We start from the raw sequence: 144,179 nt of genomic DNA, 5'->3' as shown, positions 1-144,179 counted from the left end.
ACATGATAGGTTTAGATACATGATAGGTTTAGGTACTACATGCTAGGTTTAGATACATGATAGGTTTAGATACTACATGCTAGGTTTAGATACATGATAGGTTTAGATACGAAAAGATAGGTTTGGATACTACATGATAGGTTTAGATTCATGATAGGTTTAGATACAATATGATAGGTTTAGATACATGATAGGTTTAGGTACTACATGATAGATTTAGATACTACATGATAGGTTTAGATACATGATAGGATTAGGTACTACATGATAGATTTAGATACTATACGGTTGGTTTAAATACATGATAGATTTATATACATGATAGACTTAGATACATGATAGGTTTAGATACACGATAGGTTTAGATACAACATGATAGGTTTAGATAACACGTGATAGGTTTAGATAAATGATAGATTTATATACATGATAGGTTTAGATACATGATAGGTTTAGGTACAACATGATAGGTTTAGATACAACATGTTAGGTTTAGATAAATTATAGATTTATATACATGATAGGTTTAGAGACGACATGGTAGGTTTAGAAACATGATAGATTTAGATACTACATTATAGGTTTAGGTACTAAATGATAGGTTTAGATACTACATGATAGGTTTAGGTACTAAATGATAGGTTTAGGTACTACATGATAGGTTTAGGTACTACATGATAGGTTTAGGTACTACATGATAGGTTTAGATACTACATTATGGGTTTAGGTACTAGATGCTAGGTTTAGATCCTACATTCTGGTTTAGATCCTACATTATGGTTTAGATACATGATAGGTTTAGATACTACATGATAGGTTTAGGTACTACATGATAGGTTTAGATACATGATAGGTTTAGATACTACATGATAGGTTTAGATACATGATAGGTTTAGATACTACATGATAGGTTTAGGTACTACATGATAGGTTTAGGTACTACATGATAGGTTTAGATACTACATGATAGGTGTAGGTACTACATGATAGGTTTAGGTACTACATTATAGGTTTAGGTACTACATGATAGGTTTAGATACTACATGATAGGTTTAGATACTACATGATAGGTTTAGGTACTACATGATAGGTTTAGATACATGATAGGTTTAGATACAACATGATAGGTTTAGATACTACATGATAGGTTTAGGTACTACATGATAGGTTTAGGTACTACATGATAGGTTTAGATACATGATAGGTTTAGAAACATGATAGATTTAGATACTACATTATAGGTTTAGGTACTAAATGATAGGTTTAGATACTACATGATAGGTTTAGGTACTAAATGATAGGTTTAGGTACTACATGATAGGTTTAGGTACTACATGATAGGTTTAGGTACTACATGATAGGTTTAGATACTACATTATAGGTTTAGGTACTAGATGCTAGGTTTAGATCCTACATTATGGTTTAGATCCTACATTATGGTTTAGATACATGATAGGTTTAGATACTACATGATAGGTTTAGGTACTACATGATAGGTTTAGGTACTACATGATAGGTTTAGATACATGATAGGTTTAGATACTACATGATAGGTTTAGATACATGATAGGTTTAGATACTACATGATAGGTTTAGGTACTACATGATAGGTTTAGATACTACATGATAGGTTTAGGTACTACATGATAGGTTTAGGTACTACATGATAGGTTTAGATACTACATGATAGGTTTAGGTACTACATGATAGGTTTAGGTACTACATTATAGGTTTAGGTACTACATGATAGGTTTAGATACTACATGATAGGTTTAGATACTACATGATAGGTTTAGATACTACATGATAGGTTTAGGTACTACATGATAGGTTTAGATACATGATAGGTTTAGATACAACATGATAGGTTTAGATACTACATGATAGGTTTAGGTACTACATGATAGGTTTAGGTACTACAAGATAGGTTTAGATACATGATAGGTTTAGATACATGATAGGTTTAGATACTACATGATAGGTTTAGGTACTAAATGATAGGTTTAGATACCTGATAGGTTTAGATACAACATGATAGGTTTAGATACATGATAGGTTTAGATACTACACGATAGGTTTAGGTACTACATGATAGGTTTAGATACATGATAGGTTTAGATACTACATGATAGGTTTAGATACATGATATGTTTAGATACTACATGATAGGTTTAGGTACTACATGATAGGTTTAGATACTACATGATAGGTTTAGGTACTACATGATAGGTTTAGGTACTACATGATAGGTTTAGATACTACATGATAGGTTTAGGGACTACATGATAGGTTTAGGTACTACATGATAGGTTTAGGTACTACATTATAGGTTTAGGTACTACATGATAGGTTTAGATACTACATGATAGGTTTAGATACTACATGATAGGTTTAGATACATGATAGGTTTAGGTACTACATGATAGGTTTAGGTACTACATGATAGGTTTAGATACATGATAGGTTTAGATACATGATAGGTTTAGATACATGATAGGTTTAGGTACTACATGATAGGTTTAGGTAATACATGATAGGTTTAGATACATGATAGGTTTAGATACATGATAGGTTTAGATACATGATAGGTTTAGGTACTACATGATAGGTTTAGGTACTACATGATAGGTTTAGATACATGATAGGTTTAGATACATGATAGGTTTAGATACTACATTATAGGTTTAGGTACTACATGATAGGTTTAGGTACTACATTATAGGTTTAGGTACTACATGATAGGTTTAGATACTACATGATATGTTTAGATACTACATGATAGGTTTAGATACTACATGATAGGTTTAGATACATGATAGGTTTAGGTACTACATGATAGGTTTAGGTACTAAATGATAGGTTTAGATACATGATAGGTTTAGATACTACACGATAGGTTTAGGTACTACATGATAGGTTTAGATACATGATAGGTTTAGATACATGATAGGTTTAGATACATGATAGGTTTAGGTACTACATGATAGGTTTAGGTAGCACATGATAGGTTTAGATACATGATAGGTTTAGGTACTACATGATAGGTTTAGGTACTACATGATAGGTTTAGATACATGATAGGTTTAGGTACTACATGATAGGTTTAGATGCTACATGATAGTTTAGATACTAAATTATATGTTTGGATACTACATGATAGGTTTAGGTACTACATGATTTGTTTATATACTAAATGATAGGTTTAGATACTTCATGATGGGATAAGACAATTCATGATAGGTTTAATTAGTAAATAATAGGTTTATAAACTACTTAATAGGTTTATATACTACATGATTGGTTTAGATACATGATATGAATAGATACTAAATGCTAGATTTAGATACATGATAGTTTTAGATACTACATGATAGGTTTAGATACATGATCAGTTTAGATACTACATGATAGGTTTAGCTACATGATAGGTTTAGATACATGATAGGTTTAGATACGAAAAGATAGGTTTGGATACTACATGATAGGTTTAGATACATGATAGGTTTAGGTACTACATGATAGGTTTAGGTACTAAATGATAGGTTTAGGTACTACATGATATGTTTAGATACTACATGATAGGTTTAGGGACTACATGATAGGTTTAGGTACTACATGATAGGTTTAGGTACTACATTATAGGTTTAGGTACTACATGATAGGTTTAGATACTACATGATAGGTTTAGATACTACATGATAGGTTTAGATACATGATAGGTTTAGATACTACACGATAGGTTTAGGTACTACATGATAGGTTTAGATACATGATAGGTTTAGATACATGATAGGTTTAGATACATGATAGGTTTAGGTACTACATGATTGGTTTAGGTAATACATGATAGGTTTAGATACATGATAGGTTTAGATACATGATAGGTTTAGATACATGATAGGTTTAGGTACTACATGATAGGTTTAGGTACTAAATGATAGGTTTAGATACATGATAGGTTTAGATACTACACGATAGGTTTAGGTACTACATGATAGGTTTAGATACATGATAGGTTTAGATACATGATAGGTTTAGATACATGATAGGTTTAGGTACTACATGATAGGTTTAGGTAGCACATGATAGGTTTAGATACATGATAGGTTTAGATACATGATAGGTTTAGGTACTACATGATAGGTTTAGATGCTACATGATAGTTTAGATACTAAATTATATGTTTGGATACTACATGATAGGTTAAGGTACTACATGATTTGTTTATTTACTAAATGATATGTTTAGATACTTCATGATGGGATAAGACAATTCATGATAGGTTTAATTAGTAAATAATAGGTTTATAAACTATTTAATAGGTTTATATACTACATGATTGGTTTAGATACATGATATGAATATATACTAAATGCTAGATTTAGATACATGATAGTTTTAGATACTACATGATAGGTTTAGATACATGATCAGTTTAGATACTACATGATAGGTTTAGATACTACATGCTAGGTTTAGATACATGATAGGTTTAGATACGAAAAGATAGGTTTGGATACTACATGATAGGTTTAGATACATGATAGGTTTAGATACGACATGATAAGTTTAGATACCACATGGTAGGTTTAGATACAACATGATATGTTTAGATACATGATAGGTTTAGATACATGATAGGTTTAGGTACTACATGCTAGGTTTAGATACATGATAGGTTTAGATACTACATGCTAGGTTTAGATACATGATAGGTTTAGATACGAAAAGATAGGTTTGGATACTACATGATAGGTTTAGATTCATGATAGGTTTAGATACAATATGATATGTTTAGATACATGATAGGTTTAGGTACTACATGATAGATTTAGATACTACATGATAGGTTTAGATACATGATAGGATTAGGTACTACATGATAGATTTAGATACTATACGGTTGGTTTAAATACATGATAGATTTATATACATGATAGACTTAGATACATGATAGGTTTAGATACACGATAGGTTTAGATACAACATGATAGGTTTAGATAACACGTGATAGGTTTAGATAAATGATAGATTTATATACATGATAGGTTTAGATACATGATAGGTTTAGGTACTACATGATAGGTTTAGGTACCACATGATAGGTTTAGATACATGATAGGTTTAGATACATGATAGGTTTAGGTACTACATGATAGGTTTAGGTACTACATGATAGGTTTAGATACATGATAGGTTTAGATACATGATAGGTTTAGGTACTACATGATAGGTTTAGGTACTACATGATAGGTTTAGGTACTACATGATAGGTTTAGGTACTACATGATAGGTTTAGGTACTACATGATAGGTTTAGATACTACATGATATGTTTAGATACTACATGATAGGTTTAGATACTACATGATAGGTTTAGGTACTACATGATAGGTTTAGATACTACATGATATGTTTAGATACTACATGATAGGTTTAGATACATGATAGGTTTAGATACATGATAGGTTTAGGTACTACATGATAGGTTTAGATACTACATGATAGGCTTAGATACTACATGATAGGTTTAGATACATGATAGGTTTAGGTACTACATGATAGGTTTAGGTACTACATGATAGGTTTAGATACTTCATGATGGGATAAGACAATTCATGATAGGTTTAATTAGTAAATAATAGGTTTATAAACTACTTAATAGGTTTATATACTACATGATTGGTTTAGATACATGATATGAATAGATACTAAATGCTAGATTTAGATACATGATAGTTTTAGATACTACATGATAGGTTTAGATACATGATCAGTTTAGATACTACATGATAGGTTTAGCTACATGATAGGTTTAGATACATGATAGGCTTAGATACGAAAAGATAGGTTTGGATACTACATGATAGGTTTAGATACATGATAGGTTTAGGTACTACATGATAGGTTTAGGTACTAAATGATAGGTTTAGGTACTATGATAGGTTTAGGTACTAAATGATAGGTTTAGGTACTACATGATAGGTTTAGGTACTACATGATATGTTTAGATACTATATGATAGGTTTAGACTACATGATAGGTTTAGATACATGATAGGTTTAGGTACTACATGATAGGTTTAGGTACTAAATGATAGGTTTAGGTACTAAATGATAGGTTTAGGTACTACATGATAGGTTTAGGTACTACATGATAGGTTTAGATACATGATAGGTTTAGATACAACATGTTAGGTTTAGATACTACATGATAGGTTTAGGTACTACGTGATAGGTTTAGGTACTACATGATAGGTTTAGATACATGATAGGTTTAGATACATGATAGGTTTAGATACTACATGATAGGTTTAGGTACTAAATGATAGGTTTAGATACATGATAGGTTTAGATACATGATAGGTTTAGATACATGATAGGTTTAGATACATGATAGGTTTAGGTACTACATGATAGGTTTAGGTACTACATGATAGGTTTAGATACATGATAGGTTTAGATACATGATAGGTTTAGATAGGTTTAGCACCCTTATTCTACTCCTCCTATGTTCCTCTGGCGATGTAGAGGTGAATCCAGGCCCTGCAGTGCCTAGCTCCACTCCTATTCCCCAGGCGCTCTCTTTTGACGACTTCTGTAACCGTAATAGCCTTGGTTTCATGCATGTTAACATTAGAAGCCTCCTCCCTAAGTTTGTTCTATTCACTGCTTTAGCACACTCTGCCAACCCGGATGTTCTAGCTGTGTCTGAATCCTGGCTTAGGAAGACCACCAAAAATTCAGACATTTTAATTCCAAACTACAACATTTTCAGACAAGATAGAACTGCCAAAGGGGGCGGTGTTGCAATCTACTGCAAAGATAGCCTGCAGAGTTCTGTCCTACTATCCAGGTCTGTACCCAAACAATTTGAACTTCTACTTTTAAAAATCCACCTCTCTAAAAACAAGTCTCTCACCGTTGCCGCCTGCTATAGACCACCCTCTGCCCCCAGCTGTGCTCTGGACACCATATGTGAACTGATTGCCCCCCATCTATCTTCAGAGCTCGTGCTGCTAGGCGACCTAAACTGGAACATGCTTAACACCCCAGCCATCCTACAATCTAAACTTGATGCCCTCAAACTCACACAAATTATCAATGAACCTACCAGGTACCTCCCCAAAGCCGTAAACATGGGCACCCTCATAGATATCATCCTAACCAACTTCCCCTCTAAATACACCTCTGCTGTCTTCAACCAAGATCTCAGCGATCACTGCCTCATTGCCTGCATCCGTAATGGGTCAGCGGTCAAACGACCTCCTCTCATCACTGTAAAACGCTCCCTGAAACACTTCAGCGAGCAGGCCTTTCTAATCGACCTGGCCGGGGTATCCTGGAAGGATATTGACCTCATCCCGTCAGTAGAGGATGCCTGGATATTTTTTTAAAATGCCTTCCTAACCATCTTAAATAAACATGCCCCATTCAAGAAATTTAGAACAAGGAACAGATATAGCCCTTGGTTCTCCCCAGACCTGACTGCCCTTAACCAACACAAAAACATCCTATGGCGTTCTGCATTAGCATCGAACAGCCCCCGTGATATGCAGCTGTTCAGGGAAGCTAGAAACCATTATACACAGGCAGTTAGAAAAGCCAAGGCTAGCTTTTTCAAGCAGAAATTTGCTTCTTGCAACACTAACTCAAAAAAGTTCTGGGACACTGTAAAGTCCATGGAGAATAAGAACACCTCCTCCCAGCTGCCCACTGCACTGAAGATAGGAAACACTGTCACCACTGATAAATCCAAAATAATTGAAAATTTCAATAACCATTTTTCTACTGCTGGCCATGCTTTCCACCTGGCTACTCCTACCCCTGTCAACAGCACTGCACCCCCAACAGCAACTCGCCCAAGCCTTCCCCATTTCTCCTTCTCCCAAATCCATTCAGCTGATGTTCTGAAAGAGCTGCAAAATCTGGACCCCTACAAATCAGCCGGGCTAGACAATCTGGACCCTTTCTTTCTAAAATTATCTGCCGAAATTGTTGCCACCCCTATTACTAGCCTGTTCAACCTCTCTTTCGTGTCGTCTGAGATTCCCAAAGATTGGAAAGCAGCTGCGGTCATCCCCCTCTTCAAAGGGGGGGACACTCTTGACCCAAACTGCTACAGACCTATATCTATCCTACCATGCCTTTCTAAGGTCTTCGAAAGCCAAGTCAACAAACAGATTACCGACCATTTTGAATCTCACCATACCTTCTCTGCTATGCAATCTGGTTTCAGAGCTGGTCATGGGTGCACCTCAGCCACGCTCAAGGTCCTAAACGATATCTTAACCGCCATCGATAAGAAACATTACTGTGCAGCCGTATTCATTGATCTGGCCAAGGCTTTCGACTCTGTCAATCACCACATCCTCATCGGCAGACTCAACAGCCTTGGTTTCTCAAATGATTGCCTCGCCTGGTTCACCAACTACTTCTCTGATAGAGTTCAGTGTGTCAAATCGGAGGGTCTGTTGTCCGGACCTCTGGCAGTCTCTATGGGGGTGCCACAGGGTTCAATTCTTGGACCGACTCTCTTCTCTGTATACATCAATGAGGTCGCTCTTAATGCTGGTGAGTCTCTGATCCACCTCTACGCAGACGACACCATTCTGTATACTTCCGGCCCTTCTTTGGACACTGTGTTAACAACCCTCCAGGCAAGCTTCAATGCCATACAACTCTCCTTCCGTGGCCTCCAATTGCTCTTAAATACAAGTAAAACTAAATGCATGCTCTTCATCCGATCGCTACCTGCACCTACCCGCCTGTCCAACATCACTACTCTGGACGGCTCTGACTTAGAATACGTGGACAACTACAAATACTTAGGTGTCTGGTTAGACTGTAAACTCTCCTTCCAGACCCATATCAAACATCTCCAATCCAAAGTTAAATCTAGAATTGGCTTCCTATTTCGCAACAAAGCATCCTTCACTCATGCTGCCAAACATACCCTTGTAAAACTGACCATCCTACCAATCCTCGACTTTGGCGATGTAATTTACAAAATAGCCTCCAATACCCTACTCAACAAATTGGATGCAGTCTATCACAGTGCAATCCGTTTTGTCACCAAAGCCCCATATACTACCCACCATTGCGACCTGTACGCTCTCGTTGGCTGGCCATCGCCAAACCCACTGGCTCCATGTCATCTACAAGACCCTGCTAGGTAAAGTCCCCCCTTATCTCAGCTCGCTGGTCACCATAGCATCTCCCACCTGTAGCACACGCTCCAGCAGGTATATCTCTCTAGTCACCCCCAAAACCAATTCTTTCTTTGGCCGCCTCTCTTTCCAGTTCTCTGCTGCCAATGACTGGAACGAACTACAAAAATCTCTGAAACTGGAAACACTTATCTCCCTCACTAGCTTTAAGCACCAACTGTCAGAGCAGCTCACAGATTACTGCACCTGTACATAGCCCACCTATAATTTAGCCCTATCAACTACCTCTTTCCCAACTGTATTTAATTTATTTATTTATTTTGCTCCTTTGCACCCCATTATTTTTATTTCTACTTTGCACATTCTTCCATTGCAAAACTACCATTCCAGTGTTTTACTTGCTATATTGTATTTACCTTGCCACCAAGGCCTTTTTTGCCTTTACCTCCCTTCTCACCTCATTTGCTCACATTGTATATAGACTTGTTTATACTTTATTATTGACTGTATGTTTGTTTTACTCCATGTGTAACTCTGTGTTGTTGTATCTGTCGAACTGCTTTGCTTTATCTTGGCCAGGTCGCAATTGTAAATAAGAAATTGTTCTCAACTTGCCTACCTGGTTAAATAAAGGTAAAATAAATAAATAAATAAATAAACATGATAGGTTTAGGTACTACATGATAGGTTTAGGTACTACATGATAGGTTTAGATACATGATAGGTTTAGATACATGATAGGTTTAGATACTACATGATAGGTTTAGGTACTACATGATAGGTTTAGGTACTACATGATAGGTTTAGGTACTACATGATAGGTTTAGATACTACATGATAGGTTTAGATACATTATAGGTTTAGGTACTACATGATAGGTTTAGGTACTAAATGATAGGTTTAGGTACTAAATGATAGGTTTAGGTACTACATGATAGGTTTAGATACTACATGATAGGTTTAGATACATGATAGGTTTAGGTACTAAATGATAGGTTTAGGTACTACATGATAGGTTCAGGTACTAAATGATAGGTTTAGATACATGATAGGTTTAGGTACTAAATGATAGGTTTAGATACATGATAGGTTTAGGTACTACATGATAGGTTAAGGTACTAAATGATAGGTTTAGATACATGATAGGTTTAGGTACTACATGATAGGTTTAGGTACTAAATGATAGGTTTAGATACATGATAGGTTTAGGTACTACATGATAGGTTTAGGTACTACATGATAGGTTTAGGTACTAAATGATAGGTTTAGATACATGATAGGTTTAGGTACCAAATGATAGGTTTAGATACATGATATGTTTAGGTACTACATGATAGGTTTAGGTACTAAATGATAGGTTTAGATACATGATAGGTTTAGGTACTACATGATAGGTTTAGGTACTAAATGATAGGTTTAGATACACGATAGGTTTAGATACATGATAGGTTTAGATACTACATGATAGGTTTAGGTACTACATGATAGGTTTAGATACATGATAGGTTTAGATACATGATAGGTTTAGATACATGATAGGTTTAGGTACTACATGATAGGTTTAGGTACTACATGATAGGTTTAGATACATTATAGGTTTAGATACATGATAGGTTTAGATACATGATAGGTTTAGGTACTACATGATAGGTTTAGGTACTACATGATAGGTTTAGATACATGATAGGTTTAGATACATGATAGGTTTAGATACTACATGATAGGTTTAGGTACTACATGATAGGTTTAGGTACTACATGATAGGTTTAGATACTACATGATATGTTTAGATACTACATGATAGGTTTAGATACTACATGATAGGTTTAGATACATGATAGGTTTAGGTACTACATGATAGGTTTAGGTACTAAATGATAGGTTTATGTACTAAATGATAGGTTTAGATACATGATAGGTTTAGGTACTACATGATAGGTTTAGATACTAAATGATAGGTTTAGATACATGATAGGTTTATGTACTAAATGATAGGTTTAGGTACTACATGATAGGTTTAGGTACTACATGATATGTTTAGATACTACATGATAGGTTTAGATACTACATGATAGGTTTAGATACATGATAGGTTTAGGTACTACATGATAGGTTTAGGTACTAAATGATAGGTTTAGGTACTAAATGATAGGTTTAGGTACTACATGATAGGTTTAGGTACTACATGATAGGTTTAGGTACTACATTATAGGTTTAGGTACTACATGATAGGTTTAGATACTACATGATAGGTTTAGATACTACATGATAGGTTTAGATACTACATCATAGGTTTAGGTACTACATGATAGGTTTAGATACATGATAGGTTTAGATACAACATGATAGGTTTAGATACTACATGATAGGTTTAGGTACTACATGATAGGTTTAGGTACTACATGATAGGTTTAGATACATGATAGGTTTAGATACATGATAGGTTTAGATACTACATGATAGGTTTAGTTACTAAATGATAGGTTTAGATACATGATAGGTTTAGATACTACATGATAGGTTTAGGTACTACATGATAGGTTTAGATACATGATAGGTTTAGATACCTGATAGGTTTAGATACATGATAGGTTTAGGTACTACATGATAGGTTTAGGTACTACATGATAGGTTTAGATACATGATAGGTTTAGATACATGATAGGTTTAGATACATGATAGGTTTAGGTACTACATGATAGGTTTAGATACATGATAGGTTTAGATACATGATAGGTTTAGATACTACATGATAGGTTTAGGTACTACATGATAGGTTTAGGTACTACATTATAGGTTTAGGTACTACATGATAGGTTTAGATACTACATGATAGGTTTAGGTACTACATGATAGGTTTAGATACTACATGATATGTTTAGATACTACATGATAGGTTTAGATACTACATGATAGGTTTAGATACATGATAGGTTTAGGTACTACTTGATAGGTTTAGGTACTAAATGATAGGTTTAGGTACTAAATGATAGGTTTAGGTACTACATGATAGGTTTAGATACTAAATGATAGGTTTAGATACATGATAGGTTTAGGTACTAAATGATAGGTTTAGATACTACATGATAGGTTTAGATACATGATAGGTTTAGGTACTACATGATAGGTTTAGGTACTAAATGATAGGTTTAGGTACTAAATGATAGGTTTAGGTACTACATGATAGGTTTAGATACTAAATGATAGGTTTAGATACATGATAGGTTTAGGTACTACATGATAGGTTTAGGTACTACATGATAGGTTTAGGTACTAAATGATAGGTTTAGATACATGATAGGTTTAGGTACCAAATGATAGGTTTAGATACATGATATGTTTAGGTACTACATGATAGGTTTAGGTACTAAATGATAGGTTTAGATACATGATAGGTTTAGGTACTACATGATAGGTTTAGGTACTAAATGATAGGTTTAGATACACGATAGGTTTAGATACATGATAGGTTTAGATACTACATGATAGGTTTAGGTACTACATGATAGGTTTAGATACATGATAGGTTTAGATACATGATAGGTTTAGATACATGATAGGTTTAGGTACTACATGATAGGTTTAGGTACTACATGATAGGTTTAGATACATTATAGGTTTAGATACATGATAGGTTTAGATACATGATAGGTTTAGGTACTACATGATAGGTTTAGGTACTACATGATAGGTTTAGATACATGATAGGTTTAGATACATGATAGGTTTAGATACTACATGATAGGTTTAGGTACTACATGATAGGTTTAGGTACTACATGATAGGTTTAGATACTACATGATATGTTTAGATACTACATGATAGGTTTAGATACTACATGATAGGTTTAGATACATGATAGGTTTAGATACATGATAGGTTTAGATACTACATGATAGGTTTAGGTACTAAATGATAGGTTTAGATACATGATAGGTTTAGATACATGATAGGTTTAGATACATGATAGGTTTAGATACATGATAGGTTTAGGTACTACATGATAGGTTTAGGTACTACATGATAGGTTTAGATACATGATAGGTTTAGATACATGATAGGTTTAGATAGGTTTAGCACCCTTATTCTACTCCTCCTATGTTTAGGTTAGGTTAGGTATAGGTTTAGATACATGATAGGTTTAGGTACTACATGATAGGTTTAGGTACTACATGATAGGTTTAGATACTACATGATATGTTTAGATACTACATGATAGGTTTAGATACTACATGATAGGTTTAGATACATGATAGGTTTAGATACATGATAGGTTTAGATACTACATGATAGGTTTAGGTACTACATGATAGGTTTAGATACTAAATGATAGGTTTAGATACATGATAGGTTTAGGTACTAAATGATAGGTTTAGATACTACATGATAGGTTTAGATACATGATAGGTTTAGGTACTACATGATAGGTTTAGGTACTAAATGATAGGTTTAGGTACTAAATGATAGGTTTAGGTACTACATGATAGGTTTAGATACTAAATGATAGGTTTAGATACATGATAGGTTTAGGTACTACATGATAGGTTTAGGTACTACATGATAGGTTTAGGTACTAAATGATAGGTTTAGATACATGATAGGTTTAGGTACCAAATGATAGGTTTAGATACATGATATGTTTAGGTACTACATGATAGGTTTAGGTACTAAATGATAGGTTTAGATACATGATAGGTTTAGGTACTACATGATAGGTTTAGGTACTAAATGATAGGTTTAGATACACGATAGGTTTAGATACATGATAGGTTTAGATACTACATGATAGGTTTAGGTACTACATGATAGGTTTAGATACATGATAGGTTTAGATACATGATAGGTTTAGATACATGATAGGTTTAGGTACTACATGATAGGTTTAGGTACTACATGATAGGTTTAGATACATTATAGGTTTAGATACATGATAGGTTTAGATACATGATAGGTTTAGGTACTACATGATAGGTTTAGGTACTACATGATAGGTTTAGATACATGATAGGTTTAGATACATGATAGGTTTAGATACTACATGATAGGTTTAGGTACTACATGATAGGTTTAGGTACTACATGATAGGTTTAGATACTACATGATATGTTTAGATACTACATGATAGGTTTAGATACTACATGATAGGTTTAGATACATGATAGGTTTAGATACATGATAGGTTTAGATACTACATGATAGGTTTAGGTACTAAATGATAGGTTTAGATACATGATAGGTTTAGATACATGATAGGTTTAGATACATGATAGGTTTAGATACATGATAGGTTTAGGTACTACATGATAGGTTTAGGTACTACATGATAGGTTTAGATACATGATAGGTTTAGATACATGATAGGTTTAGATAGGTTTAGCACCCTTATTCTACTCCTCCTATGTTTAGGTTAGGTTAGGTATAGGTTTAGATACATGATAGGTTTAGGTACTACATGATAGGTTTAGGTACTACATGATAGGTTTAGATACTACATGATATGTTTAGATACTACATGATAGGTTTAGATACTACATGATAGGTTTAGATACATGATAGGTTTAGATACATGATAGGTTTAGATACTACATGATAGGTTTAGGTACTACATGATAGGTTTAGATACTAAATGATAGGTTTAGATACATGATAGGTTTAGGTACTAAATGATAGGTTTAGATACTACATGATAGGTTTAGATACATGATAGGTTTAGGTACTACATGATAGGTTTAGGTACTAAATGATAGGTTTAGGTACTAAATGATAGGTTTAGGTACTACATGATAGGTTTAGATACTAAATGATAGGTTTAGATACATGATAGGTTTAGGTACTACATGATAGGTTTAGGTACTACATGATAGGTTTAGGTACTAAATGATAGGTTTAGATACATGATAGGTTTAGGTACCAAATGATAGGTTTAGATACATGATATGTTTAGGTACTACATGATAGGTTTAGGTACTAAATGATAGGTTTAGATACATGATAGGTTTAGGTACTACATGATAGGTTTAGGTACTAAATGATAGGTTTAGATACACGATAGGTTTAGATACATGATAGGTTTAGATACTACATGATAGGTTTAGGTACTACATGATAGGTTTAGATACATGATAGGTTTAGATACATGATAGGTTTAGATACATGATAGGTTTAGGTACTACATGATAGGTTTAGGTACTACATGATAGGTTTAGATACATTATAGGTTTAGATACATGATAGGTTTAGATACATGATAGGTTTAGGTACTACATGATAGGTTTAGGTACTACATGATAGGTTTAGATACATGATAGGTTTAGATACATGATAGGTTTAGATACTACATGATAGGTTTAGGTACTACATGATAGGTTTAGGTACTACATGATAGGTTTAGATACTACATGATATGTTTAGATACTACATGATAGGTTTAGATACTACATGATAGGTTTAGATACATGATAGGTTTAGATACATGATAGGTTTAGATACTACATGATAGGTTTAGGTACTAAATGATAGGTTTAGATACATGATAGGTTTAGATACATGATAGGTTTAGATACATGATAGGTTTAGATACATGATAGGTTTAGGTACTACATGATAGGTTTAGGTACTACATGATAGGTTTAGATACATGATAGGTTTAGATACATGATAGGTTTAGATAGGTTTAGCACCCTTATTCTACTCCTCCTATGTTCCTCTGGCGATGTAGAGGTGAATCCAGGCCCTGCAGTGCCTAGCTCCACTCCTATTCCCCAGGCGCTCTCTTTTGACGACTTCTGTAACCGTAATAGCCTTGGTTTCATGCATGTTAACATTAGAAGCCTCCTCCCTAAGTTTGTTCTATTCACTGCTTTAGCACACTCTGCCAACCCGGATGTTCTAGCTGTGTCTGAATCCTGGCTTAGGAAGACCACCAAAAATTCAGACATTTTAATTCCAAACTACAACATTTTCAGACAAGATAGAACTGCCAAAGGGGGCGGTGTTGCAATCTACTGCAAAGATAGCCTGCAGAGTTCTGTCCTACTATCCAGGTCTGTACCCAAACAATTTGAACTTCTACTTTTAAAAATCCACCTCTCTAAAAACAAGTCTCTCACCGTTGCCGCCTGCTATAGACCACCCTCTGCCCCCAGCTGTGCTCTGGACACCATATGTGAACTGATTGCCCCCCATCTATCTTCAGAGCTCGTGCTGCTAGGCGACCTAAACTGGAACATGCTTAACACCCCAGCCATCCTACAATCTAAACTTGATGCCCTCAAACTCACACAAATTATCAATGAACCTACCAGGTACCTCCCCAAAGCCGTAAACATGGGCACCCTCATAGATATCATCCTAACCAACTTCCCCTCTAAATACACCTCTGCTGTCTTCAACCAAGATCTCAGCGATCACTGCCTCATTGCCTGCATCCGTAATGGGTCAGCGGTCAAACGACCTCCTCTCATCACTGTAAAACGCTCCCTGAAACACTTCAGCGAGCAGGCCTTTCTAATCGACCTGGCCGGGGTATCCTGGAAGGATATTGACCTCATCCCGTCAGTAGAGGATGCCTGGATATTTTTTTTAAATGCCTTCCTAACCATCTTAAATAAACATGCCCCATTCAAGAAATTTAGAACAAGGAACAGATATAGCCCTTGGTTCTCCCCAGACCTGACTGCCCTTAACCAACACAAAAACATCCTATGGCGTTCTGCATTAGCATCGAACAGCCCCCGTGATATGCAGCTGTTCAGGGAAGCTAGAAACCATTATACACAGGCAGTTAGAAAAGCCAAGGCTAGCTTTTTCAAGCAGAAATTTGCTTCTTGCAACACTAACTCAAAAAAGTTCTGGGACACTGTAAAGTCCATGGAGAATAAGAACACCTCCTCCCAGCTGCCCACTGCACTGAAGATAGGAAACACTGTCACCACTGATAAATCCAAAATAATTGAAAATTTCAATAAGCATTTTTCTACTGCTGGCCATGCTTTCCACCTGGCTACTCCTACCCCTGTCAACAGCACTGCACCCCCAACAGCAACTCGCCCAAGCCTTCCCCATTTCTCCTTCTCCCAAATCCATTCAGCTGATGTTCTGAAAGAGCTGCAAAATCTGGACCCCTACAAATCAGCCGGGCTAGACAATCTGGACCCTTTCTTTCTAAAATTATCTGCCGAAATTGTTGCCACCCCTATTACTAGCCTGTTCAACCTCTCTTTCGTGTCGTCTGAGATTCCCAAAGATTGGAAAGCAGCTGCGGTCATCCCCCTCTTCAAAGGGGGGGACACTCTTGACCCAAACTGCTACAGACCTATATCTATCCTACCATGCCTTTCTAAGGTCTTCGAAAGCCAAGTCAACAAACAGATTACCGACCATTTTGAATCTCACCATACCTTCTCTGCTATGCAATCTGGTTTCAGAGCTGGTCATGGGTGCACCTCAGCCACGCTCAAGGTCCTAAACGATATCTTAACCGCCATCGATAAGAAACATTACTGTGCAGCCGTATTCATTGATCTGGCCAAGGCTTTCGACTCTGTCAATCACCACATCCTCATCGGCAGACTCAACAGCCTTGGTTTCTCAAATGATTGCCTCGCCTGGTTCACCAACTACTTCTCTGATAGAGTTCAGTGTGTCAAATCGGAGGGTCTGTTGTCCGGACCTCTGGCAGTCTCTATGGGGGTGCCACAGGGTTCAATTCTTGGACCGACTCTCTTCTCTGTATACATCAATGAGGTCGCTCTTAATGCTGGTGAGTCTCTGATCCACCTCTACGCAGACGACACCATTCTGTATACTTCCGGCCCTTCTTTGGACACTGTGTTAACAACCCTCCAGGCAAGCTTCAATGCCATACAACTCTCCTTCCGTGGCCTCCAATTGCTCTTAAATACAAGTAAAACTAAATGCATGCTCTTCATCCGATCGCTACCTGCACCTACCCGCCTGTCCAACATCACTACTCTGGACGGCTCTGACTTAGAATACGTGGACAACTACAAATACTTAGGTGTCTGGTTAGACTGTAAACTCTCCTTCCAGACCCATATCAAACATCTCCAATCCAAAGTTAAATCTAGAATTGGCTTCCTATTTCGCAACAAAGCATCCTTCACTCATGCTGCCAAACATACCCTTGTAAAACTGACCATCCTACCAATCCTCGACTTTGGCGATGTAATTTACAAAATAGCCTCCAATACCCTACTCAACAAATTGGATGCAGTCTATCACAGTGCAATCCGTTTTGTCACCAAAGCCCCATATACTACCCACCATTGCGACCTGTACGCTCTCGTTGGCTGGCCATCGCCAAACCCACTGGCTCCATGTCATCTACAAGACCCTGCTAGGTAAAGTCCCCCCTTATCTCAGCTCGCTGGTCACCATAGCATCTCCCACCTGTAGCACACGCTCCAGCAGGTATATCTCTCTAGTCACCCCCAAAACCAATTCTTTCTTTGGCCGCCTCTCTTTCCAGTTCTCTGCTGCCAATGACTGGAACGAACTACAAAAATCTCTGAAACTGGAAACACTTATCTCCCTCACTAGCTTTAAGCACCAACTGTCAGAGCAGCTCACAGATTACTGCACCTGTACATAGCCCACCTATAATTTAGCCCTATCAACTACCTCTTTCCCAACTGTATTTAATTTATTTATTTATTTTGCTCCTTTGCACCCCATTATTTTTATTTCTACTTTGCACATTCTTCCATTGCAAAACTACCATTCCAGTGTTTTACTTGCTATATTGTATTTACCTTGCCACCAAGGCCTTTTTTGCCTTTACCTCCCTTCTCACCTCATTTGCTCACATTGTATATAGACTTGTTTATACTTTATTATTGACTGTATGTTTGTTTTACTCCATGTGTAACTCTGTGTTGTTGTATCTGTCGAACTGCTTTGCTTTATCTTGGCCAGGTCGCAATTGTAAATGAGAACTTGTTCTCAACTTGCCTACCTGGTTAAATAAAGGTAAAATAAATAAATAAATAAATAAACATGATAGGTTTAGGTACTACATGATAGGTTTAGGTACTACATGATAGGTTTAGATACATGATAGGTTTAGATACATGATAGGTTTAGATACTACATGATAGGTTTAGGTACTACATGATAGGTTTAGGTACTACATGATAGGTTTAGGTACTACATGATAGGTTTAGATACTACATGATAGGTTTAGATACATTATAGGTTTAGGTACTACATGATAGGTTTAGGTACTAAATGATAGGTTTAGGTACTAAATGATAGGTTTAGGTACTACATGATAGGTTTAGATACTACATGATAGGTTTAGATACATGATAGGTTTAGGTACTAAATGATAGGTTTAGGTACTACATGATAGGTTCAGGTACTAAATGATAGGTTTAGATACATGATAGGTTTAGGTACTAAATGATAGGTTTAGATACATGATAGGTTTAGGTACTACATGATAGGTTAAGGTACTAAATGATAGGTTTAGATACATGATAGGTTTAGGTACTACATGATAGGTTTAGGTACTAAATGATAGGTTTAGATACATGATAGGTTTAGGTACTACATGATAGGTTTAGGTACTACATGATAGGTTTAGGTACTAAATGATAGGTTTAGATACATGATAGGTTTAGGTACCAAATGATAGGTTTAGATACATGATATGTTTAGGTACTACATGATAGGTTTAGGTACTAAATGATAGGTTTAGATACATGATAGGTTTAGGTACTACATGATAGGTTTAGGTACTAAATGATAGGTTTAGATACACGATAGGTTTAGATACATGATAGGTTTAGATACTACATGATAGGTTTAGGTACTACATGATAGGTTTAGATACATGATAGGTTTAGATACATGATAGGTTTAGATACATGATAGGTTTAGGTACTACATGATAGGTTTAGGTACTACATGATAGGTTTAGATACATTATAGGTTTAGATACATGATAGGTTTAGATACATGATAGGTTTAGGTACTACATGATAGGTTTAGGTACTACATGATAGGTTTAGATACATGATAGGTTTAGATACATGATAGGTTTAGATACTACATGATAGGTTTAGGTACTACATGATAGGTTTAGGTACTACATGATAGGTTTAGATACTACATGATATGTTTAGATACTACATGATAGGTTTAGATACTACATGATAGGTTTAGATACATGATAGGTTTAGGTACTACATGATAGGTTTAGGTACTAAATGATAGGTTTATGTACTAAATGATAGGTTTAGGTACTACATGATAGGTTTAGATACTAAATGATAGGTTTAGATACATGATAGGTTTATGTACTAAATGATAGGTTTAGGTACTACATGATAGGTTTAGGTACTACATGATATGTTTAGATACTACATGATAGGTTTAGATACTACATGATAGGTTTAGATACATGATAGGTTTAGGTACTACATGATAGGTTTAGGTACTAAATGATAGGTTTAGGTACTAAATGATAGGTTTAGGTACTACATGATAGGTTTAGGTACTACATGATAGGTTTAGGTACTACATTATAGGTTTAGGTACTACATGATAGGTTTAGATACTACATGATAGGTTTAGATACTACATGATAGGTTTAGATACTACATCATAGGTTTAGGTACTACATGATAGGTTTAGATACATGATAGGTTTAGATACAACATGATAGGTTTAGATACTACATGATAGGTTTAGGTACTACATGATAGGTTTAGGTACTACATGATAGGTTTAGATACATGATAGGTTTAGATACATGATAGGTTTAGATACTACATGATAGGTTTAGTTACTAAATGATAGGTTTAGATACATGATAGGTTTAGATACTACATGATAGGTTTAGGTACTACATGATAGGTTTAGATACATGATAGGTTTAGATACTACACGATAGGTTTAGGTACTACATGATAGGTTTAGATACATGATAGGTTTAGATACCTGATAGGTTTAGATACATGATAGGTTTAGGTACTACATGATAGGTTTAGGTACTACATGATAGGTCTAGATACATGATAGGTTTAGATACATGATAGGTTTAGATACATGATAGGTTTAGGTACTACATGATAGGTTTAGATACATGATAGGTTTAGATACATGATAGGTTTAGATACTACATGATAGGTTTAGGTACTACATGATAGGTTTAGGTACTACATTATAGGTTTAGGTACTACATGATAGGTTTAGATACTACATGATAGGTTTAGGTACTACATGATAGGTTTAGATACTACATGATATGTTTAGATACTACATGATAGGTTTAGATACTACATGATAGGTTTAGATACATGATAGGTTTAGGTACTACTTGATAGGTTTAGGTACTAAATGATAGGTTTAGGTACTAAATGATAGGTTTAGGTACTACATGATAGGTTTAGATACTAAATGATAGGTTTAGATACATGATAGGTTTAGGTACTAAATGATAGGTTTAGATACTACATGATAGGTTTAGATACATGATAGGTTTAGGTACTACATGATAGGTTTAGGTACTAAATGATAGGTTTAGGTACTAAATGATAGGTTTAGGTACTACATGATAGGTTTAGATACTAAATGATAGGTTTAGATACATGATAGGTTTAGGTACTACATGATAGGTTTAGGTACTACATGATAGGTGTAGGTACTAAATGATAGGTTTAGATACACGATAGGTTTAGGTACCAAATGATAGGTTTAGATACATGATATGTTTAGGTACTACATGATAGGTTTAGGTACTAAATGATAGGTTTAGATACATGATAGGTTTAGGTACTACATGATAGGTTTAGGTACTAAATGATAGGTTTAGATACACGATAGGTTTAGATACATGATAGGTTTAGATACTACATGATAGGTTTAGGTACTACATGATAGGTTTAGATACATGATAGGTTTAGATACATGATAGGTTTAGATACATGATAGGTTTAGGTACTACATGATAGGTTTAGGTACTACATGATAGGTTTAGATACATTATAGGTTTAGATACATGATAGGTTTAGATACATGATAGGTTTAGGTACTACATGATAGGTTTAGGTACTACATGATAGGTTTAGATACATGATAGGTTTAGATACATGATAGGTTTAGATACTACATGATAGGTTTAGGTACTACATGATAGGTTTAGGTACTACATGATAGGTTTAGATACTACATGATATGTTTAGATACTACATGATAGGTTTAGATACTACATGATAGGTTTAGATACATGATAGGTTTAGGTACTACATGATAGGTTTAGGTACTAAATGATAGGTTTATGTACTAAATGATAGGTTTAGGTACTACATGATAGGTTTAGATACTAAATGATAGGTTTAGATACATGATAGGTTTATGTACTAAATGATAGGTTTAGGTACTACATGATAGGTTTAGGTACTACATGATATGTTTAGATACTACATGATAGGTTTAGATACTACATGATAGGTTTAGATACATGATAGGTTTAGGTACTACATGATAGGTTTAGGTACTAAATGATAGGTTTAGGTACTAAATGATAGGTTTAGGTACTACATGATAGGTTTAGGTACTACATGCTAGGTTTAGGTACTACATTATAGGTTTAGGTACTACATGATAGGTTTAGATACTACATGATAGGTTTAGATACTACATGATAGGTTTAGATACTACATCATAGGTTTAGGTACTACATGATAGGTTTAGATACATGATAGGTTTAGATACAACATGATAGGTTTAGATACTACATGATAGGTTTAGGTACTACATGATAGGTTTAGGTACTACATGATAGGTTTAGATACATGATAGGTTTAGATACATGATAGGTTTAGATACTACATGATAGGTTTAGTTACTAAATGATAGGTTTAGATACATGATAGGTTTAGATACTACATGATAGGTTTAGGTACTACATGATAGGTTTAGATACATGATAGGTTTAGATACTACACGATAGGTTTAGGTACTACATGATAGGTTTAGATACATGATAGGTTTAGATACATGATAGGTTTAGATACATGATAGGTTTAGGTACTACATGATAGGTTTAGGTACTACATGATAGGTTTAGATACATGATAGGTTTAGATACATGATAGGTTTAGATACATGATAGGTTTAGGTACTACATGATAGGTTTAGATACATGATAGGTTTAGATACATGATAGGTTTAGATACTACATGATAGGTTTAGGTACTACATGATAGGTTTAGGTACTACATTATAGGTTTAGGTACTACATGATAGGTTTAGATACTACATGATAGGTTTAGGTACTACATGATAGGTTTAGATACTACATGATATGTTTAGATACTACATGATAGGTTTAGATACTACATGATAGGTTTAGATACATGATAGGTTTAGGTACTACATGATAGGTTTAGGTACTAAATGATAGGTTTAGGTACTAAATGATAGGTTTAGGTACTACATGATAGGTTTAGATACTAAATGATAGGTTTAGATACATGATAGGTTTAGGTACTAAATGATAGGTTTAGGTACTACATGATAGGTTTAGGTACTAAATGATAGGTTTAGATACATGATAGGTTTAGGTACTAAATGATAGGTTTAGATACATGATAGGTTTAGGTACTACATGATAGGTTTAGATACATGATAGGTTTAGATACATGATAGGTTTAGATACTACATGATAGGTTTAGGTACTACATGATAGGTTTAGGTACTACATGATAGGTTTAGGTACTACATTATAGGTTTAGGTACTACATGATAGGTTTAGATACTACATGATAGGTTTAGGTACTACATGATAGGTTTAGATACTACATGATATGTTTAGATACTACATGATAGGTTTAGATACTGCATGATAGGTTTAGATACATGATAGGTTTAGGTACTACATGATAGGTTTAGGTACTAAATGATAGGTTTATGTACTAAATGATAGGTTTAGGTACTACATGATAGGTTTAGATACTAAATGATAGGTTTAGATACATGATAGGTTTATGTACTAAATGATAGGTTTAGGTACTACATGATAGGTTTAGGTACTACATGATATGTTTAGATACTACATGATAGGTTTAGATACTACATGATAGGTTTAGATACATGATAGGTTTAGGTACTACATGATAGGTTTAGGTACTAAATGATAGGTTTAGGTACTAAATGATAGGTTTAGGTACTACATGATAGGTTTAGGTACTACATGATAGGTTTAGGTACTACATTATAGGTTTAGGTACTACATGATAGGTTTAGATACTACATGATAGGTTTAGATACTACATGATAGGTTTAGATACTACATCATAGGTTTAGGTACTACATGATAGGTTTAGATACATGATAGGTTTAGATACAACATGATAGGTTTAGATACTACATGATAGGTTTAGGTACTACATGATAGGTTTAGGTACTACATGATAGGTTTAGATACATGATAGGTTTAGATACATGATAGGTTTAGATACTACATGATAGGTTTAGTTACTAAATGATAGGTTTAGATACATGATAGGTTTAGATACTACATGATAGGTTTAGGTACTACATGATAGGTTTAGATACATGATAGGTTTAGATACTACACGATAGGTTTAGGTACTACATGATAGGTTTAGATACATGATAGGTTTAGATACATGATAGGTTTAGATACATGATAGGTTTAGGTACTACATGATAGGTTTAGGTACTACATGATAGGTTTAGATACATGATAGGTTTAGATACATGATAGGTTTAGATACATGATAGGTTTAGGTACTACATGATAGGTTTAGATACATGATAGGTTTAGATACATGATAGGTTTAGATACTACATGATAGGTTTAGGTACTACATGATAGGTTTAGGTACTACATTATAGGTTTAGGTACTACATGATAGGTTTAGATACTACATGATAGGTTTAGGTACTACATGATAGGTTTAGATACTACATGATATGTTTAGATACTACATGATAGGTTTAGATACTACATGATAGGTTTAGATACATGATAGGTTTAGGTACTACATGATAGGTTTAGGTACTAAATGATAGGTTTAGGTACTAAATGATAGGTTTAGGTACTACATGATAGGTTTAGGTACTACATGCTAGGTTTAGGTACTACATTATAGGTTTAGGTACTACATGATAGGTTTAGATACTACATGATAGGTTTAGATACTACATGATAGGTTTAGATACTACATCATAGGTTTAGGTACTACATGATAGGTTTAGATACATGATAGGTTTAGATACAACATGATAGGTTTAGATACTACATGATAGGTTTAGGTACTACATGATAGGTTTAGGTACTACATGATAGGTTTAGATACATGATAGGTTTAGATACATGATAGGTTTAGATACTACATGATAGGTTTAGTTACTAAATGATAGGTTTAGATACATGATAGGTTTAGATACTACATGATAGGTTTAGGTACTACATGATAGGTTTAGATACATGATAGGTTTAGATACTACACGATAGGTTTAGGTACTACATGATAGGTTTAGATACATGATAGGTTTAGATACATGATAGGTTTAGATACATGATAGGTTTAGGTACTACATGATAGGTTTAGGTACTACATGATAGGTTTAGATACATGATAGGTTTAGATACATGATAGGTTTAGATACATGATAGGTTTAGGTACTACATGATAGGTTTAGATACATGATAGGTTTAGATACATGATAGGTTTAGATACTACATGATAGGTTTAGGTACTACATGATAGGTTTAGGTACTACATTATAGGTTTAGGTACTACATGATAGGTTTAGATACTACATGATAGGTTTAGGTACTACATGATAGGTTTAGATACTACATGATATGTTTAGATACTACATGATAGGTTTAGATACTACATGATAGGTTTAGATACATGATAGGTTTAGGTACTACATGATAGGTTTAGGTACTAAATGATAGGTTTAGGTACTAAATGATAGGTTTAGGTACTACATGATAGGTTTAGATACTAAATGATAGGTTTAGATACATGATAGGTTTAGGTACTAAATGATAGGTTTAGGTACTACATGATAGGTTTAGGTACTAAATGATAGGTTTAGATACATGATAGGTTTAGGTACTAAATGATAGGTTTAGATACATGATAGGTTTAGGTACTACATGATAGGTTTAGATACATGATAGGTTTAGATACATGATAGGTTTAGATACTACATGATAGGTTTAGGTACTACATGATAGGTTTAGGTACTACATGATAGGTTTAGGTACTACATTATAGGTTTAGGTACTACATGATAGGTTTAGATACTACATGATAGGTTTAGGTACTACATGATAGGTTTAGATACTACATGATATGTTTAGATACTACATGATAGGTTTAGATACTGCATGATAGGTTTAGATACATGATAGGTTTAGGTACTACATGATAGGTTTAGGTACTAAATGATAGGTTTATGTACTAAATGATAGGTTTAGGTACTACATGATAGGTTTAGATACTAAATGATAGGTTTAGATACATGATAGGTTTATGTACTAAATGATAGGTTTAGGTACTACATGATAGGTTTAGGTACTACATGATATGTTTAGATACTACATGATAGGTTTAGATACTACATGATAGGTTTAGATACATGATAGGTTTAGGTACTACATGATAGGTTTAGGTACTAAATGATAGGTTTAGGTACTAAATGATAGGTTTAGGTACTACATGATAGGTTTAGGTACTACATGATAGGTTTAGGTACTACATTATAGGTTTAGGTACTACATGATAGGTTTAGATACTACATGATAGGTTTAGATACTACATGATAGGTTTAGATACTACATCATAGGTTTAGGTACTACATGATAGGTTTAGATACATGATAGGTTTAGATACAACATGATAGGTTTAGATACTACATGATAGGTTTAGGTACTACATGATAGGTTTAGGTACTACATGATAGGTTTAGATACATGATAGGTTTAGATACATGATAGGTTTAGATACTACATGATAGGTTTAGTTACTAAATGATAGGTTTAGATACATGATAGGTTTAGATACTACATGATAGGTTTAGGTACTACATGATAGGTTTAGATACATGATAGGTTTAGATACTACACGATAGGTTTAGGTACTACATGATAGGTTTAGATACATGATAGGTTTAGATACATGATAGGTTTAGATACATGATAGGTTTAGGTACTACATGATAGGTTTAGGTACTACATGATAGGTTTAGATACATGATAGGTTTAGATACATGATAGGTTTAGATACATGATAGGTTTAGGTACTACATGATAGGTTTAGATACATGATAGGTTTAGATACATGATAGGTTTAGATACTACATGATAGGTTTAGGTACTACATGATAGGTTTAGGTACTACATTATAGGTTTAGGTACTACATGATAGGTTTAGATACTACATGATAGGTTTAGGTACTACATGATAGGTTTAGATACTACATGATATGTTTAGATACTACATGATAGGTTTAGATACTACATGATAGGTTTAGATACATGATAGGTTTAGGTACTACATGATAGGTTTAGGTACTAAATGATAGGTTTAGGTACTAAATGATAGGTTTAGGTACTACATGATAGGTTTAGATACTAAATGATAGGTTTAGATACATGATAGGTTTAGGTACTAAATGATAGGTTTAGGTACTACATGATAGGTTTAGGTACTAAATGATAGGTTTAGATACATGATAGGTTTAGGTACTAAATGATAGGTTTAGATACATGATAGGTTTAGGTACTACATGATAGGTTTAGATACATGATAGGTTTAGATACATGATAGGTTTAGATACTACATGATAGGTTTAGGTACTACATGATAGGTTTAGGTACTACATGATAGGTTTAGGTACTACATTATAGGTTTAGGTACTACATGATAGGTTTAGATACTACATGATAGGTTTAGGTACTACATGATAGGTTTAGATACTACATGATATGTTTAGATACTACATGATAGGTTTAGATACTACATGATAGGTTTAGATACATGATAGGTTTAGGTACTACATGATAGGTTTAGGTACTAAATGATAGGTTTATGTACTAAATGATAGGTTTAGGTACTACATGATAGGTTTAGATACTAAATGATAGGTTTAGATACATGATAGGTTTATGTACTAAATGATAGGTTTAGGTACTACATGATAGGTTTAGGTACTACATGATATGTTTAGATACTACATGATAGGTTTAGATACTACATGATAGGTTTAGATACATGATAGGTTTAGGTACTACATGATAGGTTTAGGTACTAAATGATAGGTTTAGGTACTAAATGATAGGTTTAGGTACTACATGATAGGTTTAGGTACTACATGATAGGTTTAGGTACTACATTATAGGTTTAGGTACTACATGATAGGTTTAGATACTACATGATAGGTTTAGATACTACATGATAGGTTTAGATACTACATCATAGGTTTAGGTACTACATGATAGGTTTAGATACATGATAGGTTTAGATACAACATGATAGGTTTAGATACTACATGATAGGTTTAGGTACTACATGATAGGTTTAGGTACTACATGATAGGTTTAGATACATGATAGGTTTAGATACTACATGATAGGTTTAGTTACTAAATGATAGGTTTAGATACATGATAGGTTTAGATACTACATGATAGGTTTAGGTACTACATGATAGGTTTAGATACATGATAGGTTTAGATACTACACGATAGGTTTAGGTACTACATGATAGGTTTAGATACATGATAGGTTTAGATACATGATAGGTTTAGATACATGATAGGTTTAGGTACTACATGATAGGTTTAGGTACTACATGATAGGTTTAGATACATGATAGGTTTAGATACATGATAGGTTTAGATACATGATAGGTTTAGGTACTACATGATAGGTTTAGATACATGATAGGTTTAGATACATGATAGGTTTAGATACTACATGATAGGTTTAGGTACTACATGATAGGTTTAGGTACTACATTATAGGTTTAGGTACTACATGATAGGTTTAGATACTACATGATAGGTTTAGGTACTACATGATAGGTTTAGATACTACATGATATGTTTAGATACTACATGATAGGTTTAGATACTACATGATAGGTTTAGATACATGATAGGTTTAGGTACTACATGATAGGTTTAGGTACTAAATGATAGGTTTAGGTACTAAATGATAGGTTTAGGTACTACATGATAGGTTTAGATACTAAATGATAGGTTTAGATACATGATAGGTTTAGGTACTAAATGATAGGTTTAGGTACTACATGATAGGTTTAGGTACTAAATGATAGGTTTAGATACATGATAGGTTTAGGTACTAAATGATAGGTTTAGATACATGATAGGTTTAGGTACTACATGATAGGTTTAGGTACTAAATGATAGGTTTAGGTACTAAATGATAGGTTTAGGTACTACATGATAGGTTTAGGTACTACATGATAGGTTTAGGTACTACATTATAGGTTTAGGTACTACATGATAGGTTTAGATACTACATGATAGGTTTAGATACTACATGATAGGTTTAGATACTACATCATAGGTTTAGGTACTACATGATAGGTTTAGATACATGATAGGTTTAGATACAACATGATAGGTTTAGATACTACATGATAGGTTTAGGTACTACATGATAGGTTTAGGTACTACATGATAGGTTTAGATACATGATAGGTTTAGATACATGATAGGTTTAGATACTACATGATAGGTTTAGTTACTAAATGATAGGTTTAGATACATGATAGGTTTAGATACTACATGATAGGTTTAGGTACTACATGATAGGTTTAGATACATGATAGGTTTAGATACTACACGATAGGTTTAGGTACTACATGATAGGTTTAGATACATGATAGGTTTAGATACATGATAGGTTTAGATACATGATAGGTTTAGGTACTACATGATAGGTTTAGGTACTACATGATAGGTTTAGATACATGATAGGTTTAGATACTACACGATAGGTTTAGGTACTACATGATAGGTTTAGATACATGATAGGTTTAGATACATGATAGGTTTAGATACATGATAGGTTTAGGTACTACATGATAGGTTTAGGTACTACATGATAGGTTTAGATACATGATAGGTTTAGATACATGATAGGTTTAGATACATGATAGGTTTAGGTACTACATGATAGGTTTAGATACATGATAGGTTTAGATACATGATAGGTTTAGATACTACATGATAGGTTTAGGTACTACATGATAGGTTTAGGTACTACATTATAGGTTTAGGTACTACATGATAGGTTTAGATACTACATGATAGGTTTAGGTACTACATGATAGGTTTAGATACTACATGATATGTTTAGATACTACATGATAGGTTTAGATACTACATGATAGGTTTAGATACATGATAGGTTTAGGTACTACATGATAGGTTTAGGTACTAAATGATAGGTTTAGGTACTAAATGATAGGTTTAGGTACTACATGATAGGTTTAGATACTAAATGATAGGTTTAGATACATGATAGGTTTAGGTACTAAATGATAGGTTTAGGTACTACATGATAGGTTTAGGTACTAAATGATAGGTTTAGATACATGATAGGTTTAGGTACTAAATGATAGGTTTAGATACATGATAGGTTTAGGTACTACATGATAGGTTTAGGTACTAAATGATAGGTTTAGGTACTAAATGATAGGTTTAGGTACTACATGATAGGTTTAGGTACTACATGATAGGTTTAGGTACTACATTATAGGTTTAGGTACTACATGATAGGTTTAGATACTACATGATAGGTTTAGATACTACATGATAGGTTTAGATACTACATCATTGGTTTAGGTACTACATGATAGGTTTAGATACATGATAGGTTTAGATACAACATGATAGGTTTAGATACTACATGATAGGTTTAGGTACTACATGATAGGTTTAGGTACTACATGATAGGTTTAGATACATGATAGGTTTAGATACATGATAGGTTTAGATACTACATGATAGGTTTAGTTACTAAATGATAGGTTTAGATACATGATAGGTTTAGATACTACATGATAGGTTTAGGTACTACATGATAGGTTTAGATACATGATAGGTTTAGATACTACACGATAGGTTTAGGTACTACATGATAGGTTTAGATACATGATAGGTTTAGATACATGATAGGTTTAGATACATGATAGGTTTAGGTACTACATGATAGGTTTAGGTACTACATGATAGGTTTAGATACATGATAGGTTTAGATACATGATAGGTTTAGATACATGATAGGTTTAGGTACTACATGATAGGTTTAGGTACTACATGATAGGTTTAGATACATGATAGGTTTAGATACTACATGATAGGTTTAGGTACTACATGATAGGTTTAGGTACTACATTATAGGTTTAGGTACTACATGATAGGTTTAGATACTACATGATAGGTTTAGGTACTACATGATAGGTTTAGATACTACATGATATGTTTAGATACTACATGATAGGTTTAGATACTACATGATAGGTTTAGATACATGATAGGTTTAGGTACTACATGATAGGTTTAGGTACTAAATGATAGGTTTAGGTACTAAATGATAGGTTTAGGTACTACATGATAGGTTTAGATACTAAATGATAGGTTTAGATACATGATAGGTTTAGGTACTAAATGATAGGTTTAGGTACTACATGATAGGTTTAGGTACTAAATGATAGGTTTAGATACATGATAGGTTTAGGTACTAAATGATAGGTTTAGATACATGATAGGTTTAGGTACTACACGATAGGTTTAGATACATGATAGGTTTAGATACATGATAGGTTTAGATACTACATGACAGGTTTAGGTACTACATGATAGGTTTAGGTACTACATGATAGGTTTAGGTACTACATTATAGGTTTAGGTACTACATGATAGGTTTAGATACTACATGATAGGTTTAGGTACTACATGATAGGTTTAGATACTACATGATATGTTTAGATACTACATGATAGGTTTAGATACTACATGATAGGTTTATGTACTAAATGATAGGTTTAGGTACTACATGATAGGTTTAGATACTAAATGATAGGTTTAGATACATGATAGGTTTATGTACTAAATGATAGGTTTAGGTACTACATGATATGTTTAGATACTACATGATAGGTTTAGATACTACATGATAGGTTTAGATACATGATAGGTTTAGGTACTACATGATAGGTTTAGGTACTAAATGATAGGTTTAGGTACTAAATGATAGGTTTAGGTACTACATGATAGGTTTAGGTACTACATGATAGGTTTAGGTACTACATTATAGGTTTAGGTACTACATGATAGGTTTAGATACTACATGATAGGTTTAGATACTACATGATAGGTTTAGATACTACATCATAGGTTTAGGTACTACATGATAGGTTTAGATACATGATAGGTTTAGATACAACATGATAGGTTTAGATACTACATGATAGGTTTAGGTACTACATGATAGGTTTAGGTACTACATGATAGGTTTAGATACATGATAGGTTTAGATACTACATGATAGGTTTAGTTACTAAATGATAGGTTTAGATACATGATAGGTTTAGATACTACATGATAGGTTTAGGTACTACATGATAGGTTTAGATACATGATAGGTTTAGATACTACACGATAGGTTTAGGTACTACATGATAGGTTTAGGTACATGATAGGTTTAGATACATGATAGGTTTAGATACATGATAGGTTTAGGTACTACATGATAGGTTTAGGTACTACATGATAGGTTTAGATACATGATAGGTTTAGATACATGATAGGTTTAGATACATGATAGGTTTAGGTACTACATGATAGGTTTAGATACATGATAGGTTTAGATACATGATAGGTTTAGATACTACATGATAGGTTTAGGTACTACATGATAGGTTTAGGTACTACATTATAGGTTTAGGTACTACATGATAGGTTTAGATACTACATGATAGGTTTAGGTACTACATGATAGGTTTAGATACTACATGATATGTTTAGATACTACATGATAGGTTTAGATACTACATGATAGGTTTAGATACATGATAGGTTTAGGTACTACATGATAGGTTTAGGTACTAAATGATAGGTTTAGGTACTAAATGATAGGTTTAGGTACTACATGATAGGTTTAGATACTAAATGATAGGTTTAGATACATGATAGGTTTAGGTACTAAATGATAGGTTTAGGTACTACATGATAGGTTTAGGTACTAAATGATAGGTTTAGATACATGATAGGTTTAGGTACTAAATTATAGGTTTAGATACATGATAGGTTTAGGTACTACATGATAGGTTTAGGTACTAAATGATAGGTTTAGATACAAGATAGGTTTAGGTACTAAATTATAGGTTTAGATACATGATAGGTTTAGATACTACATGATAGGTTTAGGTACTACATGATAGATTTAGGTACTACATGATAGGTTTAGATACTACATGATAGGTTTAGATACTACATGATAGTTTTAGATACACCATGATAGGTTTAGATACATGATAGGCTTACATACTACATGATAGGCTTAGATACTACACTTAATACTTAAACTTAATACTTAAACCTGTCCTATACCCATCATGAGGTTGTTACAACCTCGACTACAAATTAAATGTTTTTTTACATATATTTTTTTAATTAAACCTTTATTTAACTAGGCAAGTCAATTTAAGAACAAATTCTGATTTACAATGACGTCCTACACCGGCCAAACACAGACGACGCTGGGCCAATTGTGCGCCGCCCTATGGGACTCCCAGTCATTGCCTGTTGTGATCTAGCCTGGAGAACATTACCAACCAGGTCGATCCTCCCTGATTTGATTTGCCTGTTGTGATCCAGCCTGGAGAACATTACCAACCAAGGTCGATCCTCCCTGATTTGATTTGCCTGTTGTGATCCAGCCTGGAGAACATTACCAACCAGGTCGATCCTCCCTGATTTGATTTGCCTGTTGTGATCCAGCCTGGAGAACATTACCAACCAGGTCGATCCTCCCTGATTTGATTTGCCTGTTGTGATCCAGCCTGGAGAACATTACCAACCAGGTCGATCCTCCCTGATTTGATTTGCCTGTTGTGATCCAGCCTGGAGAACATTACCAACCAGGTCGATCCTCCCTGATTTGATTTGCCTGTTGTGATCCAGCCTGGAGAACATTACCAACCAGGTCGATCCTCCCTGATTTCTGTTCTGTTTGCTTCCGTTTAAAACCTCTTACATATCTCTACAGATTGGTGTCCCACCCGCAAGACAGTTGAGCTAATGTGAACTAATGTGATTAGCATGAGGTTGTAAGTAACAATAACATTTCCCAGGACATAGACATATCTAATATTGGCAGAATGTTTAAACTCTTGTTAATCTAACTACACTGTCAAATTTACAGTAGCTATGACAGTGAAATAATACCATGCTATTGTTTGAGGAGAGTGCACAGTTATGAACTTGAAAAGTTATTAATTAACCAATTAGGCACATTTGGGCAGTCTTGATACAACCTTTTGAACAGAAATGCAATGGTTCATTGGATCAGTCTAAAATATTGTGCACATGCTGCTGCCATCTAGTGGCCGAAATCTAAATTGCACCTGGGCTGGAATAATACATTATGGTCTTTCTCTTGCATTTCAAAGATGATGGTACAAAATTCAAAAAAGGCACTCGCACATCTGTGCAATCTTATTTGCAGGTGCGTGGCAACAGTATCGGCCTCACGGCCATCGTCAGGAGTTCTGGAGAAGGCTGTGAGGCCGAGACGGTAGCTTATTAAAGATTAGTGATACTATCAAGAGCAGTGTGCGGTTTTCCTTTTTCCTACAAAGATAATGGTACAAAAAAAACAGTTTTTTTCCCATGTATTATCTTTTACCAGATCTAATGTGTTAAATTCTCCTACATTAATTTCACATTTCCACAAACTTCTAAGTGTTTTTTTTCAGATGGTATCAATAATATACATATCCTTGCTTCAGGTCCTGAGCTACAGGCAGTTAGATTTGGGAATGTAATTTTTGTTGAAAATTGGAAAAAAGGGTCTGTAACAGAATCGGCGGAATGAAAATACCCCTGATTAGTACTAGACTCAAAATCTGATCCTTTGATTGGGTGAACAACATATATATTCATGCTGCAAAAACTCTGATAGGTTGGAGTTTATGAAGTTGTCACAATTACTGTGTAAGTCAATGGAAGGGGGTGAGAACTAAGAGCCTCCTAGGTTTGTTATTGAAGTCAATGTACCCAGAGAAGGATGGAAGCTAGCTGTCCTCCGGCTACACCATGTTGCTTCCCTACAGAGTGCTGTTGAGACTACTGTAGACCTTCATTACAAAACAGTCTGTTTTAATCAATTATCTGCTGACGTGATTATATTCAGTATAGTTTTATCTAAAAAGGATATATTTTTTAATGTTTCACTATTTAAATTTTTATGAAATTCAATGAGGCTGTTGCTCCTCCCCTTCTTCCTCTGTGAAGCCTCGCTGACCATCAGTGACAGCTCTGACATTACGTCATTCCCAACACCATTCCGGAAGGCTCCGTACACCCCCAGTGCTCCAAGGTCTCCAAGGTGACAGGTATACCGGTGTTCTAGGAGCATCTTGGTGATCCCATCTCTCCTGGAAGTTGTGTGTATTATGCCGGGTCAACACGGCCAGGGTGAGATTCCACCTCTCTGACACGCACGCATGCACACACATTCACACCACACATGGTATTAATAGAGATCATCCGTATCCCCCAACCATGTGACAGAAGACAGGAGGCAGGAGAGAGGAGGCAGGAGGCAGGAGACAGGAGACAGGAGGCAGGAGGCAGGAGGCAGGAGGCAGGAGACAGGAGACAGGAGGCAGGAGGGAGGAGGCAGGAGACAAAAGACAGGAGGCAGGAGACAGGAGACAGGAGGCAGGAGACAGGAGGCAGGAGGCAGGAGACAGGAGACAGGAGGCAGGAGACAGGAGGCAGGAGACAGGAGGCAGGAGACAGGAGGCAGGAGACAGGAGACAGGAGGCAGGAGACAGGAGGCAGGAGACAGGAGGCAGGAGACAGGAGGCAGGAGGCAGGAGACAGGAGACAGGAGGCAGGAGACAGGAGGCAGGAGGCAGGAGACAGGAGACAGAAGACAGGAGACAGGAGGCAGGAGACAGGAGGCAGGAGACAGGAGGCAGGAGACAGGAGACAGGAGGCAGGAGACAGGAGGCAGGAGACAGGAGACAGGAGGCAGGAGACAGGAGGCAGGAGACAGGAGACAGGAGGCAGGAGACAGGAGACAGGAGACAGGCATGTACTGAAGTGTTTAATAAATAACAGCATCATCATCAACAACAACAAAAAGTTGAATTCATGATGTACAGTGCCTTCGGATGGTATTCAGACCCCTTGACTTTTTCCACATTTTGTTACTTTCCAGCCTTACACTAAAATGGATTCAATCGTTTTCCGCCTCATCAATCTACACACAATACCCCGTAATGACAAAGAGAAAATCGGTTTTTAGAAATTGTTGCTAATTTATATTTAAAAAAATGAAATAAAAATAAATCACATTTAAGTAAGTTTTCAGACCCTTTACTTGTGCTTAGGGTCGTAGTCCTGTTGGAAGGTGAACCTTCGCCCCAGTCTGAGGTCCTCAGCGCTCCAGAGCAGGTTTTCATCTAGGATCTCTCTGTACTTTGCTCTGTTCATCTTTCCCTTGATCCTGACTAGTCGCCCAGTCCTTGCTGCTGAAAAACATCCCCACAGCATGATGATGCCACCACCTTTCACCTTAGGGATGGTCCCAGTTTTCCTCAAGACATGACACTTGACATTCAGGGCAAAAAGTTGAATCTTGATTTCAACAGACCAGAGAATCTTGTTTCTCATGGTCTGAGAGTCTTTTGGTGCCTTTTGGCAAACTGTAAGCGGGATGTCATGTGCCTTTTACTGAGGAGCGGCTTCCGTCTGACCACTCTACCATAAAGGCCTGGTTGGTGGAGTGCTGCAGAGATGGTTGTCCTTCTGGAAGGTTCTCCCATCTCCACATGTGGAACTCTAGAGCTCTGTCAGAGTGACCATCGGGTTCTTGGTCACCTCCCTGACCAAGGCCCTTCTTTCCTTGCTTAGTTAGGCCAGGCGACCAGCTCTAGGAAGAGTCTTGGTGGTTCAATTTCGAGTCTCATATCAAAGGGTATGAATACTCATGTAAATAAGGTATTTCTGTTGTGAATGTTAATACATTTGCAAAAATGTCTACAAACCTGTTTTCACTTTGTCATTATGGGGTGTGTAGTTAGATGAGCAATTTTTGTTATTTTATTAATTTTCGAATAAGGCTGTAACGTAAGAAAATGTTGAAAAGTCATGGGGTCTGAATAGTTACCGAAGGCCCTGTATATATACACTTATTTAATATATATTTGACTGTATAAACTATAAATATGACATGCAGTCCTCATAAGTTAGAAGAACCAGAAATCTGACTGAGGTAGGGTAAGGAGAGGGGAAGGGGCTGGTCGGATACAGGGGAGTGTGTCTGTGTGTGTGGGAGTGTGTCTGTGTGTGGGAGTGTGTCTGTGTGTGGGAGTGTGTCTGTGTGTGGGAGTGTGTCTGTGTGTGGGAGTGTGTCTGTGTGTGGGAGGGGAGTCTAACACTACAATACATTTGTAGTGGCTGTTTCAAGGTTGTTTACGTGTCTGACTGTGCAATCGGTGTTTGTTTGTGTGTGTGTGTGTATATATGGGTCCATAGTCCTAGGGGTGAGAGGTCAGTGCCTCCAGGACTTGCGGCTGAGGACACACACACACGCTGCGTTGATGCGTATCAGCCTCCACGCCGTCTGCTCCTTGAACTTGGTGAGCGCGCGCACGTACGTGTGTGTGTTGGTGCAGTACGAGTTCCAGTGACGGCTGTCGATGCCGCGGCACCCTGCTTTAGAAATGCCTCCACTGGCCCCTCCCCCAGCCCCAGCTCCGCCCCCCGGGGGTGTGGCCACGCGGCAGGTGGTCTCGTAGAAGAACTGTCTCTTGCGGACGTTGTCTATCTTCACCTCTGGCAGAACCTCCACCTCGTTGCCGGCGATGTCTGTGGCCTTGGTCAGGTTCCCCAACCACACGCTGATGCTGTCGCACACGGAGTACTCCCCCCTGTGCATGGGCTGCCCCCCCGCTCTCCGCCTCACCCTCACTCCCCCACCCATCACCCCTTCCTCCTCATCCCCTGTCTCCCCCCCCAGGGTGTGGTGAGAGGGGGGTACGTCGCTGAAGACGACGCGTGATGAGGTGCGGTACTTCCGCTTGCTGAACAGTTTGGGGTCCACCTCAGGGATGGAGGGGGAAGAGGAGGAGTCTGTCTCAGAATGGCCCAGGGAAGAACTCCTGTCCTGGGGTAGAGAGGCTGGTCTGTGGGCCTGTCTGGTCCGGCTGGGTCTCAGCTGAGTATCCCTGTCTGCTGCTGGCTGCTCCTGCTGAGGTGACACTGACAGTCGGGCCGTCCTCTGTAGTTCTGCTCTGCCATTGGCTGCTGTGTGGTGTTCTGTTCTGCCATTGGTTGCTGTGTGCTGTTCTGCTCTGCCATTGGCTGCTGTGTGGTGTTCTGCACTGTGGTTGGCAGCCACCGGGCCCAGGGCCCCTTCCATGTTCAGTACAGCCTGGATGCCAATGAGCAGGAGCACCAACAGCAACGACCTCATGGGCACACGTCCTGTCAACAACAACACACGTCATGTCAACAACAACACTCGTCATGTCAACAACAACACACGTCCTGTCAACAACAACACACGTCATGTAAACAACAACACACGTCCTGTCAACAACAACACACGTCCTGTCAACAACAACACACGTCCTGTCAACAACAACACACGTCATGTCAACAACAACACACGTCATGTCAACAACAACACACGTCATATCAACAACAACACACGTCCTGTAAACAACAACACACGTCATGTCAACAACAACACACGTCATGTCAACAACAACACACGACATGTCAACAACAATACACGTCATGTCAACAACAAAACTCGTCCTGTCAACAACAACACATGTCCTGTCAACAACACACATCCTGTAAACAACAACACATGTCCTGTCAACAACACACATCCTGTAAACAATAGCAACGCAAGACCTGTCAACAACAACATACCCTGTCAACAACAACACACCCTGTCAACAACAATACACATCCTGTAAACAACAACACATGTCCTATCAACAACACACATCCTGTAAACAATAGCAACGCAAGACCTGTCAACAACAACATACCCTGTCAACAACAACACACCCTGTCAACCCCAACACACCCTGTCAACAACAACACACGTCCTGTCAACAACAATACACGTTCTGTAAACAATTACAACACAATACCTGTCAACAACAACACACAGCCTGTAAACAACAACACACGTCCTGTCAACAACAACACACCCTGTCAACAACAAAGCAACCTGTCAACAACAACACACGTCCTGTCAACAACAATACACGTCCTGTCAACAACAACACATGTCCTGTCAACAACACAAATCCTGTCAACAACAACACACATCCTGTAAACAACAACACATGTCCTATCAACAACACACATCCTGTAAACAATAGCAACGCAAGACCTGTCAACAACAACATACCCTGTCAACAACAACACACCCTGTCAACCCCAACACACCCTGTCAACAACAACACACGTCCTGTCAACAACAATACACGTTCTGTAAACAATTACAACACAAGACCTGTCAACAACAACACACAGCCTGTAAACAACAACACACGTCCTGTCAACAACAACACACCCTGTCAACAACAATACACATCCTGTAAACAACAACACATGTCCTATCAACAACACACATCCTGTAAACAATAGCAACGCAAGACCTGTCAACAACAACATACCCTGTCAACAACAACACACCCTGTCAACCCCAACACACCCTGTCAACAACAACACACGTCCTGTCAACAACAATACACGTTCTGTAAACAATTACAACACAAGACCTGTCAACAACAACACACAGCCTGTAAACAACAACACACGTCCTGTCAACAACAACACACCCTGTCAACAACAAAGCAACCTGTCAACAACAACACACGTCCTGTCAACAACAATACACGTCCTGTCAACAACAACACATGCCCTGTCAACAACACAAATCCTGTCAACAACAACACACATCCTGTAAACAACAACACATGTCCTATCAACAACACACATCCTGTAAACAATAGCAACGCAAGACCTGTCAACAACAACATACCCTGTCAACAACAACACACCCTGTCAACCCCAACACACCCTGTCAACAACAACACACGTCCTGTCAACAACAATACACGTTCTGTAAAACAATTACAACACAAGACCTGTCAACAACAACACACAGCCTGTAAACAACAACACACGTCCTGTCAACAACAACACACCCTGTCAACAACAAAGCAATCTGTCAACAACAACACACGTCCTGTCAACAACAATACACGTCCTGTAAACAACAACACATGTCCTGTCAACAACACACATCCTGTAAACAATAGCAACGCAAGACCTGTCAACAACAACATACCCTGTCAACAACAACACACGTCCTGTCAACAACAATACACGTCCTGTAAACAATAACAACACAAGACATGTCAACAACAACACTTGGCCTGTAAACAACAACACACGTCCTGTCAACAACAACACACCCTGTCAACAACAAAGCACCCTGTCAACAACAACAAACGTCCTGTCAACAACAATACACGTCCTGTCAACAACAACACATGTCCTGTCAAAAACACACATCCTGTCAACAACAACACATGTCCTGTAAACAACAACAACATGGGTCCTGTCAACAACAACACATGTCCTGTCAACAACAACACATGTCCTGTCAACAATACACCTCCTGTAAACAATACAACACAAAACCTGTCAACAACAACATTCCCTGTCAACAACAACACACCCTGTCAACAACAACACGCACTGTCAACAACAACACATGTCCTGTAAACAACAACAACATGGGTCCTGTCAACAACAACACACGTCCTGTCACAATAGCAAAACAAGTCAAGTCCTGTCAACAACAACACTTGTCCTGTCAACAATAACAACACACATCCTGTCAACAACAACACATGTCCTGTCAACAATAACAACACACATCCTGTCAACAACAACACATGTCCTGTCAAAAACAACACATGTCCTGTCAACAACAACACATGTCCTGTCAAAAACACACATCCTGTAAACAACAACAACATGGGTCCTGTCAACAACAACACATGTCCTGTCAACAACAACACATGTCCTGTCAACAATACACCTCCTGTAAACAATAGCAACACAAAACTGGTCAACAACAACATTCCCTGTCAACAACAATATACCCTGTCAACAACAACACACCCTGTCAACAACAACACACGTCCTGTCAACAACAACACACAACCTGTCAACACCAGCACACGTCCTGTCAACAATAACAACACACCCTGTCAACAACAACCCGCGTCTGGTCAAAAACAACACACGTCCTGTCAACAACAACACACGTCCTGTCAACAATAACAACACATGTCAAGTCCTGTCAACAACAACACACGTCCTGTCAACAAGAACAACACACTCCCTGTCAACAACAACACATGTCCTGTCAACATAAAAAAATGTACTGTCAACAATAACACAGGACCTGTCAACAATAACAACACACCTGTCAACAACAACACATGGCCTGTCAACAATAACAACACACCCTGTCAACAACAACACACATCCTGTCAACAATAACAACACACCCTGTCAACAACAACCCACGTCCTGTCAACAACAACACACATCCTGTCAACAACAACAACACACATCCTGTCAACAACAACCCACGTCATGTCAACAACAACCCATGTCCTGTCAACAACAACCAAAGTCATGCCAACAACAACACAGGTCCTGTGAACAACAACACGCGCCCTGTCGACAACAAAACATGTCCTGTCAACATCAACACATGTCCTGTCAACAACACACGGCCTGTCAACACCAGCACATATCCTGTCAACAAAAACAACACACCCTGTCAACAACAACACACATCCTGTCAACAACAACACACATCCTGTCAACAATAACAACACACGTCCTGTCAACAACAACCCACGTCATGTCAACAACAACACACATCCTGTCAACAATAACAACACACCTCCTGTCAACAATAACAACACACGTCCTGTCGACAACAAAACATGTCCTGTCAACAACTACACATGTCCTGTCAACAACAACACACGTCCTGTCAACAATAACAACACACGTCCTGTTAACAACAACACACGTCCTGTCAACATCAACACACCCTGTCAACAACAACACACGTCCTGTCAACAACATGTCTTGTCAACATCAACGCACCCTGTCAACAACAAAACACATCCTGTCAACAATAACAACACACCCATCTTGTCAACAACAACACACATCCTGTCAACAACAATACATGACCTGTCAACAACAACACACATCCTGTCAACATCAGCACACCCTGTCAACAATTACAACACATGTCCTGTCAGCAACAACACACGACCTGTCAACAACAACACACGTCCTGACAACAACAACACACGTCCTGTCAACAACAACACACAACCTGTCAACACCAGCACACGTCCTGTCAACAATAACAACACACCCTGTCAACAACAACCCGCGTCTGGTCAAAAACAACACACGTCCTGTCAACAACAACACACGTCCTGTCAACAACAACACACGTCCTGTCAACAAGAACAACACACTCCCTGTCAACAACAACACATGTCCTGTCAACATAAAAAAATGTACTGTCAACAATAACACAGGACCTGTCAACAATAACAACACACCTGTCAACAACAACACATGGCCTGTCAACAATAACAACACACCCTGTCAACAACAACACACATCCTGTCAACAATAACAACACACCCTGTCAACAACAACCCACGTCCTGTCAACAACAACACACATCCTGTCAACAACAACAACACACATCCTGTCAACAACAACCCACGTCATGTCAACAACAACCCATGTCCTGTCAACAACAACCAAAGTCATGCCAACAACAACACAGGTACTGTCAACAACAACACGCGCCCTGTCGACAACAAAACATGTCCTGTCAACATCAACACATGTCCTGTCAACAACACACGGCCTGTCAACACCAGCACATATCCTGTCAACAAAAACAACACACCCTGTCAACAACAACCCACGTCATGTCAACAACAACACACATCCTGTCAACAATAACAACACACCTCCTGTCAACAATAACAACACACGTCCTGTCGACAACAAAACATGTCCTGTCAACAACTACACATGTCCTGTCAACAACAACACACGTCCTGTCAACAATAACAACACACGTCCTGTTAACAACAACACACGTCCTGTCAACATCAACACACCCTGTCAACAACAACACACGTCCTGTCAACAACATGTCTTGTCAACATCAACGCACCCTGTCAACAACAAAACACATCCTGTCAACAATAACAACACACCCATCTTGTCAACAACAACACACATCCTGTCAACAACAATACATGACCTGTCAACAACAACACACATTCTGTCAACATCAGCACACCCTGTCAACAATTACAACACATGTCCTGTCAGCAACAACACACGACCTGTCAACAACAACACACGTCCTGACAACAACAACACACATCATGTCAACAACAACACACGATCTGTCAACAACAACACACATCATGTCAACAACAAACACACATCCTGTCAACAACAACACACATCCTGTCAACAACAACACACGTCATGTAAACAACAACACACAACCTGTCAACAACAACACACATCCTGTCAACAACAACACACGTCCTGTCAACAACAACACACATCCTGTCAACAACAACACACGTCCTGTCAACAACAACACACATCCTGTCAACAACAACACACATCCTGTCAACAATAACACAAATCCTGTCAACAACAACACACATCTTGTCAACAATAACAACACACGTCCTGTCAACAACAACACACGTCCTGTCAACAATGACAACACACGTCCTGTCAAAAACAACACACGTCCTGTCAACAACAGCACATGTCCTGTCAACAACAACACACGTCCTGTCAACAACAACACACGTCCTGTCAACAATGACAACACACGTCCTGTCAAAAACAACACACGTCCTGTCAACAACAGCACACGTCCTGTCAACAACAACACACGTCCTGTCAACAACAACACAAATCCTGTCAACAACAACACACGCCCTGTCAACAATAACACACGTCCTGTCAACAACAACACACGTCCTGTCAACAACAACACACGTCCTGTCAACAACAACACACGTCCTGTCAACAACAACACACGTCCTGTCAACAATAACAACACACGTCCTGTCAACAATAACACACGTCCTGTCAACAATAACACACGTCCTGTCAACAATAACACATGTCCTGTCAACAATAACACAAGTCCTGTCAACAATAACACATGTCCTGTCAACAACAACACACATCCTGTCAACAATAACACACATCCTGTCAACAACAACACACATCCTGTCAACAATAACACACGTCCTGTCAACAACAACACACATCATGTCAACAACAACACACGCCCTGTCAACAATAACACACGCCCTGTCAACAATAACACACGTCCTGTCAACAACAACACACGTCCTGTCAACAACAACACACGTCCTGTCAACAACAACACACGTCCTGTCAACAATAACAACACACGTCCTGTCAACAATAACACACGTCCTGTCAACAATAATACACGTCCTGTCAACAATAACACACGTCCTGTCAACAATAACACAAGTCCTGTCAACAATAACACATGTCCTGTCAACAACAACACACATCCTGTCAACAATAACACACATCCTGTCAACAACAACACACATCCTGTCAACAATAACACACGTCATGTCAACAACAACACACATCATGTCAACAACAACACACGTCCTGTCAACAATAACACACGTCCTGTCAACAACAACACAAATCCTGTCAACAACAACACACGTCCTGTCAACAATAACACACGTCCTGTCAACAACAACACACATCCTGTCAACAATAACACACATCCTGTCAACAACAACACACATCCTGTCAACAACAACACACGTCCTGTCAACAACAACACACATCCTGTCAACAACAACACATGTCCTGTCAACAATAACACACGTCCTGTCAACAACAACACACATCCTGTCAACAACAACACACATCCTGTCAACAACAACACACGTCCTGTCAACAACAACACACATCCTGTCAACAACAACACATGTCCTGTCAACAATAACACACGTCCTGTCAACAACAACACACATCCTGTCAACAATAACACACGTCCTGTCAACAATAACAACAGGCGTCCTGAAACAGTCCCAGATAAATTAACACAGTGAGAAAGACAAACTACTTAGGTAGTACTTTAAAGTATTTTTACCTAAGTACTTTAAACCTTTGACAGTCGACACACCAGACGTATGTCTTTGGGCCAATTGTTTTTAAATCATACACTGAAAAGATATAAAGATAATTTAGATGCTATTGGCAACCTGCAGTACCCCAGTCGGCCTTCAATTAGAGTTACTCAATGGGGGGGGGGGCAGCACTGAGCAAGGAACATCACTTTCTGGGGTAACACAAACTGCACACGTTATATCTCCTGAGACGACATCTTAACTGACCTAATTTGGCTTCGATGCGCTCTTGAGTCATCACATATGAATGAATGGTGACACGTGATCAATGGCTTTGTCCATTCATATATACAGTCATTGGATATAACCCACACACGCACGCATGAAAGAAATGTGGGTTGTGGCTGGGCTCAGTCCATACACATACTACTCTCTACATACTTGACATGTAACCTGCCCACAGCAAACATGTGATTGGTTGAATTTTTGAATTTAATAAATGTTTGACAGGAACGTAGCCTGGAATAGAAGTAGCTGACTAGGCCCTCCCAGTCTGTCTCTATGACCAGCTGGCTAGGACCTCCCAGTCTCTCTCCAGAACCAGCTGGCTAGGACCTCCCAGTCTCTCTCCAGAACCAGCTGGCTAAGCCCTCCCAGTCTCTCTCCAGAACCAGCTAGCTAGGCCCTCCCAGTCTGTCTCTATGACCAGCTGGCCTGCCTTCCCAGTCTGTCTCTATGACCAGCTGGCTAGGCCCTCCCAGTCTCTCTCTATGACCAGCTGGCTAGGCCCTCCCAGTCTGTCTCTATGATCAGCTGACTAGGCCCTCCCAGTCTGACTCTATGACCAGCTGGCTAGGCCCTCCCAGTCTCTCTCTATGACCAGCTGGCTAGGCCCTCCCAGTCTGTCTCTATGACCAGCTGACTAGGCCCTCCCAGTCTGTCTCTATGACCGGCTGACTAGGCCCTCCCAGTCTCTCTCTATGACCAGCTGGCTAGGCCATCCCAGTCTCTCTCTATGACCAGCTGGCTAGGCCCTCCCAGTCTGTCTCTATGACCAGCTGACTAGGCCCTCCCAGTCTCTCTCTATGACCAGCTGACTAGGCCCTCCCAGTCTGACTCTATGACCAGCTGGCTAGGCCCTCCCAGTCTCTCTCTATGACCAGCTGGCTAGGCCCTCCCAGTCTGTCTCTATGACCAGCTGGCTAGGCCCTCCCAGTCTGTCTCTATGACCAGCTGACTAGGCCCTCCCAGTCTGTCTCTATGACCTGCGGACTAGGCCCTCCCAGTCTCTCTCTATGACCAGCTGGCTAGGCCCTAGCCTATCTATCAGATAAACCCGTGGTTGACAACTACTGCTGTCGTTCATACCACATTCATGTTATCCACTAGATGGTAGTATTAACCTATTAAGTGGTTTAGGACCGTAACTAGAATGATAAATTATACATAACTATAAATCATTGGCTAGCATCCACACAAGAGGAAAGTTGATAATTCTCCAGTAGCCTACACCTGTCAATCAACTGCTCCAAGCACCCTACTGCACTCTGTAGGAACATTAATGTGGTGGTGACCCAGGCCGTTCGCTGGGTCAGGGTGTTTCTGTCATCAGCGCAACAATGTTATCATCGCTGTCTGTCATCAGGGAAACAATGTTATCATCGCTGTCTGTCATCAGGGAAACAATGTTATCATCGCTGTCTGTCATCAGAGAAACAATGTTATCATCGCTGTCTGTCATCAGGGAAACAATGTTATCATCGCTGTCTGTCATCAGAGAAACAATGTTATCATCGCTGGCTGTCATCAGGGAAACAATGTTATCATCGCCGTCTGTCATCAGGGAAACAATGTTATCATCGCTGTCTCTCATCAGGGAAACAATGTTATCATCGCTGTCTCTCATCAGGGAAACAATGTTATCATCGCTGGCTGTCATCAGGGAAACAATGTTATCATCGCCGTCTGTCATCAGGGAAACAATGTTATCATCGCTGTCTGTCATCAACGCAACAATGTTATCATCGCTGTCTGTCATCAACGCAACAATGTTATCATCGCTGTCTGTCATCAGGGAAACAATGTTATCATCGCTGTCTCTCATCAGGGAAACAATGCTATCATCGCTGTCTCTCATCAGGGAAACAATGTTATCATCGCTGTATGTCATCAGGGAAACAATTATATCATCGCTGTCTGTCATCAGGGAAACAATGTTATCATCGCTGTCTGTCATCAGAGAAACAATGTTATCATCACTGTCTGTCATCAGGGAAACAATGTTATCATCGCTGTCTGTCATCAGGGAAACAATGTTATCATCGCTGTCTGTCATCACGGAAACAACGTTATCATCGCCGTCTGTCATCAGGGAAACAATGTTATCAGCGCTGTCTGTCATCAGCGCAACAATGTTATCATCACTGTCTCTCATCAGCGCAACAATGTTATCATCGCTGTCTGTCATCAACGCAACAATGTTATCATCGCTGTCTCTCATCAGGGAAACAATGTTATCATCGCTGTCTCTCATCAGGGAAACAATGTTATCATCGCTGGCTGTCATCAGGGAAACAATGTTATCATCGCTGTCTCTCATCAGGGAAACAATGTTATCATCGCTGTCTCTCATCAGGGAAACAATGTTATCATCGCTGTCTCTCATCAGGGAAACAATGTTATCATCGCTGTCTGTCATCAGGGAAATGTTCCTTTCTTCTTCTGCTACACAACTCAAGCGCCTCAGTCTGGGGTCAGAGCTGTGTGTCTGAGAGCTGTGTGGTGTCAGAGCTGTGTCTGGTGTCAGATGGGTGTCTGGGGTCAGAGCTGTGTGTGGTGTCAGAGATGTGTCTGGGGTCAGAGATGTGTCTGGGGTCAGAGCTGTGTCTGGGGTCAGAGCTGTGTCTGGGGTCAGAGATGTGTCTGGGGTCAGAGCTGTGTCTGGGGTCAGAGCTGTGTCTGATGACAGAGCTATGTCTGGGGTCAGAGATGTGTCTGGTGTCAGAGCTGTGTCTGGTGTCAGAGCTGTATCTGCGGTCAGAGCTGTGTCTGGTGTCAGAGCTGTGTGTCTCAGAGCTGTGTCTGGTGTCTGAGCTGTGTCTGAGGTCAGAGCTGTGTGTCTCAGAGCTGTGTCTGGGGTCAGAGCTGTGTGTGGTGTCAGAACTGTGTGTGGTGTCAGAGATGTGTCTGGTGTCAGAGCTGTGTGTGTGTCAGAGCTGTGTGTCTCAGATCTGTGTCTGGGGTCAGAGCTGTGTGTGGTGTCAGAGATGTGTGTGGTGTCAGAGATGTGTCTGGTGTCAGAGCTGTGTGGTGTCAGAGCTGTGTGTGTGTCAGAGCTGTGTGGTGTCAGAGCTGTGTGTAGTGTCAGAGATGTGTCTGGAAACAGAGCTGTGGGGTGTCAGAGCTGTGTGGTGTCAGAGATGTGTGATGTCAGAGATGTGTCTGGTGTCAGAGCTGTGTCTGGTGTCAGAGCTGTGTCTGGTGTCAGAGCTGTGTCTGGTGTCAGAGCTGTGTCTGGTGTCAGAGATTTGTCTGGTGTCAGATCTGTGTCTGGTGTCAGAGCTTTGTGGTGTCAGAGATGTGTGGTGTCAGAGATGTGCCTTGGGTCAGAGCTGTGTCTGGTGTCAGAGCTGTTTCTGAGGTCAGAGCTGTGTGTGATGTCAGAGCTGTGTCTGGGGTCAGAGCTGTGTGTGGTGTCAGAGATGTGTCTGGTGTCAGCCTCTCTAACCCAGTCCTACCTGTCAGACAGCCTCTCTACCCCAGTCCTACCTGTCAGACAGCCTCTCTACCCCAGCCCTACCTGTCAGACAGCCTCTCTACCCCAGTCCTACCTGTCAGACAGCCTCTCTACCCCAGCCCTACCTGTCAGACAGCCTCTCTACCCCAGCCCTACCTGTCAGACAGCCTGTCTACCCCAGCCCTACCTGTCAGACAGCCTCTCTACCCCAGCCCTACCTGTCAGACAGCCTGTCTACCCCAGCCCTACCTGTCAGACAGCCTCTCTAACCCAGCCCTACCTGTCAGACATACACACTTTACCAGAAATGCAGCCTGCACAGCCTCTCACAGACCACAGTCCACACACACAAAAACACACACTGTCTGTGTTTAACATTTAGTGTTCTGAAATTCCAACATTCAGAATGTGAGGTATTTCCAACCCCATTCAAACCATCTCACACCCTCTCACACCCTCTCACACACTCTCACACACTCTCACACACTCTCACACCCTCTCACACCCTCTCACATCCTCTCACACCCTCTCACACCCTCTCACAAACTCTCACACCCTCTCACACCCTCTCACACACTTTCACACCCTCTCACACCCTCTCACAGACTCTCACACACTCTCACACACTCTCACACCCTCTCACACCCTCTCACACCCTCTCACACTCTCTCACACCCTCTCACACACTCTCACACACTCTCACACTCTCTCACAAACTCTCACACCCTCTCACACACTCTCCCACCCTCTCACGCACTCTCACACACTCTCCTCACACTCTCTCACAGTTCTCACATACTCTCACACATTCTCACACCCTCTCACACACTCACACACACTCTCACATCCTCTCACACACTCTCACACACTCTCACACCCTCTTGCACACTCTCACACCCTCTCACACCCTCTCACACACTCTCACACCCTCTCACACCCTCTCACGCACTCTCACACCCTCTCACACCCTCTCACAGTTCTCACACACTCTCACACCCTCTCACACCCTCTCACGCACTCTCACACCCTCTCACACCCTCTCACAGTTCTCACACACTCTCACACCCTCTCAGACCCTCTCACACCCTCTCACGCACTCTCACACCCTCTCACACCCTCTCACAGTTCTCACACACTCTCACACCCTCTCACACCCTCTCACACCCTCTCACAGTTCTCACACACTCTCACACCCTCTCACACCCTCTCACACCCTCTCAGACCCTCTCACACCCTCTCACAGTTCTCACACACTCTCACACCCTCTCACACCCTCTCACACCCTCTCACACCCTCTCACAGTTCTCACACCCTCTCACACCCTCTCACAGTTCTCACACCCTCTCACACCCTCTCAGGGTTCTCACACACCCTCTCACACCCTCTCACACCCTCTCACAGTTCTCACACCCTCTCACACCCTCTCACAGTTCTCACACCATCTCACACCCTCTCACAGTTCTCACACACTCTCACACCCTCTCACACCCTCTCACAGTTCTCACACCCTCTCACACCCTCTCACAGTTCTCACACACCCTTACACACCCTCAATGGACGCATCCACAAATACAGGCACGTGGTCTACACATTTGTACTTTTATGTCTATACATTTCTGACATAGGGAGAACAGCAAATAGTGAGAAAACCTAGCCTGTTAATACATACAGGGAGGAGACGATTACATGGCTCTATACAGGGAGTAGAAAATAACATGGCTCTATACAGGGAGTAGAAAATGACATGGCTCTAAACAGGGAGTATAAAATAACATGGCTTTATACAGGGAGTATAAAATAACATGGCTATATACAGGAAGTAGAAAATAACATGGCTCTATACAGGAAGTAGAAAATAACATGGCTCTATACAGGAAGTAGAAAATAACATGGCTCTATACAGGAAGTAGAAAATAACATGGCTCTATACAGGGAGTAGAAAATAACATGGCTCTATACAGGGAGTAGAAAATAACATGGATCTATACAGGGAGTATGAAAATAACATGGCTCTATACAGGGAGTAGAAAATAACATGGCTTTATACAGGGAGTAGAAAATAACATGGCTCTATACAGGGAGTAGAAAATAACATGGATCTATACAGGGAGTATGAAAATAACATGGCTTTATACAGGGAGTAGAAAATAACATGGCTCTATACAGGAAGTATAAAATAACATGGCTCTATACAGGGAGTAGAAAATAACATGGCTTTATACAGGGAGTATAAAATAACATGGCTATATACAGGGAGTAGAAAATAACATGGCTATATACAGGAAGTAGAAAATAACATGGCTCTATACAGGGAGTAGAAAATAACATGGCTATATACAGGGAGTATAAAATAACATGGCTATATACAGGAAGTAGAAAATAACATGGCTCTATACAGGAAGTAGAAAATAACATGGCTCTATACAGGAAGTAGAAAATAACATGGCTATATACAGGAAGTAGAAAATAACATGGCTCTATACAGGGAGTAGAAAATAACATGGCTCTATACAGTGGAGGTCTCCCTGAACAGGTCTACCTGAACAGGCTGTAGTGTGGAGGTCTCCCTGAACAGGTCTCATTGAACTGGCTGTAGTGTGGAGGTCTCCCTGAACAGGTCTACCTGAACTGGCTGTAGAGTGGAGGTCTCCCTGAACAGGTCTCCCTGAACAGGCTGTAGTGTGGAGGTCTACCAGAACTGGCTGTAGTGTGGAGGTCTCCCTGAACAGGTCTACCTGAACTGGCTGTAGTGTGGAGGTCTCCCTGAACAGGTCTCCCTGAACAGGCTGTAGTGTGGAGGTGTACCAGAACTGGCTGTAGTGTGGAGGTCTCCCTGAACAGGTCTCATTGAACGAACATCACATACACGTACAGCCCCAGAGGCCATGGCCCAGAGAACATGTTTTAAGGCACCTGGCTGGGCTGCCATAGGTTTTTAGGTTTCCGCTGTGCAGGGAGGAGGTATGTTTAGGTTAATCTGAAGTTGGGTTTATTTCTGCTTTACTTTCTAACGTTCTGAAGTTATTTTGTTGAGAACATCAATCCAATCAAGCAGCGCACAGAGAATATTGTTATGACATACTTTGGTCAGGTACATTAGGGATAACACTATGCTCTTTCTTTCTCTCTCTCTCTCTCTCTCTCTCTCTCTCTCTCTCTCTCTCTCTCCCTCCATCTCCCTCCCTCCCTCTCTCTCTCGATCACTCTCTCCCTCCATCCCTCTCTCCCCTTTTCCACTCCCCCCCCTTTCCTCTCCCTCCCTCTCTCTCTCTCACACATCTGTCCTTGACTGAGCTCTTTGGATCCTAATGATAGAAAGCTTTAGAACAAAGAGTGGATTGTGGTTTAGTCATCTCCTCTGGTCCCATTGTGACCAGGGTGCTGATCTGAAACACACACACACACACACACACACACACACACACACACACACACACACACACACACACACACACACACACACACACACACACACACACACACACACACACACACACACACACACAGTAAACCCCAAAGCCAACACCTGCTTTGGCCACCTTTCCTTCCAGTTCTCTGCTGCCAATGCCTGGAACGAATTGCAAATATCACTGAAGTTGGAAACTCATAATGCAGCTGTACACAGCCCATCTGTAAATAGCCCATCCATCCAACTACCTACCTCATCCCCATATTTGTTTTTGTTTTTCTGCTCTTTTGCACACCAGTATTTCTACTTGCACATCCTCATCTGCACATTCTATCACTCCAGTGTTAATTGCTAAATTGTAATTTCTTTGCCACTATGGCCTGTTTAGATCCTTACTTCCTGTCAGATTCCGACCACCCACCGCTTCCAAGTATATTACTCGCCAATGCCCAGTCTCTAGACAACAAGGTAGATGAAATTAGGGCAAGGGTTGCTTTCCAGAGAGACAACAGGGATTGTTACATACTCTGTTTCACGGAAACTAGGCTCTCTCGGGATATGTTGTCTGAGTCGGTACAGCCACCGGGTTTCTTCATGCGTCGCGCCGACAGAAATAAACATCTCTCTGGGAAGAAGAAGGGCGGGGGTGTGTGCTTCATGATTAACGACTCATGTCGTAATTGTAATAACATACAGGAACTCAAGTCCTTTTTTTCACCTGACCTAGAATTCTTCACAATCAAATGCTGACATATTATCTCCCAAGATAATTCTCGTCAGTTATTGTCACAGCCGTGTAAAACCCCCCTCAAGCCGATAGCACGACGGCTCTCAAGGAACTTCACTGGACTCTATGCAAACTGGAAACCATATATCCTGAGGCTGCACTTATTTAGCTTGGTATTTTAACAAAGGAAATTTGACAACAAGGCTACCTAAAGTCTATCAGCATATTGATTGTAGCTCTCGCACTGGAAAAACACTGGATCACTGCTACTCTAACTTCCTCGATGCATACAAGGCCCTCCCCTGCCCTCCATTTGGCAAATCTGACCACGACTCCATTTTGCTCCTCCAGTCCTATAGGCAGAAACTCAAACAGGATGTACAATAACTATTCAACGCTGGTCTGCCTAATCGGAATCCATGATTCAAGATTGTTTTGATCACGCGGACTGGGACATGTTCCGGGTAGCCTCAGATAATAATATTAATTTATACGATGATTCGGTGATTGAGTTTATAAGGAAGTACAAAGGAGATTTTGTTCCCACTGTGACTATTAAAACCTACCCTAACCAGAAACTGTATATAGATGGCATTCGCACAAAACTCCCGATCACGCCTGGTTGTGATAGAGCCTGACTTTGAACAAGGGTGTGTGTAGTGACGCCTCTAGCACTGAGATGCCTTAGACCGCTGTACCACTCGGGAACCTAGTCAAGGACCATATCACCTCCACCTTACCTGCCACCCTAGACCCACTTCCACTTGCATACCACCCCAACAGGTCCACAGACGATGCAATCGCCATCACACTGCACACTGCCCTATCACATCTGGACAGGAGGAATACCTATGTAAGAATGCTGTTCATTGACTACAGCTCAGCATTCAACACCATAGTACCCTCCAAGCTCATCATTAAGCTGGAGGCCCTGGGTCTCAAACCCGCCCTGTGCCATTGAGTCCTTTACTTCTTGACTGGCCACCCCCAGGTGGTGAAGGTAGAAAACTACATTTCTCTTCACTGTTCCTTAACACTGGGGCCCCACAAGGGTGTGTGATCAGCCCCCTCCTGTACTCTCTGTTCACCCGTGACTGCGTCGCCATGCATACCTCCAACTCAATCATCAAGTTTGCAGACGACACAACACTAGTAGGCCTGATTAACAACAATGATGAGACAGCCTACAGGGAGGAGGTGAGGGCACTCAGAGTGTGGCGTCAGGAAAACAGCAGAGGGAGCACGCCCCTATCCACATCGACAGGACAGCAGTGGAGAAGGTGGGAAGTTCTTCGGCGTACACATCACAGAGAAACTGAATTGATCCACCCACACAGACAGTGTGGTGAAGAAAGCGCAATAGCGCCTCTTCAACCTCAGGAAGGTGAAGAAATGTGGCTTGTCACCTAAAACCCTCACAAACTTTTACAGATGCACAATCGAGAGCATCCTATCGGGCTGTATCACAGCCTGGTACGGCAACTGCTCCGCCCTCAACTCCAGGGCTCTCCAGAGGGTGGTGAGGTCTGCACAACGCATCACCGGGAGCAAACTACCTGCCATCCAGGACACCTACACCACTCGATGTCACAGGAAGGCCATAAAGATCATCAAGGACAAAAACCACCCGAGCCACTGCCTGTTCACTCCGCTATCATCTGAAGACGAGATCAGTACAGGTGAATCAAAGCTGGGACCGAGAGACTGAAAAACAGCTTCTATCTCAAGGCCATCAGACTGTTAAACAGCCATCACTAACACAGAGGGGCTGCTGCCAACATTGACTAAAATCATTGGCACTTCATCCCATATGTATATACTGTGTTTTATACCATCTATAGCATCTTGCCAAGGCCACTCTGTTATTGTTCATATTTATATGTATATATTCTTATTCCATCCCTTAGATTTGTGTGTATCAGGTAGTTGTTGTGGAACTGTCATTACTTGTTAGATATTACTGCACTGTTGGAACTAGAAGCACAAGCATTTTGCTACACCATACATTTAGCAATAACATCTGCTAACCATGTGTATGTAACCAATAACATCTGCTAACCATGTGTATGTAACCAATAACATCTGCTAACCATGTGTATGTAACCAATAACATCTGCTAACCATGTGTATGCGACCAATACATTTAAAAAATATATATTTGATTTATTACACAGTACAACACGGTATTCCATGGTACAACACATTATTACATAGTACAACACTGTAAAACACTGTTCAACACTGTTCAACACAGTACAACACGGTTCAACACCATTCAACACGGTTCAACACGGTTCAACACGGTTCAACACGATTCAACACGGTTCAACACGGTTCAACACCATTCAACACGGTTCAACACGGTTCAACACGGTTCAACACGATTCAACACGATTCAACACGGTTCAACACGCTTCAACACGGTTCAACACCATTCAACACGGTTCAACACGGTTCAACACCATTCAACACGGTTCAATACGATTCAACACGGTTCAAGACAATTCAACACGCTTCAACACGGTTCAACACCATTCAACACGGTTCAACACCGTTCAACACGATTCAACACGGTTCAACACGATTCAACACGGTTCAACACGGTTCAACACGATTCAACACGGTTCAACACGGTTCAACACCATTCAACACGGTTCAACACTGTTCAACACGATTCAACACGGTTCAACACGATTCAACACGGTTCAACACCATTCAACACGGTTCAACACTGTTCAACACGATTCAACACGGTTCAACACCATTCAACACCATTCAACACCATTCAACACGGTTCAACACCATTCAACACCATTCAACACGGTTCAACACCATTCAACACCATTCAACACGGTTCAACACGGTTCAACACCGTTCAACACCGTTCAACACCGTTCAACACCGTTCAACACGGTTCAATACGATTCAACACCGTTCAACACCGTTCAACACCATTCAACACCATTCAACACCATTCAACACCATTCAACACCATTCAACACCATTCAACACGGTTCAACACGGTTCAACACGATTCAACACCGTTCAACACCGTTCAACACCGTTCAACACGGTTCAATACGATTCAACACCGTTCAACACCGTTCAACACCATTCAACACCATTCAACACCATTCAACACAATTCAACACCATTCAACACCGTTCAACACCGTTCAACACGGTTCAATACGATTCAACACGGTTCAACACGGTTCAATACGATTCAACACGGTTCAACACGGTTCAACACCGTTCAACACCGTTCAACACCATTCAACACCATTCAACACCATTCAACACCATTCAACACCATTCAACACCATTCAACACCATTCAACACGGTTCAACACCATTCAACACGGTTCAACACGGTTCAATACGATTCAACACGGTTCAACACGGTTCAACACGGTTCAACACGGTTCAACACGGTTCAACACGGTTCAACACCATTCAACACGGTTCAACACCATTCAACACGGTTCAACACGGTTCAACACCGTTCAACACCGTTCAACACCGTTCAACACCGTTCAACACCATTCAACACGGTTCAACACGGTTCAACACGGTTCAACACCATTCAACACGGTTCAACACCATTCAACACGGTTCAACACCATTCAACACGGTTCAACACCATTCAACACGGTTCAACACGGTTCAACACAGTATTATTAGGGAGCAAACAGTTGCTGGTTCTGAAAGTATTTGACATTAGTCAACCAGCTGACCTGGACATCAGTTGGACCCACCCCTGTCAACAACATTACAGGACCTCAGCTTGTGACCATTCAGTTCTTAGAAGACATGTGGAACACATGGTGTAGGGTTGCAAAATGACGGTAACTTTTTCTAAAATTCCCATGTTTTTTCAGAATTCCCATATTGGAAGATCCCCAGCATCAGGACATCTGGAGTCCTCCAACCAGCAGTTACAACCCTGCTGTTTACAAAGCCTGAACTATTGAATATGTGTCTAGAGTACTGTTCTTCTGTCAGTATTTTATCAGTCTGTTCCCTATTAGTCAGTAGTACAGGTCTCTGTTAAGAGATGTGGTTCAACACACTCCCACAGACAGATGGCAGACACATACACACACAGACAGAGAGCGCAACGACAGGATGGAGGGATTATGAAGGAGTGTGAAAGACTGATGGAGCTGGAGAGAGAGAGAGAGAGAGAGAGAGAGAGAGAGAAACATCAACACCACAGGTAACTTTCACAGTGACCAGGCAAGAAGGGCCTTCTATACCATCAAAAGGAACATCAAATTCGACATAACAATTAGAATCTGGCTAAAAAATACTTGAATCAGTTACAGAACTTTATGGCTGTGAGGTCTGGGGTCTGCTCACCAAACAAGAATTCACAAAAATGGGACAAACACCAAATTGAGACTCTGCATGCAGAATTCTGCAAAAATATCTTCAGTGTACAACATAAAATACCAAATAATGCATGCAGAGCAGAATTAGGCCGATACCCACAAATTATCAACCACCTAAAAGGAAGTGATTCCCAAACCTTCCATAACAAAGCCATCACCTACAGAGAGATTAACCTGAGATTAAGTCCACTATGCAAGCTGAATAGCTGACCACTGTGACTGACCCACAATTAAGGAAAGCTTTGACTATGTAGAGACTCCGTGAGCATAGCCTTGCTATTGAGAAATGTCACCATAGGCAGACCTGGCTCTCAAGAGAAGACAGGCTATGTTCACACTGCCAACAAAATGAGGTGGAAACTGAGCTGCACTTCCTAACCTCCTGCCAAATGTATGACCATATTAGAGATACATATTTCCCTCAGATTACACAGATCTACAAAGAATTCGAAAACAAACCCAATTTTGATTATCTCCCATATCTACTGGGTAAAATACCAGTGTGCATCACAGCTGCAAGATGTGTGACACCATTGTAAATACAACCCATATTTATGTTTATTTAGTTTCCCTTTTGTATTTTAACTACTTGCACATCGTTACAACACCGTGTATATATACACATATGACATTTGTAATGTCTTAATTCTTTGGGAACTTCCGTATGTGTAATGTTTACTGTACATTTGTATTGTTTATTTAGCTTTGTATATTATCTACCTCACTTGCTTTGACAATGTTAACACATGTTTCCCATGCCAATAAAGCCCTTTGAATTGAATTGAGAGAGAGAGAGAGGGGGGGGGAGGGGGGGGGCGAGAGACAGAGAGGGAGAGGGGGCTAGGGGGAGAGGGGGAAAACCCAAAGTAAACACATTCTCTCTCTCTTTCATCAGCGGTGTGGTTCCTCTCTTCCTTTCATCCTGTCGGATAATGAAGGAAAGTCTCTCTTTCTCTCTCCTCTCAGTCGACGCTTGTCCTTGGTGATGAATATGAATTGAATTACTACAGCGTCTGTAAAGGATTTAGTCCTCCCTAACACACATGGCAAGTACAATAGTAAGATATTCCACAGAGAACAAACCTTTAAAATTGGCACATTTACGATTAAATTCTGAACTGTATGTGGAGTTGAGAGGATTGAATTCTGAAATGTAGGTTGAATTGAGAGGCTTGAATTGTAAACTGTATGTTGAGCTGAGAGGGTTGAATACTGAACTGTAGGTTGAGTTGAGAGGGTTCCAACTCTGCCTTGCCTGTTCCACCACACACTCCCATGCACGTTCCACTGTGTCTAGTCTGTTCCCATCATCACAACAGCCATGTTAAACCCATTGAGCAGCACCTGCTGTCCATCAGCAACACTTCAAACACTAACAGACACAGAGCTAGAGAGAGAGCGAGAGAGCGAGAGAGAGGGAGAGAGCGGAGGGGGATAGAGAGGTGGGGCAGAGAGAGAGAGAAAGCGAGAGAGAGAGAGAGAGCGGAGGGGGATTGAAAGGGGGGCAGAGAGAGAGAGAGAGAGAGCGGAGGGGGATAGAGAGGGGGATAGAGAGGGGGTGGGGGGAGCACAGGGGGATAGAGAGGTGGGGCAGAGAGAGAGAGAGAGAGAGAGAGAGAGAGAGAGCGGAGGGGGATAGAGAGGGGGGGCAGAGAGAGAGAGCGGAGGGGGATAGAGAGGAGGGGCAGAGAGAGAGAGAGAGAGAGAGAGAGAGAGAGAGAGAGAGAGAGAGAGAGAGAGAGAGAGAGAGAGGAGGGGGATAGAGGGGGGGGGCAGAGAGAGAGAGAGAGAGAGCGGAGTGAGAGAGAGAGAGAGAGCGGAGGGGGATAGAGAGGAGGGGCAGAGAGAGAGAGAGAGAGAGAGAGCGGAGGGCGATAGAGAGGGGGGGCAGAGAGAGTTAGAGGAGGGGGATAGAGAGGGGGGGGGCAGAGAGATAGGCGGGGAGGGGGGAGAGAGAAAGGGGGAGAGACGGTGAAGAGAAACAGACAGAGAGAGAGGAGGGGAGATGAGGAGAGCAAAAGAGAGTGAACCACATAGAGACAACCCTCTGATCCAGCAGCTCTCTACATTTCTGATGACAAATGATGCACCACAGAACATCTCAACTGACCAGAGTCTTCTATAAGACAAAAACTGTTTTCAATTTAAACATTAAATAGACAATGTAGACTTCCTTTCCAGGGGATGTACTTGTACATTAAGCTGCCCTACTCTACAGAAACAGGAGATGGGCTCCTGCCCTACGGGCCGTTCTGGCTATAATCTCCCATGGGCAGACTCTGCCGGGACTGAATGGGATACGTGGGATAACGAGCTGCAGTAGTTCCGTTTTTTTAGTTTTAGCTGAGAGTTTCCTTTTGTGAGGGTGGAGATTTTAAACTTTCAATTTGTAACACGAATAGACCCAAAAGTGAATCAGCTGACCAAGTTTGAGATTTTAGTTCTGGGTTAACCGATATTATTCTGCTAAATAAGGCTAGTTATACAGTCTAAGTAATGAATATATTAACGTTCTAGATTAAAATAATTCATTTTGTTAAATTTGATCACGTAAGAATAATGTAAATGCCAAGACTGTGATTTGGCTAGGGGCATCAGTAGACTGTCTCTGGGGAGGACTGGCTGGCTTGGCTAGGGGCATCAGTAGACTGTCTCTGGGGAGGACTGACTGGCTTGGCTAGGGGCATCAGTAGACTGTCTCTGTGGAGGACTGACTGGCTTGGCTAGGGGCATCAGTAGACTGTCCCTGGGGAGGACTGGCTGGCTTGGCTAGGGGCATCAGTAGACTGTCTCTGGGGAGGACTGACTGGCTTGGCTAGGGGCATCAGTAGACTGTCTCTGTGGAGGACTGACTGGCTTGGCTAGGGGCATCAGTAGACTGTCTCTGGGGAGGACTGACTGGCTTGGCTAGGGGCATCAGTAGACTGTCTCTGGGGAGGACTGACTGGCTTGGCTAGGGGCATCAGTAGACTGTCTCTGGGGAGGACTGACTGGCTTAGCTAGGGGCATCAGTAGACTGTCTCTGGGGAGGACTGACTGGCTTGGCTAGGGGCATCAGTAGACTGTCTCTGGGGAGGACTGACTGGCTTAGCTAGGGGCATCAGTAGACTGTCTCTGGGGAGGACTGACTGGCTTGGCTAGGGGCATCAGTAGATGACTAGTGAGAGTTTGGTGTCTCAGTGTGGTGGTGCTGATCTAGGATCAGGTTTGCCTTCTAAATCATAATGAATAAAATGAGGATCCTAGATCAGCACTCCTACCCTGAGAGGCTTTGTGAATACAGGCCCTGGTGTTCACTGACTAATGCAAATCTGAGTAGAGGAGTGAATATAGTAGGGATCATCAACTTGATTCAACCAAGTTCCGATTTTTTGTTTGAATGGATGGTTAGGGACCGGAACAAGATTACAAATAATTTGTAGACTGCAAATTGACCGCAAGAAACCCAAACAAATTCAATATTTGACTAAAACATAATCATTTCAAACCTTATGCTTGTATACAATCACATCTCTCTATAATGCGTAGGAATACAGATTTCCCAAAAATAAAATCACTTGTAACTGATTTCCTGGTGTTTTACAGTCTTTTATGTACTACAATGAAAATTCTAAATTATTAATATTTTTGCTCAGAAAACTTGGAGGGCTAAATAAAATCCCACTTGGCCTGCGGGGCCGCCTGTTGGGGAACCCTGGTCTAGAGTCTGGATATCAGCTTCATCTGAATGGAACAGACAGGTCCATAAACAGACAGGCTTGTCCTGGGAATCCCATAATTCCACAGGAGTGTTCAGGGAAAACCATGGGAACAGAACAGTGATCTGGAGGAGTTAGGGAGGGGCTCAGTAACTCATGTCTCAGTAACTCATCTCATTTACCCCCCCCCCCCCTCTCTCTTTGTCCTCTGTGTACCTGCCTAATGCTGTGATCCGATTCTCTCTCTCTCTCTCTCTCAATTTAATTTGCTTTATTGGCATGACGTAACAATGTACATATTGCCAAAGCTTATTTTGGATATTTACAATATGAAAAATCAAAACTCAAAATGAGAATCAAAATTGTCAACGGGACAACAGTAACAACAATAACCAAGGGTCAAAATAACCATACATTCAACAATAACAATAAGTATACAGTAGAGGACATGTGCAGGTTGATTGGTCTGTCAGACACTGTCCCTCATTTTATGGCAGGCAGCAATGTAGTGCGCTGCCAACCCACAGCTCTCTGCGTCCTCCCCCAACAGGACGGGTAGCCTATCCTCATCAGAGAGGTCTTTGAAACCTTGAATAAGGGTTTCAAATTTGGGAAAATGACACCCTCTAATTGTTTTATATTTTTTACATTTTGTCAGGAAATGCAGCTCCGTCTCAGGTTCTGCTGTGGTGCTGTGGTTGCACAGCCTTTCCTCTACAGGGAGCCAGGTTCTGCTGTTGTGCTGTGGTTGCACAGCCTTTCCTCTACAGGGAGCCAGGTCTTCCTGTGTCTACCCTTCTCAATGGCAAGGCTGTGCTCACTGAGCCTGTACTTTGTCATGGTTTTTCTAAGGTTTTGATCAGTAACCATGGTCAAATATTTAGCCATTGTGTTGTGTTTCCCAATAAGCATTATAGTTTTGTTTTGACTGTGTTGTAATTTGGTTTATCCTGATTGATTGGATGTTCTGGTCCTGAGGCTTCAGTGTGTTAGTAGAACAGGTTTGTGAACTCAGCCCCAGGAACAGCTGGATGAGGGGACTGAGGCTTCAGTGTGTTAGTAGAACAGGTTAGTGAACTCAGCCCCAGGACCAGCTGGATGAGGGGACTGAGGCTTCAGTGTGTTAGTAGAACAGGTTAGTGAACTCAGCCCCAGCTGGATGAGGGGACTGAGGCTCAGTGTGTTAGTAGAACAGGTTAGTGAACTCAGCCCCAGCTGGATGAGGGGACTGAGGCTTCAGTGTGTTAGTAGAACAGGTTAGTGAACTCAGCCCCAGCTGGATGAGGGGACTGAGGCTTCAGTGTGTTAGTAGAACAGGTTTGTGAACTCAGCCCCAGGACCAGCTGGATGAGGGGACTGAGGCTTCAGTGTGTTAGTAGAACAGGTTAGTGAACTCAGCCCCAGGACCAGCTGGATGAGGGGAACGAGGTTTCAGTGTGTTAGTAGAACAGGTTTGTGAACTCCGCCCCAGGACCAGCTGGATGAGGGGACTGAGACTTCAGTGTGTTAGTAGAACAGGTTTGTGAACTCAGCCCCAGGACCAGCTGGATGAGGGGACTGAGACTTCAGTGTGTTAGTAGAACAGGTTTGTGAACTCGGCCCCAGGACCAGCTGGATGAGGGGACTCTTTTCTTTGCTCAGCTCTTGGCATTGCAGGGCTTGGTAATGATATGAGAGGGGGTCACTGTATTTTAGATGATTCCAAAGCTTAATTGCTCTTTTTTGAGTTTTATTATTAGTGGATATTGGCCTAATTCTGCCCTGCATGCATTGTTTGTAGTTTTCCTCTGGACATGTAGGAGAATCTTACAGAACTCTGCATGCAGGGTTTCAATGGGGTCTTTGTCCCATTTGATGAAATCCTGTTTTGCAAGTGGACCCCATACCTCACTGCCATAAAGTGCAATTGGTTCAATGATACATTCAATTAGTTTTAGCCAACTTTTAATAGGTATTTCAATTTGAATTTGCTTTGTAATGGCGTAGAATGCCCTGCATGCTTTCTCTCTCAGTTCATTCACTGCCTCATTAAGGTGTCCAATTGAGCTTATTATTTAACCTAAGTAATTGTAGTGTGTACAGTACTCTACATATTTTGTACCAATTGAGAACTTTGGTCTAATTCCCTGAGATCTGGATCTTCTCTGGAAAATCATTATTTTAGTCTTTTTGGGGTTTACTGCCAGGGCCCAGGTCTGGCAGTACTGCTCTAGCAGGTCCAGGCTCTGCTGTAGGCCATGTGCTGTGGGTGACAAGAGGCATAGGTAATCTGTGAAGAGTAGGCATTTAACTTCTGATTTGTGGAGACTAACACCAGGGGCTGAGGGTTTTTCTAGAATAGTGGCCAATTCATTGATGTAAATATTGAAGAGTGCAGGGCTCAGATTGCAACCCTGGCAAAGGCCCCGCCCCTGGTTAAAGAATTATGTTATTTTCTCACCAATTTTAATGCTGCACATATTTCCAGAATACATTGATTTAATTATGTCATATGTTTTACCCCCTACACCACTTTCAATAACTTTGTAGAACAGTCCTGTATGCCAAATAGAATCAAATGCTTTTTGGAAGTCTATAAAGCAAGCGTATATTTTGGTATTATTTTGGTGGACATGTTTATCTATCAGGGTGTGCAGGGTGTAAATATGATCAGTTGTGCGATGTTTTGGTATGAATCCAATTTGTCTTTTACTCAAGACATTGTGCTTATTAAGGAAGTTTATAACTCTTACATTTATAATACTACAGAAAACCTTCCCCAGGTTACTGTTCACACAAATGCCTCTGGAATTGTTATGATCAAATTTGTCTCTGTTCTTAAAGATTGGGGTTATGAGTCTTTGATTCCAGATGTCAGGGAAATAACCTACACTCAGGACCAAATTAAACAGTTTTAATATAGCCAATTGAAATGTTTCACTAGTGAATTTGAGCATCTCATTTAGGATGCCATCAGGTCCACTTGCTTTTTTAAATTTGAGGGCCTGAAGTTTCTTATAGAGCTCCTGGTCAGTAATTGGGGAGTAGAATGGATTTTGATGGTCCTTCATAGCTTTTTCTAATCCATTCAACTTCTCATGAATTTGATGCTGTTCTGCGTTTGTGTCAATTTGAACGGTGTTGTAGAGTGTTTTAAAATGGGTTGTCCATATGTCACCATTTTGTATCGCTAATTCCTCTTGTTTAGATTTCTTTAGTTTTTTCCAATTTTGCCAGAAGTTGTGTGTGTTCATGGACTCCTCAATTAGAGTCAGCTGCTTGCTGTTGTACTGCGCTTTTTTGGTTCTGAGTGTTACGTTTATAGAGTTTTAAAGTCTCACAGTAATGAAGATGTAATTCACCATTATTTGGGTCTCTGTGCTTTTGGCTGGATAGTGTTCTAAGTTTTTTTCCTCATCATTTTACAATCTGCATCAAACCAGTTGTCATCTGTAGTCTTTTTTGTTTAGTTTTTTTAAACAATTTCAATTGTGCTTCTTTGTCGTTTGCCTGAATATATAGTTGATGTTTTGTACTGCCAGATTGATGCCTTCGTTACTGTGAGTGAATGTGATATCCAGAAAGTTATCTAAGAGTGTTTGGATATTTGGGTTACAGGTTGATTTCTGGTATTCTTCTGTGCTGTTTGGGGCCCATCTGTTTGATGTTGTACAGCTTACTGGGCTGTGAATGTCTGATGTTGTACAGCTTACTGGGCTGTGAATGTCTGATGTGGTACAGCTTACTGGGCTGTGAATGTGTGGTTGTTTCCATGTCTGTTCTTTTGAGGAACAACATCATTTGGCTGTGATCAGACAGAGGTGTTAGTGGCTTGACAGTGAATGAGCTGAGAGAGAAAGGGTCAATGTCTGTAATCATATAGTCTACTGTACTGTGGCCAAGAGGTGAGCAGTAGGTGAATCTCTCCAAAGAGTACCCCTGTAACCTACCATTGACAAAGTACAGACCCAGGCTTCTACAGAACTGCAACAGATCCCTTCTGTTGTTGTTGACGGTGCTGTCACTGTTGTTTCTATGGGGGAGATTAAGGCAGTTAGAGACACTATGGCCTGTAATAAATCTGTCCCCTCGTGTGCTCGTTAGATCAGGTAGTATTCCTGTGCGCGCATTTGTGGCCCCACAGATGAGCACATTTCTCTCTCTCTCTCTCTCTCTCTCTCTCTCTCTCTCTCTCTCTCTCTCTCTCTCTCTCTCTCTCTCTCTCTCTCGCTCTTCTCTCTCAATTCAATTCAATTCAAGGGGCTTTATTGGCAAGGGAAACATGTGTTAACATCTCTCCCTTTCTCTCTGCTTTTGCTCCCCATGTCTACACGCATTGTTGCGGTCATATTCTCTACTGAAGTATGCACCTCCATCAGTCCCAGGCTGTTGCAGGAGTTTGATATAAGGTTCCCTTTTCTTCCTGAGACGTAAAGATAGCTTCCTTGTGTGTGTATTCTTGGCCAATCAAGAGTGAGTGTGCTGGTTTACCCATTGAGTGTGTGTGCTGTGTGTATGTGTGTTTAGCACATTGAGTGTGTGAGCGTTGTGTGCTAAGTTGTGGTATAAAGTACTTAAGTAAAAATACTTTTAAGTACTACTTGTTTTTTTTATAAAAAATTGGGGTGTTTGGCCCTCTACAGACCCCCTAGGAAGACACCCCTGGCCCCCCCAGACACCCAAGATCCCCTGGGACTACACACCAGACCCCCCCGACCCCCTGGGAATACACACCTGACCCCCCCAGACTCCTTCAGACCCCCTGGGACTACACACCAGACCCCCCCAGACCCCCTGGGACAACACACCTGACTCCCCCAGACCCCCTGGGACTACACACCAGACCCCTCAGAACTCCTGGGACTACACACCTGACTCCCCCAGACCCCCTGGGACTAAACACCAGACCACCCAGAACTCCTGGGACTACACACCTGACTCCCCTAGACCCCCTGGGACTACACACCTGACCCCCCCAGACCTCCTGGGACTACACACCAGAACCCCCAGACCTCCTGGGACTACACACCTGACTCCCCTAGACCCCTGGGACTACACACCTGGCCCTCCCAGACACCAGAGACCCCCTGAGACTACACACCAGACCCCCCCAGACCTCCTGGGACTACACACCAGACCCCCCAGACCTCCTGGGACTAAACACCTGACTCCCCCAGACCCCCTGGGACTACACAACTGGCCCCCCGAGACACCCAAGACCCCCTGGGACTACACACCAGACCCCCCCCCCAGACCCCTTGCGACTACACACCAGACCCCCCCAGACACCCAAGACCCCCTGGGACTACACACCTGGCCCCCCAGACACCCAAGAACCCTTGGGACTACACACCTGACCCCCCCAGACACCCAAGACCTCCTGGGACTACACACCAGACCCCCCAGACCTCCTGGGACTAAACACCTGACTCCCCCAGACCCCCTGGGACTACACAACTGGCCCCCCGAGACACCCAAGACCCCCTGGGACTACACACCAGACCCCCCCCCCAGACCCCTTGCGACTACACACCAGACCCCCCCAGACACCCAAGACCCCCTGGGACTACACACCTGGCCCCCCAGACACCCAAGAACCCTTGGGACTACACACCTGACTCCCCCAGACCCCCTGGGACTACAAACTAGACCCCCCCCCAGACACCCAAGACCCCCTAGGACTACACACCTGACTCCCCCAGACCCCCTGGGACTACACACCAGACTCCCCAAGACACCCAAGACCCCCTGGGACTACACAACTGACTCCCCCAGACCCCCTGGGACCACACACCTGGCCCCCCCAGACAACCAAGAACCCCTGGGAATACACACCAGACTCCCCAAGACACCCAAGACCACCTGGGACTACACACCTGACTCCCCCAGACCTCCTGGGACTACACACCTGGCCCCCCAGACCCACTGGGACTACACACCAGACCCCCCCAGTTCCCTTCAGACCCCCTGTGACTACACACCAGACCCCCCAGACCCCAGACCCCCTGGGACTACAAACCAGACCCCCCCAGACCCACTGGGACTACACACCAGAACCCCTGGGACTACATACCAGACCCCCAAGACCCCCTGGGAATACTTAACAGACCCCCCCAGACCCCCTGGGACTACACACCAGACCCCCCAGACCCCCTGGGACTACATACATGTCCCCCCCAGACCCCCTGGGACTACACACCAGACCCCCCAGACCTCCTGGGACTACACACCTGACTCCCCCAGACCCCCTGGGACTACACACCTGGACCCCACAGACCCCCCAGACCCCCTGGGACTACACACCAGACCCCCCCAAGACCTCCTGGGACTACACACCAGACCCCCCAGACCTCCTGGGACTACACACATGACTCCCCCAGACCCCCTGGAACTACACACCTAACCCCCCCCTGACCTCCTGGGACTACATACCTGACTCCCCCAGACCCCCTGGGACTACACACCTGGCCCCCCCAGACACCCAAGACCACCTGGGACCACACACCTGGCCCCCCCAGAAACCCAAGAACCCCTGGGAATACACACCAGACCCCCCCCCCCCAGACCTCCTGGGACTACACACCTGGCCCCCCAGACCCACTGAGACTACACACCAGACCCCCCCAGATCCCTTCAGACCCCCTGGGACTACACACCAGATCCCCCAGACCCCAGACCCCCTGGGACTACAAACCAGACCCCACCAGACCCCCTGGGACTTCACACAAGAACCCCTGGGACTACATACCAGACCCCCCCAGACACCCTGGGACTACACACCAGACCCCCCAGACCCCCTGGGACAACACACCAGAATCCCTGGGACTACATACCAGACACCAAAGACCCCCTGGGAATACTTAACAGACCCCCCCAGACCCCTGGGTCTACACACCAGACCCCCCAGACCCCCTGGGACTACATACCAGACCCCCCCAGACCATCTGGGACTACACACCAGACCCCCAGACCTCCTGGGACTACACACCTGACTCCCCCAGACCCCCTGGGACTACACACCTGGCCCCCACAGACCCCCCAGACCCCCTGGGACTACACACCAGACCCCCCCCCCAAGACCTCCTGGGACTACACACCAGACCCCCCAGACCTCCTGGGACTACACACATGACTCCCCCAGACCCCCTGGAACTACAAACCTGACCCCCCCCCAGACCTCCTGGGACTACACACCTGACTCCCCTAGACCCCCTGGGACTACACACCTGACCCCCCCAGACCTCCTGGGACTACACACCAGACCCCCTAGACCTCCTGGGACTACACACCTGACTCCCCCAGACCCCCTGGGACTACACACCAGACTCCCCCAGACACCCAAGACCCCCTGGGACAACACACCTGACTCCCCCAGACCCCCTGGGACTACACACCTGGCCCCCCAGACAACCAAGACCTCCTTGGAATACACACCAGACCCCCCCAGACCTCCTGGGACTACACACCAGACCCCCCCAGACCTCCTTGGACTACACACCTGGCCCCCCAGACCCACTGGGACTACACACCAGACCCCCCAGACCCCAGACCCCCTGCGACTACACACCAGAACCCCTGGGACTACATACCAGACCCAAAAGACCCCTTGTGACTACATAACAGACCCCCCCAGACGCCCTGGGACTACACACCAGACCCCCCAGACCCCCTGGGACTACATACCAGACCCCTCAGACCCCCTGGGACTACATACCAGACGCCCCCATACCCCCTGGAGCTACACACCAGACCCCTCAGACCCCCTGGGACAACACACCATACCCCCTGGGACTACACACAAGACTCCCCCAGACCCCCTGGGACTACACACCTGACTCCCCCAGACACCCAAGACCTCCTGGGACTACACACCTGACTCCCCCAGACACCCTGGTACTACACACATGGCATCCCCAGACAACCAAGACCTCCTGGGACTACACACCAGACCCCCCCAGACCTCCTGGGACTACACACCAGGCCCCCCAGACCCACTGGGACTACACACCAGACCCCCGTAGATCCATTCAGACCCCCCAGACACCAGACCCCCTGGGACTACAAACCAGACTCCCCCAGACCCCCTGGGACTACAAACCAGAACCCCTGGGACTACATAGGACACCCCCAAGACCCCCTGTGACAACATAACAGACCCCCCAGACCCCCTGGGACTACACCAGACCCCCCCCAGAACCCCTGGGACTTCACACCAGACCCGCCAGACCCCTGGGACTACATACCAGACGCCCCCAGACCCCCTGGGACTACATAGCAGACCCCCAAGACCCCCCGTGACTACATAACAGACCCCCCCAGACCACCTGTGACTACACACCAGACCCCCCCAGACCCCCTGGGACTACACACCATACCCCCTGGGACTACACACCTGACCCCCCCAGACCCCCTGGTACTACACACCTGGCACCAGACCCCCCCCCCCCCAGACCTCCTGGGACTACACACCAGACCCCCCAGAACTCCTGGGACTACACACCTGGCCCCCAGACCTCCTGGGACTACAAACCAGAACCCCTGGGACTACATAGGACACCCCCAAGACCCCCTGTGACTACATAACAGACCCCCCCAGACCCCATGGGACTACACACCAGACCCCCCAGACGCCTGGGACTACACCAGACCCCCCAGACCCCCTGGGACTACACACCAGACCCCCCGAGACAACCAAGACCCCCTGGGACTACACACCAGACCCCCCCCCCCAGACCCCTTGCGACTACACACCAGACCCCCCCAGACACCCAAGACCCCCTGGGACTACACACCTGGCCCCCCAGACACCCAAGAACCCTTGGGACTACACACCTGACTCCCCCAGACCCCCTGGGACTACAAACTAGACCCCCCCCCAGACACCCAAGACCCCCTAGGACTACACACCTGACTCCCCCAGACTCCCTGGGACTACACACCAGACTCCCCAAGACACCCAAGACCCCCTGGGACTACACAACTGACTCCCCCAGACCCCCTGGGACCACACACCTGGCCCCCCCAGACAACCAAGAACCCCTGGGAATACACACCAGACTCCCCAAGACACCCAAGACCACCTGGGACTACACACCTGACTCCCCCAGACCTCCTGGGACTACACACCTGGCCCCCCAGACCCACTGGGACTACACACCAGACCCCCCCAGATCCCTTCAGACCCCCTGTGACTACACACCAGACCCCCCAGACCCCAGACCCCCTGGGACTACAAACCAGACCCCCCCAGACCCACTGGGACTACACACCAGAACCCCTGGGACTACATACCAGACCCCCAAGACCCCCTGGGAATACTTAACAGACCCCCCCAGACCCCCTGGGACTACACACCAGACCCCCCAGACCCCCTGGGACTACATACATGTCCCCCCCAGACCCCCTGGGACTACACACCAGACCCCCCAGACCTCCTGGGACTACACACCTGACTCCCCCAGACCCCCTGGGACTACACACCTGGACCCCACAGACCCCCCAGACCCCCTGGGACTACACACCAGACCCCCCCAAGACCTCCTGGGACTACACACCAGACCCCCCAGACCTCCTGGGACTACACACATGACTCCCCCAGACCCCCTGGAACTACACACCTAACCCCCCCCCTGACCTCCTGGGACTACATACCTGACTCCCCCAGACCCCCTGGGACTACACACCTGGCCCCCCCAGACACCCAAGACCACCTGGGACCACACACCTGGCCCCCCCAGAAACCCAAGAACCCCTGGGAATACACACCAGACCCCCCCCCCAGACCTCCTGGGACTACACACCTGGCCCCCAGACCCACTGAGACTACACACCAGACCCCCCCAGATCCCTTCAGACCCCCTGGGACTACACACCAGATCCCCCAGACCCCAGACCCCCTGGGACTACAAACCAGACCCCACCAGACCCCCTGGGACTTCACACAAGAACCCCTGGGACTACATACCAGACCCCCCCAGACACCCTGGGACTACACACCAGACCCCCCAGACCCCCTGGGACAACACACCAGAATCCCTGGGACTACATACCAGACACCAAAGACCCCCTGGGAATACTTAACAGACCCCCCCAGACCCCTGGGTCTACACACCAGACCCCCCAGACCCCCTGGGACTACATACCAGACCCCCAGACCTCCTGGGACTACACACCTGACTCCCCCAGACCCCCTGGGACTACACACCTGGCCCCCACAGACCCCCCAGACCCCCTGGGACTACACACCAGACCCCCCCCCCAAGACCTCCTGGGACTACACACCAGACCCCCCAGACCTCCTGGGACTACACACATGACTCCCCCAGACCCCCTGGAACAACAAACCTGACCCCCCCCCAGACCTCCTGGGACTACACACCTGACTCCCCTAGACCCCCTGGGACTACACACCTGACCCCCCCAGACCTCCTGGGACTACACACCAGACCCCCTAGACCTCCTGGGACTACACACCTGACTCCCCCAGACCCCCTGGGACTACACACCAGACTCCCCCAGACACCCAAGACCCCCTGGGACAACACACCTGACTCCCCCAGACCCCCTGGGACTACACACCTGGCCCCCCGACAACCAAGACCTCCTTGGAATACACACCAGACCCCCCCAGACCTCCTGGGACTACACACCAGACCCCCCCAGACCTCCTTGGACTACACACTTGGCCCCCCAGACCCACTGGGACTACACACCAGACCCCCCAGACCCCAGACCCCCTGCGACTACACACCAGAACCCCTGGGACTACATACCAGACCCAAAAGACCACTTGTGACTACATAACAGACCCCCCCAGACGCCCTGGGACTACACACCAGACGCCCCCATACCCCCTGGAGCTACACACCAGACCCCTCAGACCCCCTGGGACAACACACCATACCCCCTGGGACTACACACAAGACTCCCCCAGACCCCCTGGGACTACACACCTGACTCCCCCAGACACCCAAGACCTCCTGGGACTACACACCTGACTCCCCCAGACACCCTGGTACTACACACATGGCATCCCCAGACAACCAAGACCTCCTGGGACTACACACCAGACCCCCCCAGACCTCCTGGGACTACACACCAGGCCCCCCAGACCCACTGGGACTACACACCAGACCCCCGTAGATCCATTCAGACCCCCCAGACACCAGACCCCCTGGGACTACAAACCAGACTCCCCCAGACCCCCTGGGACTACAAACCAGAACCCCTGGGACTACATAGGACACCCCCAAGACCCCCTGTGACAACATAACAGACCCCCCCAGACCCCCTGGGACTACACCAGACCCCCCCCAGAACCCCTGGGACTTCACACCAGACCCGCCAGACCCCTGGGACTACATACCAGACGCCCCCAGACCCCCTGGGACTACATAGCAGACCCCCAAGACCCCCCGTGACTACATAACAGACCCCCCCAGACCACCTGTGACTACACACCAGACCCCCCCAGACCCCCTGGGACTACACACCATACCCCCTGGGACTACACACCTGACCCCCCCAGACCCCCTGGTACTACACACCTGGCACCAGACCCCCCCCCCCCAGACCTCCTGGGACTACACACCAGACCCCCCAGAACTCCTGGGACTACACACCTGGCCCCCAGACCTCCTGGGACTACAAACCAGAACCCCTGGGACTACATAGGACACCCCCAAGACCCCCTGTGACTACATAACAGACCCCCCCAGACCCCATGGGACTACACACCAGACCCCCCAGACGCCTGGGACTACACCAGACCCCCCAGACCCCCTGGGACTACACACCAGACCCCCCAGACCCCCTGGAACTACACCAGACCCCCCCAGACCCCCTGGGACTTCACACCAGACCCCCCAGACCCCCTGGGACTACATACCAGACGCCCCCAGACCCCCTGGGACTACATAGCAGACCAAGACCCCCTGTGACTACATAACAGACCCCCACAGATCACCTGTGACTACACACCAGACCCCCCCAGACGCCCTGGGACTACATACCAGACCCCCCCAGACCCCCTGGGACTACATACCAGACCTCCCCAGACCCCTGGGACTACACACCAGACTCCCCCAGACCCCCTGGGACTACACACCTGACTCCCCCAGACACCCAAGACCTCCTGGGACTACACACCTGACTCCCCCAGACCCCCTGGTACTACACACCTGGCCCCCCCAGACAACCAATTCCTCCTGGGAATACACACCAGACCCCCCCCCCCCCCCCAGACCTCCTGGGACTACACACCAGACCCCCCAGACCCCCTGGTACTACACACCTGGCACCCCCAGACAACCAATTCCTCCTGGGAATACACACCAGACCCCCCCCCCCAGACCCCCTGGGACTACATAGCAGACCCCCAAGACCCCCCGTGACTACATAACAGACCCCCCCAGACCACCTGTGACTACACACCAGACCCCCCCAGACCCCCTGGGACTACACACCATACCCCCTGGGACTACACACCTGACCCCCCCAGACCCCCTGGTACTACACACCTGACTCCCCCAGACACCCAAGACCTCCTGGGACTACACACCTGACTCCCCCAGACCCCCTGGTACTACACCAGACCCCCCCAGACCCCCTGGGACTTCAGACCAGACCCCCCAGACCCCCTGGGACTACACACCAGACTCCCCCAGACACCCAAGACCCCCTGGGACTACACACCTGACTCCCCCAGACCCCCTGGGACTACACACCTGGTCCCCCAGACAACCAAGACCTCCTTGGAATACACACCTGACCCCCCCCCCCCAGACCTCCTGGGACTACACACCTGACTCCCCCAGACCCCCTGGGACTACACACCTGGCCCCCCCAGACACCCAAGACCCCCTGGGACTACACATTAGGCCCCCCCCTGACACCCAAGACACCCTGGGACCACACACCTGGCCCCCCCAGACACCCAAGACCCCCTGGGACTACACACCTGACTCCCTCAGACCCCCTGGGACTACACACCAGACCTCCCCCCAGACACCCAAAACCCCCTGGGACTACACACCTGACTCCCCCAGACCCCCTGGGACTACACACCAGACTCCCCCAGACACCCAAGACCCCCTGGGACTACACACCTGACTCCCCCAGACCCCCTGGGACTACACACCTGGCCCCCCAGACAACCAAGACCTCCTTGGAATACACACCAGACCCCCCCAGACCTCCTGGGACTACACACCAGACCCCCCCAGACCTCCTTGGACTACACACCTGGCCCCCCAGACCCACTGGGACTACACACCAGACCCCCCAGACCCCAGACCCCCTGCGACTGCACACCAGAACCTCTGGGACTACATACCAGACCCAAAAGACCCCTTGAGACTACATAACAGACCCCCCCAGACGCCCTGGGACTACACACCAGACCCCCCAGACCCCCTGGGACTACATACCAGACCCCTCAGACCCCCTGGGACTACACACCGGACCCCCCAGACCCCCTGGAACTACCTACCAGACGCCCCCAGACCCCCTGGGACTACACACCAGACCCCCCAGACCCCCTGGGACTACATACCAGACGCCCCCATACCCCCTGGAGCTACACACCAGACCCCTCAGACCCCCTGGGACAACACACCATACCCCCTGGTACTACACACAAGACTCCCCCAGACCCCCTGGGACTACACACCTGACTCCCCCAGACACCCAAGACCTCCTGGGACTACACACCTGACTCCCCCAGACACCCTGGTACTACACACATGGCATCCCCAGACAACCAAGACCTCCTGGGACTACACACCAGACCCCCCCAGAACTCCTGGGACTACACACCTGGCCCCCCAGACCTCCTGGGACTACACACCTGGCCCCCCAGACCCACTGGGACTACACACAAGACCCCCGTAGATCCATTCAGACCCCCCAGACACCAGACCCCCTGGGACTACAAACCAGACTCCCCCAGACCCCCTGGGACTACAAACCAGAACCCCTGGGACTACATAGGACACCCCCAAGACCCCCTGTGACAACATAACAGACCCCCCCAGACCCCCTGGGACTACACACCAGACCCCCCAGACCCCCTGGGACTACACCAGAGCCCCCCAGAACCCCTGGGACTTCACACCAGACCCCCCAGACCCCTGGGACTACATACCAGACGCCCCAAGACCCCCTGGGACTACATAGCAGACCCCCAAGACCCCCCGTGACTACATAACAGACTCCACCAGACCACCTGTGACTACACACCAGACCCCCCCAGACCCCCTGGGACTACACACCTGACTCCCCCAGACCCCCTGGGACTACACACCTGACTCCCCCAGACACCCAAGACCTCCTGGGACTACACACCTGACTCCCCCAGACCCCCTGGTACTACACACCTGGCACCCCCAGACAACCAATTCCTCCTGGGAATACACACCAGACCCCCCACTCCCCCAGACCTCCTGGGACTACACACCAGACCCCCCAGAACTCCTGGGACTACACACCTGGCCCCCAGACCTCCTGGGACTACACACCTGGCCCCCCAGACCCACTGGGACTACACACCAGACCCCCCTAGATCCATTCAGACCCCCCAGACCCCAGACCCCCTGGGACTACAAACCAGACTCCCCCAGACCCCCTGGGACTACAAACCAGAACCCCTGGGACTACATAGGACACCCCCAAGACCCCCTGTGACTACATAACAGACCCCCCCAGACCCCATGGGACTACACACCAGACCCCCCAGACGACTGGGACTACACCAGACCCCCCAGACCCCCTGGGACTACACACCAGACCCCCCAGACCCCCTGGAACTACACCAGACCCCCCCAGACCCCCTGGGACTTCACACCAGACCCCCCAGACCCCCTGGGACTACATACCAGACGCCCCCAGACCCCCTGGGACTACATAGCAGACCAAGACCCCCTGTGACTACATAACAGACCCCCACAGATCACCTGTGACTACACACCAGACCCCCCCAGACGCCCTGGGACTACATACCAGACCCCCCCAGACCCCCTGGGACTACATACCAGACCTCCCCAGACCCCCTGGGACTACACACCAGACTCCCCCAGACCCCCTGGGACAACACACCTGACTCCCCCAGACACCCAAGACCTCCTGGGACTACACACCTGACTCCCCCAGACCCCCTGGTACTACACACCTGGCCCCCCCAGACAACCAATTCCTCCTGGGAATACACACCAGACCCCCCCCCCCTCAGACCTCCTGGGACTACACACCAGACCCCCCAGAACTCCTGGGACTACACACCTGGCCCCCCAGACCTCCTGGGACTACACACCTGGCCCCCCAGACCTCCTGGGACTACACACCTGGCCCCCCAGACCCACTGGGACTACACACCAGACCCCCCTAGATCCATTCAGACCCCCCAGACCCCAGACCCCCTGGGACTACAAACCAGACTCCCCCGGACCCCCTGGGACTACAAACCAGAACCCCTGGGACTACATAGGACACCCCCAAGACCCCCTGTGACTACATAACAGACCCCCCCAGACCCCCTGGGACTACACACCAGACCCCCCAGACCCCCTGGGACTACACCAGACCCCCCCAGACCCCCTGGTACTTCACACCAGACCCCCCAGACCCCCTGGGACTACATACCAGACGCCCCCAGACCCCCTAGGACTACATAGCAGAGAAAGACCCCCTGTGACTACATAACAGACCCCCCCAGATCACCTGTGACTACACACCAGACCCCACCAGACGCCCTGGGACTACATACAAGACCCCCCCAGACCCCCTGGGGCTACACACCAGACCCCCCCAGACACCCTGGGACTACACACCATACCCCCTGGGACTACACACCTGACCCCCCCAGACCCCCTGGGACAACACACCTGACTCACCCAGACCCCCTGGGACTACACACCAGACCCCCCAGAACTCCTGGGACTACACACCTGACTCCCCCAGACCTCCTGGGACTACATGCCAGACCCCCCTAGACCCCCTGGGGCTACATACCAGACCCCCAGACCCATTGGGACTACATACCAGACCCCCCAGACCCCCTGGGACTACACAGCAGACCACACCAGAGCCCCCCAGAACCCCTGGGACTTCACACCAGACCCCCCAGACCCCTGGGACTACATACCAGACGCCCCAAGACCCCCTGGGACTACATAGCAGACCCCCAAGACCCCCCGTGACTACATAACAGACCCCCCCAGACCACCTGTGACTACACACCAGACCCCCCCAGACCCCCTGGGACTACACACCTGACTCCTCCAGACCCCCTGGGACTACACACCTGACTCCCCCAGACACCCAAGACCTCCTGGGACTACACACCTGACTCCCCCAGACCCCCTGGTACTACACACCTGGCACCCCCAGACAACCAATTCCTCCTGGGAATACACACCAGACCCCCCACTCCCCCAGACCTCCTGGGACTACACACCAGACCCCCCAGAACTCCTGGGACTACACACCTGGCCCCCAGACCTCCTGGGACTACACACCTGGCCCCCCAGACCCACTGGGACTACACACCAGACCCCCCTAGATCCATTCAGACCCCCCAGACCCCAGACCCCTGGGACTACAAACCAGACTCCCCCAGACCCCCTGGGACTACAAACCAGAACCCCTGGGACTACATAGGACACCCCCAAGACCCCCTGTGACTACATAACAGACCCCCCCAGACCCCATGGGACTACACACCAGACCCCCCAGACGACTGGGACTACACCAGACCCCCCAGACCCCCTGGGACTACACACCAGACCCCCCAGACCCCCTGGAACTACACCAGACCCCCCCAGACCCCCTGGGACTACATAGCAGACCAAGACCCCCTGTGACTACATAACAGACCCCCACAGATCACCTGTGACTACACACCAGACCCCCCCAGACGCCCTGGGACTACATACCAGACCCCCCCAGACCCCCTGGGACTACATACCAGACCTCCCCAGACCCCCTGGGACTACACACCAGACTCCCCCAGACCCCCTGGGACTACACACCTGACTCCCCCAGACACCCAAGACCTCCTGGGACTACACACCTGACTCCCCCAGACCCCCTGGTACTACACACCTGGCCCCCCCAGACAACCAATTCCTCCTGGGAATACACACCAGACCCCCCCCCCCCCCCCAGACCTCCTGGGACTACACACCAGACCCCCCAGAACTCCTGGGACTACACACCTGGCCCCCCAGACCTCCTGGGACTACACACCTGGCCCCCCAGACCAACTGGGACTACACACCAGACCCCCCTAGATCCAGTCAGACCCCCCAGACCCCCTGGGACTACAAACCAGACTCCCCCAGACCCCTTGGGACTACAAACCAGAACCCCTGGGACTACATAGGACACCCCCAAGACCCCCTGTGACTACATAACAGACCCCCCCAGACCCCCTGGGACTACACACCAGACCCCCCAGACCCCCTGGGACTACACCAGACCCCCCCAGACCCCCTGGTACTTCACACCAGACCCCCCAGACCCCCTGGGACTACATACCAGACGCCCCTAGACCCCCTGGGACTACATAGCAGACAAAGACCCCCTGTGACTACATAACAGACCCCCCCAGATCACCTGTGACTACACACCAGACCCCACCAGACGCCCTGGGACTACATACAAGACCCCCCCAGACCCCCTGGGGCTACACACCAGACCCCCCCAGACACCCTGGGACTACACACCATACCCCCTGGGACTACACACCTGACCCCCCCAGACCCCCTGGGACAACACACCTGACTCACCCAGACCCCCTGGGACTACACACCAGACCCCCCAGAACTCCTGGGACTACACACCTGACTCCCCCAGACCTCCTGGGACTACATGCCAGACCCCCCTAGACCGCCTGGGGCTACATACCAGACCCCCCAGACCCATTGGGACTACATACCAGACCCCCCAGACCCCCTGGGACTACACAGCAGACCACCCCAGACCCTCCCAGACCCCCTGGGACTACACACCAGACCCCCCAGACCCCCTGAGAATACATACCAGACCCCCCAGACCCTCTGGGACTACATAACAGACCCCCCCCAGACCCCCCCCATACCCCCTGGGACTACATACCAGACCCTCCAGACCCCCTGGGACTACATACCAGACCCCCCAGACCCTCTGGGACTACATATCAGACCCCCCCAGACCCCCTAGGACTACACACCAGACCCCCCAGACCCCCTGGGACTACATACCAGACCCCCCGGACCCCCTGGGACTACACACCAGACCCCCCAGACCCCCTGGGAATACACACCAGACCCCCCCCCCCAGACCTCCTGGGACTACACACCAGACCCCCCAGAACTCCTGGGACTACACACCTGGCCCCCCAGACCTCCTGGGACTACACACCTGGCCCCCCAGACCCACTGGGACTACACACCGGACCCCCCTAGATCCATTCAGACCCCCCAGACCCCAGACCCCCTGGGACTACATAACAGACCCCCCCAGACCCCCTGGGACAACACACCAGACCCCCCAGACCCCCTGGGACTACACCAGACCCCCCCAGACCCCCTGGGACTTCACACCAGACCCCCCAGACCCCCTGGGGCTACATACCAGACGCCCCCAGACCCCCTGGGACTACATAGCAGACCAAGACCCCCTGTGACTACATAACAGACCCCCCCAGATCACCTGTGACTACACACCAGACCCCCCCAGACGCCCTGGGACTACATACCAGACCCCCCCAGACCCCCTGGGACTACATACCAGACCCCCCCAGACCCCCTGGGACTACACACCAGACTCCCCCAGACCCCCTGGGACTACACACCTGACTCCCCCAGACACCCAAGACCTCCTGGGACTACACACCTGACTCCCCCAGACCCCCTGGTACTACACACCTGGCCCCCCAGACAACCAATTCCTCCTGGGAATACACACAAGATCCCCCCCCCCCCCAGACCTCCTGGGACTACACACCAGACCCCCCAGAACTCCTGGGACTACACACCTGGCCCCCCAGACCTCCTGGGACTACACACCTGGTCCCCCAGACCCACTGGGACTACACACCAGACCCCCCTAGATCCATTCAGACCCCCCAGACCCCAGACCCCCTGGGACTACAAACCAGACTCCCCCAGACCCCCTGGGACTACAAACCAGAACCCCTGGGACTACATAGGACACCCCCAAGACCCCCTGTGACTACATAACAGACCCCCCCAGTCCCCCTGGGACTACACACCAGATCCCCCAGACCCCCTGGGACTACACCAGACCCCCCCAGACCCCCTGGGACTTCACACCAGACCCCCCAGACCCCCTGGGACATAGCAGACCAAGACCCCCTGTGACTACATAACAGACCCCCCCAGATCACCTGTGACTACACACCAGACCCCCCCAGACGCCCTGGGACTACATACCAGACCCCCCCAGACCCCCTGGGGCTACACACCAGACCCCCCCAGACACCCTGGGACTACACACCATACCCCCTGGGACTACACACCTGACCCCCCCCAGACCCCCTGGTACAACACACCTGACTCACCCAGACCCCCTGGGACTACACACCAGACCCCCCAGAACTCCTGGTACAACACACCTGACTCACCCAGACCCCCTGGGACTACACACCAGACCCCCCAGAACTCCTGGGACTACACACCTGACTCCCCCAGACCTCCTGGAACTACATGCCAGACCCTCCTAGACCCCCTGGGACTACATACCAGACCCCCCAGACCCATTGGGACTACATACCAGACCACCCAGACCCCCTGGGACTACATACCAGACCACCCCAGACCCTCCCAGACCCCCTGGGACTACACACCAGACCCCCCAGACCCCCTGGGACTACACACCAGGCCCCTGGGACTACATACCAGACCCCCCCCAGACCCCCCCATACCCCCTGGGACTACATACCAGACCCTCCAGACCCCCTGGGACTACATACCAGACCCCCCAGACCCCCTGGGACTACATATCAGACCCCACCAGACCCCCTGGGACTACATACCAGACCCCCCCAGACCCCCTGGGACTACACACCAGACTCCCCCAGACCCCCTGGGACTACACACCTGACTCTCCCAGACACCCAAGACCTCCTGGGACTACACACCTGACTCCCCCAGACCCCCTGGTACTACACACCTGGCCCCCCAGACAACCAATTCCTCCTGGGAATACACACCAGATCCCCCCCCCCCCCCCCCCAGACCTCCTGGGACTATACACACCAGACCCCCCAGAACTCCTGGGACTACACACCTGGCCCCCCAGACCTCCTGGGACTACACACCTGGTCCCCCAGACCCACTGGGACTACACACCAGACCCCCCTAGATCCATTCAGACCCCCCAGACCCCAGACCCCCTGGGACTACAAACCAGACTCCCCCAGACCCCCTGGGACTACAAACCAGAACCCCTGGGACTACATAGGACACCCCCAAGACCCCCTGTGACTACATAACAGACCCCCCCAGTCCCCCTGGGACTACACACCAGATCCCCCAGACCCCCTGGGACTACACCAGACCCCCCCAGACCCCCTGGGACTTCACACCAGACCCCCCAGACCCCCTGGGACATAGCAGACCAAGACCCCCTGTGACTACATAACAGACCCCCCCAGATCACCTGTGACTACTCACCAGACCCCCCCAGACGCCCTGGGACTACATACCAGACCCCCCCAGACCCCCTGGGGCTACACACCAGACCCCCCCAGACACCCTGGGACTACACACCATACCCCCTGGGACTACACACCTGACCCCCCCAGACCCCCTGGTACAACACAACTGACTCACCCAGACCCCCTGGGACTACACACCAGACCCCCCAGAACTCCTGGGACTACACACCTGACTCCCCCAGACCTCCTGGAACTACATGCCAGACCCTCCTAGACCCCCTGGGACTACATACCAGACCCCCCAGACCCATTGGGACTACATACCAGACCCCCCAGACCCCCTGGGACTACATACCAGACCACCCCAGACCCTCCCAGACCCCCTGGGACTACACACCAGACCCCCCAGACCCCCTGGGACTACACACCAGGCCCCTGGGACTACATACCAGACCCCCCCCCCATACCCCCTGGGACTACATACCAGACCCTCCAGACCCCCTGTGACTACATACCAGACCCCCCAGACCCCCTGGGACTACATATCAGACCCCACCAGACCCCCTGGGACTACATACCAGACCCTCCAGACCCCCTGGGACTACATACCAGACCCCCCAGACCCCCTGGGACTACATATCAGACCCCACCAGACCCCCTGGGACTACATACCAGACCCCCCCAGACCCCCTGGGACTACACACCAGACTCCCCCAGACCCCCTGGGACTACACACCTGACTCTCCCAGACACCCAAGACCTCCTGGGACTACACACCTGACTCCCCCAGACCCCCTGGTACTACACACCTGGCCCCCCAGACAACCAATTCCTCCTGGGAATACACACCAGATCCCCCCCCCCCCCCCCCCAGACCTCCTGGGACTATACACACCAGACCCCCCAGAACTCCTGGGACTACACACCTGGCCCCCCAGACCTCCTGGGACTACACACCTGGTCCCCCAGACCCACTGGGACTACACACCAGACCCCCCTAGATCCATTCAGACCCCCCAGACCCCAGACCCCCTGGGACTACAAACCAGACTCCCCCAGACCCCCTGGGACTACAAACCAGAACCCCTGGGACTACATAGGACACCCCCAAGACCCCCTGTGACTACATAACAGACCCCCCCAGTCCCCCTGGGACTACACACCAGATCCCCCAGACCCCCTGGGACTACACCAGACCCCCCCAGACCCCCTGGGACTTCACACCAGACCCCCCAGACCCCCTGGGACATAGCAGACCAAGACCCCCTGTGACTACATAACAGACCCCCCCAGATCACCTGTGACTACTCACCAGACCCCCCCAGACGCCCTGGGACTACATACCAGACCCCCCCAGACCCCCTGGGGCTACACACCAGACCCCCCCAGACACCCTGGGACTACACACCATACCCCCTGGGACTACACACCTGACCCCCCCAGACCCCCTGGTACAACACAACTGACTCACCCAGACCCCCTGGGACTACACACCAGACCCCCCAGAACTCCTGGGACTACACACCTGACTCCCCCAGACCTCCTGGAACTACATGCCAGACCCTCCTAGACCCCCTGGGACTACATACCAGACCCCCCAGACCCATTGGGACTACATACCAGACCCCCCAGACCCCCTGGGACTACATACCAGACCACCCCAGACCCTCCCAGACCCCCTGGGACTACACACCAGACCCCCCAGACCCCCTGGGACTACACACCAGGCCCCTGGGACTACATACCAGACCCCCCCCCCATACCCCCTGGGACTACATACCAGACCCTCCAGACCCCCTGTGACTACATACCAGACCCCCCAGACCCCCTGGGACTACATATCAGACCCCACCAGACCCCCTGGGACTACATACCAGACCCCCCAAGACCCCCTGGGACTACATACCTGACACCCCCAGACCCCCTGGGACTACATACCAGACCCCCCCAGACCCCCTGGGACTACACACCAGACCCCCCAGACCCCCTGGGACTACATACCAGACCCCCCCAGACCCCCTGGGACTACACACCAGACCCCCCCCCCCCCCCCCTCAGAAGAAGAAGTGATCATGTGCTCTCTACATCCGGGCCATGCTGCTGCTGTGTAAACAGTGTAGAGAATCAACCTAGCAGCAAACAGACTTCTGAATGAGGAGACCAGAGAACTCATTATATGAGCAACACATTCAGTACATTCTTCCCTGATTGCTCCTCTGATGGCTAGTTCAGACCTGTAGTACTTATGAAACCATCTAGCCAGTCACCGGCAGCTGCCAATAGTTTGGTTTCCAAGCATTCCCTGAATAGTTATGGATCTCGATGCACAGTTTTTCAAGTGCCTGACTCTGACACATTTGGTAAGTCATTGTTTTGTCTTAACGTTGTGGAGACCATTGGTATTGGGGCGGCAGGGTAGCCTAGTTGTTAGAGCGTTGGACTAGTAACCGGAAGGTTGCAAGTTCAAACCCCCGAGTTGACAAGGTATAAATCTGTTGTTCTGCCCCTGAACAGGCAGTTAACCCACTGTTCCCCGGGTAGGCCATCATTGAAAATAAGAATATGTTCTTAACTGACTTGCCTAGTTAAATAAAGATGTAAAAAAAAAAATGACACTATGACGATGACATTCCTGGAATAGTCTGGCTCCAGAAGTTATGAGTAAGGTGACATCACACCCTCACGGGAACTCTTTGGCAACAACCCCACTTCATTCTGCATGGAGGGTTTGGTGCAGTGCGTATGAACCCTCTTCGGTGCTCTACAAACCTGTGTTTTAGTAAAAGAAAATACAACCTCTCACCTACCTCTCTAATGTCATTATCCATCCTTACCCACCATAACACCAACCCAAACCCACCATAACCCTACCCCAAAATAACACTACCCCACCATCACACTAACCCACCATAACACCAACCCAAACACACCATAACCCTACCCCAAAATAACCCTACCCCACCATAACCCTACCCCACCATAACAATAACCCACCATAACACTACCCCACCATAACACTAACCCACCATAACCCTACCCCACCATAACAATAACCCACCATAACACTACCCCACCATAACACTAACCCACCATAACACTACCCCACCATAACAATAACCCACCATAACACTAACCCACCATCACACTAACCCACCATAACACTACCCCACCATAACACTAACCCACCATCACACTAACCCACCATAACACTACCCCACCATAACACTAACCCACCATAACACTAACCCACCATAACACTAACCCACCATAACACTAACCCACCATAACACCAACCCAAACACACCATAACCCTACCCCAAAATAACACTACCCCACCATAACAATAACCCACCATAACATTAACCCACCATAACACTAACCCACCATAACACCAACCCAAACCCACCATAACCCTACCCCACCATAACCCTACCCCACCATAACAATAACCCACCATAACATTAACCCACCATAACACTAACCCACCATAACACTAACCCACCATCACACTACCCCACCATAACACTAACCCACCATAACACTAACCCTAACCCACCATAACACTACCCCTAACCCACCATAACACTACCCCACCATAACACTAACCCACCATAACACTAACCCACCATAACACTAACCCACCATAACACTACCCCACCATAACACTAACCCACCATAACACTAACCCACCATAACAATAACCCACCATAACACTACCCCACCATAACACTACCCCACCATAACACTAACCCACCATAACACTAACCCACCATCACACTACCCCACCATAACACTACCCCACCATAACAATAACCCACCATAACAATAACCCACCATCACACAAACCCACCATAACACTACCCCACCATAACACTACCCCACCATAACACTACCCCACCATAACACTAACCCACCATAACACTACCCCACCATAACACTAACCCACCATAACACTAACCCTATAAAACACTAACCCACCATCACACTAACCCACCATCACACTACCCCACCATAACACTAACCCACCATAACATTAACCCACCATAACACTACCCCACCATAACACTACCCCACCATAACACTAACCCACCATAACACTAACCTACCATAACATTAACCCACCATAACACTACCCCACCATAACACTAACCCACCATAACACTAACCTACCATAACACTAACCTACCATAACACTAACCCTAACCCTAACCCTAACCCTAACCCTAACCCACCATAACACTAACCCACCATAACACTACCCCACCATAACACTAACCCACCATAACACTAACCCTAACCCACCATAACACTAACCCACCATAACACTACCCCACCATAACACTACCCCACCATAACACTAACCCACCATAACACTACCCCACCATAACACTAACCCACCATAACACTACCCCACCATAACACTAACCCTAACCCTAACCCTAACCCTAACCCTAACCCACCATAACACTACCCCACCATAACACTAACCCTAACCCTAACCCTAACCCTAACCCTAACCCTAACCCCACCATAACACTAACCCTAACCCCACCATAACACTAACCCTAACCCACCATAAAACTAACCCACCATAACACTACCCCACCATAACACTAACCCACCATAACACTAACCCACCATAACACTAACCCACCATAACACTACCCCACCATAACACTACCAAACCATTACACTAACCCACCATAACACTAACCCACCATAACACTAACCCACCATAACAGTAACCCACCATGACACTAACCCCCCATAACACTACCCCACCATAACACTAGCCCACCATAACACTACCCCACCATAACACTACCCCACCATAACACTAACCCACCATAACAGTAACCCACCATGACACTAACCCACCATAACACTAACCCACCATAACACTAACCCACCATAACAGTAACCCACCATGACACTAACCCACCATAACACTACCCCACCATAACACTACCCCACCATAACACTAACCCACCATAACACTACCCCACCATAACACTAACCCACCATAACACTAACCCACCATAACACTAACCCACCATAACACTAACCCACAATAACACAAACCCACCATAACACTAACCCACCATAACACTACCCCACCATAACACTAACCCACCATAACACAAACCCACCATAACACTAACCCACCATAACACTACCCCACCATAACACTAACCTACCATAACACTAACCCACCATAACACTAACCCACCATAACACTACCCCACCATCACACTAACCTACCATAACACTAACCCACCATAACACTACCCCACCATAACACTACCCCACCATAACACTAACCCACCATAACACTAACCTACCATAACATTAACCCACCATAACACTACCCCACCATAACACTAACCCACCATAACACTAACCTACCATAACACTAACCTACCATAACACTAACCCTAACCCTAACCCTAACCCTAACCCTAACCCACCATAACACTAACCCACCATAACACTACCCCACCATAACACTAACCCACCATAACACTAACCCTAACCCACCATAACACTAACCCACCATAACACTACCCCACCATAACACTACCCCACCATAACACTAACCCACCATAACACTACCCCACCATAACACTAACCCACCATAACACTACCCCACCATAACACTAACCCTAACCCTAACCCTAACCCTAACCCTAACCCACCATAACACTACCCCACCATAACACTAACCCTAACCCTAACCCTAACCCTAACCCTAACCCCACCATAACACTAACCCTAACCCCACCATAACACTAACCCTAACCCACCATAAAACTAACCCACCATAACACTACCCCACCATAACACTAACCCACCATAACACTAACCCACCATAACACTAACCCACCATAACACTACCCCACCATAACACTACCAAACCATTACACTAACCCACCATAACACTAACCCACCATAACACTAACCCACCATAACAGTAACCCACCATGACACTAACCCCCCATAACACTACCCCACCATAACACTAGCCCACCATAACACTACCCCACCATAACACTAACCCACCATAACACTAACCCACCATAACAGTAACCCACCATGACACTAACCCACCATAACACAAACCCACCATAACACTAACCCACCATAACACTACCCCACCATAACACTAACCCACCATAACACAAACCCACCATAACACTAACCCACCATAACACTACCCCACCATAACACTAACCTACCATAACACTAACCCACCATAACACTAACCCACCATAACACTACCCCACCATCACACTAACCTACCATAACACTAACCCACCATAACACTACCCCACCATAACACTAACCTACCATAACACTAACCCACCATAACACTAACCCACCATAACACTACCCCACCATAACACTAACCCACCATAACACTACCCCACCATAACACTAACCCTAACCCTAACCCTAACCCTAACCCTAACCCACCATAACACTAACCCACCATAACCCTACCCCACCATCACACTAACCTACCATAACACTACCCCACCATAACACAAACCCACCATAACACTAACCCACCATAACACTACCCCACCATAACACTAACCTACCATAACACTAACCCACCATAACACTAACCCACCATAACACTACCCCACCATAACACTGACCCACCATAACACTAACCCACCATAAAACTAACCCACCATAACACTACCGCACCATAACACAAACCCACCATAACACTACCCCACCATGACATTAACACTAACACACCATGACACTAACCCACCATAACACTACCCCACCATAACACTACCCCACCATGACACTAACCCTAACCCACCATAACCCTAACCCCACCTTAACACTAACCCACCATAACACTAACCCTAACCCACCATAACCCTACCCCACCATAACACTACCCCACTAAACACTACCCCACCATAACACTAACCCACCATAACACTAACCCACCATAACACTAACCCACCATAACACTAACCCACCATAACACTAACCCACCATAACACTACCCCACCATGACACTAACACTAACCCACCATGACACTAACCCACCATAACACTACCCCACCATAACACTACCCCACCATGACACTAACCCTAACCCACCATAACACTAACCCTAACCCACCATAACACTAACCCGCCATAACACAAACCCACCATAACACTAACCCTAACCCACCATAACCCTACCCCACCATAACACTACCCCACTAAACACTACCCCACCATAACACTACCCCACCATAACACTACCCCACCATCACACTAACCCACCATAACACTAACCCACCATCACACTAACCCACCATCACACTAACCCAGCATAACACTACCCCACCATAACACTAACCCACCATAACACTACCCCACCATAACACTAACCCACCATAACATTAACCCACCATAACACTACCCCACCATAACACTAACCCACCATAACACTACCCCACCATAACACTAACCCACCATAACACTAACCCACCATAACACTAACCCACCATAACACTACCCCACCATGACACTAACACTAACCCACCATGACACTAACCCACCATAACACTAACCCACCATCACACTAACCCACCATAACCCTAACCCACCATAACACTAACCCGCCATAACACTAACCCACCATAACACTAACCCTAACCCACCATAACCCTACCCCACCATAACACTACCCCACTAAACACTACCCCACCATAACACTAACCCACCATAACACTAACCCACCATAACACTAACCCGCCATAACACTAACCCAACATAACACTAACCCTAACCCACCATAACCCTACCCCACCATAACACTACCCCACTAAACACTACCCCACCATAACACTAACCCACCATAACACTAACCCACCATAACACTAACCAACCATGACACTAACCCACCATAACACTACCCCACCATAACAATAACCCACAATAACACTAACCCACCATAACACTAACCAACCATGACACTAACCCACCATAACACTACCCCACCATGACACTAACCCACCATAACACTACCCCACCATAACACTAACCCACCATTACACTAACCCACCATAACACAACCCCACCATAACACTAACCCACCATAACACTACCCCACCATAACACTAGCCCACCATAACACTACCCCACCATAACACTAACCCACCATAACACTACCCCACCATAACACTAACCCTAACCCACCATAACACTAACCCACCATAACACTACCCCTAACCCACCATAACACTAACCCACCATAACACTAACCCACCATAACACTAACCCACCATAACACTACCGCACCATAACACTAACCCACCATAACACTAACCCACCATAACACTAACCCACCATAACACTACCCCACCATAACACTAACCCACCATAACACTAACCCACCATGACACTAACCCACCAGAACACTAACCCACCATAACACTAACCCACCATAACACAACCGCACCATAACACTAACCCACCATAAAACTAACCCACCATAACACTACCCCACCATAACACTACCCCACCATAACACTAACCCACCATAACACTACCCCACCATCACACTAACCCACCATCACACTAACCCACCATAACACTACCCCACCATAACACTAACCCACCATAACATTAACCCACCATTACACTACCCCACCATAACACTAACCCTAACCCTAACCCACTATAACACTACCCCACCATAACACTAACCCTAACCCACCATAACACTACCCCACCATAACACTAACCCACCATAACACTACCCCACCATAACACTAACCCACAATAACACTAACCCACCATAACACTAACCCACCATAACACTAACCCACCATAACACTACCCCATCATAACACAAACCCACCATAACACTACCCCACCATCACACTAACCTACCATAACCCTACCCCACCATAACACAAACCCACCATAACACTACCCCACCATAACACTAACCCACCATAACACTAACCCACCATAACACTAACCCACTATAACACTAACCAACCATAACACTAACCCACCAAAACACTACCCCACCATAACACTAACCCACCATAACACTAACCCACCATAACACTACCCCACCATAACACTAACCCTAACCCACCATAATACTAACACAACATAACGCTACCCCACCATAACACTACCCCACCATAACACTAACCCACCATAACACTACCCCACCATAACACAAACCCACCATAACACTAACCCACCATAACACTACCGCACCATAACACTAACCCACCATAACACTAACCCACCATGACACTAACCCACCATAACACTAACCCACCATGACACTAACCCACAATAAAACTACCCCACCATAACACTACCCCACCATAACACTACCCAACCATAACGCTACCCCAACCAAAACACTAACCCACCATAACACTAACCCACCATAACACTACCCCACCATAACACAAACCCACCATGACACTAACCCACCATGACACTAACCCACCATAACACTAACCCACCATGACACCAACCCACAATAAAACTACCCCACCATAACACTACCCCACCATAACACTACCCAACCATAACGCTACCCCAACCAAAACACTAACCCACCATAACACTAACCCACCATAACACTACCCCACCATAACACAAACCCACCATAACACTACCCAACCATAACGCTACCCCAACCAAAACACTAACCCACCAAAACACTAACCCACCATAACACTAACCCACCATAACACAAACCCACCATGACACTAACCCACCATGACACTAACCCACCATAACACTAACCCACCATGACACTAACCCACAATAAAACTACCCCACCATAACACTACCCCACCATAACACTACCCAACCATAACGCTACCCCAACCAAAACACTAACCCACCATAACACTAACCCACCATAACACTACCCCACCATAACACTAACCCACCATAACACTAACCCACCATAACACTACCCCACCATAACACTACCCCACCATAACACTAACCCCCCATAACCTTAACCCACCATAACTCTGACCCTAACCCACCATAACACTAACCCACCATAACATTAACCCACCATAACACTAACCCACCATAACACTAACCGTAACCCACCCACAGACTATTTTGGGAACCAAAAGTTGCCCGTGCGGTAGGCCAAAATTAAATCTCAACCTTAACCTTAGCACTAACCCACTGGTCATGAACCCTAACCCACTGGTCATGAACCTTAACCCACTGGTCATGAACCCTAAACCACTGTTCTTGAACCCTAACCCACTGATCATGAACCCTAACCCACTGGTCATGAACCCTAACACACTGGTCATGAACCCTAACCCACTGGTCATGAACCCTAACCCACTGGTTATGAACTCTAACCCACTGGTCATGAACCCTAACCCACTGGTCATGAACCCTAACCCACTGGTCATGAACCCTAACCCACTGGTTATGAACCCTAACCCACTGGTCGAGAACCCTTGAACCCTAACCCACTGTTTATGAACCCTAACCCACTTGTTATGAACCCTAATCCACTGGTTATGAACCCTAACCCACTAGTTATTAACCCTATCCCACTGGTTATTAACCCTAACCCACTGGTTATGCACCCTAACCCACTGGTCATGAACCCTAACCCACTGGTCACTAACCCTAACCCACTGGTTATGAACCCTAACCCACTGGTCATGAACCCTAACCCACTGGTTATGAACCCTAAACCACTTGTCATGAACCATAACCCACTGGTTATTAACCCTAACCCACTGTTCATGAACCCTAACCCACTGGTCATAAAACCTAACCCACTGGTCATGAACCCTAACCCACTGGTTATGAACCCTAACCCACTGGTCATGGACCCTAACCCACTGGTCATGAACCCTAACCCACTGGTCATGAACCCTAACCCACTGGTCATGAACCCTAACCCACTGGTTATGAACCCTAACCCACTGGTCATGAACCCTAACCCACTGGTTATGAACCCTAACCCACTGGTCATGAACCCTAACCCACTGGTTATGAACCCTAACCCACTGGTCATGAACCCTAACCCAGTGGTCATGAACCCTAACCCACTGGTCATAAACCCTAACCCACTGGTCATGAACCCTAACCCACTGGTCATGAACCCTAACCCAGTGGTTATGAACCCTAACCCACTGGTCATGAACCCTAACCCACTGGTCATGAACCCTAACCCACTGGTCGAGAACCCTTGAACCCTAACCCACTGGTCATGAACCCTAACCCACTGGTCATGAACCCTAACCCAGTGGTTATGAACCCTATCCCACTGGTCATGAACCCTAACCCAGTGGTTATGAACTCTAACCCACTGGTTATGAACCCTAACCCACTGGTCATGAACCCTAACCCAGTGGTTATGAACCGTAACCCAGTTTGTAACTGTAAGCACAAAGCGGCATTTATGGTTCCGATTTACTTCGACTGCGCGTCCATACCACATTACACATCTATAAGCATTTCATGAACATGCTATAACAGGTCCGAACTGCCTTATTCACGATTAATTAAGTAAAAATCTGCCGTTCTGCCCTTGAGCAAGGCAGTTAACTCCCAACATCAAGTGTTCCCCGGGCGCCGATGACGTGGCGTCGATTAAGGAAGCCTCTCGCACCTCTCTGATTCAGAGGGTTGGGTTAAATGTGGAAGAGACTTTTCGGTTGAAAGCATTCAGTTGTGCAACTGACTAGGCATTCCCATTTTCCTTTCCTTTCCTTACACACATGTCGATATGCACAATAGGTTGACTGGGGAGGTGATCAACCATAGTCAAAGTCCTGCAATAAGGGTGGGTATTCTGTGGGTGTCCCTGAAATATAAGTCTGGTATAATATAATATAAGTTGTAAAAATGTAAGTCTAACACATCAACAGTGTGATTTTTTGGGGGTCAAATTAACTAATTATTGTATTTTTTAAAATGTATTTAACAAAATCCAACCTTGTTTAGCATTACCTTGTCCAAATATGGAATGATTCCACTATTTGTAGCCATTTGCATCACTTTTAATTAGAGACCGCAAAATTAATCTATTGTTGTTGATAATCTTTATTGTGGCTAGCTTCACATATGGAAAAAACACGCTTTTTCTCTATCTTAATTTGTCACGTTTTAAAAGGTTCGTAATGTGCAGAAGTCTAGTGAAATACTAAATGTTTAATAAGTTTACGACGATTTTGTAATGTTATTTGACCCATAGGGCGGCGCACAATTGGTCTCAGTGTCGTCCGGGTTTGGCCGGTGTAGGCCATCATTGTAAATAAGGATTTGTTCTTAACGGACTTGCCTAGTTAAATAACGGTTACAGTTGGTAAAGTGTGTTGAACTTGGGCTTGCTAGCCTGCTAACTAGTGAGCTAGTGTCACGAACCGGCTCAAAGCCTGTAACAAAAGGGAGACAACGTGGAGATAAGGAGTAACAAAATATATATTTATTAAATAAGTAACTAAGTATAATCTACAATGGTGTGTGTAATCAGTAGTGTAAGTGAGTGTTTTGCATGAATGTGATAATGCAGGGTGTTGAAAGGTGCCAAAGCAAACAACCAAAAAACCACCAAGAAACACAACAAAATCTTTAAAGGTGTCTGCATGGAGAGAGTCTCCTCCATGAATGGGGAAGTGGTGTATTTATCCTGGGAGACACCGGGCCCAGGTGTTTCCCATGTAGCTGATGACCCTCCCAACTCCGCCCACCAGCATCCTAATAAGGAAACAACAAAGATACGGCAGACAGAGTGGGAGGGTCGTCACAGCTAGAAACTACATTAGTGAGTAATGGCAGAATGCTAGCTAGCTTTAACAGCCCATGTTACTAGTTTGTACTCACTGAAATAGGTATTACTAGTCTGAAATGGGGACATGCATTTACATGGTTTGAATATTAATATTTTGCTAAAATCAATAGCTACTAGCTAATAGGATTATTCAGCCTCAGCACTTGTTTTCTGTGCTAGCAACCTCAGGAAAATTTAAATAAAATGTTAATATTTTAATTCTGTTTTCTGTCTTTTTTTTTTGACGTTTAAGTGAAGAATGTTTATAAAAGCTTTGTAGTTAAATACTTTATGAAAATTAAAAATGACAGTACATTAACTGCATAGAATTTATACATAGACCCTTCCTGTGTGTGTTACAGATCAGTATGACTAACGTTGTGAGGAGGGCTGTTAATGAGTTACAGCGACTTATGATATGACAACTAAATGATTTGATCTGTAAACTTTACAGTTTATAATTTGCAAAACATGGTTTGGCCTATTGGCATATTCACTAACACTGGTACGACAGAAGCACACCTTAGAACAGCCATAATGACGGCACTACGCTGCCATAGTAATGATGCATCTACTAAGGTGTGTGGTAACTAGAGAGTTTATGGTAACGGAGAGATGGAATCCGTGTGGTAACTAGAGAATTTATGGTAACGGAGAGATGGAATCCGTGTGGAAGCTAGAGCGTTTATGGTAACGGAGAGATGGAATCCGTGTGGTAACTAGAGAGTTTATGGTAACGGAGAGATGGAATCCGTGTGGAAGCTAGAGCGTTTATGGTAACGGAGAGATGGAATCCGTGTGGAAGCTAGAGCGTTTATGGTAACGGAGAGATGGAATCCGTGTGGAAGCTAGAGCGTTTATGGTAACGGAGAGATGGAATCCGTGTGGAAGCTAGAGCGTTTATGGTAACGGAGAGATGGAATCCGTGTGGTAACTAGAGCGTTTATGGTAACGGAGAGATGGAATCCGTGTGGTAACTAGAGAGTTTATGGTAACAGGGAGATGGAATTAGAGTGGTAACTAGAGCGTTTATGGTAATGGAGAGATGGAATCAGTGTGGAAGCTAGAGCGTTTATGGTAACGGAGAGATGGAATCCGTGTGGTAACTAGAGCGTTTATGGTAACGGAGAGATGGAATCCGTGTGGTAACTAGAGCGTTTATGGTAACGGAGAGATGGAATCCGTGTGGTAACTAGAGAGTTTATGGTAACAGGGAGAGATGGAATCCGTGTGGTAACTAGAGCGTTTATGGTAACGGAGAGATGGAATCCGTGTGGTAACTAGAGAGTTTATGGTAACAGGGAGAGATGGAATCCGTGTGGTAACTAGAGCGTTTATGGTAACGGAGAGATGGAATCCGTGTGGTAACTAGAGCGTTTATGGTAACGGAGAGATGGAATCCGTGTGGTAACTAGAGCGTTTATGGTAACGGAGAGATGGAATCCGTGTGGTAACTAGAGAGTTTATGGTAACAGGGAGATGGAATTAGAGTGGTAACTAGAGCGTTTATGGTAACGGAGAGATGGAATCCGTGTGGTAACTAGAGCGTTTATGGTAACGGAGAGATGGAATCCGTGTGGTAACTAGAGAGTTTATGGTAACAGGGAGATGGAATTAGAGTGGTAACTAGAGAGTTTATGGTAACAGGGAGAGATGGAATCCGTGTGGTAACTAGAGCGTTTATGGTAACGGAGAGATGGAATCCGTGTGGTAACTAGAGCGTTTATGGTAACGGAGAGATGGAATCCGTGTGGTAACTAGAGAGTTTATGGTAACAGGGAGATGGAATTAGAGTGGTAACTAGAGCGTTTATGGTAATGGAGAGATGGAATCAGTGTGGAAGCTAGAGCGTTTATGGTAACGGAGAGATGGAATCCGTGTGGTAACTAGAGCGTTTATGGTAACGGAGAGATGGAATCCGTGTGGTAACTAGAGCGTTTATGGTAACGGAGAGATGGAATCCGTGTGGTAACTAGAGAGTTTATGGTAACAGGGAGAGATGGAATCCGTGTGGTAACTAGAGCGTTTATGGTAACGGAGAGATGGAATCCGTGTGGTAACTAGAGAGTTTATGGTAACAGGGAGAGATGGAATCCGTGTGGTAACTAGAGAGTTTATGGTAACAGGGAGATGGAATTAGAGTGGTAACTAGAGCGTTTATGGTAACGGAGAGATGGAATCCGTGTGGTAACTAGAGCGTTTATGGTAACGGAGAGATGGAATCCGTGTGGTAACTAGAGCGTTTATGGTAACGGAGAGATGGAATCCGTGTGGTAACTAGAGAGTTTATGGTAACAGGGAGATGGAATTAGAGTGGTAACTAGAGCGTTTATGGTAACGGAGAGATGGAATCCGTGTGGTAACTAGAGCGTTTATGGTAACGGAGAGATGGAATCCGTGTGGTAACTAGAGAGTTTATGGTAACAGGGAGATGGAATTAGAGTGGTAACTAGAGAGTTTATGGTAACAGGGAGAGATGGAATCCGTGTGGTAACTAGAGCGTTTATGGTAACGGAGAGATGGAATCCGTGTGGTAACTAGAGCGTTTATGGTAACGGAGAGATGGAATCCGTGTGGTAACTAGAGAGTTTATGGTAACAGGGAGATGGAATTAGAGTGGTAACTAGAGCGTTTATGGTAATGGTGAGATGGAATCAGTGTGGAAGCTAGAGAGTTCCCAAACCACCAGAAGTCAGCTAGGAGCAGCGCTTAGAGAACCATAGACTACTGGAGACAATAACTTTACAAAGAGAAAGATCAGCAGCCAGCGGCAACAAACCAGCTGGGAGCATCACTTAAAGATCCAGAGTCAGAGACCCAGGCTGTCTCAATAGCACCCCCTTCCCTATAATGTTTACTCATTTCAACCAGGGCCCATAGGGGCGACTTTATAGGCCAGGGTATTGGGTACCATCTCTCAGCCAAAGACTTACAGACTCATTTACATTCCAGAGAAAGCTAAGTGGTTTGTTGTTTTGTATTCCACACGTTGTTCATGACAATGCTAGTTGACATGCCGGCGTCTTCACAAAGTGGGCAGTACCTCTTATACTGTTCCACGTATCTGTAGAAAGGGAAAGGGGGGAAACCTAGTCAATTGTGTAACTGTAATGCATTCATCTGAAATGTGTCTTCCACATTTAACCCAACCCCTATGAATCAGAGAGCTGCCTTAACCCACAGCCACATCACTAAGCAGAATGTTGTGTTTCTGCCAAGAAAGAGAGTTGGTATCAATGCCAAGAGAGAGAATTGGCATCCATGTTCAAAGTATTGCACTATTAACCCTATGGGCCTGGTCCAAAGTATTGCACTATTAACCCTATGGGCCTGGTCCAAAGTAGTGCACTATTAACCCTATGGGCCTGGTCCAAAGTAGTGCACTATTAACCCTATGGGGCCTGGTCCAAAGTAGTGCACTATTAACCCTACGGGCCTGGTCCAAAGTAGTGCACTATTAACCCTATGGGGCCTGGTCCAAAGTAGTGCACTATTAACCCTATGGGCCTGGTCCAAAGTAGTGCACTATTAACCCTATGGGCCTGATCCAAAGTAGTGCACTATTAACCCTATGGGGCCTGGTCCAAAGTAGTGCACTATTAACCCTACGGGCCTGGTCCAAAGTAGTGCACTATTAACCCTATGGGGCCTGGTCCAAAGTAGTGACATTTGGAACACGTAGCCTGAGGTTATAATAGCTATGTAAAGCATCATAGCCCAGACCTGAGGTTATTACAGCTATGTAAAGCATCATAGCCCAGACTTGAGGTTATAACAGCTATGTAAAGCATCATAGCCCAGACTTGAGGTTATAACAGCTATGTAAAGCATCATAGCCCAGACTTGAGGTTATAACAGCTATGTAAAGCATCATAGCCCAGACCTGAGGTTATTACAGCTATGTAAAGCATCATAGCCCAGACCTGAGGTTATAACAGCTATGTAAAGCATCATAGCCCAGACCTGAGGTTTCTGCCAATCTGTCACTTTCAGCTTCTCGTAAAGAATTAGTCCTCTGTAAACAACTGAGCAAGCTAAGATAATACTGATGAAATGGGAGCGTCTTCTGTGTAAAACCTCAGAAGTATCTGCTGACAGCAGGGATTCATTAAGCCCATTCAGAGAAGATTAGACTCCAAGTATGTCTCATTGAACACATCCAGGTAGTACCTTCTCATTTCACTTCAAAACTGTTTCTCCTAGTACCTGCTGAAAACTAGCCTCTTGTCCAGGGGGTGTACTCTCACTACAGAAACAGGAAGTAGACCAGTGTCCTGTCCAGGGGTGTACTGTATATCAAGCTGCCTCACTACAGAAACAGGAGAGGAACAGGTTCTGGCTCGGACAATGTTTACTTACTACTGAAATCGACCCTGGTACAGATCAACTGCCTTAGCGCCCTGAGCTTGAGCCAAAACCAGCTGAAGCCAAGAAGCATTAGTATTATCATAGAATACCCATTAGCTGCTGCCAAGGCAGCCTTTACTCTTCCTAGGGTCCATGTAGGAACAAAACAACACATCCCAACAACACTATGGTCTACATCATTAACAAAACAACACATCCCAACAAGACAGTGTGCACTCTACACATGAAAACTGTTCCACCATTACAAATGTACAATATTACAACAATAAAATATTACACTATTACAATGTGTGTGTGTGTGTGTGTGTTAGTGTGTGTGTGTGTGTACGTTCTACCGTTAGGTGTTGTTTTACCATATTATACAATGAGATTTTACCGCTAGCTTGAGTTACCTTATGTGGAAGAGAGTTCCATGAAGTCATGGCACTATCTACTTTAGTACTGTGCATTTCACAGACTTAGGGACTGTGAAGAGATGCCTGGTGGCATGTCTTGTGGGGTATGTATGGGTGGACTGTGAAGAGACCCCTGGTGGCATGTCTTGTGGGGTATGTATGGGTGGACTGTGAAGAGACCCCTGGTGGCATGTCTTGTGGGGTATGTATGGGTGGACTGTGAAGAGACCCCTGGTGGCATGTCTTGTGGGTATGTATGGGTGGACTGTAAAGAGACCCCTGGTGGCATGTCTTGTGGGGTATGTATGGGTGGACTGTGAAGAGACCCCTGGTGGCATGTCTTGTGGGGTATGTATGGGTGGATTGTGAAGAGACCCCTGGTGGCATGTCTTGTGGGGTATGTATGGGTGGACTGTGAAGAGACCCCTGGTGGCATGTCTTGTGGGGTATGTATGGGTGTACTGTGAAGAGACCCCTGGTGGCATGTCTTGTGGGGTATGTATGGGTGGATTTGAATAAGTTTTGAACATGTCAGTTTACAATCTACACCAAGTAGTTTAGACTCCTGTTTTGTTTATGTAATTAGGATCATCTTATTACTAGCCACCTATCCTAAAACAAACTGAAGGGTCGGTCGCTTGTCGTTTGAACCAATAAAAGGTTCTTTAGCGGAATGACGTTAGCTTCCCTCCAGGCCTGAGGGTTAGGGTTAACTCTACGCTCTATGGTAGGCTTAGATCGAACACATGGCAAATAGGAGTGACTTTAGCTTCCCTCCAGGCCTGAGGGTTAGGGTTAACTCTACGCTCTATAGTAGGCTTAGATCGAAGACATGGCAAATAGGAATGACTTTAGCTTCCCTCCAGGCCTGAGGGTTAGGGTTAACTCTACGCTCTATGGTAGGCTTAGCTCGAACACATGGCAAATAGGAATGACTTTAGCTTCCCTCCAGGCCTGAGGGTTAGGGTTAACTCTACGCTCTATGGTAGGCTTAGATCGAACACATGGCAAATAGGAGTGACTTTAGCTTCCCTCCAGGCCTGAGGGTTAGGGTTAACTCTACGCTCTATGGTAGGCTTAGATCGAAGACATGGCAAATAGGAGTGACTTTAGCTTCCCTCCAGGCCTGAGGGTTAGGGTTAATTCTACGCTCTATGGTAGGCTTAGATCGAAGACATGGCAAATAGGAGTGACTTTAGCTTCCCTCCAGGCCTGAGGGTTAGGGTTAACTCTACGCTCTATGGTAGGCTTAGATCGAACACATGGCAAATAGGAGTGACAAAATCGTTTGCTACCAACCTGTCATTTTCTATCCAAGTTGTCAGTGCCAGGTGGTTTGTCATTATTGATGGACAGCAAAAACGTGTTCACCTCTTCCACACCCGCACTCAACCTGGGATCTCCGGATCATTCATGTTCCACAACTATGGAAATCCCCTCTCCTGCTCCCACCCTCTTCTCTCTCCCTCTCTCTTCCCACTCTCCTCCTCTCTTCTCTCTCCTATACTTCTGCCTCTCGCTTCCTCCACTACCGCTCTCTCCTCCTCTTGCTTCCTCCACTCCCGCTCTATCTCTCTCCTCCTATCGCTTCCTCCACTCCCGCTCTATCTCTCTCCTCCTCTTGCTTCCTCCACTCCCGCTCTATCTCTCTCCTCCTCTTGCGTCCTCCACTCCATCTCTCTCCTCCTCTTGCTTCCTCTGCTCCCGCTCTATCTCTCTACTCCTCTTGCTTCCTCCACTCCCGCTCTATCTCTCTCCTCCTCTTGCGTCCTCCACTCCATCTCTCTCCTCCTCTTGCTTCCACTGCTCCCGCTCTATCTCTCTCCTCCGCTTGCGTCCTCCACTCCATCTCTCTCCTCCTCTTGCTTCCTCTGCTCCCGCTCTATCTCTCTCCTCCTATCGCTTCCTCCACTCCCGCTCCATCTCTCTCCTCCTCTTGCGTCCTCCACTCCCGCTCTCTATCTCTCTATTCCTCTTGCTTCCTCTGCTCCCGCTCTATCTCTCTCCTCCTATCGCTTCCTCCACTCCCGCTCCATCTCTCTCCTCCTCTTGCTTCCTCCACTCCCGCTCTATCTCTCTCCTCCTATCGCTTCCTCCACTCCCGCTCTATCTCTCTCCTCCTCTTGCATCCTCCACTCCATCTCTCTCCTCCTCTTGCTTCCTCCACTCCCGCTCTATCTCTCTCCTCCGCTTGCTTCCTCTGCTCCCGCTCTATCTCTCTCCTCCTCTTGCTTCCTCTGCTCCCACTCTATCCCTCTCCTCCTCTTGCTTCCTCTGCTCCCGCTCTACCTCTCTCCTCCTCTTGCTTCCTCCACTCCCGCTCTATCTCTCTCCTCCTATCGCTTCCTCCACTCCCGCTCTATCTCTCTCCTCCTCTTGCTTCCTCCACTCCCGCTCTATCTCTCTCCTCCTATCGCTTCCTCCACTCCCGCTCTATCTCTCTCCTCCTCTTGCATCCTCCACTCCATCTCTCTCCTCCTCTTGCTTCCTCTGCTCCCGCTCTATCTCTCTCCTCCTCTTGCTTCCTCTGCTCCCGCTCTATCTCTCTCCTCCTCTTGCTTCCTCTGCTCCCGCTCTACCTCTCTCCTCCTCTTGCGTCCTCCACTCCCGCTCTCTCTCTCCTCCTCTTCCTTCCTCCGCTCCCATTCTCTCCTCCTCTTCCTTCCTCCGCTCCATCTCTACCTCTCTCCTCCTCTTGCCGCCTCCCCTCCATCTCTCTCCTCCTCTTGCTTCCTCCGCTCCCGCTCTACCTCTCTCCTCCTCTTGCCGCCTCCCCTCCATCTCCCTCCTCCATTTGCTCCCTCGGCTCCCGCTCTACCTCTCTCCTCCTCTTGCGTCCACCACTCCCGCTCTATCTCTCTCCTCCTCTTCCTTTCTCCGCTCCCGTTCTCTCCTCCCCTTCCTTCCTCCGCTCCCTCTCTACCTCTCTCCTCCTCTTGCCGCCTCCCCTCCATCTCTCTCCTCCTCTTGCTTCCTCCGCTCCCTTTCTACCTCTCTCCTCCTCTTGCCGCCTCCCCTCCATCTCTCTCCTCCTCCTCCCCAGCCATACAACCCAGCCCCAGCCATACACCCCAGCCCCAGCCATACACCCCAGCCCCAGCCATACAACCCAGCCCAGACATACAACTCAGCCCCAGCCATACAACCCAGCCCCAGCCATACAACTCAGCCCCAGCCATACAACCCAGCCCCAGCCATACAACCCAGCCCCAGCCTTACAACCCCGCCCCAGCCATACACTCCAGCATTACAACCCAGCCCCAGCCATAAACCCCCAGCCCCAGCCATACACCCCAGCCATACAACCCAGCCCCAGCCATTCAACCCAGCCCCAGCCATACACCCCAGCCCCAGCCATACAACCCAGCCCCAGCCATACAACCCAGCCCCAGGCATACAATCCATCCCCAGCCTTACAACCCAGCCCCAGCCATACAACCCAGCCCCAGGCATACAACCCAGCCCCAGCCATACACCCCAGCATTACAACCCAGCCCCAGTCATACAACCCCGCCCCAGCCATAAACCCCCAGCCCCAGCCATACACCCCAGCCATACAACCCAGCCCCAGCCATACAACCCAGCCCCAGCCATACACCTCAGCCCCAGCCATACACCTCAGCCCCAGCCATACACCCCAGCCCCAGCCTTACAACCCAGCCTCAGCCATACAGCCCAGCCATAAACCCCCAGCCCTGGTCTTACACCCCAGCCCCAGCAATAAACCCCCAGCCCCAGCCATAAACCCCCAGCCCCAGCCATACAACCCAGCCCCAGCCATACAACCCAGCCCCAGCCATAAACCCCCAGCCCCAGCCATACACCCCAGCCTTACAACCCAGCCCTGGTCTTACACCCCAGCCCCAGCAATACACCCCAGCCCCAGCCATACAACCCAGCCATACAACCCAGCCATAAACCCCCAGCCCAAGGCATACAACCCAGCCATAAACCCCCAGCCCCAGGCATAAAGCCCAGTCATAAACCCCCAGCCCCGGTCTTACACCCCAGCCCCAGGCATACAGCCCAGCCCCAGCCATAAACCCCCAGCCCCAGGCATACAGCCCAGCCATACAACCCAGCCTCAGGCATACAGCCCAGCCATAGACCCCCAGCCCTGGTCTTACAACCCAGCCTCAGGCATACAGCCCAGCCCTAGCCATACCACCCAGCCCTGTTCTTACACCCCAGCCCCACCCATAAACCCCCAGTCCTGGTCTTACACCCCAGCCCCAGCCCCAGCAATACAACCCAGCCCCAGCCTTACACCCCAGCCCCAGGCATACAGCCCAGCCATAAACCCCCAGCCCCGGTCTTACACCCCAGCCCCAGCAATACACCCCAGCCCCAGCCATACAACCCAGCCATACAACCCAGGCATACAACCCAGCCATAAACCCCCAGCCCCAGGCATAAAGCCCAGCCATAAACCCCCAGCCCCGGTCTTACACCCCAGCCCCAGGCATACAGCCCAGTCCCAGCCATAAACCCCCAGCCCCAGGCATACAGCCCAGCCCAGCCATAAACCCCCAGCCCCAGTCATACAGCCCAGCCCCAGGCATACACCCCAGCCCCAGCCACACGTGGGAGGGCCGTCCTTGAACATGGGATGTTTTACAGCTCCATTTTTATGTCTTTGTCATTCAGACTGACAAGCAGTTAGACTTCTGACTTGGTGCTGGCTCAGGCCACTGTGGGAGAGAGGAGAGAGGGAAGGAGAGAGGAGTTCTGGCTATAACTCCACTCAACTGGTGGAAAACTGCAGTCTGGAGTCACTTTCTGAGAAGAGGGACAGAGAAAGGAATGAAGAGAGGGAGGGTGAGGGAGGGTGGAGAGAGGAGATGGAGAGAGGCGATGGAGAGAGGAAGGGTAAGAGGGATGAGGAGAGGAGATGAGAGACGAGATAAGAGAGGAAGGGTAAGAGGGATGGAGAGAGAGGAGGAAAGAGGAGATGGGGAGAGGAAGGGTAAGATGGATGGAGAGAGGTGGAGAGGAGATAGAGAGAGGGGTGGAGAGAGGAGATGGAGAGAGGGGTGGAGAGAGGAGATAGAGAGAGGAGATTGAGAGAGGAAGGGTAAGAGGGATGGAGAGAGAGGTGGAAAGAGGGATAGTGTTCTGGATCAGTTCTTCCTGGTGAGGTAGAGGCATGTATCCATTGGCTAACCAATTGGCCTCGGCTGTCATTGGTTAACCTGGGTCAGGTGATTGGCCTTAAAGCTTCAGTGTGACAGCAGCACAGCTGTGCTAAAACCAATATGAATCACACCTTTGTATTATTGCATTATTAGATGCTGCATTTATTCCAATGAGTCACATGCATTCCAATCCCTTTCTGCTTCTTCACATGGATGAATAGGAATGAATGCATCTGATGTGTCTGCTGTTTAAATGTATCACACCATGGTTGAACAGAAAGACAGACAGGCTCCCTTACTATGACACATACCTGTGGCACGTTGCTCTGATGTAACTCTGACGAAAAGCACATCCTGAGATGAGCCAGCGTTCCTGCACAGTACCGTTTTGTAGTGTTAAATCAACACTTAAGAGAGTCCATTTTAACACTATCTCAGAGTACATACGGTCCAATTCTGCAGGGTAAAAAAAATGCTCTGATCATAGTGTTATTTTCAGAGTTAACACGGCAGTGCAAAAACAAAATTACCATTGCATTACACTTGCCAGGGTTACTCAAATGTAACACCATGGGGTAATTAACACAGTGTTATTTACATTCAACACTAGTGTTGATCTAGAGTTTACTCCTATTAGTGTTAAACAAAAACACAGTCATTTTGTGTAGTTTTAACACTTGAGAGTGGCAACAGAGGGGGTGCTGTTTTCTAGGGGCTACTGACTGCTATTTTGTGTGTTTTTTTCTCTCTAACTTCCAGCCACCCCCTCTCTACCTTCAGCCTCTCTAACTTTCAGCCACCCCTCTCTACCTTCAGCCTCTCTAACTTTCAGCCACCCCCTCTCTCCCTTCAGCCTCTCTAACCTTCAGCCACCCCCTCTCTCCCTTCAGCTTCTCTAACTTTCAGCCACCCCCTCTCTCCCTTCAGCCTCTCTAACTTCCAGCCACCCCCTCTCTACCATCAGCCTCTCTAACTTTCAGCCACCTGCTCTCTCCCTTCAGCCTCTAACTTTCAGCCACCCCCTCTCTCCCTTCAGCCTTTCTAACTTCCAGCCACTCTCCCTTCAGCCTCTCTAACTTCCAGCCACCCCCTCTCTCCCTTCAGCCTCTCTAACTTCCAGCCACTGTTTAATGAGACTGAAAAGTGCTTCTGGACATCAAAACAGCGGTTACTAATCTCGTTTTGGATGAAGACTTTTATTTCAATTAATCAGAGGTGAAGGATACAACGCTGATCCCAGACCAGGCCCAAATCCCAGTCATCCAGGGGAGGTGGAGGCACCACTATAGGGGCCCGAATTGTGTGACACCTAATGAGGATGCAACGGCGAGTGGATAAATCACCGTCTGTTCTATTGGTAAATGTACAACCACTGGATGATAAACTGGATGAGTTTAGTTCGAGACTGTCCTATCAACGTGATCTGTCACTAATCTACAACCCTGTGGCTGAACAAGGGGCCCCTCAGGGGTGTGTGCTTAGCCCCCTCCTGTACTCCCTGTTCACCCACAACTGGGTGGCCGCACATGACTTAAACACCATCATTAAGATTGCAGACGATGAGACAGCCTGCAGAGAGGAGATAAGAGATAGCAACATCTCCCTCAACGTCAGCAAGACAAAGGAGCTGATCATGGACTACAGGAAAGGGAAGGCCAAGTACGTCCTCATTCACATCGACGGGGCTGTAATGGAGACGGTCGAGAGCTTTAAATTCTTCTGTGTCCACAACACTAAGGACCTATCTTGGTCCAAACACAACAACAAAGTTGTGAAGAAGGTATGACAACACCTCTTCCCCCTCAGGAGGCTGAACAGATCTGGCATGGGGCCCTCATATCCTCTAAAGGATTTACAGCTGCACCATGGTCAGCATCTTGACTGGCTGCATCACTGCTTGGTACGGCAACAGCACTGCCTCTGATCGCAAGGCACTACAGAGGGTCCCATATACCTGTAAACCAGGACCTCAATATCAGGCCGTGTCAGAGGAAGGCCCTAAGAATTGTCAAAGACTCGGGCCATCCAAGTCACAGTCTGTTCTCTCTGCAGCTGTACTGGAGCACCAAAAGGTCCCTGAACAGTTTCTACCCCGAAGCCATAAGACTGCTTAGAATTCTAAATAAATCACTGACAGTGTCACCAGCCAAGCACCCCCACACAATCACACCTCCTCCTCCATGCTTCACGGTGGGAACCACACATGAGGAGATCATTCGTTCACCTACTCTGTGTCTCACAAAGACACGGTGGATGGAACTCAAAATCTCACATTTGGATTCATCAGACCAAATGACAGATTTCCACAGATCTAATGTCCATTGCTCATATTTCTTGGCCCAAGCATGTCTCTTCTTATTATTGGTGTCCTTTAGAAGTGGTTTCTTTCCAGTAATTTGACCATGAAGGATTGATTCACACAGTCTCCTCTGAACAGTTGATGTTGAGATCTGTCTGTTACTTGAACTCTGTGAAGCATTTATTTTGGCTGCAATCTGAGGTGCAGTTAACTCTGATGAACTTATCCTAGGCAGCAGAGGTAACTCTGGGTCTTCCATTCCTGTGCTGGTCCTCATGAGGACATGCATTGGTTTATTTGTGGCCTTGCTGTTTTATATTATAGACAAAATATACAATCAGAAAACTGTTGGTGTCACGATCGTCGTAAGAAGCGGACCAAAGCGCAGCGTGGTGTGAATGCATGATTTAATGAAAGACGGAAAAAACATGAAATACACTAAAACTAACAGACAGACAGACAGACAGACAGACAGACAGACAGACAGACAGACAGACAGACAGACAGACAGACAGACAGACAGACAGACAGACAGACAGACAGACAGACAGACAGACAGACAGACAGACAGACAGACAGACAGACAGACAGACAGACAGACAGACAGACAGACAGACAGACAGACAGACAGACAGACAGACAGACAGACAGACAGACAGACAGACAGACAGACAGACAGACAGACAGACAGTGACCGCTATAGCAACAGAGTACTGACATGCAACATCACATAGACAATAACCCACGAAATACCCAAAGAAGGTGGCTGCCTAAATATGGTTCCCAATCAGAGACAACGATAAACAGCAGCCTCTAATTGAGATCCAATCTAGGCAACCATAGACATACATAAACACCTAGATGTTAAACAACCCCATAAACCTACAAAACCCCTAGACAGTACAAAACACATACATCACTCATGTCACACCCTGACCTAACCAAAATAATAAAGAAAACAAAGAATACTCAGGTCAGGGCGTGACAGTTGGTCTAATAGCATCTTACATACAGGCTCCATTTAACTTGGACTCCATATTTACCCATAAACCCAAACCATCATTTTTGTACATAAAAAAAACAACAACATTTTAGTCAATTAGCAGAAGCTCTTATCCAGAGTGACTTACAGGCACAATTAGGGATCGACCACTAGGCTACCTGTCAACTACTACAGGTCAAGCCAAAAGTATCCACTGGGTGCTAAAGTAGCAATGCTATGTTCATAGTTTCCATAGAAACCATTAATGATAGTTTCCATATAATTCATCACACAATAACAAACCCAACCGTTTCTATACATTTCTATAACTTTCATAAATCAACCAAAATGTGACTCTCATCTGGGCTGTTTGACGACAGAACGATACAGATTTCATCCAAAAGCGTGTTTTTTTGGTAGAAGTGTTTTCCTCAACATGTGAAATTTCATGTTGCCTTGATAACAAACTCTGATGTAATCTGATTTTTTTTTAAATAAATAAAGTAAAATCAGAAAGCTGTTTAGCCAAGGAGAAAATACAAAAATCTTGCCCAGTTAAGTTCAACATATTATCTCTAGATTTTGAAAATGTTACCATGCGTACAAACGGGAAAACAGTCACAGACCAACGAAGAAGAGAGGCGTGCCTGCAGCAGTAACACTCTGTAACATTTTGTAGTTGTCCGCTCTGCAGTGTTTACATGTACATCAACACCATGGAAGACTACAGTCATAGTGGAGCTCAGAAATAAAACCTGTATTATTTTGAAAACGTCTTGAATTATCATAGGTTGGCTAAGTAACCTTTTTACAGAATGTTAGATTTTCACATTTGGAGATTTCTTACATGTAAAACTGCAAATGTAATTTTTCACTTGAATGTTTTTTCAATTCTGAACTTGCTATTCCACATGTGAAAGTGACATTTTCACATGTAAAACATTTCTCATTTTATTGGAAGGTTGTATGTGTGTGTGTTTGTGTGTCAGGAATCTCCATGTCACTCTCACTGATCTGTCTCACACACCCTGAGCATGAGACAACACGCTCACTATCAGCCCACTCTCTCACACAGTTGAGTCGCTGATTCAGGTTCGGATTAAGCCTTGTAGTGATGTGTGTGTGTGTGTGTGTGTGTGTGTGTGTGTGTGTGTGTGTGTGTGTGTGTGTGTGTGTGTGTGTGTGTGTGTGTGTGTGTGTGTGTGTGTGTGTGTGGCTATGTTTGTTTTTGAGGAGAAATAATGTGTGTGTGCCCTGCTACAAAAAAAAAACACATGGCAAATTTGCATTTTCACAATTGAAATGGCTGTTTTCACATGTTGACCTTGTATTGTATTTAGAGTTCACATGCACCACTTTTTCACATGTGAGGAGAATAACATGTTGTTCTTCACCTCACATGTGAATTGAAGTTTCTGATCTGCAGGTTTATATAAAAAAAAAACGTTCACATGTTAACAGACAGATTTTTAGGGGAGTTTGTATCATGCTAATTTTATTTCTGCGAGGGCGTGGACATCAGATCTAGAACCATGTTTTTGTTTTTGCTTGTTTACATCTACTTTGTTCACAGACATTGGAGTAAATGTTGCATTTTCCTAAATGTGAATTAGATTTTCACTTTCACATGTGGAATTGCCAGTTCACATGTGAAAAACATTCATGTTAAAATCACATTTGCCTTTTCACATGTAAAACAACTCCACGTCACTTTCACGTGTCAACTTGCAATTCCACGTTTCACATTTGAGCGTTTTTCAGGAAACTGGATATAATTTTTTGACGTGATTGTTTTTCAGAATATCACATTTGCAGTTTCACATAAAAAATAAATAAACATTTACTCCAATGTTTGTAAACAAAGTAAATGTAAACAAATACTGCAATAGCCTAAAATCGTTATCGTCGGTTAATCGCAGGATCTGACGTCCGCAGAAATCAAATTAGTATAATAGAAAATAGCAAAAAAATCTGTCTGTTTACAGATGCACAATACTGAAATAACTATATTTCCTGGTTGCTAATATTCAAATTTTCTAATTTTAATTCTAATTAAATCCTCATTTCAGTTTGTGACAAAACAAGCAAGTATAGTGTATAGTGTAGGGCAGTGGTTCCCAAACTTGTTATAGTCCCGTACCCCTTCAAACATTCAACCTCCAGCTGTACCGCCTCTAGCACCAGGGTCAGCTGTACCCCCTCTAGCACCAGGGTCAGCTGTACCCCCTCTAGCACCAGGGTCAGCTGTACCCCCTCTAGCACCAGGGTCAGCTGTACCCCCTCTAGCACCAGGGTCAGCTGTACCCCCTCTAGCACCAGGGTCAGCTGTACCCCCTCTAGCACCAGGGTCAGCTGTACCCCCTCTAGCACCAGGGTCAGCTGTACCCCCTCTAGCACCAGGGTCAGCTGTACCCCCTCTAGCACCAGGGTCAGCTGTACCCCCTCTAGCACCAGGGTCAGCTGTACCCCCTCTAGCACCAGGGTCAGCTGTACCCCCTCTAGCACCAGGGTCAGCGTACCCCCTCTAGCACCAGGGTCAGCTGTACCCCCTCTAGCACCAGGGTCAGCTGTACCCCCTCTAGCACCAGGGTCAGCTGTACCCCCTCTAGCACCAGGGTCAGCTGTACCCCCTCTAGCACCAGGGTCAGCTGTACCCCCTCTAGCACCAGGGTCAGCTGTACCCCCTCTAGCACCAGGGTCAGCTGTACCCCCTCTAGCACCAGGGTCAGGGCACTCTCAAATGTTGTTTGTTGTTGTTGCCGTCATTGTAAGCCTGCCACACACACACAATACGATACATTTATTAAACATAAGAATGAGTTGAGTTTGTCACAACCCGACTTATGGGAAGTGAGAAAGAGCTCCTTAAAGGACCACGGCACAAATAATGATCATCAATAATTTAGCTTTTTATTTTAACCGTCTTACATATAAATCCTTATTTGTTCTTCGAAAATTCTAAATAACTCACCACGGGTTAATGAAAGGCGTGTGCTTGAAAAGATGCACATAACTCTGCAATGTTGTATTGGAAAGAGTCTCTGACTTAAATCTTTTTCCACACACAGTCTGGGCCTGTATTTCGTTTTCATGCTGGTGAGGGCCGAGAATCCACTCTCACATAGGTACGCAAAGGGCATCAGTGTCTTAACAGCGCGATTTGCCAAGGCAGGATACTCTGAGCGCAGACCAATCCAGAAATCTGGCAGTGGCTTCTGATTAAATTCAATTTAATTCAATTTACTGATTAATAATAATTTAATTTACTGCTTGTTGCAATTTCAATGAGGCTCTCTTATTCAGATATCGGTAAGTGGACTGGAGGCAGGGCATGAAAGGGATAACAAATCCAGTTGTTTGTGTCATCCATTTAGGGAAAGTACCTGTGTAATGGCACACCCAGCTCACTCATAGCGAAGCACCTAATACATTTCACATTGCTTCGCTATATCACATTTCACATTGTCCGTAAGCTTGAGTTGATTTGCACACAAAAAAATCATACAATGATGGAAAGACCTGTGTGTTGTCCTTGTTAATGAAGACAGAGAAGAGCTCCAACTTCTTAATCATAGCCTCAATTTTGTCCCCCACATTGAATATAGTTGCGGAGAGTCCCTGTAATCCTAGATTCAGATCAATCAAGTGAGAAAAAACATCACCCAGATAGGCCAGTCGTGTGAGAAACTAGTCATCATGCAAGCCGTCAGACAAGTGAAAATTATGGTCAGTAAAGAAAACTTTCAATACCTTTCTCCTTGATAACCAGTGCACTTCTGTATGTTGTCAAAGTGTTACGTGGTCGCTGCCCATATCATTGCATAGTGCAGAAAATGCACAAAAGTTCAGGGGCCTTGCTTTAACAAAGTTAACCATTTTCACTGTAGTATCCAACACATCTTTCGAGCTGTCAGGCATTCCCTTGGCAGCAAGAGCCTCTCGGTGGATGCTGCAGTGTACCCAAGAGCTTCTCGGTGGATGCTGCAGTGTACCCAAGAGCCTCTCGGTGGATACTGCAGTGTACCCAAGAGCCTCTAGGTTGATACTGCAGTGTACCCAAGAGCCTGGCGTGGGGAGCAACTGCTTGCACGCGCGTTACCACTCCACTATGTCTCCCTGATCATGGCTTTTGCGCCATCAGTACAGATACCAACACATCTTGACCACCAAAGTCCATTTGATGTCAAAAAGCTGTCCAGTACTTTAAAAATATCCTCTCCTGTTGTCCTGGTTTCCAGTGGTTTGCAGAAGAGGATTTCTTCCTTAATTAACCCCCCCCCATAAACATAACGGACATATACCAGGAGCTGTGCCAGACAAGCCACGTCTGTTGACTCATCCATCTGTAATGCATAGAATTCACTGGCTTGTATGCAAAGCAGTAATTGTTTCAAAACATCTCCTGCCATGTCACTGACGCGACGTGAAACAGTGTTGTTTGATAAAGTCATTGTCTGTATAGTTTTTTTGTGTAGAGTGCAGAGAATCTAGTGTAGAGAATCTAGAGAATCTAGTGTAGAGAATCTAGTGCAGAGAATCTAGTGTAGAGAATCTAGAGAATCTAGTGTAGAGAATCTAGTGTAGAGAATCTAGTGTAGAGAATCTAGTGCAGAGAATCTAGTGCAGAGAATCTAGTGCAGAGAATCTAGTGTAGAGAATCTAGTGTAGAGAATCTAGTGCAGAGAATCTAGTGCAGGGAATCTAGTGTAGAGAATCTAATCTTATGGAAAAATATTTTCCATAACCAAAAACTTACTATTATCAGCTGTTTGAAGCTGGTGTACAAAACCGAAAGTAAAATATACAAAAATTAAATTCAAGAACAGGAGGCATAGAAATAGCACACATAGACCAGATCAACCACTTCTTAGACTGGCTTTCAATGAGAATGACAGATCTACTGTGTCTTAGACTGGCTTTCAATGAGAAGGACAGATCAACCACTTCTTAGACTGGCTTTCAATGAGAATGACAGATCAACCACTTCTTAGACTGGCTTTCAATGAGAATGACAGATCTACTGTGTCTTAGACTGGCTTTCAATGAGAAGGACAGATCAACCACTTCTTAGACTGGCTTTCAATGAGAATGACAGATCTACTGTGTCTTAGACTGGCTTTCAATGAGAATGACAGATCAACCACTTCTTAGACTGGCTTTCAATGAGAATGACAGATCTACTGTGTCTTAGACTGGCTTTCAATGAGAAGGACAGATCAACCACTTCTTAGACTGGCTTTCAATGAGAATGACAGATCTACTGTGTCTTAGACTGGCTTTCAATGAGAAGGACAGATCAACCACTTCTTAGACTGGCTTTCAATGAGAATGACAGATCTACTGTGTCTTAGACTGGCTTTCAATGAGAAGGACAGATCAACCACTTCTTAGACTGGCTTTCAATGAGAAGGACAGATCAACCACTTCTTAGACTGGCTTTCAATGAGAATGACAGATCAACCACTTCTTAGACTGGCTTTCAATGAGAATGACAGATCAACCACTTCTTAGACTGGCTTTCAATGAGAATGACAGATCAACCACTTCTTAAACTGGCTTTCAATGAGAATGACAGATCAACCACTTCTTAGACTGGCTTTCAATGAGAATGACAGATCAACCACTTCTTAGACTGGCTTTCAATGAGAATGACAGATCAACCACTTCTTAGACTGGCTTTCAATGAGAAGGACTGATCAAACACTTCTTCGACTGGCTTTCAATGAGAATGACAGATCAACCACTTCTTAGACTGGCTTTCAATGAGAATGACAGATCTACTGTGTCTTAGACTGGCTTTCAATGAGAAGGAAAGATCAACCACTTCTTAGACTGGCTTTCAATGAGAATGACAGATCAACCACTTCTTAGACTGGCTTTCAATTAGAATGACAGATCAACCACTTCTTAGACTGGCTTTCAATGAGAATGACAGATCAACCACTTCTTAGACTGGCTTTCAATGAGAAGGCCAGATCAAACACTTCTTAGACTGGCTTTCAATGAGAATGACAGATCTACTGTGTCTTAGACTGGCTTTCAATGAGAAGGACAGATCAATCACTTCTTAGACTGGCTTTCAATGAGAATGACAGATCTACTGTGTCTTAGACTGACTTTCGATGCAACATTTCTGAAGTCGAGAACAACATTTTTAGTATTGCAAATAAAAAATAAGGATATTGAAAGCGAAACATAAACCCAAAAGTATTGATGGAACATTAACCCAAAAGTATTGATAGAACATAAACCCAAAAGTATTGATAGAACATGAACCCAAAAGTATTGATAGAACATGAACCCAAAAGTATTGACAGAACATAAACCCAAAAGTATTGATAGAACATAAACCCAAAAGTATTGATAGAACATGAACCCAAAGTATTGATAGAACATAAACCCAAAAGTATTGATAGAACATAAACCCAAAAGTATTGATAGAACATAAACCCAAAAGTATTGATAGAACATAAACCCAAAAGTATTGATAGAACATAAACCCAAAAGTATTGATAGAACATAAACCCAAAAGTATTGATCAAAAAAACATTGCAAGGAAATAAAAAACGCGAGAGCAAATAAATGATAAATGGTTTTCAGTTAAATATATTTTTTTAATTATAAAGCAATTATTAAGCAAAATGCCTCTCTCTTTCTTGCAATTGCCCCAATCTTTGTTTGTGGCCTTTGCTTTCGAATACCTTTTTTCCAGTTGCATGTTTTGGCACATTTGTTCCAGTAATATAGCACCCTGCAGCTGGTTTACCTGTGAAGCTTAGCAGGGTGGAATCTAAGGTCCCTGGTTCGTCCCTGGATGTGGTGAAATGTACATGTTCGAAAACCACTTGTGTCTCATTTGAAAATGCCACATTTTATTTGTTCGTGTTTTATTGTTGTAAGCGGTTTGTCTGTGCGTCTATGTGTGTCCCCCCCCAGTGCATTGTGGTTGGTATTCTATCATTATCGGGTTTCCTCTGTGTGTGTCTGAGGTAGGAGCGTCATGTTGAGGCAAGCCACACAACCTGTAAACCGAGATGGGAGGTAGCACAAAGTGAGAGTTAAAATCAAATCAGAATCTATTTGTATTTGTCACATTCGCCGAATACCATGGGTGTAGACTTAACTGTGAAATGCTTGCTTATGAGCCCTTCCCAAAGATGCAGAGTTAAAAAATTATCATATTAAGAAAAATAGGAACAGGAAGAATAAAATACACAAGAATGCAGCTACACATACAGTGCCTCCTGAAAGTATTCAGACCCCTTGACTTTTTACACATGTCGTTACGTTACAGGCGTATTCTAAAAATCCTCAGCAATCTACACACAATACCACATAATGACAAAGCCAAAAAAGTTTTGGGGAAATTTTGGCAAATGTATTAAAAATGAAAAACACCTTATTTACATAAGTTCTCAGACCTTTTGCTATGAGACTCTAAATTGAGCTCAGGTGCATCCTGTTACCATTGATCATCCTTGAGATGTTTATAGAACTTGGAGTCCACCTGTGGCAAATTCAATTGATTGGACATGATTTGGAAAGGCACACACCTGTCTATATAAGGTCCCACAGTTGACAGTGCATGTCAGAGCAAAAACCAAGACATGAGGTCGAAGGAATTTACCATATTTTTTTTAACCTTTAGTCAGTTAAGAACAATTCTTATTTTCAATGATGGCCTAGGAACAGTGGGTTAACTGCCTTGTTCAGGGGAAGAACGACAGACTTTTACCATTACTTTTACCATGTCAGATCGGGGATTCGATCTTGCAAACTTTCGGTTAATAGTCCAACACTCTAACCATTAGGCGAGACAGGACTGTGTCAAGGCATAGATCTGGGGAAGGGTGTTAAAACATTTCTGCAGCACTGAAGGTCCCCAAGAACAGTGACCTCCATCATTCTTAAATGGAAGAAGTTTGGAACCACCAAGACTCTTCCTAGAGCTGGCCAAACTGAGCAATCAGGGGAGAAGGGTCTTGGTCAGGGAGGTGACCAAGAACCCAATGGTCACGCTGCCACAGCTCTCGAGTTCCTATGTAGGGATGGGAGAACTTTCCAGAAGGACAACCATCTCTGCAGCACTTCACAAAACAGGCCTTGATAGTAGACGACTCAGGATTCCCTGAGTGCACTTATTTCTCATTTGCCTGAACGAGAGCCAGTCAGCCTGAGGAGGCGTGTGCCGAGCCTTTGGAATGCCTTTGGAATTCTTTAGGGGGAGTAACAGGTTGAACCTGTTTTTAATTCTAATTTTCTTTATAGGGGAGTGTTTGTTAACAATACCATTGAAAATATGCAAAAAGAAGGTCCAAGCGTCTTCGACAGAGCTGATTCTATACCATTTTACAGAGGCCAGTTCATGAAGGAAGGCTTGCTCATTAAGGAAGGCTTGCTCATTAAGGAAGGCTTGCTCATTAAGGAAGGCTTGCTCATTAAGGAAGGCTTGCTCATGAAGGAAGGCTTGCTCATTAAGGAAGGCTTGCTCATTAAGGAAGGCTTGCTCATTAAGGAAGGCTTGCTCATTAAGGAAGGCTTGCTCATTAAGGAAGGCTTGCTCATGAAGGAAGGCTTGCTCATGAAGGAAGGCTTGCTCATTAAGGAAGGCTTGCTCATTAAGGAAGGCTTGCTCATTAAGGAAGGCTTGCTCATTAAGAAAGGCTTGCTCATTGAAGTTTTTAGCGTCTATGACAAATCAGGACAGGTCTTTTCACTGAGCAGCTTTACGAAAACAGGCTGTAAAACTGTGATCACTAAGGTCATTACAGAAAACACCAGACTGATATCTATCAGGATTATTTGTGAGCGTAACATCAAGGAGATAAACCTTTTCTGTGTGTTTGGAGTCATACCGTGTGGGATTGGTAATAATCTGAGAAATATTTAGGGAGTCCCATTGCTTTAGGTCTTGGTCAAGTTTAAGCATGTCCCAGTTTAGGTCACCTAGCAGGACAAATTCAGACTTAGTGTAAGGGGCCAGGAGAGAGGGTATAATAATAGGACGATGGAGGACGATAACACCCAGCAACAGTCAACAAAGAGCTATTTGAAAGTTTAATGCTTAAAACCAGCAAATCCGAATGTTTGGGGACAGACTTGGTGGAGACAACCGAGCACTGAAGGTAAAGATTGCCACTCCTCCACCTTTGGAACATCTGTCTTGCCAAAAAACGGTTATAACCAGGAAGGTTAACATCAGTATTCAAAACACTCTTCCTTAACTACGTCTCAGTAACGACCAACACATCTGGATTGGAGCTGTGAACCCACACTTTCAATTGATACATTTTAGGTAATAAGCTTCTAGTGTTGACGTGCAGAAAACCCTGGCTTTTACGAGAGCAGAAATCAGTGAAACAGATATCAGAGCACAAGTCAGAATTGGGGCTAGTAGATGGGCCAGGGTGTACATGCACATTTTCAGATATCATCAACAGTAATACAATCAAGGCACGGCAGAGGACAGGGAGAGCTCTGCAGTGCTGATTTATGACATCTGAATGTGCATTAGATGGCCCCTTGACATTTCCACATTTGGTTACATTAGGGCTTAATTCTAAAATGGATTAAATAAATATTTTCCTCAATCTACACATACCCTCATGACAAAGTGAAAACTAGCTTTTAGAAATGATTAGCTTCTTGGGTATGACGCTACAAGAGATGTGTTAGTGAAAGTGAGGTAGAATGGTTTCAAGTCTCTGCCTCTGGGTGAGAGGCTTCTTGTTTTTTTATGTAGGGATGAAGACAGCCGTGATGATTACGGATAAGAACTCTTGGTAGATAAAAGGGTCTGCAGCTTACCATGAGGTATTCTATATCAGGTAGACAAAAGCTGGATATTTCCTTCACACTGGAAGCAGTGCACCAGTTGTTGTTTATGAAGCGACACACCCCTCCTCCTTTGGACTCCTTTGGACTTGCCAGTGGCCTCCCATGTCCAGTTGTACCCCTGATTTCTATGTGCATAGAGTCATTCAACCACATCTCTGCAAGGCATATAATATTGCAGCTTTTCCAGTTTCTGTGAAGAAAGACTCTCAAACTAAAATCATCCATCTTATTCTCCAGTGACTGGACATTTGCCGATAGAACAGAGGGGAGCGCCTGTCGATATTCTCTTTGTCTCAATCTCACCAGGATGCCTAAATGTCTCACAAAGCTTTTTGGAACAAAGGAATGGGGTACGGTTCGAACAAAGGAACAGCTGTGTAAGAGTTGAAGTCGGATTTTAAGTAGCTGTAGTGAATAATGAGTGTTTTCACTGCAGTAGACCAGTCGCTGTGGCAGTAGTGTGTAGTACATGTTTCATGTTGTTACTCTACATAACTCCAGTGTTGATGTTAATAACCAGTGTTAATTTAACCCAAAACCACACCCATAATTATCATATTTCACTCGAATGGGAATGCACTCTGGTAAATATGCAAATAAGGAGGAGATGACAAGTCAACTAGAGTTGTAATAACCTTGTAATGTAGTGCTTGCTGTCTGTTGACCCATCAAGTCAACTAGAGTTGTAATAACCTTGTAATGTAGTGTTGTCTGTTGACCCATCAAGTCAACTAGAGTTGTAATAACCTGATAATGTAGTTTTGTCTGTTGACCCATCAAGTCAACTAGAGTTGTAATAACCTGATAATGTAGTGTTGTCTGTTGACCCATCAAGTCAACTAGAGTTGTAATAACCTGATAATGTAGTGTTGTCTGTTGACCCATCAAGTCAACTAGAGTTGTAATAACCTGATAATGTAGTGTTGTCTGTTGACCCATCAAGTCAACTAGAGTTGTAATAACCTTGTAATGTAGTGTTGTCTGTTGACCCATCAAGTCAACTAGAGTTGTAATAACCTGATAATGTAGTGTTGTCTGTTGACCCATCAAGTCAACTAGAGTTGTGATAACCTTGTAATGTAGTGCTTGCTGTCTGTTGACCCATCAAGTCAACTAGAGTTGTGATAAACTTATTAAAGTGGAACTGATAGCGTTTTAACTACTTTGCAGATATGAAACAAACAGAAAATCATAGTATCAGTCAGAAATATCAAATTCCCAGTTTATGCTACAAATCCAAATTTATAAGAGGTTTTAAAAATACTGTAGATTTTATTTTACTGAAAATTCCATTACATAGAGGAGGGATGAACTTTTTCAGTTTCAGTGACTCAATATTTAGAAAAATTTATAGAAAAAAAACTGTTCCCAAGGCTGAGATCAGACTTCTTTATTTATTTCACCTTTATTTACCCAGGTATTCTTTATTTATTTCACCTTTATTTACCCAGGTAGGCCAGATCACCTTTATTTACCCAGGTATTCTTTATTTATTTCACCTTTATTTACCCAGGTAGGCCAGATCACCTTTATTTACCCAGGTATTCTTTCTTTATTTCACCTTTATTTACCCAGGTAGACCAGATCAGCCTTATTTACCCAGGTAGGCCAGATCACCTTTATTTAACCAGGTAGGCCAGATCACCTTTATTTAACCAGGTAGACCAGATCAGCCTTATTTAACCAGGTAGGCCAGATCACCTTTATTTACCCAGGTATTCTTTATTTATTTCACCTTTATTTACCCAGGTATTCTTTATTTATTTCACCTTTATTTACCCAGGTAGACCAGATCAGCCTTATTTACCCAGGTAGGCCAGATCAGCCTTATTTAACCAGGTAGACCAGATCACCTTTATTTAACCAGGTAGACCAGATCACCTTTATTTAACCAGGTATTCTTTATTTATTTCACCTTTATTTACCCAGGTAGGCCAGATCACCTTTATTTACACAGGTATTCTTTATTTATTTCACCTTTATTTACCCAGGTAGACCAGATCAGACTTATTTACCCAGGTAGGCCAGATCACCTTTATTTAACCAGGTAGGCCAGATCACCTTTATTTAACCAGGTAGACCAGATCAGCCTTATTTAACCAGGTAGGCCAGATCACCTTTATTTACCCAGGAATTCTTTATTTATTTCACCTTTATTTACCCAGGTATTCTTTATTTATTTCACCTTTATTTACCCAGGTCGACCAGATCAGCCTTATTTACCCAGGTAGGCCAGATCAGCCTTATTTAACCAGGTAGACCAGATCACCTTTATTTAACCAGGTAGACCAGATCACCTTTATTTACCCAGGTATTCTTTATTTATTTCACATTTATTTACCCAGGTAGACCAGATCACCTTTATTTAACCAGGTATTCTTTATTTATTTCACCTTTATTTACCCAGGTAGGCCAGATCACCTTTATTTAACCAGGTAGGCCAGATCTCCTTTATTTAACCAGGTAGGCCAGATCACCTTTATTTACCCAGGTAGGCCAGATCACCTTTATTTACCCAGGTAGGCCAGATCACCTTTATTTAACCAGGTAGACCAGATCAGCTTTATTTACCCAGGTAGGCCAGATCACCTTTATTTAACCAGGTAGACCAGATCAGCCTTATTTAACCAGGTAGGCCAGATCACCTTTATTTACCCAGGTAGACCAGATCACCTTTATTTACCCAGGTAGGCCAGATCACCTTTATTTACCCAGGTAGGCCAGATCACCTTTATTTACCCAGGTAGGCCAGATCACCTTTATTTACCCAGGTAGGCCAGATCACCTTTATTTACCCAGGTAGGCCAGATCACCTTTATTTAACCAGGTAGGCCAGATCACCTTTATTTAACCAGGTAGGCCAGATCAGCCTTATTTACCCAGGTAGGCCAGATCACCTTTATTTAACCAGGTAGACCAGATCACCTTTATTTACCCAGGTAGGCCAGTTCACCTTTATTTACCCAGGTAGGCCAGATCACCTTTATTTAACCAGGTAGACCAGATCACCTTTATTTAACCAGGTAGGCCAGATCACCTTTATTTAACCAGGTAGGCCAGATCACCTTTATTTAACCAGGTAGACCAGATCACCTTTATTTACCCAGGTAGGCCAGATCAGCCTTATTTACCCAGGTAGGCCAGATCACCTTTATTTAACAAGGTAGACCAGATCAGCCTTATTTACCCAGGTAGGCCAGATCACCTTTATTTAACCAGGTAGACCAGATCAGCCTTATTTACCCAGGTAGGCCAGATCACCTTTATTTAACCAGGTAGACCAGATCAGCCTTATTTACCCAGGTAGGCCAGATCACCTTTATTTAACCAGGTAGGCCAGATCAGCCTTATTTAACCAGGTAGGCCAGATCATCCTTATTTAACCAGGTAGGCCAGATCACCTTTATTTAACTAGGTAGGCCAGATCAGCCTTATTTAACCAGGTAGGCCAGATCAGCCTTATTTAACCAGGTAGGCCAGATCAGCCTTATTTAACCAGGTAGGCCAGATCAGCCTTATTTAATCAGGTAGACCAGATCAGCCTTATTTAACCAGGTAGGCCAGATCACCTTTATTTACCCAGGTAGGCCAGATCACCTTTATTTACCCAGGTAGGCCAGATCACCTTTATTTAACCAGGTAGGCCAGATCACCTTTATTTAACCAGGAAGGCCAGATCAGCCTTATTTAACCAGGTAGGCCAGATCACCTTTATTTAACCAGGTAGGCCAGATCACCTTTATTTAACCAGGTAGGCCAGATCACCTTTATTTAACCAGGTAGACCAGATCACCTTTATTTAACCAGGTAGACCAGATCAGCCTTATTTAACCAGGTAGGCCAGATCACCTTTATTTAACCAGGTAGGCCAGATCACCTTTTTTTAACCAGGTAGGCCAGATCACCTTTATTTAATCAGGTAGGCCAGATCACCTTTATTTAACCAGGTAGACCAGATCACCTTTATTTAACCAGGTAGACCAGATCAGCCTTATTTAACCAGGTAGGCCAGATCACCTTTATTTAACCAGGTAGGCCAGATCAGCCTTATTTAACCAGGTAGGCCAGATCAGCCTTATTTAACCAGGTAGACCAGATCAGCCTTATTTAACCAGGTAGGCCAGATCACCTTTATTTAACCAGGTAGACCAGGGTAGCCTAGTGTGTTGGACTAGTAACCGGAAGGTTGCAAGTTCAAACCCCCGAGCTGACAAGGTACAAATCTGTCGTTCTGCCCCTGAACAGGCAGTTAACCCACTGTTCCTAGGCCGTCATTGAAAATAAGAATTTGTTCTTAACTGACTTGCCTAGTTAAATAAAGGTAAAATTATTTAACCAGGTAGACCAGATCAGCTTTATTTAACCAGGTAGGCCAGATCACCTTTATTTAACCAGGTAGGCCAGATCACCTTTATTTAACCAGGTAGGCCAGATCACCTTTATTTAACCAGGTAGGCCAGATCACCTTTATTTAACCAGGAAGGCCAGTTTGAGAACAAGTTATCATTTACAACTGCGACCTGGCCAAGATAAAGCAAAGCAGTGTGACATAAACAACAACACAGAGTTGCACAAACGTACAGTCAAGAACACAATAGAAAAGTCTATATACAGTGTGTGCAAATTAAGTAAGGAGGTAAGGCAATAAATAGGCAATTGTGGCGAAGTAATTACAATTTAGCATTAACACTGGAGTGATAGATGTGCAGATGATGATGTGCAAGTAAAGCAGAAAAGTAAATAAAAGAAAAACTGATTGGGGATGGGTACGTAGATTGGGTGGGCTATTTACCGATGGACTATGTACAGCTGCAGTGATCGGTTAGCTGCTCTGACAGCTGATGCTTGAAGTTAGTGAGGGAGATTAAAGTCTCCAACTTCAGTGGTTTTTGCAGTTCGTTCCAGTCAGCAGAGAACTGGAAGGAAAGGCGGCAAAAGGAGGTTGGTTTTGGGGATGACCAGTGAGATATACCTGCTGGAGCGCGTGCTACAGGTGGGTGTTGTTATCGTGACCAGTGAACTGAGATAAGTCGGAGCTTTACCTAGCAAAGACTTATAGTTGACCTGGAGCCAGTGGGTCTGGCGACGAATATGTAGCGAGGACCAGCCAATGGGAGCATACAGGTCGCAATGGCGGGTAGTATAAGGGGCTTTGGTGACAAACCGGATGGCACTGTGTAACATGGCTATAATTCATCTCTGGGAAAACATGTTGATGACAGCGGAGAGTGACTTTTGCTCTCTCCCGCTCTTTTCTCTGTTTGTGTGAATGTGTGTCTGTGTGTGTGTGTGTGTGTGTGTGTGTGTCTGTGTGTGTGTGTGAATGTGTGTCTGTGTGTGTGTGTGTGTGTGTGTGTGTGTGTGTGTGTGTGTGTGTGTGTGTGTGTATACAGTACATGTTCATGGCGGTAACATTCCTGTCCTGTCAGAAGCGTGTGAGGAATTCCCTGGTTGGAGGTGGGGCAGGCATTAGGTCCGTGTTTAGCACGCACGCACGCACGCACACCCCACCCTACTAACATGGTCATGAATTCAGACACACACCGTGAAGTGTTGGATCTCTGATGGTTGTGTAATGAGAGAGAGAGAGAGAGAGAGAATTACTTTGGGACTTTTTGTCTTTCTTTAATGATACCTCCTCATTTTATTAAAACCCCCCACCCTCCTTTACAAAACAAACATCCTGTGCTGCATACTCAGCTTGCCCTCTACCCTACGATACAAAACAACATCACATTAAAATAACCAAAACCTCCCCACTTCTACCAATGTACAACCCATCTTCCCCTGCTGTACAGCCTCCCCGACCATATCTTCTTAAACATCTCCACACTTTTTTTCCCACAGAACTCAAATTCCACCCCAAGGTGCGCAGAGACCATCCCATTAAATAATTGTCTGTTATCCCCTCTACCTTTGACCCTGTTCCTCCTTCTTAGCCAAATAGACAACTTTGCCTGACCAAGCAAAAACTTCAACATTTGGCTTTTTCCTTATTCGAATACCTGTACCCCATTATTAACATCCCAGCATTAAGCTCTACCCCCAACCTCTCACATAGACATTTCAACAGAGACATTACTTATTCGAATACCTGTACCCCATTATTAACATCCCAGCATTAAGCTCCACCCCCAACCTCTCACATAGACATTTCAACAGAGACATTACTTATTCGAATACCTGTACCCCATTATTAACATCCCAGCATTGAGCTCCACCCCCAACCTCTCACATAGACATTTCAACACCTAATGACATTAATGGCATTAACCAGCAGCATTCCACCTTGCATCACACTGCTGGCTTGCTTCTGAAGCAAAGCAGGGTTGGTCAATGGACCAGATGCTTCTGGAAGTGGTGTTTGAGGGCCAGTAGGAGGCACTCTTTCCTCTAGTCTAAAATATCCCAATGCCCCAGGGTAGTGATTGGGAACAATGCCCTGTGTGACACCCCTCCCACTCTGTTTGCCGAATTCTTTCTTTTTGCTCGTTTTCCTAAATAGGATGTCGGTGGGCGGAGCTGGGAGGGTCGTCAGCGAAATGGGACACACCTGGGCTCGGGTGTGTCCCGGGATAAATACACCTTTTTCCCATTCATTGAGGAGACTCTCCATGCAGACACACTGTTGGATTTTGGTTGTGTCCGTTTTGTTTGTTTGCTTTGGCACCTTTCAACACCCCTCATTATCGCATCTATGCACACAACCACTCACTTACACTACTGATTACTGACTACACCCCCCATTATCACATCTATGCACACAACCACTCACACTACTGACTACTGACTACACACACCATTATTACATCTATGCACGCAACCACTCACACTACTGACTACTGACTACACACACCATTATCACATCTATGCACACAACCACTCACACCACTGACTACTGACTACAAACACCCTTATCACATCTATGCACACAACCACTCACACTACTGTCTACTGACTACACACACCATTATCACATCTATGCACGCAACCACTCACACTACTGATTACTGACTACACACACCATTATCACATCTATGCACACAACCACTCACACTACTGACTACTGACTACACACACCATTATCACATCTATGCACACAACCACTCACACTACTGACTACACACACCATTGTTTATTGTATTTACGTTACTTCAGTTAATAAATACATTTTTGTTATTCCTAATCTCCACATTGTCTTCCTTTTTGTTACGGACTTCGAGACGGTTCATGACACCTGTGTAGGGTGCTGTCTTTCGGCTAGGATGTTAAACGGATGTCCTGACTCTCTGTGGTCACTAAAGATCCCATGGCACTTATCGTAATAATAGGGCTGTTAACCCTGGTGTCCTGACCCTCATACCATCATTGTCACCTAATCATCCCCAGCTTCCAATTGGCTCATTCATTTTTTTTATATTATATACTTTTTTACCTTTATTTAACCAGGCAAGTCAGTTAAGAACAAATTCTTATTGACAATGACGGCCTAGGATCAGTGGGTTAACTGCCTGTTCAGGGGCAGAATGATAGATTTTTACCTTGTCAGCTCGGGTATTCAATCTTGCAATCTTTTGGTCCAACGCTCTAACCACTAGGCTACCTGCCACCTCTAAACTCTAACCACTAGGCTACCTGCCACCTCTACACTCTAACCACTAGGCTACCTGCCACCTCTACACTCTAACCACTAGGCTACCTGCCACCTCTACACTCTAACCACTAGGCTACCTGCCACCTCTACACTCTAACCACCAGGCTACCTGCCACCTCTACACTCTAACCACTAGGCTACCTGCCACCTCTACACTCTAACCACTAGGCTACCTGCCACCTCTACACTCTAACCACTAGGCTACCTGCCACCTCTACACTCTAACCACTAGGCTACCTGCCACCTCTACACTCTAACCACTAGGCTACCTGCCACCTCTACACTCTAACCACTAGGCTACCTGCCACCTCTACACTCTAACCACTAGGCTACCTGCCACCTCTACACTCTAACCACTAGGCTACGTGCCACCTCTACACTCTAACCACTAGGCTACCTGCCACCTCTACACTCTAACCACTAGGCTACCTGCCACCTCTACACTCTAACCACTAGGCTACCTGCCACCTCTACACTCTAACCACTAGGCTACCCTACCTCCTCTACACTCTAACCACTAGGCTACCCTACCTCCTCTACACTCTAACCACTAGGCTACTCTGCCACCTCTACACTCTAACCACTAGGCTACCTGCCACCTCTACACTCTAACCACCAGGCTACCTGCCACCTCTACACTCTAACCACTAGGCTACCTGCCACCTCTACACTCTAACCACTAGGCTACCTGCCACCTCTACACTCTAACCACTAGGCTACCTGCCACCTCTACACTCTAACCACTAGGCTACCTGCCACCTCTACACTCTAACCACTAGGCTACCTGCCACCTCTACACTCTAACCACTAGGCTACCTGCCACCTCTACACTCTAACCACTAGGCTACCTGCCACCTCTACACTCTAACCACTAGGCTACCTGCCACCTCTACACTCTAACCACTAGGCTACCTGCCACCTCTACACTCTAACCACTAGGCTACCTGCCACCTCTACACTCTAACCACTAGGCTACCTGCCACCTCTACACTCTAACCACTAGGCTACCTGCCACCTCTACACTCTAACCGCTAGACTACCTGCCACCTCTACACTCTAACCACTAGGCTACCTGCCACCTCTACACTCTAACCACTAGGCTACCTGCCACCTCTACACTCTAACCACTAGGCTACCCTGCCGCCCCTTCATCCCCTCTCCACTGTAACTATTCCCCAGGTCGTTGCTGTAAATGAGAACGTGTTCTCAGTCAACTTACCTGGTAAAATAAGGGTAAAAAAATTATGCACAGTTTCATTCATGACAGAAAGGACACCCTTGTCTGACTCCTGGGTTGACCCAACAAGCTGTTAGTGGCTCCATGTAGATCCCTCCACCTGACCTTTTTGGTACTGGGAACTAGCTTCTAATGTTCCTCACCTTAATGCAGAGGTTGTAGAGGGCTTTACCTCCCACCCGCTCTCCTTCAGTTTTTGTAAGCAACAATCAAGAGGATAGAGTTAAGGTCAGACTTGCCAAATGGAGGGAGAAGGGAGACCTTCCTTCGCGTCTCTCTGTGTGGAGTAATGGTGGTCAAGAGTTTTTTTCCCCTCTGGTTGCACATTTAACATGCTGGTAGAAATGAGGTAAAACTGATATAAGTTTACTTGCATTAAAGCTATGAAAGCTATGAAAAATATAGATTAACATTTTTCAAAAGTTAAATATTGTTCTTCAGGACCTCCACCAGCCGAAAAGTAATAGTAGTAGTAGTAATATTAACACTATACCACTATACCATCCCCCTGCAGCCGGACAATTTTCTCAAGGCTTCTGGAAAGATATACAGTCTGCTTAACCGGTGTCTCTCATTCAGACGACTGAAAGTTTCAACGGTTCTCTCCATTATGCACCGAGTCTTCTCTGGTCTCTCCTCCACCCTTTACAGGGTCTGAGACGCCGAGTCATAGTCAGAGGCCGAGTCTTCTCTGGTCTCTCCTCCACCCTTTACAGGGTCTGAGACGCCGAGTCGTAGTCAGAGGCCGAGTCTTCTCTGGTCTCTCCTCCACCCTTTACAGGGTCTGAGACGCCGAGTCGTAGTCAGTGGCCGAGTCTTGAGTCGTAGTCAGAGGCCGAGTCTTCTCTGGTCTCTCCTCCACCCTTTACAGGGTCTGAGACGCCGAGTCGTAGTCAGAGGCCGAGTCTTCTCTGGTCTCTCCTCCACCCTTTACAGGGTCTGAGCCACCGAAGCCTCCCACCGTTAGCTCGGTTAGGGGGAGTGATGAGCTCTACAGCAGAGTCTCACAACTCAATCGCTGGTTGAAAACTGTTTCCTACCCTCCCAAAAGATAGAATGTGTAGATAATTGTACCTTTTTTTGGGACTCACCCACAAAAAGGACCAAGCCTGGCCTGCTGAGGAGTGAACGGACTCCATCCTAGCTGGAGGGGTGCTCTCATCTTATTTATGAACATAGACAGGACTCTAACTCCTCTAGCTCCACAATGAGATAGGGTGCAGGCCAGGCAGCAGGCTGTTAGCCAGCCTGCCAGCTTAGTGGAGTCTGCCACTAGCACAGTCAGTGTAGTCAGCTCAGCTATCCCCATTGAGACTGTGTCTGTGCCTCAATCTAGGTTGGGCAAAACTAAACATGTAGGTGTTCGCCTTAGCAATCTCACTGGAATAAAGACCTCCTCCATTCCTGTCATTATTGAAAGAGATTGTGATATCTCACATCTCAAAATAGGGCTACTTAATGTTAGACCCTCACTTCCAATGCAGTCATAGTCAATGAACTAATCACTGATCATAATCTTGATGTGATTGGCCTGACTGAAACATGGCTTAAGCCTAATGCATTTACTGTTCTAAATGAGGCCTCTCCTGCTGGTTACACTAGTGACCATATCCTGTGCCTCCCGCAAAGGTGGAGGTGTTGCTAACATTTACGACAGCACATTTTTATTTACCCCCCAAAAATGACGACCGCGTTTTTGTATTTTGAGCTTCAAGTCATGAAATCTATGCAGCCTACTCAATCCTTTTTTATAGCTACTGTTTACAGGCCTCCTGGGCCATATACAGCATTACTCATTCAGTTCCCTGAATTCCTATCGGACCTTGTAGTCATGGCAGATAGTATTATAATTTTTGGTGACTTCAATATTCACATGACAAAATCCACAGACCCAAAAGGCGAGTCAGTGTTTTTTTCTTCCAAACATGTCTTTTGACCTACTCATTGCCACAGTCACACCCTGGATATAGTTTTGTCCCGTGGAATAAATATTGTGGATCTAAATATTTTTCTTCATAATCCTGGACTATCGGACCACCATCTTATTATGTGTGCAATCACACAAATGTATCTACATAGACCTCAACCAAGGATTATCAAAAGCCGTGCTATATATTCTTGGACAACCTACAGATTCCTAGATGCCCTTCCAGACTCCCCCGCCTACCTAAGGACGTCAGAGTACAAACATCAGTTAACCACCTAACTGAGGAACTCAATTTAATCTTGTGTAATACCCTAGATGCAGTCGCACCCCCAAAAACAAAAACATATTTGTCACAAGAAATAAGCTCCGTGGTACACAGAAAATAACCAAGCCCTGAAGTAAACTTACAGAAAATTGTAATGGAGATGGCGCTACACCAAACTGGAAGACTTCCGACTAGCTTGGACTGACAGTACCGTGCCGTATTGAAGAGCCCTCACTGCTGCTCGTTCATCCGAATTTTCCAACCTAATTGAGGAGAATGAGAACAATTCTACATTTATTTTTGATACTTTCACAAAGCTAACAAAAAAGCAGCATTCCCCAAGAGAGGATGGCTTTTACCTCAGCAGTGATGAATTCATAAACTTCGCCAAAAAGATCATGATCATTAAAAATTATATTACGGGCTTCTCTTTGAACCTGAATGTTTCTCCAAAGCTCAGTTGTCCGGAGTCTGCACAGAACTGCCAGGACCTAGGATCAATGGAGACACTCTAGATTTGTAATCCTCGATCTATTGACACATTTATGAAAATAGTCATGGCCTCTAAACCTTCCAACCGGAACCTATTCCAATTAAACTACAGAAAGAGCTACTTCCTGTAATTGGCCCTCCTATGATGAACACAATAAACGTTTTTCTATCCTCCGGATGTGTACCAAATGCACTAAAAGTGGCAGTAATATATTGAATCTTCCATTTCTCTCAATTTGTTATTTTTAAAAGCTCACTGCCTTCCTGAAGACAAATAATGTATACGAAACACTTCAGACTGGTTTTAGACCCAATCATAGCACTGAAACTGCACTCGTGAAGGTGGTAAGTCACCTTTAAATGGTGTCAGACCAAGACTCTGCATCTGTCCTCGTGCTCCAAGACCTTAGTGCTGCTTTTGATCTCTCTTTTGGAGAGATTGGAAACCCTAATTGGTCTACAGGGACAAGTTCTGGCCTGGTTTTGATCTTCTCTGTCAGAGAGATATCAGTTCGTCTCTGTGGATGGTTTGTCCTCTGACACATCAATTGTAAGTGTCGATGTTCCTCAAGGTTTCGTTTTAGGACCACTATATATTGTACCTCTTGGTGATGTCATTAGTAACACACAATGTTAACTTTCACTGCTATGCGGACGACACACAGCTGTACATTTCGACGAAACATGGTGAAGCCCCAAAATTGCCATCCCTGGAAGCCTGTGTTTCAGACATAAGGAAGTGGATGGTGGCAAATGTTTAACTTTTAAACTCGGATAAAACAGAGAGGCTGGTTCCCAAGTCCCAAGAAATAAAGGGATCTGCTGTTGGATCTGAACATGTATATTGATGGTTGTACAGTTGTCTCAAATAAAACTGAAGGACCTTGGCGTTACTCTGGACCCTGATCACCCTTTAGATGAACATATCAAGAATATTTCAAGGACAGCTTTTTTTCCATCTTCGTAACATTGCAAAAATCTGAAACTTTCTGTAAAAAAATGCAGAAAAGCTAATCAATGCTTTTGTCACTTCTAGATTAGACTACGGCAATGCTCTACTCTCCGGCTACCCGGATAAAGCACTAAGTACACTTCAGTTAGTGTTAAACACAGCTGCTAGAATCTTGACTAGGACCACAAAAAAGTATACTTTTACTCCAGTGCTAGCCTCTCTACATTATCTTCCTGTTAAGGCTTAGGTTAGGGCTGATTTCAAGGTTTTACTGCTAACCAACAAAGCATTACATGGGTTTGCTGTTGAATCTCTCTCCTATTTTGTCCTGCCGTACCTACCTACACATTCGCAATGGTCACAATATGCAGGCCTCCTTATTGTCCCTAGAATATCTAAGCAAACAGCTGGAGGCAGGGATTTGTCTTATATTGCTAAATTTTTATGGAATGGTCTGGCTATCCATGTGAGAGACGCAGACTCTGTCTCAACCTTTACTGAAGGCTAATCTCTATGATTGAGTGTGGCCCAGGGGTGTGAAGGTGAACGGAAAGGCACTGGAATGACGAAACGCCCTTGCTGTGTCTGCATGGCCGGCTCCCCTCTCTCCACTGGGATTATCTGCCTCTGACCCTGTTACGGTGGCTGAGTCACTGGCTTACTAGTGCTTTTTTTCAGTGGCAGGCCAAGACAATTTAGGAGTGGCTTCGGGACAAGTCTCTGAGTGTCCTTGAGTGGCCCAGCCAGAGCCTGGACTTGAACCCGATTGAACATCTCTGGACAGAACTGAAAATAGCTGTTCAGCAACATTCTCCGTCCAAGCTGACAGAGCTCGACAGGATCTGCAGAGAAGAATGGGAGAAACTCCCCAAATGCAGGTGTGGCAAGCTTGTAGCATCATATGCTAGAAGACTCCAGGCTGTAATCGCTGCCAAAGGTGCTTCAACAAAGCACTGAGTAAAAGGTCTGAATACTTATGTAAATGTGATATTTCAACAAAAAAATATATAAATTAGCAAACATTTCTAAAAACCTGTTTTTGCTTTGTCATTATGGGGTATTGTGTGTAGATTGATGAAGGGGAAAAATGATTCAATCCATTTTAGAATAAGGCTTCAAAATGTGGAAAAATTCAAGGTCTGAAAACTTTCCGAATGCACTGTAAATTCAAGTCCAAAGTCTCCAATCTAAATCACTTCAGACCCAAGAGCTCAGCCCAGAAATGAGCCTTCTCAGTCAGCTGGTGTTGGACCTCACCAACCAAGCTAACACCAGGACTGATTCAAAATAAAGAATTCAAATAAACAAAATCATGAACCAATCAAATGACTCATATTTACAACATTGGAAAAACTAAACAAAACTCAAAGCCGACTAAATGGCTATCTGGCCCTAAACAGAGAATACAAATACCAACATAAAACAGACATAAAAATACATGGTTACTGCATAGTAATCAGTAACTTACTTGTTATTATTGGATGAATTCCTGAGCCGACGAGGTGAAAAATCTATCAATATGCCCTTGAGCAAGGCACTTAATCATAATTGCTTCTCTAAATTGCTTTGGATAAGAGTGTCCAAATGACTAAAAAGTAAGTGTAATTATAATAATAATAATTATTATTATTTTGATTTTTAATACTTTTTATACCCATATTATTATTATTATTTTAATTATAATTGTAATAATAATTCTTATTATAATACAATTATTAGTATTATTTTTATTATAATTATTATTATAATTACTATTCTTATTCTTCTTCTTATTATAATATTTATAGTTATAATTATTTTTTTATTTATTATTATTATTTTTTAATTATCATTATTATTATTATTAATTTATTATTATTTTTTATTATTTTAATTATTATTATTATTATTATTATTATTATTATTATTTAAAAAAAATATCATTATTATTATTATTATTTTTTTAAATTATTATTATTATTTTTATTATTATTATTATTATTATTATTTTTATTATTTTTATTATTATTATTATTATTATTATTACTCCAAATCGTAGTGGTATGGGTAGTGGTATGGGTAGTGGTATGGGTAGTGGTATGGATAGTAGGGCTGATGGTGGTATGGGTAGTGGTATGGGTAGTGGTATGGGTAGTGGTATGGGTAGTGGTATGGGTAGTAGGACTGATGGTGGTATGGGTAGTGGTATGGGTAGTGGTATGGATAGTAGGGCTGATGGTGGTATGGGTAGTGGTATGGGTAGTGGTATGGGTAGTAGAGCTAATGGTGGTATGGGTAGTAGGGCTGATGGTGGTATGGGTAGTGGTATGGGTAGTGGTATGGATAGTAGAGCTGATGGTGGTATGGGTAGTGGTATGGGTAGTGGTATGGGTAGTAGAGCTGATGGTGGTATGGGTAGTAATATGGGTAGTGGTATGGGTAGTGGTATGGGTAGTGGTATGGGTAGTGGTATGGATAGTAGGGCTGATGGTGGTATGGGTAGTGGTATGGGTAGTGGTATGGGTAGTGGTATGGGTAGTGGTATGGGTAGTAGGACTGATGGTGGTATGGGTAGTGGTATGGGTAGTGGTATGGATAGTAGGGCTGATGGTGGTATGGGTAGTGGTATGGGTAGTGGTATGGGTAGTAGAGCTAATGGTGGTATGGGTAGTAGGGCTGATGGTGGTATGGGTAGTGGTATGGGTAGTGGTATGGGTAGTAGAGCTGATGGTGGTATGGGTAGTAGTATGGGTAGTGGTATGGGTAGTAGGGCTGATGGTGGTATGGGTAGTGGTATGGGTAGTAGGGCTGATGGTGGTATGGGTAGTGGTATGGATAGTAGGGCTGATGGTGGTATGGGTAGTAGGGCTGATGGTGGTATGGGTAGTGGTATGGGTAGTGGTATGGGTAGTGGTATGGGTAGTGGTATGGGTAGTAGAGCTGATGGTGGTATGGGTAGTGGTACGGGTAGTGGTATGGATAGTAGGGCTGATGGTGGTATGGGTAGTGGTAGGGTAGTGGTATGGGTAGTGGTATGGGTAGTAGAGCTGATGGTGGTATGGGTAGTGGTATGGGTAGTGGTATGGATAGTAGGACTGATGGTGGTATGGGTAGTGGTATGGGTAGTAGGGCTGATGTTGGTATGGGTAGTGGTATGGATAGTAGGGCTGATGGTGGTATGGGTAGTGGTATGGGTAGTAGGGCTGATGGTGGTATGGGTAGTGTTTGGGTAGTAGTTTAATGATAGCGGTGGTAGAAGTAGTAGTAATGATGATGACAGTTGTAGTACTGACATAATGGTGATGATGACCGTTTGTTAGTTATAGTTTTAGTAGCTAGTAGATATATATATATATATATATATATATATATATATATACACATTACAGGTATAAATGCTGCTAGTGGTAGCATTTATTATCGTAGTCATAATAGTAGCATGTTCATTTTCCTTGTTTAGGCTTTTATTGTCCCCATAATTTATTACATTTATCTATTTATACTATTGACTGTTACCATTCTATTGTTGTTATTTAAATTGCATAGTTATTTTTGAATAATTATTATCATGTATTCTTTTATTACGATGTATATTTTATAAATTGTTATTTTGGCAATATTGACACAATGATTTTCATGCCAATAAAGCAGCTTGAATTTGAGTTTAAGAGAGGAGAGACAAAGGAGTGAGAGAAAGAGAGAGTTTGCGTAACCTGAGGTTGCTTGGGTTTTCTCAACACTGAACTTGCTCCCATTGAAGTTGGAACTCCCCTCCACTCCCCCCTACCCTCTCTCCTTTCCCTATTCTATCCCCCTCTCTCTTCTCCCTCCCACCACCCTACCTCTGTCCCTCCCTCCATCCCCTCTCCTCCCTTCCCACTCTCCCACCTCCCTCCCTCCCTCCCTCCCTACCTCCCTCCCTACCCCCTCCATCCATCTCCTCTCCTACCTTCCCCCTCTCCCACCTCTTTCTAACAGGTAACAGACTGACTGTTTAACTAACACAGGGTCACAGCATAGAGAACAGGATCACTACAACTATATACATTTACATCTGCACAACCATTCACCTGAAAACCCTGTCTGTCATAGTTCCAACTATATACATTTACATCTACACAACCATTCACCTGAAAACCCTGTCTGTCATAGTTCCAACTATATACACTTACATCTGCACAACCATTCACCTGAAAACCCTGTCTGTCATAGTTCCAACTATATACACTTACATCTACACAACCATTCACCTGAAAACCCTGTCTGTCACAGTTCCAAGTCATGTTCTGTTGAACCTCTGTTCTAAAGATAGAAACACAGTATTTTACTCTCCTGTACTTTAGACAGTGATTAGTTACCTCTGGTTGGCAGTGCTGTGGGACCTCCTATTTAGCTTCTGTTTGCTACAAATGAAACTCGAAGGATCAAATTTCGCTTAATGACAGGTATGGGCAGAACAGACATGATATTACACACACACACACACACACACACACACACGCACACGCACACATGCACACACGCACACACGCACACACGCACACAGAGAAACACAGAGACACCGTGAACAGCACAGGAAAACTTTGCGTGTGCTCTTACCTCCGTCTATGCTCTCCCTTGGTCCCTCTCTCCCTCGCTCCCTCTCTCCTCCTTCAGTGAACCAAAGAGTGATATATTCAACTTCTCACTGTCCTCTCCGTCAGAATTATCCCAAACTCCCAATCCGACGTCCTCTTTTTAAAGCCTCCCACTCTCTTTGGGAAAAATTGTTCTGAAAGTTACAGAGGAGTCCCATAGATACTCCCACCCTCCCGTTAGGCTGCCCATAGGTCCTAGTGCCTACCTCTCCTCTCTCCCTGCCCGCCTGGAGAGCTCCACTGTGCCTCAATGTTGGAGCTATTCAATGGCCCTGGAGGGCTCCACTGTGCCTCAATGGTAGAGCTATTCAATGGGCCTGGAGAGCTCCACTGTGCCTCAATGGTAGAGCTATTCAATGGCCCTGGAGAGCTCCACTGTGCCTCAATGGTAGAGCTATTCTACCATTGTTGCAATTTACTGCAGAGATAGCCTGCAGAGTTCTGTCATACTATCCAGGTCTGTGCCCAAACAATTCAATCTTCTACTTTTAAAAATACACCTTTCCAGAAACAAGTCTCTCACTGTTGCCACTTGTCATAGACCCCCTTCAGCCCCTTGCTGTGCCCTGGACACCATATGTGAACTGATTGCCCCCTATTTATCTTCAGAGCTCGTGCTGTTGGGTGGCCTAAACTGGGATATGCTTAACACCCCGGCCATCCTACAATCTAAGCTAGATGCTCTCAATCTCACACAAATTATTAAGGAACCTACCAGGTACTACCCTAAATCCGTAACCATGGGCACCCTGTTAGATATAATCCTGACCAACTTGCCCTCTAAATACACTTCAGCGTTCTCAGCGATCACTGCCTCATCGCCTGGCGTTCTGCTTTAGCATCGAATAGCCCCCGCGATATGCATATAATTTATTATTTATATATTTTTTTCAGAGAAGTCAGGAACCAATATACTCAGTCAGTTAGGAAAGCTAAGGCTACGTTTTTCAAACAGACATTTGCATCCTGTAGCACTAATTCCTAATTGTTGCAACCCCTATTACTAGCCTGTTCAACCTCTCTGTTGTATTATCTGAGATCCCCAACGATTGGAAAGCTGCCACGGTCATCCCCCTCTGCAAAGGGGGAGACACTCTAGACCCAAACTGTTATAGACCGATATCCATCCTGCCCTGCCTTTCTAAAATCTTCGAAAGCCAAGTTAACAAACAGATCATCAACCATTTCGAATCCCACCGTACCTTCTCCACTATTCAATCTGGTTTCCGAGCTGGTCATGGGTGCACCTCAGCCACACTCAAGTTCCTAAACAATATCATAACCGCCATCGATAAGAGACAGTACTGTGCAGCCGTCTTCATCGACCTGGCCAAGGCTTTCGACTCTGTCAATCATCGCATTCTTATCGGCAGACTCAATAGCCTTGGTTTCTCAAATGATTGCCTCACCTGGTTCACCAACTACTTCTCAGATAGAGTTCGGTATGTCAAATCGGAGAGCCTGTTGTCCGGACCTCTGGCAGTCTCTATGGGGGTGCCACAGGGTTCAAATCTTGGGCCGACTCTTTTCTCTGTATATATCAATGATGTCGCTCTCGCTGCTGGTGATTTTCTGATCCACCTTTACGCAAACGACACCATTCTGTATACTTCTGGCCCTTCTTTGGACACTGTGTTAACTAACCTCCAAACGAGCTTCAATGCCATACAACTCTCCTTCCGTGGCCTCCAACTGCTTTTAAATGCAAGTAAAACTAAATGCATGCTCTTCAACCGATCACTACCAGCACCTGTCCGCCCGTCTAGCATCACTACTCTTGACGGTTCTGACTTATGTGGACAACTACAAATACCTAGGTGTCTGGTTAGACTGTAAACTCTCCTTCCAGACTCACATCAAACATCTCCATTCCAAAATTAAATCTAGAATCGGCTTCCTATTTCACAACAAAGCCTCCTTCACTCATGCTTTCAAACATACCCTCGTAAAACTGACTATCCTACCGATCCATGATTTCGGCGATGTCATTTACAAAATAGCCTCCAACACTCTAATCAGCAAACTGGATACAGTCTATCACAGTGCAATCCGTTTTTTTTTCACCAAAGCCCCATATACTACCCACCAGTGCAACCTGTATGCTCTCATTGGCTGGCCCTCGCTACATATTCGTCTCCAAACCCACTGGCTCCAGGTCATCTACAACACTTTGCTAGGTAAAGCCCCGCTTTATCTCAGCTCACTGGTCACCATTGCAACACCCACCTGTAGCACGCGCTCCAGCAGGTATATCTCACTGGTCACCATTGCAACACCCACCTGTAGCACGCGCTCCAGCAGGTATATGTCACTGGTCATCCCCGAAGCCAACACCTCCTTTACCCGCCTTTCCTTCCAGTTCTCTGCTGCCAATGACTGGAACAAATTGAAAAAAATCACTGAAGCTGGAGTCTTATATCTCCCTCTCTAACTTTAAGCATCAGCTCTTTATCTTTTGCACGCTAGTATCTCTACTTGCACATTCATCATCTGCACATCTATCACTCCAGTGTTAATTGCTAAATTGTAATTATTTTGCCTCTATGGCCTATTTATTGCCTTACCTCCCTACTCTTCTACATTTGCACACACTGTACATTGATTTTTCCATTGTGATATTGACTGTACGTTTGTTTATGTGTAACTCTGTGTTGTTGTTTGTGTCGAACTGCTATGCTTTATCTTGGCCAGGTCACAGTTGTAAATGAGAACTTGTTCTCAACTGGCCTATCTAGTTCAATAAAGGTGATCTGGCCTACCTAGTTCAATAAAGGTGATCTGGCCTACCTAGTTCAATAAAGGTGATCTGGCCTACCTAGTTCAAGAAAGGTGAAATAAAAAAAAGTTTCAATGGACCTGGAGAGCTCCACTGAACCTCGATGGTAGACTTCTGGGATAGTGGAATAGTGGAGTATACTACAGTATGCACATGCCCAAGACAGGAAATAGTGGAGTTACTACAGTATGCACATGACCAAAACAGGAAATAGTGGAGTATACTACAGTATGCACATGCCCAAGACAGGAAATAGTGGAGTTACTACAGTATGCACATGCCCAAGACAGGAAATAGTGGAGTATACTACAGTATGCACATGCCCAAGACAGGAAATAGTGGAGTTACTACAGTATGCACATGCCCAAGACAGGAAATAGTGGAGTTACTACAGTATGCACATGACCAAAACAGGAAATAGTGGAGTATACTACAGTATGCACATGACCAAAACAGGAAATAGTGGAGTTACTACAGTATGCACATGACCAAGACAGGAACTAGTGGAGTATACTACAGTATGCACATGACCAAGACAGGAAATAGTGGAGTATACTACAGTATGCACATGACCAAAACAGGAAATAGTGGAGTTACTACAGTATGCACATGACCAAAACAGGAAATAGTGGAGTATACTACAGTATGCACATGCCCAAGACAGGAAATAGTGGAGTTACTACAGTATGCACATGACCAAAACAGGAAATAGTGGAGTATACTACAGTATGCACATGACCAAGGGCGCTCCATCCTTAAACGGGACATCAGTAGTTAACAGAAGCAGAACGTAACACATACAATATTACTGGAGTTGCAACACAGTTAATCAGTTACATGGTTAGCCTCTTCACAAATCACTCTATAAAACTTTGTCTCGATTATCCTGTCACGTTTAACAGTATACAACAGCATGGCAGTTCCTCCACATTTCTTCTTTAGCTGCTTGATAAAGTGTTTCCCCATAATGTTATGAACATACCAGTGTACGGAGCAGAGCTGAGCCAGATCATACTAACTACAGATAGACCTGTTCTGTGAGTGAAACACTGCTCCTGCACAAAACATTATAACAGTAGAAGAATCTGGTGTTAGGTTCAGAGCAGGGGGGTTAGGGGGGGGGGGCTGTGCTGTGATATCGGTGTCTGTAGGGCTGAAGGGTGAACACAGGGTGTGGCTGGTGTCTCTGTGTGGAGTGAGGGGATATTATCGTCTCTCTCTCCCCCTCTATCTATCTCCCTATCTATGTGACCTGAGTGGTATCAGAGTCAGCAGGCAAAAGTCAAAAGTCAGCAGTCACAGTCAGCAGTCACAGTCTGTAGGCAGGAGCAGTCAGCAGCAGTCAGCAGCAGTTAGCAGCAGTCAGCAGTCACATTCTGTAGGCAGCAGCAGTCAGCAGCACTCAGCAGCAGTTAGCAGCAGTCAGCAGTCACAGTCTGCAGTCAGCAGCAGTCAGCAGCAGTTAGCAGCAGTCAGCAGTCACAGTCTGTAGGCAGCAGCAGTCAGCAGCAGTCAGCAGCAGTTAGCAGCAGTCAGCAGCAGTCAGCAGCCGTTAGCAGTCAGCAGCAGTTAGCAGTCAGCAGCAGTCAACAGCAGTTAACAGTCAGCGACAGTCAACAGCAGTTAGCAGTCAGCAGCAGTCAACAGCAGTTAGCAGTCAGCAGTAGTTAGCAGTCAGCAGTAAACAGCAGTTAGCAGTCAGCAGCAGTCAACAGCAGTTAGCAGTCAGCAGCAGTCAACAGCAGTTAGTAGTCAGCAGCAGTCGTCAGCAGCAGTCAACAGCAGTTAGCAGTCAGCAACAGTCAACAACAGTTAGCAGTCAGCAGCAGTCAACAGCAGTTAGCAGTCAGCAGCAGTTAGCAGTCAGCAGCAGTCAACAGCAGTTAGCAGTCAGCAACAGTCAACAGCAGTTAGCAGTCAGCAGTAGTCAACAGCAGTTAGCAGTCAGCAGCAGTTAGCAACAGTTAGCAGTCAGCAGCAGTTAGCAACAGTCAGCAGCAGTTCGCAACAGTCAGAGTTAGATAAAACTGACCAGAAGTCCCCACAAGAATAGTAAAGGAACAAAAATGTGACCAACTGGGGACATTTTCTAGTCCCCACAAGGTCAAATGCTATTTATAGGGTTATAATTAGTGTTAGGATGATGTTAAGGATGTTAGTGTTAGGAGCTAGGGTTAGTTATATGGTTAGGAGCTAGTGTTAGGAGCTAGGGTTAGGAGCTAGGATTAGGTTAAGGTTAGGAGCTAGGGTTAGGAGCTAGGGTTAGTTCTAGGGTTAGGAGCTAGTGTTAGGAGCTAGGGTTAGGAGCTAGGATTAGGTTAAGGTTAGGAGCTAGGGTTAGGAGCTAGGGTTAGTTCTAGGGTTAGGAGCAAGGGTTAGGAGCCAGGGTTAGTTCTAGGGTTAGGAGCTAGGGTTAGGAGCTAGAGTTAGGAGCTAGGGTTAGTTCTAGGGTTAGGAGCTAGGGTTAGTTCTAGGGTTAGGAGCTAGGGTTAGGAGCTAGGGTTAGTTCTAGGGTTAAGAGCTAGGGTTAGTTCTAGGGTTAGGATCTAGGGTTAGTTCTAGGGTTAGGAGGTAGGGTTAGGAGCTAGGGTTAGTTCTAGGGTTAGGAGCTAGGGTTAGTTCTAGGGTTAGGAGCTAGGGTTAGTTCTAGGGTTAGGAGCTAGGGTTAGGAGCTAGGGTTAGTTCTATGGTTAGGAGCTAGTGTTAGGAGCTAGGGTTAGTTCTATGGTTAGGAGCTAGTGTTAGGAGCTAGGGTTAGGAGCTAGGATTAGGTTAAGGTTAGGAGCTAGGGTTAGGAGCTAGGGTTAGTTCTAGGGTTAGGAGCTAGTGTTAGGAGCTAGGGTTAGGAGCTAGGATTAGGTTAAGGTTAGGAGCTAGGGTTAGGAGCTAGGGTTAGTTCTAGGGTTAGGAGCAAGGGTTAGGAGCCAGGGTTAGTTCTAGGGTTAGGAGCTAGGGTTAGGAGCTAGAGTTAGGAGCTAGGGTTAGTTCTAGGGTTAGGAGCTAGGGTTAGTTCTAGGGTTAGGATCTAGGGTTAGGAGCTAGGGTTAGTTCTAGGGTTAGGAGCTAGGGTTAGTTCTAGGGTTAGGATCTAGGGTTAGTTCTAGGGTTAGGAGGTAGGGTTAGGAGCTAGGGTTAGTTCTAGGGTTAGGAGCTAGGGTTAGTTCTAGGGTTAGGAGCTAGGGTTAGGAGCTAGGGTTAGTTCTAGGGTTAGGGGCTAGGGTTGGGAGCTAGGGTTAGGAGCTAGGGTTAGTTCTATGGTTAGGAGCTAGTGTTGGGAGCTAGGGTTAGGAGCTAGGGTTAGGAGCTAGGATTAGGTTAAGGTTAGGAGCTAGGGTTAGGAGCTAGGGTTAGGAGCTAGGGTTAGGAGCTAGGGTTAGGAGCTAGGGTTAGGAGCTAGGGTTAGTTCTAGGGTTAGGAGCTAGGGTTTGTTCTATGGTTAGGAGCTAGTGTTAGGAGCTAGGGTTAGGAGCTAGGATTAGGTTAAGGTTAGGAGCTAGGGTTAGGAGCTAGGGTTAGTTCTAGGGTTAGGAGCTAGGGTAAGGAGCTAGGGTTAGGAGCTAGGGTTAGTTCTAGGGTTAGGAGCTAGGGTTAGGAGCTAGGGTTAGTTCTAGGGTTAGGAGCTAGGGTTAGGAGCTAGGGTTAGTTCTATGGTTAGGAGCTAGAGTTAGGAGCTAGGGTTCGTTCTAGGGTTAGGAGCTAGGGTTAGGAGATAGGGTTAGTTCTAGGGTTAGGAGCTAGGGTTAGGAGCTGGGGTTAGTTCTAGGGTTAGGAGCTAGGGTTAGTTCTAGGGTTAGGAGCTAGGGTTAGGAGCTAGGGTTAGGAGCTAGGGTTAGTTCTAGGGTTAGGAGCTAGGGTTAGATCTAGGGTTAGGAGCTAAGGTAGGAGCTAGGATTAGGTTAAGGTTAGGAGCTAGGGTTAGGAGCTAATGTTAGTTCAGGGTTGGGAGCTAGGGTTGGGAGCTAGGGTTAGTTCTAGGGTTAGGAGCTAGGGTCAGATCTAGGGTTAGGAGCTAAGGAAGGAGCTAGGATTAGGTTAAGGTTAGGAGCTAGGGTTAGGAGGTAGGGTTAGTTCTAGGGTTAGGAGCTAGGGTTAGATCCAGGGTTAGGAGCTAAGGTAGGAGCTAGGATTAGGTTAAGGTTAAGAGCTAGCGTTAGGAGCTAATGTTAGTTCAGGGTTGGGAGCTAGGGTTAGGAGCTAGGGTTAGTTCTAGGGTTAGGAGCTAGGGTTAGATCTATGGTTAGGAGCTAAGGTAGGAGCTAGGATTAGGTTAAGGTTAGGAGCTAGGGTTAGGAGCTGATGTTAGTTCAGGGTTGGGAGCTAGTGTTAGTTCTAGGGTTAGGAGCTAGGGTTAGGAGCTAGGGTTAGGAGTTAGGTTTAAGAACTAGGGTTAGGAGCTAGGGTTAGGAACTAGGGTTAGGAGCTAGGGTTAGGAACTAGGGTTAGGGTTAAGGTTAAGGTTATGGTTAGAGTTTTGGATTAGTTCTAGGGTTAGGAGCTAGGGTAAGGAGCTAGGGTTAGGAGCTAGGGTTAGTTCTAGGGTTAGGAGCTAGGGTTAGGAGCTAGGGTTAGTTCTAGGGTTAGGAGCTAGGGTTAGGAGCTAGGGTTAGTTCTATGGTTAGGAGCTAGAGTTAGGAGCTAGGGTTCGTTCTAGGGTTAGGAGCTAGGGTTAGGAGCTAGGGTTAGTTCTAGGGTTAGGAGCTAGGGTTAGGAGCTGGGGTTAGTTCTAGGGTTAGGAGCTAGGGTTAGTTCTAGGGTTAGGAGCTAGGGTTAGGAGCTAGGGTTAGGAGCTAGGGTTAGTTCTAGGGTTAGGAGCTAGGGTTAGATCTAGGGTTAGGAGCTAAGGTAGGAGCTAGGATTAGGTTAAGGTTAGGAGCTAGGGTTAGGAGCTAATGTTAGTTCAGGGTTGGGAGCTAGGGTTGGGAGCTAGGGTTAGTTCTAGGGTTAGGAGCTAGGGTCAGATCTAGGGTTAGGAGCTAAGGAAGGAGCTAGGATTAGGTTAAGGTTAGGAGCTAGGGTTAGGAGGTAGGGTTAGTTCTAGGGTTAGGAGCTAGGGTTAGATCCAGGGTTAGGAGCTAAGGTAGGAGCTAGGATTAGGTTAAGGTTAAGAGCTAGCGTTAGGAGCTAATGTTAGTTCAGGGTTGGGAGCTAGGGTTAGGAGCTAGGGTTAGTTCTAGGGTTAGGAGCTAGGGTTAGATCTATGGTTAGGAGCTAAGGTAGGAGCTAGGATTAGGTTAAGGTTAGGAGCTAGGGTTAGGAGCTGATGTTAGTTCAGGGTTGGGAGCTAGTGTTAGTTCTAGGGTTAGGAGCTAGGGTTAGGAGCTAGGGTTAGGAGTTAGGTTTAAGAACTAGGGTTAGGAGCTAGGGTTAGGAACTAGGGTTAGGAGCTAGGGTTAGGAACTAGGGTTAGGGTTAAGGTTAAGGTTATGGTTAGAGTTTTGGATTAAGGTTAGGGTAATGGTCAGAGTATCGGTTAGGGTTAGGTTTAGAGGTTAAGGAAAATTTTATTTTTTAATGGGACTGAATTGTGTGTCCCCACAATGTTAGCTGTACAATGTTAGCTCTGTGTGTGTGTGTGTGTGTGTGTGTGTGTGTGTGTGTGTGTGTGTGTGTCTGTGTGTGTGTGTGTGTTTAAGATGCTGTATTGACGTGTGTGTGTTTGATCAAGAGTCAAACAAAATCATATTTCACTGACCGTGGTGTATACATGGCCTTGGGCTATGTGAGTTATGACTTCAGGTTTGTTTGTGTGTGTGTGTGTGTGTGTGTGTGTGTGTGTGTGTGTGTGTGTGTGTGTGTGTGTGTGTGTGTGTGTGTGTGTGTGTGTGTGTGTGTTTGTGTGTATGATGCTGTAAATATGTCTGTGTGTGTGTGTGTGTGCGTGTGTGTGTGTGTGTGTGTGTGTGTGTGTGTGTGTGTGTGTGTGTGTGTGTGTGTGTGTGTGTGTGTGTGTGTGTGTGTGTGTGTGTGTGTGTGTGTGTGTGTGTGTGTGTGTGTGTGGTGTGTGTGATGCTGTATTGACGTGTGTGTTTGAAGGATGTGGGAAAGAGTTCTTGAGTCAAACCAACTCA

General features: G+C 44.8%; 1 protein-coding gene across 1 annotated transcript; it reads right to left on the bottom strand.

Moving 5' to 3' along the window:
* Positions 1-36,537: 36,537 nt before the first annotated feature.
* LOC110515522 (nerve growth factor-like) lies at positions 36,538-135,485 on the bottom strand. The gene is made up of 2 exons (XM_036947836.2): positions 135,298-135,485; positions 36,538-38,934 (listed from the first exon to the last, which is right to left on the bottom strand). The coding sequence occupies exon 2, from the start codon at positions 38,921-38,923 to the stop codon at positions 38,000-38,002; it is 924 nt and encodes a 307-aa protein (XP_036803731.1). The 5' UTR covers positions 38,924-38,934; positions 135,298-135,485; the 3' UTR covers positions 36,538-37,999.
* Between the last annotated feature and the right edge of the window lie 8,694 nt (positions 135,486-144,179).

Source organism: Oncorhynchus mykiss, chromosome 16 (assembly GCF_057628025.1).
Source record: "Oncorhynchus mykiss isolate SJ-2025 chromosome 16, ASM5762802v1, whole genome shotgun sequence".
Lineage (NCBI taxonomy): Eukaryota > Metazoa > Chordata > Actinopteri > Salmoniformes > Salmonidae > Oncorhynchus > Oncorhynchus mykiss.
The sequence above is the reverse complement of the archived record's forward strand: the minus strand, read 5'-3'. Positions and strand labels throughout refer to the sequence as shown.

Coding starts and splice junctions, on each gene's coding strand:
- LOC110515522 (XM_036947836.2), bottom strand. CDS start 38,923: ATGAGGTCGTTGCTGTTGGTGCTCCTGCTCATTGGCATCCAGGCTGTA.